General features: G+C 51.7%; 7 protein-coding genes and 3 long non-coding RNA genes across 16 annotated transcripts; 5 read left to right on the top strand and 5 right to left on the bottom strand.

Moving 5' to 3' along the window:
* Window positions 1-6,520: 6,520 nt before the first annotated feature.
* SLC20A1 (solute carrier family 20 member 1) lies at window positions 6,521-14,925 on the bottom strand. Its single transcript, XM_089537344.1, has 11 exons — window positions 14,635-14,925; window positions 13,664-14,309; window positions 13,424-13,564; window positions 13,000-13,085; window positions 12,238-12,334; window positions 10,619-10,738; window positions 9,473-9,733; window positions 8,791-9,340; window positions 8,449-8,634; window positions 7,352-7,436; window positions 6,521-7,072 (listed from the first exon to the last, which is right to left on the bottom strand). The coding sequence occupies exons 2-11, from the start codon at window positions 14,013-14,015 to the stop codon at window positions 6,911-6,913; spliced, it is 2,040 nt and encodes a 679-aa protein (XP_089393470.1). The 5' UTR covers window positions 14,016-14,309; window positions 14,635-14,925; the 3' UTR covers window positions 6,521-6,910.
* Window positions 14,926-18,886: 3,961 nt separating this feature from the next.
* LOC149306610 (small ribosomal subunit protein uS3mA-like) lies at window positions 18,887-20,094 on the bottom strand. Its single transcript, XM_089538715.1, has 3 exons — window positions 19,892-20,094; window positions 19,686-19,797; window positions 18,887-19,440 (listed from the first exon to the last, which is right to left on the bottom strand). The coding sequence occupies exons 1-3, from the start codon at window positions 20,057-20,059 to the stop codon at window positions 19,157-19,159; spliced, it is 564 nt and encodes a 187-aa protein (XP_089394841.1). The 5' UTR covers window positions 20,060-20,094; the 3' UTR covers window positions 18,887-19,156.
* A 1,414-nt stretch (window positions 20,095-21,508) lies between these two features.
* Window positions 21,509-46,757, bottom strand: LOC149306608 (NPC1-like intracellular cholesterol transporter 1). Its single transcript, XM_089538164.1, has 27 exons — window positions 46,386-46,757; window positions 46,025-46,186; window positions 45,768-45,931; window positions 45,255-45,425; window positions 44,476-44,566; window positions 44,022-44,266; window positions 43,551-43,691; window positions 42,975-43,088; window positions 41,732-41,783; window positions 33,502-35,039; window positions 33,138-33,238; window positions 31,267-31,439; window positions 30,515-30,643; window positions 29,864-30,046; window positions 28,983-29,097; window positions 28,118-28,245; window positions 27,810-27,956; window positions 27,184-27,273; window positions 26,552-26,742; window positions 25,928-26,055; window positions 25,648-25,777; window positions 25,301-25,356; window positions 24,924-25,074; window positions 23,334-23,565; window positions 22,417-22,530; window positions 21,954-22,116; window positions 21,509-21,612 (listed from the first exon to the last, which is right to left on the bottom strand). Exons 1-27 carry the CDS (start codon window positions 46,755-46,757, stop codon window positions 21,509-21,511), a joined length of 5,385 nt encoding a protein of 1,794 aa, XP_089394290.1.
* On the bottom strand, window positions 38,761-40,871 carry LOC149306609 (putative ATP-dependent RNA helicase DDX56). Its single transcript, XM_089538717.1, has 5 exons — window positions 40,626-40,871; window positions 40,107-40,196; window positions 39,836-39,941; window positions 39,455-39,537; window positions 38,761-39,087 (listed from the first exon to the last, which is right to left on the bottom strand). The coding sequence occupies exons 1-5, from the start codon at window positions 40,755-40,757 to the stop codon at window positions 38,989-38,991; spliced, it is 510 nt and encodes a 169-aa protein (XP_089394843.1). The 5' UTR covers window positions 40,758-40,871; the 3' UTR covers window positions 38,761-38,988.
* A 101-nt stretch (window positions 46,758-46,858) lies between the features above and the next one.
* LOC149306607 (transmembrane emp24 domain-containing protein 4-like) lies at window positions 46,859-49,555 on the bottom strand. The gene is made up of 5 exons (XM_089538714.1): window positions 48,908-49,555; window positions 48,727-48,827; window positions 48,497-48,622; window positions 48,236-48,382; window positions 46,859-47,929 (listed from the first exon to the last, which is right to left on the bottom strand). Exons 1-5 carry the CDS (start codon window positions 49,470-49,472, stop codon window positions 47,780-47,782), a joined length of 1,089 nt encoding a protein of 362 aa, XP_089394840.1. The 5' UTR covers window positions 49,473-49,555; the 3' UTR covers window positions 46,859-47,779.
* A 41-nt stretch (window positions 49,556-49,596) lies between these two features.
* LOC149306606 (interleukin-1 receptor antagonist protein-like) lies at window positions 49,597-52,994 on the top strand. The gene is made up of 4 exons (XM_089538716.1): window positions 49,597-50,046; window positions 50,445-50,533; window positions 51,295-51,419; window positions 52,351-52,994. The coding sequence occupies exons 1-4, from the start codon at window positions 49,952-49,954 to the stop codon at window positions 52,561-52,563; spliced, it is 522 nt and encodes a 173-aa protein (XP_089394842.1). The 5' UTR covers window positions 49,597-49,951; the 3' UTR covers window positions 52,564-52,994.
* A 785-nt stretch (window positions 52,995-53,779) lies between these two features.
* Window positions 53,780-84,712, top strand: LOC149306605 (PH and SEC7 domain-containing protein 4-like). 6 transcript variants are annotated; one of them, XR_016282355.1, is made up of 18 exons: window positions 53,780-54,107; window positions 55,492-56,593; window positions 56,799-56,862; window positions 57,086-57,536; window positions 58,986-59,183; window positions 59,275-59,355; window positions 59,827-59,939; window positions 60,179-60,237; window positions 60,559-60,648; window positions 61,000-61,043; window positions 61,438-61,604; window positions 61,876-61,946; window positions 62,269-62,408; window positions 62,624-62,768; window positions 63,189-63,332; window positions 63,718-63,918; window positions 78,838-81,063; window positions 83,274-84,712. XR_016282355.1 is itself a non-coding variant. In XM_089538711.1 (18 exons), exons 1-17 carry the CDS (start codon window positions 53,800-53,802, stop codon window positions 65,669-65,671), a joined length of 3,621 nt encoding a protein of 1,206 aa, XP_089394837.1. In that variant the 5' UTR covers window positions 53,780-53,799; the 3' UTR covers window positions 65,672-65,715; window positions 65,923-66,903. The 6 variants fall into 6 exon arrangements, 4 of the variants coding, with proteins under 4 accessions (XP_089394837.1, XP_089394835.1, XP_089394838.1 ...); XR_016282354.1 differs by having other exon boundaries at window positions 83,270-84,712; XM_089538711.1 differs by lacking the exons at window positions 78,838-81,063; window positions 83,274-84,712 and adding exons at window positions 65,429-65,715; window positions 65,923-66,903.
* A 3,906-nt stretch (window positions 84,713-88,618) lies between these two features.
* LOC149306604 (uncharacterized) lies at window positions 88,619-96,088 on the top strand. 2 transcript variants are annotated; one of them, XR_016282308.1, is made up of 3 exons: window positions 88,619-88,858; window positions 90,241-92,465; window positions 94,676-96,088. It is a non-coding gene; the product is annotated as an uncharacterized LOC149306604 (long non-coding RNA). The 2 variants fall into 2 exon arrangements; XR_016282307.1 differs by having other exon boundaries at window positions 94,672-96,088.
* Window positions 96,089-101,850: 5,762 nt separating this feature from the next.
* On the top strand, window positions 101,851-110,733 carry LOC149306603 (uncharacterized). The gene is made up of 3 exons (XR_016282305.1): window positions 101,851-101,931; window positions 103,332-105,550; window positions 109,027-110,733. It is a non-coding gene; the product is annotated as an uncharacterized LOC149306603 (long non-coding RNA).
* Window positions 110,734-112,352: 1,619 nt separating this feature from the next.
* On the top strand, window positions 112,353-120,780 carry LOC149306602 (uncharacterized). Its single transcript, XR_016282314.1, has 3 exons — window positions 112,353-112,554; window positions 113,912-116,136; window positions 118,976-120,780. It is a non-coding gene; the product is annotated as an uncharacterized LOC149306602 (long non-coding RNA).
* The last annotated feature ends 1,357 nt before the right edge of the window (window positions 120,781-122,137 follow it).

The raw sequence follows: 122,137 nt of genomic DNA, 5'->3' as shown, positions 1-122,137 counted from the left end.
TGGAGGAGCTGTGGTTCCCACTCCCGGAGGACGAGAAGAAACGCCGCAGAGCCGGCAGAGTAACAGCTTGGGACCAAGCTGTGGGAGAGGCCATGCTGAGGGCGCCAAGGGAGGAAAACCTGGCAGATGAGGTGGCGGGCCTTAAGGAGGATTTGAGGGAACTGAAATCCCTGATGTCTCAACTGACTACCAGAGAGTCAGAGCAGCGGGAGAATCACTCCACCCCCAAGCCGGCGACGGATTCGCTCGGCGAGGGCTCGGAGGAGGAGAGCGACGAGGAGGCAGAGACTACCTCGCGACCCCACTCACGGCACGGCGGCCTAAACGTGGGCCCCAGGAGGGGGAGAGGAGAAACGGAGGCGCTGAGGGAGCTCCTGGCTAGTAAGCTGGAAGCCAAATTTAACGGGGACCCGGAACAGCTCCCTTTCTTCCTGGCTCAGGTGGCGGGACACATGAGGACCAGAGGAGATTACTTCCCGGATGAAGGAGAAAAGGTGCGCTGCGTGGCTGGAAGGTTGGAGGGCCAGGCGGCCCAGTGGCTGGTGCAGCTCTACGACTGCAGGGCTCCGGAGCTGCAGAACTTGGGGGCCTTCATGACAGCGCTTCGAGCACGATTTGAAGATCCCTTCCGAGTAGACCGCGCTAAAACTAAATTCATGACGCTGCAACAAGGCAAGCGATCCGTGGGGGAGTATGTGTTAGAGTTTAGAAGCGTGGCCGCCCAGATCCCAGATTTCCCAGAGCCCATGCTGGTTCGTCAGTTTCAGGACGGACTCAACTCCGAAATACTAGAGTGGGTGCTGATGAGAGGGAACCCGGCGGGGCTGCAGGAATGGATGCGGTGGGCCGGAGAAGCCGAGACCACCAAGGAGCGAGTGCGACTGGCCAAACAGCGGGCGGCTCTCCAACAGGGCAAGGCCATGGTAAAGTCCTCCGGAGGAGGCGCCCAACAGCACCCAAAATCGATGAGGGAGTCTGAGAAACAGCGCAGGATGAGGCTGGGGCTCTGCTTGGCTTGTGGCATGAAGGGACATCTCATCGCCAAGTGTCCAGAAAGGGCCGGCGACAAGGCCACCGGCAAGGCGCCGCCGAGCTCCGGAGGAGGAGCAAGAAGGGAGACTGCGGGGCAAATCACCCACCCAGGAACTGGAGCTCCACGTTTTGAGGCGCACCAGAAGGATACAGACCAGGACGGGAACATCCCAAACGTGGTGAGTGGGGGAGTGCCCATTTATTTTTTGGAAGTGAAACTTGGGCACAAGCGCAAAGGAACTATGGGAACTTTGCTGGCAGCCTTGGACTCGGGCTGCACCAGGTGCCTAATGAGCCCTAGAACAGTGCAGGAATGGGGAATTAACCAAGAGCCTCTACCTGAGGAGATCCCGTTCATGCAGATGGATGGCTCCATGATGGGGGGGGTGCCCAGTAGGACACAAACAGAACTTTTAACGTTGAAAATTGCTGGACACCAGGAACCCATACAGTTCGTAATTGGAGCAACTCAGGGCTGGGACTTGGTGCTAGGCATAGATTGGCTGGCGCAGCACAATCCTGCTATTAACTGGAGGAACAAGCTGTTGACTTTTAACGACCCAGGATGCAAGCAGCATCTGAGGCTGAATGGACACCCGTCAGCCGAGAATAGTCAAGCTTTGACAGTAAAAATGAGGGGCCCCTGTGCCATGAGCGCAGGGACAGGGGTCCAACCTCTGTTAGGGTTCCCAGAGGTATATCGAGATTTGGGGGATGTTTTTGAAGAAAAGGAATGTGATGTGCTGCCCCCCCACAGGGACACAGACTGCGCAATAGAACTGAACCCAGGGGTTGCCCCACCCAAACCAAAAATGTATCCCATGACACCCCGGGAAATGAGCACGCTCAAGGAATTTATTGAGAAAAACCTGGCCAGGGGGTTTATTCGCCCTTCCAGCTCGCCTTTCGGGGCTCCAGTATTTTTCAGGGAAAAGAAGGATGGGACTTTGAGACTGGTAACGGACTATAAAAACCTGAATGCCATAAGCACCTGCAGTAAATACCCACTTCCCCTGATGAAGGATATGCTGAGTTGGCTATCCACAGGGAAGATTTTCACTAAGTTGGATTTGCGGGATGCTTACTTCCGAGTAAGAATCAAGGAAGGAGATGAATACAAAACCGCATTCCATTGTCCTTTGGGGCGTTTGAATATTTGGTTCTTCCGTTTGGCCTTTCGGGAGGTCCTTCGTGCTTCATGAAGCTTGTACACGAAGTATTGCATGATCTGCTATTTGAAGGAGTGTTAGTGTATCTAGATGACATTTTGATCTATTCTCAGGACCTGAATAGCCATGTACAACTAGTCAGAAAAGTGCTGAAGAGGTTGCTGGACCACAAACTGTATGTGAAACTGTCCAAATGCCACTTCCACACAGACACACTTGACTTTCTGGGGTACAGGGTGTCTACTCAGGGACTGCACATGGACCCCCACAAGGTCCAAGACGTTCTGAATTGGCCTGAACCCAAGACGGTGCAGAGGTTCCTGGGATTTGCAAACTTTTATAGACAATTCATCCCTGATTTTGCTCAAGTGGCGTTACCTATTACTAATCTGTTAAAAACCTCTAAGGGGGAAGGGAGAAAGCAGCGAGGGCAGAGCCCCCCAGGGATAGAGAAACCCAAGCCATCTAACAAGATTAACTGGACTCCAGAATGCACTAAGGCGTTTGCAGCTCTGAAGCAGTTGTTTAGCTCAGAGCCAATACTTAAGCACCCCGACCCCGAGCAGCCTTTCGTAGTGCAGGTGGATGCCTCGGATGCAGCAGTGGGGGCAGTATTATTGCAGCGGGATGAGGGGGGCCAGCTCAGACCTTGTGCCTATTCCTCCAAGAAGTTTGATTCGACGCAAGCCCTTTGGCCATGCTGGGAAAAAGAATCATTTGCTATTAAGTGGGCTTTAGACACTTGGAGGCAATTCTTGGAGGGGGCTCCCCACCCCTTCGAAGTATGGACGGATCACCGGAACTTAGAGGCATTGCAGACTCTGAGGCAGCTAAGCCCAAAACAGCGCCGATGGGCTAAAGATTTCTTTAAATTCAATTTTACCATAAAATTCATCCCAGGGAGGGAGAATGGGCTGGCTGATGGGCTTTCACGGATGCACGGGCCTGGGGAGAAGGAGGAGTTAGAGAAACAGGCCCTGTTCACAGCACAACAGCTGGGGCTAGGGGTGACCACACGAAGCCAGACAAAAAGGGAACAAGAGCGGGCAGTCGCAGACTTAGACCCCCTATTACGAGAGATCCTCCAAGCTTACGAAGGGGATCTAGAAATCAATAATTTGAAAAGTGAATTACAGCAGACGGAGCATGGATTGTGGGGCAAGGACAATAAGATATATGTGCCCGAGGACTTAAGGGCTAAGGTAATGGCAGCGTGCCATGATGTCAAGGCGGCGGGACATTGGGGATTTGTGAAAACTTGGCACACTCTGCGAAGCAAATATTGGTGGCCAGGGGTGCGGAAAGAGGTGGAGAACTATGTTCAAAGCTGCGTGGTTTGCGCCAGAGCTAAGCCTAACACAGGGAAACCTAGTGGGTTGTTAAGGCCATTGGAAACCCCCACTCGGCCCTGGCAACACATAGGCATGGACTTTATTACAGACTTGCCTGACAGCAAGGGCAAGGACACCATTTGGGTGATCGCAGACTTGTTTTCCAAGCAAGTGCATTATGTGGGGTGTAAGGGGGTACCCAGCGCGCCACGGTTGGCAGACTTGTTCATAGAAAATGTGTACCGGTTACATTGTTTACCAGATAAGATAGTCTCCGATAGAGGAGGAACCTTTATTTCTCAATTTTGGAGGTGCTTACAGGACAAATTAGGGGTGCAATTAGCGCTGAGCACGGCTTTTCACCCAGCTACCGATGGTCAGGTGGAACGCACTAATCAGTGTGTGGAAAGATACCTTAGATGTTATGTAAACCACCTGCAAGACAACTGGATGGACCTGTTGCCTCACGCGGAGGTAGCGTTTAACATGGGGGTACACGCCAGTACAGGAGTGTCACCATTTCAGGCTGTATACGGCTACGAGCCAAGAGTCATCCCTCAACTAACTCCAGCCCCGGAGGATCCAGTGTCAGTGGGGAATTGGAGCCAACTATTAAGAGACAATTGGGGGAAGGTTGAAGATGCTCCAAAGCAAGCTAAGCTAGACTACAAAAGGTTCGCGGATCAACACCGGAAACCAAGTTGGGATATCAAAGTGGGGGACAAAGTTTTTCTATCGACAAAAAACTTGAAGTGTCGGCTGCCTTGCAAAAAATTGGGACCTAAGTTTGTGGGACCTTTTAAGGTCAAACGGCTAATCACAGAGGTGACGGCCGAGTTAGACCTTCCAAAAATGTATAAACATTTACACAATGTTTTCCATTTCAGTTTGTTGAAACCAGCGATTGGGAGGAGTAACGAAGACGAGGAGAAAATGGAACCACTGCCTCTGCTGATTGGAGGAGAAGAGCATTTTGAGATTGTAAAAGTGTTGGACTCTAGGATGATGCGGGGGCAATTAGAATATTTGGTGCAGTGGAAACATTTCCCTGTAGACATGGCTGAATGGGTGAACGTAAAAGATGTAAATGCTGATAAGTTGGTTAAAGAGTTCCATCTGGCTTATCCTGACAAGCCAAAAGGAGGGCGATAGGGCTTGGGGAGGCAGACTGTCAGAATCCACCTTCAGTTAAGTATTCAGGGTGTCTTCTGCCAGATAGATAGATGGATAGATAGATGGTAAATAGATGGATAGATAGATGGATAGTCGTTAGGCACTCGTGGTGTTTGGGCAGATAGATAGATGGCCAGATAGAGAGTGACATGGATAGATAAATGACGAGATAGATAGATAGAGGGATAGATAGATTGATAGACAAATAGATAGATAGATAGATAGATAGATAGATAGATAGATAGAGGGATAAATAGAGAGATGAATAGACAAACCGACAGACAGTCAGACAAGCAGACAAGCAGACAGACAGATAGATGGATAGAAGAATAAACCGATGAATAGATAGATAGATAGATAGATAGATAGATAGATAGATTGATAGATAGATAGATAGATAGATAGATAGATAGATAGATAGATAGATAACCAAACGGGCAGCAACGTTGGAACGAGTGGGGAAGGGTTCCATGGGGGACGAGCCGGATGGTCACGTAGGACATGGCAGCAGGTAAATTATGAGGGGCTATTGGGCATCTGAGGCCAATCTGGTATACAGCCTTAGATCTCTGCGCCATAGGAAAAGCCAGGAACCAAATGGTCAAAAAACCCCTCCTTACTTTACAGATCAAAGAAAGGGTTTCTACATCAAAGGGAAAGGTGCTGGGAAACAACTCAATGGGAGGGGTTGGAGGGAATCTTAAGGTTCTGATTTCATTCTGAGTCTTCAGTTTTGGCAAAGACGTGGCAAGAATACTTTGTTCCAGTTCTATCAATAAATTTTCTGTTTCATCTGAAGTTTGTTGTGGATCTTTGGCCAGAGTATTTCCAGAGTCTCACATCCAGCACATCTCAGGGCAGCCCCAAGCCGCCCTGGGAGCTCAATGTGGAGGCAGCACAGAGAAGGGGCCCTTGGAGCTGCGAAGAAGGGCTTTGGCAGAGGACAGGGAGCCCAGGGTCTACGCATCAGAAAAGCTTGATAATCTAGCGGGGAAAGCTTCAGTCTCCTGGGATACGCCACTGATCTCTGGGGAGGTATTTCTGAATGAAAACTTAATAACCCAAGCCCAGCCCCAGAAGTGACTCCACTTGATGTCCTTCAGTTTGAAGAAGAGCATGATTTGATCCCTGCGTCACCTGCGTACCTCACCCAGGAACAGTTCCTATTTTTTCAGCCAATGAACTGCAAACACTAAACTATGGCTGCCAATACTTTGTGTACTTCCACTGCGTCCGTACAGACTGCCTGACCACGAGTCCAGCGCCTGCCTTTGCAGACTCCCATCCCTCTCCTCCTCTGGAGCCAGGGAGCCTTTTCCTCCTGAAGGCCCTCCCAGCTTTGGGGCACCAGGAATGGGGCAAGGAGTCCAGGTGGCTCCCAAGTGGCCCACGGGGCACCCCTGGTTCCAGAACACAGATTCCAGCAGCATCCTTCCCCGCTCTTGACTCTTCCACTTGACCTCAGTCTCAGAAAATGCTGGCACTTTGTTTTTAAACTGCTTGTGTGCGTTTTGTTGTTGTCGTCACATGCCTTCAAGTGGTTTCTGATTTACAGTGATCCTATCATGGGCAAGGTTTGCTCAGAGGGGGTTTGTCTGAGGCCGAGAGCGTGGCCAAGTGGGGGGCATCTGAACCCTGGGCTCCCAGATTTGTAGCCCAACACCAAACCTCTGCACCAGGCTGGCTCTCATCCATTTTGTGTGTACTAAAGTGAGCCAAAGGTCCTGCAGTGTGACGGTTCGGCACCTGCTCTGAGCCGCAGTGGCTGGAGGAGGAGGAGGAGAGGCGGCGGCGGCAGCCAGGCATCAGACAGCCTTTTACTTAAAAAGATTTTATTTTATAAAAGTGGCCCCTCAACCTACACAATTCTGCTAGACTGCACCCTCCGCATTGTGTTTGAGAGGTTTGAAGTTTCAGCTCAGAGAACACAAACGATACGCCTGACAACATTAATAATGAATTTAAAGCTCAATACAAAAACAGTATAGAAATGTCAACACAATAATTCACAGCCCAGGAGAAGAGGGGCTTCTCCCGTTCCTCAAGAGAAAGAGATTACACATAGAAGCAGGCACGGCATGAGAAGGCCCCCTGCCCTTCAACCTTGACTCAGTGGAGTCACTTAACACTGTCTCAGCCATGCGGCAAGGAGGGTATGCAGGCAGACCCAGAAAAGCCACAGGGACCCAGCGCACCCGCTGCGCCTCAGGCTCCTAGGATGGGATACTTGAGCAGTGCCATGATGGCCGCACTGATGAAGCCTGAAATGGGGACCGTGACAAACCAGGCCATGAAGATGTTGCGGAAGAGGCGCCAATCCACCGCCTTCTTGGATCGCAGCCAGCCCACAGAGACAACAGAGCCCACCTGCGGCCGGGGACAAAGCAAAGGACTCAGCCACCCTGTCACCCTGCCCTGGCTGGCCCTCCCAGTGCCACCCTCCAAAACCCAGGCCTTCCCCCAGCCAAGTGGCTCAGCAGCATCCTGAGGGAAGCCCTTTGGCCCATTTAGACTGGAGATGCATGGCACCTTTTGGCGCAGCTCTCCAGCTTCCCTCTGGGCTGGAAGACTCCCAGCAACAACTAGGCTGCCCCCAGCAAGCCCACCAACACTCCCGGCACACAGAGAAGCTCCTCTTCCACTTACTTTGCAGTGAGTTGTGCTGATGGGCAAGCCAACATTGGAGGCGATGACCACAGTTAAAGCAGATGCTAGTTCAATGCTGAAGCCGCTGTGAACAAAGTAGGAAGTCTTGCTCTTAGATGCCCTTTAAGACACTACATCAATGCCCACTCCAGGCTGCTGCCCCCACCCCAAGACAGAGATCTGCATTCATGAGATGGTTGTTTCCCTGTGCCTAGCTAAACCTGGATCTCAATCACCCGGGAGCTGGGAAGAGGGCCTGCTTCATCCCAAGTCAAGGAATTCCCCAACTTACTCCCTGAAAAGGGGATTTCACTACACAGCCAAGGAAACTAATCTTCAGTAATCCAAGTCATGCAAGCCTGCTCACGCTGTTCAGACAGCCACATGTGGATGCTAGCCACAGCAGCCCTCTGTGTATTCACTCACTCTGGGCAGAGCATCACCACTGTCTCTCCTGGTCTGCAAAAAGCCAGCAGGAATCAACTCCACAGCTGGACTGGGGCAGTGTGGGGGCTGCATTTGTTGCCAAATGGACCAGAATGCCAAGAGGCTAGGCCAGGATGCCCCCCAACTTGGCTCTGGAACCTGAAGAGAGGCCAAGCCACAATTTGGGCTCGGCTGCTAGGGAACAGCTAAACATGGCAACAAGGCAAAACCCCTCCGCAGAACTGTTCGAGTCCTGGCAGATATGTGCCACGACAGGGCTGGTCAACTGCTCTTCAGGCCCCTCAGAATGGCTGCCAGCTTTCGTAGGTGCTCCAGCTCAAAGGCTGAAGGCTACAAACGTTTAAAGAAAGCTTGAGGATAGAAGTTGTGTCTCAAAAGTAGAGCAAGTTGGCCATGCCTGGTTTAAGGCCCCAAGGAGGACATACTGAGTCATCAGAAAGGGATCCACAGGGGTTTAAAAGGTTTTTGGCCAGATATGGAACCCCAAACCCTGAATGGTGGGGGAAGGAGGAAGACACTACCGTAGGAGAAAACAGTTGAGGTAGATTTGAAGGAAGGAGAATGTGAGACAGGGCAAACATTATGCAAGTAATACTTTAGACCTGAAAACTGTGCCCTGGATATGAAACTGAAACCTTCTCCTGCCTTACCTCGATGGTGTGATGGGAGTCAGATCCTTCCCCATTGTCTGGATGACTCTTCTGCCCCAGATCCACAAGCCAGTGCAGATCCCGACCCCGCCATATAGCAGCAGCCAAATGGGAGTGGCTGCCTTCGAAGACACATCACCCGTTTGATAGACCAGGTAGAGAGCAACCAAGGGGCCAATTGCATTGCTGCCAGGAAGGGAGACACCAAAGTCAGAAGAGTACCAAGTAGAGCGCAGGACAGCCCCCCACCACACCTGAGAGTCTGCCCCCGGCCTCATTCATTTGCCAGGCAGCCTCCCATCCCCAGGGCCCCCCAACACCCAGCCCAGCCTGGCCACTGACCTCACATCGTTGCCTCCATGGGCAAAGGACCCAAAACAGGCCGTCAAGATCTGCAAGAACTGGAAGAGGAGGGACACTTCAGGCTTGTCTTGGTCATGCCACTCATCCAGAGAGGAGCTGCTGCCCTTCCGGTTGTTGACCCCCATTTCTGCCTTCCGCAGGTCCACGTCCACTGGGTGGGCGTCTGCCACAGCGTTGCAGTAACTAGTGTAGCTGTCCATCCGGATCCTTTTCTTGGAATCTGCCCCAGCCCAGCCCAGCCTCTCCACCTCCTCCCCAGCCTTGGGTTCGGGCTCTTTTGGGCGGAAGGCGTCCAGGGGCATCCCGCAGATGGCCATCGTGTATGAAGTGTAGCTGTTGTTGCGCCGCAGAGGCTTGTCTCCAGAGTCTCCCATGCAGTCCCCCACCTTGGCCAGGTGCAGCTTGTGAAGCAGTTCCTTGTAGAGGCCGGAGTCCTTGTGAACAGTGTGGTAATGCCCAGAAGAGCTCATCTGGTTGCTGACCGCCTGATTGAACTGAACAAGGTTCCCATTGGGGAACTGCACAGCTCCTGTGGGTACATGAGGGCCTGGGCTCAGCAGGCGGCTCAGCCCTCCTCGCCAAGAGGCCACCGGTGGCACTCCCCTTGTCCAGGTGCCTGCCGCAGCAGCCCCCCACCCTGCCCCATTCCCACCCCACTCACTGCTATCCAGGCTGGTCTCCTTCATGTCCATCCGGGGAAGTTTCTCACGTTCCGGAATCTCTTCCAAGTCTCCCAGATTGAAGGAGACCACCCTTTCCTCAACAGCTACTGCTCTGTGAGGCACAGAAGATACTTCAACTGTGGGGCTCTGCTCCTCAATGTCCATCCTAGTGTTTGCAGTCACCTTCATTTCCTCCGGTTCTTTCAGACTACTCTTTTTCCTCATCAAGGGGCTCTCAGAAGGACTCGATTTGATTTCTTCTGCAGAAAAGCAGATAAGCTCCAATAAGCCATCAGCTGGAAAAAGCATTTCTCACTGCAGCAATCTCTAAGGACCGCAGAGTAACAACCCAGAGACTGAATGCAGGGTGTGGGAGCCTGAGACCCTCCTGGGCAGCTGAAGAGGAAATGCTCAAGGGGTGTCCCTTCTCCCCAGCCTCCATCACAAAGCAAGAGGCAAAAAATGCTGAACAAAATCACAAATGGTCAGAAGTTGCTTTACATTGATTTTAACCTAAGAGGATCTTAATATTTCTATCATTTCTTCAACTGTTCTTTAATATTACATTTTCGTTTTTATCTGTATCTTTTAGTCCTATTAATTCCTTGAGTTAATTGTGTACCAGCCTGAAGAAGCCCCCAAACATCCTACTGCAAAACCACATTCCCCAAGGCCAACCATGCCCTCTCCAGCACCCTCCTCTCTGCTCAAGGCCTCAGGCCACAGAGAGCATGAACAGTGCCCGCTTTGGGGCACCTTGGCAGCCAGGCCGCAGGAAAAGGACCCCTCCCGCTCACGCCCACCAGCGGGGTCTGGCAGCCATGTGCTAACTAGGACTCTGCAGGGCAGCTGAGGCTAGACTGGCAGAACTCCCAAAAGGCTGTTGGCTCCGTCCTACACCAAGTCGCCAGGCACCAGTAATCATGCCAACAACAGTATGCCCTTGGCCAAGACTCCTAAGCTCTGTAAACCTAAAACGGTGGTGGTGGAACAGCATCAGCAAAGCATGTTTAGACTGAGGGCCCAGCCGGCTAAGAAGAAATAATGAGCTCAGGAATAGCCTGCCAGTTAACACTCACAAGGGCAATACATTGCAATGCACAGTCATTATAGGAATAATTCCAAATATACGTGGAAGTACTTACTTTCAATTTTCTTCTTCATTCTCGGACAGACAAAGAACCAGACGACAAGAGCACAGACAACCGCACTCCCCGCTGAAATGAGGACGATGCCCCAGAGGGGAAGTTTGTCAAAGCCCAGCACTAGGAAATAAAACAACGCATCTTGAAAACCCCCACAGGAGCCCCCTTCTAAGTATCTAAGAGCTGGCCTAGGCGAGGGCCATGCCTTTCCTGCTCACCCAGCAACTCAAGATTCGGAACCCACATAGAAGGCTCTGCCCGCCAGGGTGCCCTTCCGCTCTCCCCTGGCACTAAACCTGCCCTCAGGTCACTGAATGCATCGTCTTGAAAGGGGCTCATGTTGCTGTGCTTCCAAATCTCAGTTCTGAGCACAATGGCCTGTGGCTACCACAGCTACACTCAGTACAAACAGGAAAGAAACATTCTCCAGTCAAGAGGGAAATCATGCTTTCCAAAAAGAGTCCCTGTAAGCTTCTCCCCAAGAAGCAGCGACTGAGCATGACCCAGCCAGAAAAAATGAGTCATATAACGGGTCGCTTCATGGCTGGATTGCAACTGTCTAGCACCCCACCACTCCCAGAAAACAAATATTCTCGCTGCCAAGGATGCCACCTTTCTCTCCAAGGGGACTTTATTAAAACCCTGGTGACACAGTCCCTCTGCTTCAGGGCCAGTTTCCACCCTTCTCCCCTTTGGCATTGAACAGTGGGAGCTCTTTCATCACAACAGAAAAAATAACCTTGTCTATGGCAGGCGCAAGTTATGGGCAAAACATTCACAGCAGCAAAATCAGCATGCAGGCATCATCATTGCTACTCCTAATTACGTTGGGACAGCAGCACACAGAAGCTGCTATGCGAGCAGCTATACTCTGTGTAAGCTGCAGAGACAAGGACGAATGCTTTGCACCTGCCTTAAAATACCTGCCTCTGAGAAGTGCTTGCGCCAGCCTACAATCCCACTGCCTTCTGTCAAAAACATGGCTGGCTCCCAGTCTAACTCAGATTTTACACAAGCTGAAGCCAGCGTCTTCATTCATCCTTCCCCTTTGCCAAGACAGCTTAAACATCCACTCTAGAGCTTTCCAGAAGATTCCACTTCAAAGGTTCCTCTTGCCAGTTCTTCTTGGGGGAAGGGGAGGACTGAGACCTCCCTGCCTTTGGGTTCAAAAGCAACTGAGAAGCTGGAGCATGAAACCCACCATAGTGCCGCTGCCTCTCCTGCCCCTGCCCTCAATGTGATTAACAGCCAGAGAAAAGTCACAGGCTGGCAGGAGAGGCAACGGGAGCGCTCTGGATGTTAGCGGCAGAGAAGATCCAGACCTGTGATGGGCAGGGAGTGAAACCAGGGGAAGGGGCTGCTGGGTGGTCAATGCCCACTGTTCCTGTGAAGGCTAAGGAGAAAGGTCTCTAGTCATTTAGGGGGGCACAGCCTCCTGGGGGGGACTATCTAGGGTTGGACTCAGCGTTTGCTAGCCTGCTGCCTTCTGTAACTGGCCCAGGCCAGCTGCCTTCTAGGAGAAGTCAAGTCCTGTAAAGCAAAAGGGGTAAAATTCTGTGTTTGATTGAGAAGTGAACAAAGAACAATAGAAATCAAAGCTTGTTTTTACAGGGACTTACAAGGTGCACCGCTGTACATGATAGAGAAGAGGTTGATACCAATTGTACAGGCATAGAAGATGGGCAATGCGCGCAGCCCATTAGGCACAGGATCTACCTACAGCAACAGCAGCAACAACAAAGAAGAGAGGAATTTGTGGGGCACCACAAAGCCAGGTCCATCGTACAGTTATTACACTAAATGCAAACATACCAGCAAAGTCACCATTCTGTTTGGTTTACCAACATTACCAGAAAGTACTTGTTTGTGTACATGTTTACAGTTAGACCAAGGCTGCTAAAATTGGTGAAAACAAACTCAAGGAAAGGATAGCGATGGTTAACAATTAAGCCTTTGATTGCTTAAATTGCTCCAGACAGGATTTCTGTCTCAGGGATGCATAACTTCCCTTCCTCCGCTGATGGCAGAGCCATTTCTGCTAGCAGTCTCTGCATTTGTTTTATGCAGTATTTATTCTGACCAGACCATTTAAAAAAGAGTTCATGGAGATCATGCCTTCATAACCAACATATCCTATAACAAAAAAGCAGCTGAGGTTTGCCTTGTGTCCATTACCTGGAGATTAAGCATGGACTAACAGCAGCAAAAACACATTTGGTGCATGCTATCCATAATGTAATCCATTATCAGAGCCCCAGCCTTCTTAGTTTTGACATAGGAAGGTTTTAGACCTCGGGAATCCTAAATCAGATGGAAGCCCCGCCTTCACCAACAGACGCTCGACTCTTCCACGCATCTTGCTGATGAGAAGGATTACATACCTTGGAAAGAATGAATGTGCGGACAAGGAAGAACAGGGCAGCAGACATGATGCCAGACAGAAGGGGAGAGATGAACCAGGACAACACTAGAAAAAGGGAACGGGAAAAAAACATCTTTGCTTGTGCTACTTATGGTCACACTAAATCTGTTTCCAAATCACAATTCCTAGCAAGCTAAAAACCAAAGCCATGCTTTGCCAACATGTGTGCCCTTCCTGAGGGAGCCGGGTGGCATAGTGGTAGTGCAGGGCCTGGAAAGCCACTGGGTGGCCTTGGGTCACGCTCTCTCAGCCTCAAAGTGAGGCAAAGGCCACCCCTCTGGACGAATCCTGCCAAGAAACCTCCACCGAAGGTGGGCCTTGGGGCTGTTGCCTTCGTACGTAAACAAGATGGAGGCACATGGCAACGCCAGACTGTCCCTTACCAACTTTCAGCAGCTCTGACCACTTGACTCCTTCCTGTCCTTTGGCGACCAAGGAGAAGCCAATTGTTGCCCCGACAATGCAGTGCGTACCAGAAATGGGAAGCTTCAAAAACGAAGCTGCAAGCTGCCACACGGCTGACCCTGGAAGAGGGAGGCAAAGGGCGGTCAAAGGACGCTCCCTGGGGCTGAGACCCAGAGCGGCCCCAACGCGCGGGACCCTCCGCCCCTCCCTCCGCTCACCAAACATGGCGCTGATGGAGCCGGCCATGAGCAGCTCCTGGGTGGAGTTGTACATCTCCACGTCGATGAGGCCCTTGCGGATGGTCTCGCTCACTTTGGCGCCCAGCAAGACGGAGCCCACCGTCTCGAAGATGGAGGCCAGGATGCAGGCCTGCCGCAGGGTGACCACGCCGGAGCCCACGGCCGTGCCGAAGGAGTTGGCCACGTCGTTGGCGCCCACCGAGAAGGCCAGGACGAAGGCGATGACGAAGCCCAGCACCAGCATCCAGAGGAAGGCCACCAAGGGGCCCCCGGGGGCCGCGCTCCCCTCCACGCCAGTGAGGCCTGCCATCGCTGCCGTTGTCGCTTCCATGGCGCTTCCGGCGGTGGCGCTCCCTGGCTCCAGCGATATGTAAACAATAGAGTGAGGTACAGAAGCGGCGCAATAAATAGCGTTACAAAGCTTAAATACTGGTGGCCTCCTGCGCAGCAGAGGAAAGCTATCGCTATACGAGGCACGCGGCCGCCTCCGCCAGCGCCAACGCCTCCGCCGGCGCCACTGCCGCCTCCGTAGTCCTGGGCTCCGTCCGGCTCCTCCTCCTCCGCCGAAGCCTCCCGCCGCCAGGCGCCATCCTAAGGCAAGGGCCGAGGGCCAGGGGCCTTCATCCTAAGGACGAGGGAGAAAGAGGGCCGTCAGGGCAAGGGCCCCGGGCGCCACGCTCCTCCAGCCGCGAGGAAGGAAGGCGGGTCACCTTGGGCCGGGCCTCCCTGCGCCCCTCCGCGGAGGAAGGCGGGAAGGGAGGAGGGCGGGGCCTGGTCCGGGGCCTTTTCCCGCCTCCGCCGCCGCAACGGCCGCTCCGCTCCGCGCCCAGAGCGAGGGAGGGGAAGGAAGGAAGGAGCGGCTCCGACCGCGGGCGCCTGGGCCTGGTCCCCTCCCCTGCCCTCCCGAGGCGGAAGCCCCCTCCACCGCTCTCGCTCTCGCTCGCTCTCACCGACTGGGGCCTCGCCTCGCCTCGCCTTCTTTTTCTTCTCGCTTTCTCTCGCTCTCTTTCTTTCTCTGAGTGGCCCAGCCGAGGAGCGACCAATCAGCGCCGCGTGGGACGTAGGATCCCGCTCGGAATGAACGCCGGCCCTATTTATAAGCGTCGCCGCCACGCCCCCCACGTGACCCGCCCCTGTCCGCGCCTGCGCCTTGCGGGGGAGAGAGAGCGGTCCGGGGCAGACGGTGACTCACTTCCGGGAGGGCGGGAGCCACGCCCTCCCTGCCTTGGTCACGTGGCTCCGGCGTCGCGCGCTATCATCCGGGCCTTTCCCTGGGGCCCTTCCCTCCCTCGCTCGCTCGCTCGCTCCCAGGGTTCGGCGGGGGCCGGGGCTGAGGCTGTTCCTTCGGCTGGGGCCAGAGGGAGGACCAGGGAGGCCTCTCGGAGGAGGCCTGGGGCGGCGGCCGCTCCTTCCTGGCGGGGGAGGGAGAGGGGGAGCCCTTTGGCTGCTGTCAGGCGGGGCAGAGGCAGGGCGAACTCGGTGCTCTCCCTGCCTCTGGCCAAGGCCGGGGCCCGGTCACGGAGGGCGAGGGGCGGGCCCGGCCCACTGCCAGCCCCCTCCGGAGCCCCGCGACGCAGAGTTCTCCTCTGCGCTGTTTCCTCCAGAGGAGATCCGCATCCGGCTCCGCGCCTGGCCTGGGCCCCTGAGCCTGGCGCTGCTGGCGCTGGCAGCCAGTCGGGGAGAAGGCGGCCGCTGCTTCCGCCGCCCCCCCGGGGCCTGAGTCCCGGGGCCCCTGCTGCCGCCGCCGCCGCCGCCGCCGGGTGAAGCCAGGCCCCCTCCTGGGCTGAAGGCAGGCGCTGCTTCGCAGGAGGCCAGGCCTCAAGGCTGCCGTCTTCGGAGCAGCCATTAAGGCTTCCCTTTCACCGTGGGTTTCTCAAGCACGGGCTGTTTGGAGCTCTCTCCCACTGTATTGTGATTGCTTTATAGCTCGATGGCGCAGCTGTATACTCTTTCGTGATCATGCAGCTGAAAAGGAAACCTGTCAGCCTGCCAAATACACAAGCCCCGCTGCCTTCGGGGCCAGGAAGGTGCCTTGGAGGCGGGAAGGGCTCCCGGGGGAGAGGCTTGGGCCCCTGCGGAGTGGGGCTCCCCAGAGGGAAGAAGGGCTCCCTGCCTCTTCGCCCCTCGCCCCCAAAAGGTGCTGCTTCCCACAGAGGAAGAAAAGAGACAGGGACTGATCTAGATGTAACCTGACAAACCAAGCAGCCAGCCTCATTAACAGAGGAGCCTGAATGAGGCCGCTGTGCCTGGCTTAGCCAGCTGCAGAGCCCCAGGCGGGGCTCTCTCCGGCCTGGCCCTCCAAGGGATGACCGGTCCCTTGAGGCTGCCAGGACCTCTGGGCCCCAGCCCTGTAGAGCCATCCGCCCGCTGGCAAAGGAGTTCAGTCCGTGGTGGTGGTCAGTGGCTGGCAGGCCCCCTGAGCCAAGGCTTCAGGTCCCCACCATCTGTCAATGGGGCAGAGCATGCTGCAGGGAACTGGGAGGAAAGAGCATGAGAAGGAAAGCCAGGCCCCTGGCAGCCTCAGCCCTCCTGGAGTCTTCCAAGCCAGTGTTGCATTACAGCATGGCTTCCCTTCTCCTTTGCCACCTGCTCTGGTTTTTGGAAGCCTCCAAAAGGACTTAGAGCAGAGAGGGAGAGATGGGGCGCTTGGTGGCCCTCCGCATCCATGGGACCCAGACCCCCGAAAGACGAGCCAATACAGATCTGGGCAAAGAGGGAAGGACTGGCAGCATCTCCTCCAGTTGGAGGAGGCTTAGCCCAGAAGCATCGCTGGGGAAGAATTCACTCACATACAAACCGTTAACTCATTTGGATCCAAGAGGCTTCCTGACAGCAAAAGTAAAGATAACTATCATACAGTTAGCAATCAGGCAGCCTTCCATTACTATTTCAACAGCTACTTTTATAGCAATTTGTCATGACCTTGTTAGCAAACGTACAGCGCAACTTTGGGCTTGGACAGACAGGCCAAAATAAAGCTGCTTCAAGTCACTTTGGAGGCATGCTGTTTAATGACCCACGCGTCTTAAGAGGCCAGAAGCTGCGCCAAAGCTGCACCCCAGTCCTTAGGGCCGGAGCGTGGCTTTGGTGCGGCTTCCAGCCTCTTAGGACGCATGCAGCATTTAAACAGCATACCTCCAAAGTGACCCAAAGCAGCTTTAATTTGGTCTGTTCAGGCCCATAGTTACAGAAGGAAGGGTGGCATATTCTACAAGGCTTGCAATTACACATGAACTATTTCTTAACAGTTATATGCTACTGTATTTACATTGTTAAATATGCTATAACTATAAATCAATAATAAAACCTCTTTTTACCCCGCTTTTCTGTGACGAGGCAATCAATGCGGCTCACAACATATTAAAATATCCACATTCACAGCATGTCCCAAATTCCCCCTTAAAACAGGATTAAATATGTTGCTATTAACATAATATAACTGGTTACACTGTACATTTGTTAGCAAAGTCAAGTGTTAAAAAAGTAATCGAAGGCTACCTGGTTGTTAATTGCATTATAGTGACCCTATTCAGGCTATTCCTGTCTTGGTTTGTGTTCACGAAAACTCAGGAGGCTGCAACTTCCTGCGAGGCGTCTGCCCCCCTCCCTTGGCCCCGGCCCCCCCACCATTCAGGGATAGCTGCCAACCGGGGACTGGCCAGCACCGCTTCCATCCGGCCGCCTGTGGGCAGTCACATGTCCTGCGCTGGCAGCAACCGCCTCCAGGAGTCACTGGGTGCAATGGGCAGGGAGCCCGGGGCAAGGAGGGCAAGGGGCCAGGAGGGGTGCGGCTGCCCTCCAGGACCTCTGCCAGTCAGGGCATGGCACACAAGCAGCAGCCGAACAGCGCATGGCACAGATCCACTGCCGGATTTCGGCCCAAGGAGCAAGTCCAAAGAGCATCTGACAGCCCGCCTTTGCTCCCTGCCACCCCAGGAGGACTCAGAGGGCCTTCTTGAGGAAGGAGTGGGATTTGGGGGCACAGCCAGACCCATTGGATGGCAACACAGCCAACGGCAAGGAGGGACGGATGCTGCAAATCAACCGCTTCTGGAGGGTTCCCTGGTTCAAGGAGAAGGCAGAGCTGCTCCTTTGCCCATTTTGCCCATCCTAACTATGGAAGCAACTGCAAATGACCAGGACAGGGTCCCCCCCCCCACTCTTTCTCTAGGGACTGTACAGCTGCCTCTTCTCTCTGCACCACCCTTCCCTCCTGTCCCCCAAACCAAGAGCAAAGAGGGTTAAGGCCAGCCGCTTTCATGATCACCTCAGGCTGTGCATGTGGCAGACCTTTCCTGCTCCCCCCTCCCAGGGCTGATGTAGGGAACCCAGCTGCTCCATGACTCCAAGAGAACAGTGACTACGGAGCAACCAGAAAATGGACACACACACACACACCCGTTTGCTCCATTTTTGTACATAAGCCCTGCCCTCAGTACCCACTGCACCACCCCACTTTTTACCTCCTGAACACCAGAGTAAAAGGAAGGGAAGAGAAATAGTCCCCTTGCTCTTCCTCAGAAGACCCAAGGAGCTGATTGTTTGCTTGTAGCAGCACAACCCCCCCCCCCCCCATTTGTCTCCCATTAGTTTCCATGGGTCTGGCCATGTCTCCTTTCAGGAAACAGCAGCACTTGACTTCCCAGAAAGAGCATTTCTCCACCTTCGGCAGTGCTGCCATCACTGACTGCCCCTGCGAGGAGGGCTCCTCCAGACTGCTGTGCTGGCAAAGAGGGTGGGCAGGAATGCCACAGGCACCAAAGCAAACAGCAGCTGCAAGGTCACCAATGGCAAAGGACCTAGACTCCCTCCCCTGACCCAGGACCTCAAACGTGGCAGATGGCCTGGAAAAAGGCAGCCACGCTTCAGCTTTCACTGGCTAAGCAAGAATTGGTACCACCCCTTTGCCCAGAGCTGGCCAAAGAACTGGCCTTTGCTCTGTTGCCCCCCCCCCCGGCCTCCAATAAGAGGGCAATTGGGGAGGGGGCAGACAGTCATCCAAGGCAGGCTGTGCCCTCTGGAGCAGGGGGTGCCCCTCCCAAAGGGGCGAGGTTGGGGGCCCATCGGTGTCGAGTGTTTGCTCTGCCTCAGCCCCCGAGGCTGCAGTGGCGCAAGGCAGCTGTGGGCAGAATGAAGCCAGAGGGGCTCTGACTGATGAGTCGCACGCAGGGAAGGGAGAAAGGAAAGCCAAAGAGTCACTCATAGGAGGCAGCAGAAGCATTCGTGTTGACCAGCAGCACCCTGAACCCCAGCTATTGCCAATGTCCCTTGAGTCTCTGCTTGTGGCTTCAGGTCCTCCTCCGGAAGTGGCTGCCACCAAAAAAGGCTCCCAGGTGCCTGCCCCCCGCGTCCGGTCCTTTCCAGGAGGACTAGCAGCGAAGCCCCTTGGCCCCAGGGGCGCAGGAAGGGCGCAGCCTTCCCTTGGGACCCCATGGCAGCCAAGCGCCAAAAGGAGAGCAGCCCCTGCTTGGGCTAGAGGTACTTGTAGACCACCTTCTCCGGCAGGGTCTGGACTTCCATCTTGACGGGGCACTTGTAGAGAAAGGAGAGCAGCGCCTCTGTGTAGCCGATGAGGAAGTAGAACTTGGAGGGCGGCAGGCGCTGGAGGAAGACGGCGCAGATGACCAAGGCGTTGGCGCGGCGCTTCAGGACCACCTGGTCAGCCAGGCAGCCGTGGAAGGTGCCATGGATGAACCTGCGGACGAAGACGTCCTCCACAGCCCTCTCGGCCGCCCCCGGCTCTCCCTCCAGGTGACCTTTGGGGAGAGAGTGGGGCTGAGGAGGAGCCGGGCCCTTGGCACCGTCAGGGGGGCAAAGGAGCAGAGGCCATGGGCCCCACCAGCCCCACCTGGGCCCAGGAGGGGGCGCTACGAGGCCCTCCCTGGCAAAGGGCCCCAGTCCCACCTGGGCCCAGGAGGAGGCCGGGACACGGGGCAGAGGCCATGGGCCCCACCAGCCCCAAGGACCGGGAGGAGGAGGAGGAGGTGGAGGGGCTACTCACTGGTGCTGAGGGAGAGCCATCCCTTGCGGTGGGCGACGCCGTGGGGCGGGTGCGCTTCCTCGTAGCTCACCGGCCGGTCCCCCTTCCCCACCCGGACGCGGGCCGCCTGGTTCTGCCGGGGAAGGAAAGAGGAAGGGAGCCGGTCTGGGCCTGGGCCAGCCCCACGGACTCCGGGCCCGCCATCATCCTCCCCGCTCCCTCCTCACCTTGCAGCAGGCGGCCGAGGTCCGCAGGCTCCGCGACGGAGGAGGAGCAGGAGGAAGGCGGCCGTGCCTGGCCAGGAGCGCCTCCGTCGGCGGGGGAGGCCCCGCATCCTCAGTCCAGCCGCAGCCCAGGCGCCTCGCCCGCCGCAGCGCACTCCGCCAGGCCGCCATCGCTATCGCCAAGTCTCGCGCGAAGCCTCGCGAGAGAGAGACCGCTCCCAGTCCCGCCTCCCCTGGGGCTACAGCGCCACCTGGCGGAGAGACGGAGGCCTCGGGGTCCAAGCGGCGCCGGGCCTTTATCCCTCTCTCTCCCAAAAGGGGGCTCCGGGAAGAAGGAAGGGAGGGAGGAGGCCGGCCCCAGGGCAGCCCTCCCCGGACCCTTCTCTGGGGCCGAGAGCGCGCCTTGCCCTGGGCCCAGGCCCTGAGTGCTGGGAAGACCCGGACGCACCCTCCCGCTCCCTCCTTCCTCTGGGGCCTGGTGGCCAGAGCCAAGGGAGCCGGCGAGGAGGAGGAGGAGGAGCTGGGCCTGTCGGGCTGCAGCTCCCATTGTCCCCGCTGAGCTGATGGGAGCTGCAGTCCATGTCCCAAGGGAAAGGGGGCCATGAGGGCCCCTGGGGGCTGGCATTGGCAGCGCCCCTTGCTGTCTGGTGTTCTTTTGTGCCTGTCTTATTGATCCATTCCCTGCACTGCTATCTGTTTGCATGCATTCCCCTATTATTCTCTCTCAGACTGTGCGCCAGAGGGAGGCTGACTCTTCTGCGTTTATTGTTTTATGTACAGCGCTATATAAATTAAGAGTAATAACAATAAAGATGATTGGCATTTATTTGGCTGTTCTTCCGATCCGCCTCCTCCTGGGTCCAGAGCGCAGGCGCCGCCTTGCCTTGGCCCCGGAGGAGGCTGCTGTGTGCCAGGGCTCCCCGCTGAGACTTGTGTCCTTCAACAACAACAAGCGACACCCAGGAAAAGCAGAGCAGTCTTCACACCTCGGGACTTGGTCCGGGAAACCCATTCACCCCAAATGCCCCCGGGTTCCCTGCACAGAAAGGATGCTTGTCCGGCACAAAGAGATGGCTTTTGCGCAGAAAACACTTTTTCTGCACAGCGCATGGTTTTTCCCAGAGGAGCAGAGCCTCAAGGGCCCAGGGGCCCTTCCATTCTTGCAGAGCAGGGAGAAGGCCGCTCACATCCTTCATCCTTGGCAGCCCTGGCCTTGCGCAGAGCATCAGGGAGAGAGGCGCTTGGTGGCGCAGTCATGTCCCCAGAGGCCTGGGCCACACTTGGAAGGGTGCCTCAGCCCTTTGGTGCAAAGTTTCCCCGTCCCTCCAGTGCTGGGCGGAGGCTGCGGTGCCTGGCCTCAAAGACGCCTTGCCTACTTCTCTGAGCAGGGAATTCTGGGTTGCACACGCACACCTTTCACACAGGTTTGTGCCAAGATGCCTCTTGTTCTGCCAGGGCTCCATTTTCCATCCATGTGGGAGCATCCCTGCCCTGGAGGGGTGGAGGGCCTGCCTCCTTCGGGGTCCAGCCGCTGCCATCACTGCCACCCAGCCAGCCCCTCTGTTGCATCTCTTGCTCTGCTTTCAGCCGGAGAGGGCTGGCACCCGGCCCTGGTCAGGATCAGTGGCCTCTGGGGAGCTCCTGCTTGCCCTCCAGGGTCGTGGGGCTCTCCTGCGGAGGACCTTCCCGCTGGGCCTGCAAGGCCGATAGCCTGACCCCTGGCCCTGGTGGGGGAAAGGGGGAGAAGGTGAGGGGGAGAAAGACCACGGAGGAAGAACCCAGCCGGCCAATGTTGCAGTCCCTGGGTTTTATTAGGGCCCCCACCACCTGCTCCCTGGGAAGGCACTAGGCACAGGGAATAGGGGCCAGGGGCCAGCGGCTGCCACAATACCCCCCCACCACACCTGCCCCCAAGCAGAGTTAAGAGCAACGCTCCCAAAACGTGAGTGCATTTCAAATAAAGTTACACATTCTCCTCCAAAAGCCTTCCTTTTCTATAGAATCCCCCAACTGCTGCCCGGGTCCAGGGCAAAGGCCAACTGGGCAGGCGGGCAAAAGGCTTTACCGAAATAGCTGAGGATGACAGGCAGGAAGACCAGGCCGTGGAGCATCCCCAGCAGAGTGATGAGGAGGTTGAGGCGGAAGAAGAAGAGCTGCACCAGCTGGGCTTTGGCAAAGGCCAGCACCACTACCCCTGGAAGGTTGGTCATAGCCACCCCGGCAAACACCTAGAACAGGAGGGAAGGGGGCTGGTCAGCTGTAAGCGTAGGGGCCTGAGCTCACTCCCACCGCCAATGCCTCTGCCTGGGGAAATGGGTCTCGGCAGCGCACAGGCCTCAGCTGTCCACTGGTGCCAAAAGGGATAGAGGAGGAGAGACCTGCTCATCAGGATGGGAGCAATACCCCCACTGCCCCCACAGCCGTGAGGTCCGGGTCAAGGACCTGCAGCTGTGGAGAAGGACAAGGGCATGGGGGGGGGGGCAATGGCCCACCTGGCAGCTTCGGATCCCTCTCCCTCCTGTACTCACCGCACTCCCCATGTTGACCGTAGCTTCCTTAGCCCTCTCCACTTTGGTGGGCAGCGTGCTGATGGCGAAGGAGCGTGTGATGTGGGAGACAAACTCTACAGAGATGCCCACAGCCTGTCAGGAGATGGAGCCAGGGGTGAGCCAACCAGGCAGGTGGGCAACCCACCCTGCCTGATGCATGGCTCCCAGTGTGCCAGGAAGGGAAGCACACAGCCACTTGTTCCATGGAGCCCCAGTGTTATATCCCAGCACCTAGCTACATTTCTGGAAGCTGCCTTTGCAAAGGCCCTGCCATGGAGCTGCATTTCGCCCAGTGAACCAGCATCCAAAGTCAAGGATTAGCCTGGAGATCAGACACAGCTGGGCTGCCAAGGGAGAAGGGCCTGGACCAGCACCCTAGAAATCCCACCCCAAAGGTGATCTCAGACTTTAGGACCAACTCTCTGTCCTTCCTTCCTTCCTTCCTTCCTTCCTTCCTTCCTTCCTTCCTTCCTTCGTGTCTCTTGTGGGGAAACATTCTTTTGAAAATAATCATGGGAGATCTGTGCTCTTCGTTTTGCTGAGATTTCACATGGCCAGGATCTCCCTTTCATGTTCTCTCAGAGCTCTCCTGGGACACCCAATGGCCGGGTGTGAGAGGCAGGAGGAAAGAGATCCGGAAAAGAAACCCTGATCTGGAGTGCGGGAAGCCCTTCTGTGCAAATGTATTTGGCCATGTTATTCTTAGTAGGTTCCCAATGGTGGGTGCCAGAGGAAGAGATTGGCTTTCCCCGTGCCTAGCCTGAAACCTCAGGGCCACAGAGGGCAGAAGCTGCTGCCTTCAAGGCGAGGCCCCTGGAAGCTGCAGGTCCTCCCTTTGAGAAGTGCTGGGAGGGTGCCCCCCACCTCTCCAGCCCACAGAGATGGCCCAGACTTACTGCCACCAGGTTGATGAGGGAAATGGCGTTGAAGGAGATACCCCACAGGGTCATGGCGCCCACAGTGTCCACCACAATCATGACAATGGTGACCAGGTTGACGGCAGCCGAGCGCAAGTCCATGCCCAGGAGGATGTAGCACACGAGAAAGGTGGGCACCAAGCAGACTATCACATTGATGAAGCCAGTCATGGCGATGGCCAGGTACTGCTCATAAAACACGTAGGTGATCCTGTGGAAGGAAGGTGGACGGTCACTCGCAGGAGACCCTCCCTGGCAAACGCGTGCGCACACACACACACACACACAAACACACACGTCTCCAACAAATATCTGGGGCCCTCCGGTCTTGTGTTTGGTCCAGCAGGAAAAAGCAGGCCTTATGAGTTGCCTTTGAACCATCTGAACCTCTTGTCCAAAGCCCACCATTCCAAAGAAAGCAGCTTCTCTTTCTTCGTTATGCTCTTTGTGTGATGAAACACAGCATTCTGGGAAAAGGCTGATGGGCCGGGTGACCCCTCCGGGCGTTGGCAGATCCCTTGAGGACTGTTGCTTTCTCTTTAGCACAAAAGTTGTCAGGATGGGCTGCTGACTTCTGTTTTTATTTCTTATTCCACTGAGAACCCCTCCTTCCTCCACCAAACTGAAGGCAGAGTGCTTTGTCTTGGCCTTACAACAAGATGGTGAGGCAGCCCAGGCAGAAGGAGGGCCCCTGGCCCAGGGAGGCTGCAGCGGAAGCCACTTCTCCCTGGGACCACTCTGGCTTCTCACCCGACTGACCCTGCCTGCTAGTGGTGCGCCTGGCTTGCAAAGGGCATGGCTGTGGGGCTGGATCTCTGGGCTACTTGGGAAACAGCTCCCACAGAGCGCTCTGTCTTTGCGGAGGGGGCTCCCATTTCCTGGTGCTAAGCGTCACCAGACAACAGGTTTCCAGCCCATCCAGTTCCAAGTTTATCTCGTTGAGGTGCTATGAGGCCAGGCATATCTCTGGGGATCCCGGTGCATGTTCAAGGCCCATCACCACACAGCCCTCCAATCCTGGAGGACCCTTTGTGGGGTGGGGACCCTGTTTGTCCCCTGTCTCCATGGGGTGGGGAGCTGCTGGGACGCATGAAAGGCTGACTGCCACTTCAGCAGAAAGAAGCCAGAAGCTGCTGCCGCCGCTGCTGCTACAAACCTCTGCAGGGCATGGAGTACCACCTGCCACCATCACCATCAAAGCAAAGGAGGAATGTGAGCCCAAGGAAGAGCCTCTCTGGGGTCTGGCCACTTTCCAGACCCAGCAGAGAGGCCACCAAGGCATTGGGAACCAGGATGGCTCTTCCCCTGGAGTGAAAAATGGGCTGCAGGGGGTCAGCCGCAGATGGTGCCATTTGGAGTGTTTAAGGATGGCGGCAGCTGGACAGATTTAATTGTAGGGAGCCCTGTCCAAAGTATCTTCTGGCCCTGGGATGGGAAGGGGTTCCACCAGCGTCACCGTTCAGGGCCCCCCGATCCGTCCCAGGCCTCTCCCTGCCTGCCCCCCAGCATTGCCTCCCACTGCCCCTCCCCACTGTCCTTCCCACCCCAGCCCCTGTCCAGCTGCCTTACGTGTAGGGGAAGACCTGGAAGTCGGGGTCAGTGCCGGGCACTTTCCGCATGCTGGCCGTGATGTTGGCAGCCAGCTCCCTGGCGACTTTCAGGGCGGCTGTGTACTCCTGGGAGTTCTTCAGCGGGGTGTGGTAGGCCATGAAGCGAGAGGCTACAGAGGCAGAGGGTAAGGCCGGCAATCAGCGATTGGGCCCTGGGCTCCACAGGGGCACCCCACACTTCAGGCCCTCCCAGCCTGCCCTTCTGGCCCCTGCATCCGCCAGCCTTCTGCGGCAAATGCATGGCCTCAGCATGAAACCTCCACATACTGCCCACCTATGTGTGCTTGCTGCATGGCAGCTCCAAGGAAGGGGAAGGGAGGGAGGGGATCCACTCACCCAGAACCTGCCCCTCGGGCCCCAGCTTCACAGATGTGTCGTAGGCCCCCAGGCCCCTGTGTAGGGAGAAAGGCTGAGCATGGGGGCAGAGCCTGTCCTTTTGAACAACGGAAACCGATGCCAGCCCCCTCCTCTGAACAAGGATACCTATGGGATGGGCGGGACAGGGGCAAGTTCCTTCCCAGGACCACCACAAGGAGAGGTGCCTACTCTTCCTCCTCCTTCTCCCCCCCCCCCCCCGCTGGTGTGGGCAAGCCCTGGCGACAGCGGGCTCTTCTGCCCCACTGGGGAGACAGACACCAGGAGGACTGGGGGGCTGCACCCAACCTCTGTGCAGCTGCACTCACCCCTTGGAGCAGCTCAGGTTGGGCTTGTCATGGAGGAACCAGGGCAGGAATCGGTCAAACTCCTCCACACTTGGCCGTAGGGTCCCGGCTGGGATGGCCATGCACTTCTGGAAGATGCAGGACAGGGAGGCTGGGGTAGGGGAGGAAGAGGAAGATGAGGAGAAAGGCTGAGCATGGGAAGAGGGGACCCCTGCCCCATTTGGCCCCCACTCCCATTCCACAGGGGCCATTCTTCTGGGCCCTGGATCCTGTCAGCTACAGCTGCCCTGGGGTCGCTTACGGTCAGTGGAGGGGCAGAACTCGCCCTTTTGTGAGCCAAAACTGTGGATTCGGCAACAGCTGGAGAAAGGATTCAGCCAGTCGATGAAGTCGTCCACCCAGGAAGTGGCCGGAATGGCCAGGAAGGACCTGGAGGGTCAAGGAGAGGCAGACTCATCACTGACTCAATGGGGGCCTCCCTGCCCCCCCCCCCACAGAGACAGCCAGACTGGGATCCTGGCACGGGGGGGTTCCCAGCAGCCCCCTCAGTACCTTATCCCCTTTGCAGGTGCAGCCCCCCCCCCCCAGCCTTCCTTCTGGCAGCCCCATCTGGAGAGCAATAGGCTGACCCCCACCTGGCTCCAAAGGCACCTGGCCCCCACACTTGGAGGGCAGAGCCACCACTCTCTAGCAGGAGAGAAGGCAGGTGCCGGGGGTGGGGGCTCCTTTCCAAAAGAGGTGGCCGGTCCCCTATTCTGCCCTTCTCCTTCCCCCCTCCATGCCTGAAGTGTGAAGGGGAAGGCTTGGTCCCAGTCCAGCAGGCCCGTGTGTGTGTGTGTGTGTGTGTGTGTGTGTGTGAGAGAGAGAGAGAGAGAGAGAGAGAGAGAGAGAGACCAGGCAGAGGGGGCCAGAGCGTGTGACTTACTGCTCTGGAAACCGGGTGGCATACTGGATCTTCTGTAGCATGGAGTTCTCGTCGCAGCCTGAGCTGGAACAGACGCCGTTCATTCCTGGCACGGTAGAGAAGTTGTAGCCCCCAGAAGTGACAAAGTAGGTGGGCGCCCCCACCATCAGGTACTGGTTCAGGTACTGGAAGTACTGGAGCATGTAGGAATCCTGGGGGGGGAATGCATGGAGAAGACAGGGGGGGTCAGGCCCTGCTTTGGCCCCTACAAACTCCCCTTGCCTTCCTCCTCTCCCCTCCAAGGAGCACACACACTGCCCTGACCAGGGCAGCCCCATGGCCCCCACACAGGCTGAAGGATCCCCAGTTCCCCATCCACATCAAAGTCTGATGCTGAGGAGGCAGAGGAACAGAGAGTCTCCCCTTGAAGATCTTCCATCAGCCAACCCCCCTCCTGCCCCATACCTTAGGGGCACCACTATCCCTTTCCAATTTTCAGGGTGTTTCCAAGCCCCCCCTCACCCCCCAGGGGTTTGCAGAGCTTCTATTTGGATGACCTTGCCTTGAATCTGGATGCTTGAAGGCACTATCTCATAGACCACTCTAGCAGCCCACCCTAAGCTCCCCGCGGCCACAGAGGGCCTCTTTCTCACCGTGGGCACCGACAGCTCCTGCTCCAACCCCACCTGGACGTTGAGCATCAGGAATATTCCTGCGCAGAACATGAAGGAGAAGAGCAACACCTGGGGTGGGAGGGAGGAAGAGGAGGGGGCTTCAGGTACCTGGGGGAAAGCGGGCGACTGATTGATCAATACATTGATACAATGATTGATTGCCTTTCTGTTTCCCCTCTCAGTCTGCCAAGCCCTGAGGCATTGTACAACGGACAGAAACATTTAAGACACACCATATATGCTCCTTAAAAATGATGCGCTAGGAGAGCCAGGGGAAGCTCAAGGGCCGAAGGCTACAGGGAATAACAGTGCTTCAGCTGCCCCACAGAGGCTCAGAGGAGAGGCAACCAGCCTGGCTTCCCTTGACAGGGAGTTCCACTGTCAAGGGCTGCTGAGGCGGAGGGCCCGCCACATGCACACACTGACCTAGCCTCACAGGTATGGGGATGTGGAATGGGGCCTGCGCTGAGGATCCCCACTTTGGGCAGGCTCTTACAGGGGGAAGCATGGGTCTTGCAGATATCCTATCCCCCCACATGCTTCTTGGTCTCCCAGCCCCAGCCCCATTCCCCCAATCCCCCCAGGAAGCCCCAACCTCTACTCACAACCAGGAACCGGACAAAGCCATTGAGCAGGAAAGGCGCATAGAAGCGGCGCATGAAAGCACAGAGGAGCCCTTCGTGCTGCTTCTCAGGAGCCCCGTCATTGTCACCCTCCAGGCGGATGCAGCAGCATAAGTCCAGGCGGGAGGCCTGCGGAAGAACAAGTTGAGGAGGGGGCAAAAATGGCCCTGGATCAGGACCACAGAGGGGTCATCTGCCACCATCTGCTGTTGACAGAGAGCCTGTGGGAGGAGTACCTGCTCCTGTCCCTGACCAAATCCCTCCATCCTTGGCCAAGAAGACCAACTGACCTCCTGCCGATGGGCGTCCAGAGACAGCAGGGCTACAAAAGCTGACATTTGGAGCAAGAAGTCAAAGAAGACTGCCATAGCGGCGTAGAGGGCAAAGGTCTTGACAGCGGGCATCGGGGTGAGGCCACCTGCAATGGGCAAGGCACCAACAGGATCTTGTGAGAGGACATAGCTGCCCCCTCCCAACTGACCAGCTGGCCGCCCAGCCATGATCAACTTCACGCCAGCCTTCAGCCCCACATTCAGCTAGCTATGTCCACTTGTTTCCTCACAGGTGTGTCCTGCATGCTCTATGCATCCTGCCTTGCGGCACATGCAGCTAACCATCCTCCTCCCTCTTGCGCTGTTCTCACAGCAACCTTGTGAGGTAGGCCAGTCCAGGAGAGAGTCACTGGCCCACAGCCATCCACTGGGTCTCATAGCCTTGCCCTTGGATCAATCCCAGTCCAGACTTCTCTCTCTTTCTCTTTCTAAGCCCAGTGCTCACTACCTCTCGACCTACCAATGGTAGTGTCCGCAGCGGGGATTAGATCTACATGCATGTGAACGCACACATGCGCAGATGCCATGGAACAGGCAGCTTCCCAGGGGAGAGCCTGGCCAGGCACTTCAGCCACTGCGCCACCGAGGAGGTCTTCCCCACAGCAGCCATGGGGCCCAATGCCAAGCAGCTGAGGAATCCCCCAAAATGCTGCAGCTCTGGAAAGAGGAGCACTTGGCTTCTCCTTCTTGTCCTTCCCTGTCCCAGGATTGTTGCCCCAGAGGATAACAGCATTTTGCATGCAGACCCACACCTGGCTGAAGGCCTCACTGCCTACCACCCCCTGACCCAAGAGGAGGGGGCCCAGGAAGCTGTCCCACTCACCCAAGAAGAAGCAGATCACCTCTGAAAGGCTGCAGAGGAGCATGCTGGGCGCCACATCCCCCAAGACCCGTCCAATGCGCTCCTCGGGGGTTTCCCCAGGTTGGGCTTCAGAGCGCTGCAGAAAGAGAGGGAGGAGGAAGAAGAAGAGGAAGAAAGGGGCTGAGAAAGGGGAATGCCCAGGAGGGCAGCAGGTGGGAGGCCTTTCCGCCCGTCCCCCAGAAGCGCAGGAGCATCCCAGGACCAACGTTAAACCAGACCCAGGGCCAGGAAAGTGGTGCAAAAAGGGGGCTCTCTGCATGCTAGAGGGGCCAAAGGTGCTGGAAGAACTCCTAGACCTTGAGTAAGTTCTGTATTTGGACTACAACCAATCCAGCACCGGCTAGTGGTGACACCAGGAGGGTGCGGCGGGTACAGTCTGCTCCAGGTGACACCCCAGAAGATGGGTGAGGAGACAGGTTGGGCCTGCCTTCCACTGGGGTTTGTGTGTGAGAAGAGGCAAGCACACCCTTCCACTGCTGTGGCAAAGGAGAAAGGCAAGTGCACCCTTTTGGCTGCCAGCGTCCCCCCAGTAGCTCCCCCAGCAGCCCCCCTTGCACTGGATGACACCAGGGGTGGGGCAGGGACATAGCCAAGGGGGAGTTCTTGGGGTCCGGACCCCCCCCCCCTTCCGTTAGAAAAATGAATGGTGTGTGTTGCTGCGCTGCCGCACTCAAGCCCCATTATAATGGTAGCACTTAGTCTGGACGCCCTCCTTCCTAAAATCCTAGCTACGTCCCTGGGTGGGGATGCCACTGCTGGGAGTTGTAGTTTGAAAGAATCCTCCCCAGTATCCTTGGCAGCCTCTGTCCTCTGGCTGTCCTCTACTGCAGCGTGTCTCGCACCTGGAACTCCAGCACGAAGATGAAGATGTTGTCTGCACCCAGGGCCAGGACCAGGAAGGGCACGACTTCGAGGATGATGAGGGAGGAGGGCACTCCCATGTAGGAGTAAAAGCCCAGCGAGGAGAGGACAGCCCCTAGCACCACCAGGATCCCCCCCAGGCCCAGCGTCACCTTGGAGTCCACCTGGAAAGAGAAGAGAGAGGAATGGCGGGGGGGATGCTCAGCCGGCCTGGCCCCTGTGATTCGGACAAAAGCCCCCCCTGCGCACCTGGCCCTTCTTTGAGACTCCCATGGCCCCAGCCACCATTGCCCAGCCCTCCCTTTCTGCCCCTCTTTGAGGTGGGGAGGGTCTCCTGCCCGTCTGGATCACCCGGTCCCCTCTGCAAGTAGCACCCAGACCCCTCCTGCTGCTTCAGAAACTGTGGGAGGGAGTTCCACAGCCCTGGGAGAAGCAGCCCAGAAGGACACCCCTGTCCTCCATCTTAAGTGGAAGGGGGTCAAGAGGAGGCAGAGGCAGCCGTGGGGTGTGAGGGGGAGCTTCCCCACATTGTGTGAGCATGTGCCCCCCCTTCAGGCCCACAGTCCTCGGCTGGCTGTTCCCTCCGCCCCAGAGAGGGGCAGCCCCCACTCAACCACCCACCCTTCTCCTACCGGGATGCGTTTGCAGCTGGAGTACTGCCCCAGAGCCAGGGCGATGTAGGCGAAGATCAGGAGGTAGCTGAGGGCAAAGACTGGGAGGTCCTCCCAGGTGGACCGGCTGATCTCATCCTCCAGGGACCGCTGGGGCCAGATGTGGGATCGAGGAGGGGGAAGAGATAGAGAAAGAGGAGCTGGTTGGAAGAAGGTGGCCAGAGGGACCTGGATCTCAGTGGGCAACCCGGTTGCCTTTCCAAAAGCTGCCACCCCGCTGCCTGCTGCGCACTGCCTGGTTGCCTACTTGGCAGCTTGGGTGACTAGGAGGATGGAGTAAAGCAATGCAGGCACTGCGCTGGACCCAGCCTTAGGCACACTTAGAGGAGGCCCATAGCAGCAACAATGGCTAGCCCCTCTGGGCTCCTTAGGATTTCAGTGGGTCTCCTCTAAACATGCCTAAGGCCAGATCTGATCCTGTAGGGCAGTAAGTAGAGCAAACCCAGAAACGAGACACAGTCCCCACACCCCAAACCAGCCCATAAAAACAACTGGGAAATGTGGAATCCCAGTAAGGAAAAGATCCTTTGCAAGCCCAAAGGCTAGAGAGGATTTGGCCCAGGGTGCAAGAAAACAGAGGGCAGAGGTTTCTTCAAGGAGGGAGTTCCCTGGCTGATCCCCGGGGCTGCTTTGGCATCTGCCTTTTCCAAAGGGGTCTATCTGTCTGGCTTTGCGGCCATGGTTGCCAGGGCTCTCCCTTGTTGCCCTCGTACCTCAGCCATGTAGGCCACGGTGTAGCGGTCAGCGTATTCCTGCTGGAATTCCTCTAAAATTTTCAGGAATTGCTTTTCCCACAACATCACAAAGTCAAAACGGGGGTCACCGGAAGGGAAGTTGTTCAGGGAGACAGTCAGGATGAGAGCTTGTGCCTCTGAGTATGCCACCCCTGTTGGGTAGACAGGAAGGTCACCAAGGAGCAGGAGGACACCAGGATGCCCAGGACACCCTAGCAGCCCTTTCCGTGCACATGCACGAGCACACAAACACACCCGCACAAAAAGTGCGCACTCGCTTGCTCGCTGGTGCTTCCTACGCCTGGGTCCTCACCCAGTTCAGGCTCCAAAGACAGAACTCCCCTGCGGTTTCCCCCTTCTTCTTCTGCCTCCCAGCTCCCAGTTAACCAAGTGGGGGTCAGGGGGCTGTTCTTGGGCTCTCACTGCATTTTACTATCGTATTTTTTTGGCTCCTAAATAATCCCGTGTTGCCCTTCATTGTGGGAACGGGACAGAATGTAACAGGAGTCAGAAGCATTCTCTGAGGAGGTTCCTTTGGCCACTGTCCTTTTGGCGAGGAGAGAGGGGAGCAGTTAATGCACATGGCATGCCATGAAACCACTGTCTATGCTCACGCCTCTCCTAACAGATTGGAATGTGTGAATATATGAACTCAGTTCAGCTGTTTCTCTTTCCCATCTTCCTTTGTAATTTCCCTGTTCAAGAACTGGGACTTGACAATCCCATATTATATGCCCAGGAAACGCTCTGGAACTGGTTTTGGGGTGTTGTAATTTCTAATATCGGATTTGTGTCCATGTATTCTCTTGCTTAGAGACTCCTGTCTGAGCAGTGTAGAGCGGAGGGGGCACTGCTAGCGCAGGATGCTGCATATTACACTGGAGGAAGACCCAGTAAATGCACCTCTGGCACAGCAGCTGTTGTTATGAGCCCCTGAAACACTGCTCCTAGATTGCATGTGGGGACAGAGTTGGCACTGGGTTTCAAGACTGAGGGCAATGATCGTAACTTGCGTCTCTCTGGGTCTTATTACATTCTATCCCAGTCACACATCTATGTTTTTTGTTGTGCACTTTCATCAATTTCAACTTATGGTGAGCACAAGGTGAACCTATGACAGGGGTTTCTTGGCAAACTCTGCCTTCCTCTGAGACTGAGAGAGTATGACTTGACTCAGGACTCACATTGGATTTCCATAGCCAAGTGGGGATTTGAACCCTGGTCTCCAGTCATAATCCAACACCTAAACCACTATACCACACATCTTTGTAAATATACAGTGGGCTCTTGGTTTGGTTCCAGAGCCCCCCATGGATACCAAAATCTGTAGATGTTCAAGTAATACTAAATACAATGGCATAGTAAAATGGTACCCCTTGCATCAAATAGCAAAATCAAGGTTTCCTTTTTGGAATATACATACATACATACATACACACATATATATAAAAGCCGTGGATGGTTGAACCTGTGGATACAGAGGGCTGACTGCATGCTTAATGACCTGAGGTTCCAATGTCACTCTATGTTGCATCAAAAGAAGTGACAGATATTTTAAAGCTGCCATACCCCTACACTGATTCCTGCTGCCCCACTTGTCTCTCCCCCCACAACACTCATGGCCACCCCAACCTTCTCAAGCTGCTTTTGGCCTCATCCTGAGACAAAGCCAGAGTATGAATTCAATACGCAAATAAATATATATAAGATAAAGGCAGCCCCAATGGGCCCAAGCTAAGAGAAGAGGCAGCTGTGATAGGACTCTGGCGCCTCTGAATCCTTTCCTCCCCAGGAATCACCCTTGTTGTGCCCACAAGCTGCCACAGGCAGGTGAGCCCCCCAACTCCTACCTGAGTAGCCCCCCACAGCCAGGAATGGGAAGACGGGTGCCCCATAATCAGCCATGCAGCTCAGCTCCAGTGCTGTGATGTCTTTGAAAGAGAGGGGGGAGCTAATGGGTGGGGAGGATAGAGAGAGACAGGGGTGATGGTGAGGCCTCTGGGGAAATGCCCTCTGCCCCCTGCCACCGCCACCGCCCTCCCTCCCTCCTTTCCTTCTGAGAAAGAAAGGCATCTCCAGCAAGACAAGAGAGACCAATCCCCACTGGCTGGACAGGTGCCATGGCGGGGGCGGCAGGGCCACTTTTCAGGCTGGCCAAGGGATGATGGGGGGCCACAGGTGCTTTGCCCCCCCCCCCCATCTCACTATACTCACTTGATGCAATAGAGAAAGTGGTCCCTCCAATCAACGGTCCCTGTTTCCCCCTTCAGAGTCTGGCTGGCCGTCATCTTCAGGCGTGTCTGGTTGTTCTGGAAGTACTGGAGCAGACTGTTGAGGGCACAGTCAGTGAGACTGGCATTTTGGGGGTTCAGGGGGGCGTAGCAAACGTCCTGCAGCGAGACGTTCTGGCTGTGCACTGCTGACCAGACAGTGATGTTCTGGACCCTCCTCTGCAGCTCCAGAAGGTCCAGCAGCACTTCCATGGAAAGCACACCGCTGAAGTTGGTCCTGCCCATGACCAGTGAGTCGTAGGTGTAGCCGGACTGGTTTTTGACAGTCAGGATGGCCTGGTTGGTCCTGAAGAAGGGGCCAAAGTTCTCCTCATAGAAGGCCTTCTCTTGCCGGGCCTGGCTCTCAGGGGAAGACCAGAGCTCCACCGGGTTTGTGGTGAGTTGGATCCAAACCAGTCCATTGGAGAGGACCACCACCACTACCACAGAGATGAGGATGACTGTGCGTGGGTAGGAGGCCACCAGCGTCCCCCAGCGGTTGAAGGCCTGGGCCATGAACTTGTCGGTGGCCTGGCTAAGTTTCTCGGAGCAAGGCATCCTTACCCTGGACTCCTTTGGCTTCTCCGCTGGTGAGGAAGAGCAGCTGCGCCACAGAAGTGCAGCCACAAAGGCCACCATGAGGACACAGAAGAGGATGATGCACACAAAGAGGGCTCCATTCAGGCCCCTGACCTGGAAGGGTGGCACCGGAGGCGAGGGGGCTGTTATGGCCGGACACGACTGGGCACAGTCCTGGCAGGAGCACTTCTCTCCAGTCCCATTGCCCACGGGTTTGTTGCACTGCCAGGCCATCCCACTGAATGGCACAATGCCACCTCCAACAGCAGGAGAACCCTCGGGTATCAGATGGTAGGAAATAGCCAAGGGGGCCAGGCCATTGCTGGGGTCCCCCTGGTAGTCCAGCCAGCGCTGAGTGTTGCACAGGGCTGCCCCATACTTGCCACACATGGCTCCGATGGCGTACCCACCGGTGGCTGGGATCTGCACCCCCTTGCAGGAGTCATAGGAGGCGTCTGCAAAGGCCTGGCTGTAGTAGCACTGGTACTCCAGAATGCCCACTGCCAGGCTGCCATTGTTGGTGGTGAGGCTGAAGGTGCGTGTGACATTGGTGAAGACACTTTGGTTCGGGCTGCAGATGTTCTGGCAGTAGAGGTTGGCGAAATTCTCGGCACAGGCAGGGCAGCGGGAGAGCACCACCTGGGAGACACGGAGGCTCCTTTCGATGGCTTCCAGCTGGCCCTCCGAGCAGCAGGCCAAGGTGTTTTCTGTGCCTGTGAAGAGGGCCGGGCAGATGGAGCGCAGTCGCTGCAGGTGGAGCCCTGAGACCCGCCGGGCAGGAGTGTTGGAGAGGCAGGGCACTGTGTTGCCCGGGAGGAGGCTGCCGCTGATTTCGGGGTTCTTGCCACAGTCGCCGTAGAAAGCGCAGTACCCCTCACGGTGGATCTCAGTGGGAGCAGCGGCCTGGCGTCCACCACAGGAGACAGTCCCCCGGCCCAGGAAGGGAAGGACAGAGGGATGGTCAGTGAGGGGCAGGGGGGCCAGCCCCAAGTGTATCCCCCACCCTCCTGCCCCTGGACTGGTTTTAAGTTGTATTCCTGCTACTGTGGACCAGCTTAAGCTTCAAAGAGGCAGGAGGTCAGTTCATCCAGTACCAGACGCCAGAGAGATACTGCCAGGCTAGTGGCACCCTCCCACCAACCCGCACTAACCCTGGGCCCCACTGGGAAGAGCCAGTCTTCAAGACCCCCCAGAGCCATTGGCCTGAGGAGGATGTGGGTGCCCCCTGCAAAGACTTTCCTGGGAGGAGGCCTGGTTGCCCCCTTCTCCTCTTCCTGACACCCCAAAACCCCTCCAAGCCTGTGCGGCTGCTTCCTTTCTCTGTCCCCACTCACCAGGCCCAGCTGGGCCCTGACCAGCACTAAGGCCAGCAGGGCGGCCACGCTTGGCATCCTGGCAGCTTTAAAGTGATAGTGGCAGCGGCCACAGTCAGGTGCACCTGCAGAAGCCATGGGGTGTGCCAGCACTGGCCTTGCCAAGGCGCCCGTCCTCATGCCACCTGGCTCCCAGGTACAAGGGGCCCTGGTCTGACAGCCGAAAACCAATCAGGTGGCTCCAGAGCGGTCAATCATTAATCTGTCCTCAGGGTTCTCCTGGCTGTTCTGGGGGAACTCTCCTGAAGTCTGCCAGCTGGGCCTCTTGGGGGCAACCAGTGTGCCCTGCTTCTCTTCTGAGGAGCCTTGTGTTGGGGCAGGCAGAGGCCCAAAGGCAGCAGCTGCCATTGTCCAATCAGTGCCCACAGTCCTTGCACAGAGGGCCAACTTTCTGGAGACAACAGAGACCCTCTGGCCAGCAGCCAATTTGTGCCCCTCCAAAGAGGGCTACCCCTCTCAGGACTGCAGGGCCACCCTACCGCTATGACCTCCTCCTCTCCCGATAACCTCTTTTCACTATAGCAGCCATTCCACCCAGCGACTCTCTCTAGTCCTTGGAGGCCCAGTCTGTTCCTCATGATGCAGTTGCAAGGGATCCCAGCGGCAACCTGACCCAAAATCCAGCTCCTACAGGGAACCACAGCACAGGTAGCTCAGCACATCTGGCCAGTTGCTCTTCAGCCTTCTAGCTGCCCTGCACTCCTGCTCCCATGCTATCAGGAATCTCTCCCAAACAGCACACATCTCAGGCCTTTCCTTTCTATGTGGTTCAGGTCCTACAATATGCTGAAAGGCACAGCTTTACCCTCTTGTTGCCTCACCTTTGCTCAGAAGACATGGCTATAGGATTCTAGAAGAGTGGGAAGGGGCACCCAGAAGCCATGGAGTCCAAGCTCCTGCTCAGAGCAGGCTCTGAAGTGGCTGGAAGATGCAGAGCCCACCATTCCTTTAAAGTATTGGCTCCACTGCTGAACCACTCTGTCCAGAAGCTCCTTCTAGTGCTCAATCCAAATCTCTTCTCCTGTAACCTAGAACCATCAGACCCGGTCCCATGCTCTGGGGCAGCCCTTTAGATATTTAAGGAGTGCAATCATGTCCCCTCTTGGCCTTCACCAGCACAAACATGCTCAACTCCTTCAAGTGTTCATGTGGCTTTTCTTTTTTCCTTTTTTATCCATGGATTCAAGCATCCACAGCTTGAAAGTATTTTTTAAAAAGTATAAACAATAGCAAACCTTGCATTTCCATTTTATATGAGGGGCATCATTTTGTCATGCCATTTGTCATCCATGGGGTCGGGGGGGGGGGGGCTGAACCAAACCCCAGCGGATAAGAAGGACCCACTGTATTTCCATTTATTCCACATTTCATTTGTTTGCTTACATATAAACTCCTTTATACCCCATTCTAACATTTTGATGTTGGCCAGCTAAGCTGCATTGACATTGTTTTTTCCTCTTTGCGTAACACAGCAGCCATTCCTCTGCTCAGACGCAATTCCACCTTCACCGAAAAGATAGGAATACCTCCAGGACCATCTTAAAACTAATCTGAGAGGGTGGGAGCTGCCGCCCTATTCTGGTGTGTGTGTGTGAATCCAGGCAGTGGCTCTGTTCTCCTCTGATGGGGGTCCATCCACCTCAGCAGCCAGAAAGTCATCCCAAAATGAGTTCTGCGAGTTTCAGCATCGGTGGCAAGACGGGGAACCCCGCTGGGAGTCTTCGTGCGGCTGGGCCCAAATGTCCCCCTCAGGCGATACTCCCACCACCAGCACCACCCCATCTCCGCAAGATAAGGGCTTTAGTGACGAAGTGAATTCTGAGCAAGTCTGGCTGCCAATGCCCACTGAGTAAGAGGCAACATTGGCCCACTTCCTGTTTACAGCCGCAGCCTATTTGGCACCATGGATGGGAGGGCTTCCTCCTGGATTGGCAGATATCACAATGCCCAAGGAAAACCCCAAAAAGGACAGAGGCAGTGGTAGGATTCACATTTTGCAATCTGTCCCATGAAGCTGGGAGATGCCCGCGTGGCACGTAGACAGAACCAGGAACAGGGAAGGAGCAGAACTGGGCATTTCTGGACCTGGGAATTAAGGGGACACTCCCAGGAAGGCCCCGGGCCCCATGATCCTCCAGCTCCAGTGTCACTTTGGCCGGCAGCCTCCACCCAGCCTCAGCCCCTTATCTGCCTTCCTCAAGGTTTACAACCTCAGCCCGGCCTTGACACCCAATAAAGCTCAGGTCATAGTCCAGCCACCATTGCCAGGAGCCAGTCAGCCCCAAGCGTGTGCTTGGAAGCCCCAGCCCACCCACCAAACCATCCATGGAGGAGAGCTTTGTTGCCGCTGCCCAGAGCAACAGCAATGGAGGCCAAAGGCCCCTGCTGTGGTCGGAGCTGCTCTTGACCCAGGATGCCCTCCCAGTTGCTTTGTGGGAGCAGGGCACGAAGGGCAGGATGGGTGGGACCTCGCTGGCACAAAGGCCAAGCCAGGGCAAGAAATTATGGGGGCAGGAGGGGGTGTGCCTAAAAGTAAGAGCGGGGCACACAAAGGCTGGGTGGGCGGGCGGGTGGGCATAGCCCCCTCCTGTCCTGCTGCCACAACTGAGCCTTGTCCTGGGGAATATCAGGAAGGGCAGCCCCATCCATCGTAGGAACCACCCTGTCTGGGCCTGACCTGCAGAAAACAGGCACTGGGGGACTCTGCAGACCCAGTCAGTGGGACAAGAGCTGCAAGGGTGCCAATGCCATTTACCCTGCCCTGGCTCAGCTTTCGGCTGAAAGACCCACCAAATGGGGCCCATGGGGAGGGGGAGCAGAAGGCTGAACCCAACAAGATGGAAGACCAACTTTGTTGCTGCGAGGAGGGAGCCACTTGTGCTTCCCCAGGAGCGCCCAAGCAACTGTCCAAAGGATTGGGGAACTGTGTGGGAGGAAGAGGGAGCAAGCTGCTGGCTGTGACTGAAGCAAAGAGAGGGCATGAGAGCTTCCTATCCACCCAACAGCTTTTGCATCATCATTTTGCCAGGATGGGCAGAACCCGCAGGTGAGGATGTTGCCTGCCAGATGGACCAAGGTGACAACTGTAGCTGCCATGTCCAAAAGGGAAGTCCCTTCCCCATGCAATTCTCCACAAAGTGCCCACAACTGAGGAGTACCTCTGGCACTGAAGGGGCGGAGGGTAAACACCAGCAGAGAGCAACCCCCCCCCCCCCCGAAAAGGCGACTGATGCAAGGACAAGTCAAAATGCCACAAGACAAAAAGGAGCCTTGTTAATGCAAAAATGTCCCCGGTGGCCCAAGGCCTCCTTGTTTCCAACTCTCTCTGAGGCAGAAGGGGTTCAGTCCAGATTGTCTGCTGAGTGGACAGGTGAGAAGCGCGCCACTGTCTGGTCCTTGTCCCACAGGTCTCCTCACCTTGCCTGGTCTGCCGAAGGGCTCTGTCCCCTCCAAGGGCCACCCTCAATGCAGGGGAGGCGTTAAGGGTCAGAGGGACCTGGGACAGCCGTGGATTTGGTGGCTGATGTCTGCCGCCTCTGCTTGGCAGAACTAAAATTGCACAGGGGATTCTTCTGGCCATGCAAGAAAAGGGAGGAAGAGGAAGGTGCCGGTTAATATTACATGGTCCCAAGTGGCAGCTGAGATCAAAGTGGCTATTCAAAGTACTGGGTGTGACGGTTCCTCCAATGTGACCGTGCCAGTCACATTTCCTACTTTCTATGGGGACCAAGTGGTACTCAATGTCTCACTCCATAAAGCTTTCTATATCCAGTGGGATACACAGTGTGTGTGCCATCCACTGATGATTAGCTTTAGAGTCTTGGCTGCAAGGGTGCCAATGCCACCCCCCACCCCCCCGCTCAGCTTTTCTCCAAAAGAACCATCAAATGGGGCCCGTGGGGGGCGAGGAGCAGAAGGCTAAACCCAACAAGACAGAAGACCAACCTTGTTGCTGCGGGGAGGGAACTGCTTCTGCCGCTTCTGCTTCCCCAGGAGGGGCCGAGCGACTGCCCGGAGGGTGGGGGGCACTGTGGGGAGGAAGAAGCAAAGAGAGGGCATGAGAGCTCCCCCATATACCCTCCCAACAGTTTTTGCATCATCTTCCCACAGGCCCCTGCCCACAAGCCCACCCACCCACTGTGGCTCCCTGGGGGTGGCCCACTCTCGTTCAGCCCCATGCAGAGGAAGCAGCAGCTCCAGGGACCAGGTAGGGTTCCCCGGATCAAAAGGCCCGATGAGGGATTTGGAAACATGTTTCTGTGGAGGGAGGGGCTGCTGCCCCCTGCCAACAAGTGGAAACCCATCCTTCAGCCCCATTCTCATTACTCAGGTACTCTGGCACATTGCGCAAGTGGGCCTTCACGACGGCTGGGTGCAGGGGCTTGTCATGGCGGAGCAGGTCCCAATCCCGGGGGTTGTCCTCAAAGTAGGTCTGGGAGAGGAAGAGGCTGTTAAGCAAGCACAGTCCCTCTCAACCCAACCCTCTCAGTACTGGCCCAGTCCAGCCCCAGGCTGAGCCAGGACTTAGTGCCACCACAAATGGTCACTAGGCAGGGGAACCTTCCCTCTTTCCCCCTCCCCACACCCAGGAGGATACCTTCAGCTTCTCAGAGTTGAGCAACTCCTCCTTGATCTCCCGGAGGCGAGCCTCCTTGATAGCCTGCTTGGTGACTGAGCGCATGGCATCCTGGCAAGAAAGAGAAGCCCTGAGAGGGTCAAAACTGGCAGCAGATGCAGCAAACAGCTGGAGGGGGGAGCCCAGAGCCACCCCCTCCCCAGGAGCAGAAGCCAGTCCCAACATAGGTATGTATGGCAGCAAAACTACTCGTCCTTCCTCAGGACACCGCAGCCCTTTTATATACTCATAATGCCCCCTGTTTCTGCCCCAGGAAGAGAGCTCAGCTCCCCCAGTTCTCAGCTGTCTCCAGCATGCATGGAATTGTGCAGCTGGAAAAAAGCTCCAGAGATCTTCTAGCACTCCCAGATAGATACTTGCTCTCTCCCACGAGAAAGAGCATGAACACTAAATCATCCCCAGAAAGCTGCTTAAGGTGCTCTGATCCATAACACTGTTAGGCCCAAGTGCCCCGGCCCCCCTTCAAGCAAACCTACTCACCTGACAACGGTAGCGAAGACCCTCAACCTCATCCATTCGGAACTGGTAAGGCCGCAACGGGGTTTCAGTGCTATCTGGAGAAAACAGAGGAACCATAGTGAGGGCTACAGTGAAAAGGCACTTTAGGGCCATCCCTGATGTCCAGCACTGCCTGCCTCAGTGCCAGCCAGTGCCCTGACAGGCCCCCATCGCCAGCCTATGAGGTGAGACTTCCCTGCTCCCAGCCAGGACCACTTTCCACTTCTCTCACAGACCTCCTGTGAGCGCCAACTCAATCGTGCCCAGCAGTGGGCGCTCAGAAGGCGAGACGAAAGTCAGGACGGTGCCTGGATTGTCCGCACGGGCCGTCCTGCAAGGAAGGAGAGTCAGGCAAACCATCTGAGGAGCTGGCCCCTAGAAGCCCAGCCTGCCTGCCCCTGCAGTCAGCTAGGAAAGCCTCTGAGGCAGCAGGGCTGTGTGCGCATGAGGGGCGAGATCCCTATAGGAGGATGTGCGCACAACGCCTGATGCCTCCATCCGCAGTACTTTCCATCCAGGCATGTGCCTCAGAAACATCTAAGATTCCCTGCTCCCTCCCTCTGACAGGTTAAGAAAGAGAAGAGGAAGCAGGCAACAGGCCCAGAGGCCACTCTGGCTACCCAGCTCATCTGCTTTTCCATCACAGGGGAGAACAGAGGCCTGCGAAGAGGGCCACATCCTCACCCCGACTATTTCAGGTGGGGCTCCCTGGGCACTTCCAAAAGGCCCCACCCAGATCTGCATAGGCTGGATTGTCTAGAACAAAACCAGAGGCCCAGTGATGGAAAACACTCTCCCAGGGCTATTTTCCATTTGCAAACTCTCATTTGCTCTCACAGTGCTGTGCAGACAAAAATTATATGGGAGACCAGAACGCTCCCCTCGTTGTTGTTTTCCCATCAGCAGGCAAAAACTTTTCAATTCCAACAAACTCTTAAAGAAGAAAATTTGCATTTAATGGACTAGACAGTGTTTTATTGCTTTTTAATATATTTTATATCTTTAAGTTTGGAATTGTTTTAATACTGCTAATAATTTAATTCTACTTTAGGCTCACTACTTGTACATTTTTTAATTACTATATATACTTGATTATGAATCCAACTCATGTATAAGCCGAGGACAAGTTTTGGTATCAAAATTATGGATTTTGATCAGACCCGTAAATAATTTACGGGTCTGATCAAAATCCATAGTTTTGGTACCAAAATTGTGTTTTGCATGAGATATGTTCTGTGCACAAGCCAAGTTTTTTGCATCTGCAAATCTTTCTAAAATGTTCTGAAAGATCAGAACTCTCATGCAGGTTGACCATTATGTTGCTGGGTTGGCCCTATTGTTGTTGCTGTTGGTGTTATTTAGATCCCACCTTTTCCTGCTTTAGGAGTGAAGACCTCTTACAGCACAGTTAAAAATTCACAGCATAGAGAAATTAAAAAACAAATTATCATAAAATTAAAACCAATTAAAAACATAATTCATTTAAAGAACAATAACAGCTAAAAGTCCAGCACATTATGCAAAGCCTGTTTCCCTAAACTCTCAATTCTTATAGGCTTGCTGGAATAAAAAGATGTTTGCCTGCTTGAAGAAAACTTAGAGGCCTGTAACAAGGAGTATAAAGAACATAGCTAAGGAAAACAATGCCAAAGACCAGGGACGTAGCCAAGGGGGGTGGGGTTCTTGGGGTCTGGACCCCCCCTTCCATTAGAAAAATGAATGGTGTGTGCTGCTGCGCCGCCGCACTCAAGCCCCATTATAATGGTGACACTTAGTCTGGACCCCCCCTTCCCAAAATCCTAGCTACGTCCCTGCAAAGACCTGGCAGGCATAACTGTTTTTCCTTTTCCAACCCAGGCATTCAGACAGGTCAGACCTGGAGCCTTGCTGGGCAGAATAGAAAGGGTTGGTACTTCTTTAGGTGCTCCTGGGATGGAGTAAGCTCTCTCCTTTTGCCACTCTACTCAGAGAAAGACAGTGGTTCCTTTTTTGATCCGTGGATAAATCAACCCAGTTTTTTGAGGCCAATTTTTTGACTAAAACATCTAGGCTTATACATGAGTATATTCAGTATTTTGTTGTTTTAAATTGTGAGGCACTGAATCCCAATTTTGGGGGAATGCAGTAAGAGTTGCTATATACAAGCTGAACAATTTGTTTTTCTGAACTGACTGAAAATGAAGCTCAAAAGAATCTGTATTTTTGCCACAGAATTTGCAAAGACATTTCTCCACTCCTGGAGAAACCTGAGTCAAATTTGGCCCCCATCTCCCTAGAGCTTCAGCAGGGGCGAGAGGCCTCCTCCCGAGCCGGGCTCCAACTGCGACTGACCTTCCTGCGCGGTGGATGTAGGACTCAATGGAGGGAGGGACGTCAAAGTTGAGGACCGCAGAAACGTTCTGGAAGTCAATGCCACGTGAAATTCCATACTCCTGATCTCTGCTTCTACGGAAAAGAAGTAGGAGGCCGGGCGGCTGAGGACAAGAGCAAGGGGGCTGGAGGCCAGCAGGGTTCCCTCACCCCCACAAAGGAAGCACCTGAAACCCAAGGCTCTAGCACCTCCCACAGCCATGAAGTCCCCTGGAACTTGCTCAGGCCTGTGTCTGACCAGCAGCTAAGAAGGGCCATCTCAAAGTCCCACCTGGGAAGGGCCTGAGCACCCGGACCCCTCCTAGCAGAATAACACTCCTAATTTCTATTTCACCTGTCCAGTACACTGGATAAAATGTTTTGCACTCCTAACTTTAGGCTCCTACACTTCATAGTTTGCTCTTGGGACCATTCTACCTTGTGTGCTAATATTTCCTCAGACAAGCAAACTGAAAACAAAAGAACATAACAAGCAAAATAAAATAAACACCATCTGTCCCTGAGCTCTGGACATAAAGTGCCCCAAGGCCAGCGTACTTCTCTCCTCTTGTGCTCTTGCTGCGGCTCTTCTTCCTCCTTTTCCCTTCTTTCGGCCCTTCTGGATCCACCAGGTCCTGCTCATCTGTCGCAATGATGTAGTCATAGAAACCCTTGTTGAACTGGCTGATGATATGGCACCTGAAAGACGACAGAAAGGCCCCTGAATAGATCTGGCCCAGCGGTTCCCCCCAAAGCTCATCAGGCCTCACACTCTGCTCCCCATCAAACCTTCATCCCCTTCTGGGCGCGAAGGTTTTGGCAGGACGTTTGCCACCAAAGGGAAGAGAATCCCAAACACCCTGTAATCTGGTCAGGAAGGGGCACAAGCACAAACCTCCAGCCCAGCTGCCACTTCCAAGGGGCCAGAGAAGCTGCGGGAGCCTTTGGATTACCGCTCCCTGGACTCTCAAGAGCAGCAGCACTCTGCCACCCCCCCCCCCCCGGTCCAAATGTTGCCCAGACTCTCACCGGGACTTGACAGGCAGCTCTGAGTTAAGGACACAGGCTGGGATGCTGAACTGCTCCAAGAAGAGCTTGAGGCGGTAGCACCGCTCAATGGTGCCGACAAAGAGGATGAGTTTGCCCCGCACCAATGAAAGCTTCAGCAGTACGTAGAGAAGCAAAAACTTGTCCTCTTCTGTCTCACACTGGATCTGGAATTGACTCAGCTGGGAGCTGTCTGGCAGCTGCGATTCTTGGAGTTTGAGTATCACCTGTGGAGCGAATGCTGTGCCTTTCAGACGGGGCATATGTGGGCGCAGCCACCACACTCCTAACACAAGGCTCCTCCCCGCCATGTAAGCCCAAGGATGGTGGATCCACAGAGGAAACTTGCTTTGGAAAAGAGAGGCCAGGCCAGCCACAGCAGCTGTGGGGCAAGGGACTGCCCATGCCAAGCCAAACCCCTTTTTTTTGTCCTTACAGGGTTGTGCAGCACCAGCTCCTTAAGTGCCTGTACATCCTCGTTGAAGGTAGCTGACATAATGAAAGTCTGGTAGATCTTCGGTAAATGGCTGGAAAAGAAGAAAGAAGCGAAGAGGCCCTAAGGTCAAGTCAGAAACCTTCCTTGCTCTGTCAGCAGCAAACAAGCAATGCCTGCAACAGAACCACAACCAGGCCTCCTGAGTTCTGGACCTTGTCATTCAGCTGCAGATGAGGAAGAGTGATGACTTTGCTATTACATTACAAGTTCACAAACAGGATCCACAATGCAAGCAGGGCAAACCGCAAGCCTGCTCCTCTGCCCCTGCGATGCAATGTCAGAGGCCCTTAAACTGGGGCAAGATGTCTTCATGTCACAGCCCACCTCTTCCAGTGCTATTCCAACACAACTTTCCCCTTCCAAGCACTCTAATTCTCGCTTGCCTCAGCCAGTCCCTGGGACAGACAGCAATTCCCCTGCCTCTCCCCCGACTGCTCACGGCCAGCCAAGCTGTTTCCCCAGCCGCAGCAGAGTATCCCTCAAGCGCTCCTCTCCTCTGGACCTCTTCCAAAACAGGCTGGGCAGCCACCTGCCACAGGTGCTTTAGATGGCCATCAGCAGGGACTGGATTCAAAGGCCCATACAGCCCCTTGTGACTCTGTTGCTGCGTGATACTGTTTTCAGGCAAGGCAAAAAAAGGACTCCCACAAAGCCAGCCAATATTCGACCAAAGCCTCTCCTCTCCTCAAGAATTTCTGGCTTAGTAGCTCTCAGCTCACCAGAGCAGGCTCTTCAGGTCTTCTTCAAAGCCGAAGGAGAAGAGCAGATCAGCCTCATCCATGACCAGGACTTCCAGGGACTCTTGCAGGCTCAGGCTGGGTCCTTGCAAATGAGCCAGGACCCGCGAAGGGGTCCCCACCACAACGTCCGGCTTCTCCATCAAGATGGGCCTGAAAGGCAAACAAAGGGATGACAGGTAAAGCCAAAGTCTGTCCGGCTGCAGCAAACACACAGGTCCTGAGGCTGGAGGCAGCTGCAGCCACAAGGCGCCGTTTGACCGCTCCTTGGCAGCTCTTCCGTGCGGAAGAGGGAAGGCGGGCGGGTGCCAGGCGAGGATTCCCCCTCGGCCTCCCAGGGCAGAGGAAGCGCTCCCAGGGAGGCCCAGCGCTGCAGAGGGCTTTCAGCGCTCGGAGGGGCTGCCAGCCCTCCTCTGCAAGTGACCCCCACTTTGGAGCCCACGAAGCGGCAGAGAAGGCGAAGGCCCTGGGTCCCGGTCCCTCCGCGTGGCTCACCGCTGGGCTGCCAGGTCCTGCGGTCCGGAGAGGTCAGCCACCCGCAAGTCCCGCGCGCAGCAGGCAGAGAGCCGCCGGAGCATCTGCGTCGCCTGCTGGCCCAGCTCCCGCGTCGGAACCAGCACCAGGCCGCGCACCGCCTGGGAGGCCGAGGACGCCGCTGCCTGAGACGGAGGAGAGAGAGGGAGCGTCGGTGGGTGCGGAGAGCCAGGGCCCGGCCCTCCAGCCCTCCCTCCGGTGGCGGGGCCCAGGCTCACCTCCTTGGCGCGGAGGATGCGGTGGAGCAGCGGCAGGGCGAAGGCGCCCGTCTTCCCGGAGCCCGTCCGCGCCCGCGCCAGGACGTCCTTCCCCTCCAGCGCCAGAGGGACCGCCTCCGCCTGGATCAGCGTCGGCCGCCGCCAGCCCAGCGCCGCCACCGACTGAGAGAAGAAAGGCGGAGAAGCAGAGGGTCAGGGCAGCCGGGAGCCAGCCGCCTTCCCTCCCTCCCTCCCTCCCCCGGAGGCAGCCCTCCCTTCCCGCTCGACCTGGAGGAGCCGCGGGTCCAGGCCCAGCTCCGCGAAGCTCGCATCCTCCGCCGCCATGCTGCGCCTTGCCTCCGCCGGAAGTGGGGCAACGCGCCGGAAGCGCAGCGAGACGCCCGCCTAGAGCGGCCTCACTCTCTCGGCTGCCCCCTGGAGGCTCAGGGAGGAACGGCGCCGGAAAGAGCCAGCGGTCGGTCTGTGGCGGGAGGCAGGGCAGAGGGCCCCGGCCTTCCCCGCTCGGCCTCGGGGGAACGGAGCCTCCCTCCCTTTGGCCACCGGGCCCCCTCCCGCAGAGCCGCTCGGGGCCCTGGCTGCCTCTGCGCTGCTGCTGCAGCTCCGTTAGTCGGGGAAGGTTTCGGATCAGCGCTCTCCGGCTCCTGATAACGCAGAGGCTCTGCTGCGAAGCCTTCCTCCCGGGTCCCAGGGGCACCAGCTCTGCCCGCAGGACGCTGGGTCCCTGGCCAGCCATGCTGCCCTCCCGGGCCTTCCTTGCCTTGGGCTTCCCACGCAGAGAGAGGGCTAAAGGCCCCGCCCCGAAAGACCAATCGGCTCCAAAAGACAACAGAAGCCTCTGGCAGCAACACTTTTATTTCACTCCAAAACTGCTTCAACAAGGAAGAGTTACAAAGTCCCCCAACAAACAGGAGGGGAACTGGCTTGAACCAGAGGCAGGAGAGGGAAACCAATGCAAGCGGCCAAAGCGCCAAGGCCCAGCTCTGCCCCAATTCGAACTGGAGGCTTTCTTCATGGCCTTCAGGCTCCAAGGGCTGCAAGGACCCCTGGCTGGCTGCCCCAGGATCACAAATACTCCACTCTGAAATGCTTCCTCTGAGCTCAGGGCCTGCAAAGGTGGTTGCCTTCTAGGTGTGTTGGGCTGCAGTGACCGGCCCAGAACGCCCAGAAACACTCCCCCTCTGGCTGCCTGCCAGGCACTTGCCAGTGCATTGCGTTCCCCTCCAGAGGGAGGGAGGCAAGTGCTGATCGATGGGGGGCTGCTGCAAAAAGGGTCTGAAGAAAGAAGTGGGGTGCAGAGACTACATATTGACTGTGGCCACTGAGGTGGGCACATATTTGGGGTGGGGGTGCATCAAATATAACTGTACTCCCCCCTTTCCTTCCTGCCTCTACATCTCCTGCAGCAAGCATTTCTTGAAAGGCAACGAAGCCAGTCACACAAAGCCTTCAGGCTGCAGGCAAAGGGAGAAAGGGAGCCTCGATGACTACCTCCTCTTTCCAATGTTCCAGGGGCAGATGGCAACAGAGGCTCCCCGCTTTCCCTCAAGACCAGCCTTCTGTGCCCTGGTCCAGCAAGACAGGGTCAGCAGTGGGAAAGCTTCAGTGGGTGGGTTGGGGGCTTTGGAAAGGGGGCTCTTTCAGCCAAGGACGTTCAATCTCGTGTTTCCATCTCAGGCCAGCGTTCCAGGACATCCAGAAGGGTGGAAACGCGTGCAGTGCCAGCGAAGAAGGGAGCCGTTGCACCGTGGGGAGAACCTAAACCAACTTCTTGGCCTCAAAGAAGCTCTTGAGGTGCCTCATCTGCCAAATGCCCGTCAGGATGAGGATGACCGTCTGGGCGATGGACCACCACAGCACCCGCTGGTTGGTGCTCTCGCTGGTCATGCGGAACCTCTCCTCCCGGTACTGCAAAGCAGATGGCCACAGGGGGGGGGAGGGGTCAGAGGGCAGCCGCCAGTCTTTCCCCGCAGGACGGTCAGCCCCCCAGCAGCCCCTTCTGACGACCACTTTTGCTGCAGCCACAGCAGGCACAGGTTGGGTCCTGTGAGCCTCACCAACCCCAGTCCCACCGCATGGGCCCCAGAGGTGTCTCTGTGTGTGAGCTGCGTGTCTGGCAAGTGCCCCCCCGCCAGGGCCATCTCTGCCAGCGGACGGAGGGGGCGCCTTTGCCCTGCAGGAGCCTTCCCCTGCCCTGCCCCAGGGGGCCCTCACCCTCTGGTAGTTCTGCTCCTTCTGGATCTGCTCCACTTGGTCCAGGAGCTGCCTGGCCCTCAGCTGCAGCTCTGTCAGCTTGTCCTTGGCCGCAATCTCCGGGTAGTTGTTGGCGTGCTCCCCGACCTGGATGTCCAGGTGGACCCTCTGTCCGGAAAGAAGGCCCTCCGTGGGTCAGCAGTGCTGAGGGCTGGCCTGGCAGCCTCCCCCCACAAGGCCCCTTCCCCTTCTTCCTTCGTGCCCTGCCCTGCCCTTCCTCACCAGCTTCCCTCCGGCGAAGAGGGCCATGCGGGTGGAGTTGGAGTGCAGGCAGATCTGGTGCTCGCCCGGCGTGTGCGAGGTGAAGGTGAAGCGCCCCTCGGAGCCATATTGCCTGGAGAGGACCACCTGCCCAGAGGAAAAGAGGGATGAGGAGAAGGGCGAAGGGGGCGGGCCCCCGACCCGTCCTCCCTGGCCCCGCCCCGCTCTTCCAGGCCCCGCCCTCGGCCCACCTTCCCATCCGGGTCCTTGACCTCCACCAGCATACCCAGCCCCGGCGTCGAAGGCAGGAAGGCCTCCGAGTGCTTGTCCCACAGCTGCGTTCGGTAGTTGCCTGGAAGAAGGGGAAGGGAAAGCCCAAGTCAGAGAGAGAGAGAGAGAGCCTGGCCCCGCCCCCGTCCCGCGCATGCGCACCGATGACCATGGTCTCGTCAGGGATCTCCTCGATGAAGCAGCGCTTCTCGGTCTCGCCGATGTGGAAGTAGAGCCCCAGCGCCCCGCGCCCCGACAGCAGCAGCAGCGCCGCCGCCGCCGCCAGCAACGCCAGCGCCGACACCGCTCTCTCCGCCGCCATGGACGCCTCTGCAGCCGCTGCTATCGCGCATGCGCGGCCCTGGGTGGCCCGACCCGGAAGGGGAGCCCCGCGCCTGCGCAGTGGTCCTCCGCGCAAGAGCGCCGCCGGCCCTGCGGTGTGTGCGCCTGAGTGGGCTCTGCCTCCCAGGCAACGGCCCCAGCGCCCGCCTTCCCCAAATGTCCTCCTCCTCGCCCTCCTTTGGGCAGAGGCGGCTCCTGCTCCTTGCTCCGAGCCACCGGAGCCTGCCTTTCCCCCGCCCTCCTTCCCCAGACAGAGCATGGCTGCGGAGGAGGCGGGAGATTGCGCCGCCCGCGCCTTGCGCAAGGGACTCCTGCTCGGGCCCATAAGTAGCCCCGCCGCCGCCCGGGAGCCCCACTGGCAGCCAGTCCTTGGGGCCGGGGCCATGGGCGACGCCGAGGAGGAGGAGGAGCTGGAGCTGCCCGGTGCTGCTGCTGCTGCTGGTAGGACAGAGAGGAGGGCGCGGAGGGGCCCTGGCGGCAGGCCCTCCGGCCTCTCGGCTGGGTCCGTCCCCTGCGCTGCCGCCTCCTCCTCCTGCTCGGCCCTTTCCCACTGGGCTCCGAGGGGCTCCGAGCCCAGGGAAGGAGCGGGACCCGGCTCTTGGCTCTTCTCGGCCGAGGAGCGAGGAAGGGCGCTGCTTTGGGCGCTGCCTGTGGCTTCCTCTTCCTTTCCTGAATAGGAGCTTTGCTGTCATTTCAGGGAAACTTGCTTTCAGCCTTCAGTGTCGCAACACAAATTGCGGCACAATGGAGAGTTAGCGGAACCTTGGAGCCTTGCACAACCTTGTGGCCTCCTGGTCACTGACAGCGCCTGACAGGGGCATGCGTCCCTGATGCGTAGAGGCCCCTCGCCCAGAGCCTCTGGCCATGTCCCCCCGGGGCTACATCCTGCTCTCTCTCCTTTCTCTTCTCTCTCCAGAGGAAGCGGAGGCCGTGGCCCAGGTGGCCGTCTTCAAGTCCCGGTAAGTGTCCTGGGAGGCCTCTCCCAGCCCCAGGCAGCCAAAGGCCACGGAGCCAGACGGACGGAGCAACAGTGGAAGCAGCCAGTGGCTTCCCAGGAGGCAGAACCATTCCAGGCGCTGCTTTGAACCTTCGGGCAGCTGTCCAGACGGCCGCTGAATCCTGGATGCTCCACCCTCTGCCTGCCATGGGAGCCCAAGCATGCCTGGCTCCTGACAGCAGGGAGGCCCTGCCCTCATCCTGCCCCCTTTGTGGGGCTGGAGGGCTGAGAGGCCACTGCTTTCCCCCTGCAATCAGCTCCATCTTCTGTTTTGGAAGTGAGAGCTGGGGCTGGTGCCCTTGGGATCAGAAGGGAGCGATCTGAGGATTTCCCTCTCAAAGTCACACTTTGGTGTTTCAGGATCTGGGATGTCAACCAGAAATCCCTTTACCTACAGGACAATCAGCTGGTGGCCGGATACCTGCAAGGCCCCAATTCTGCACTTGAAGGTCAGTCGCCACTCAGGACTTTGCTTTCCTGAAGCTGATCAGCGCAGATGATGGGAAGAGAGTTCTCCCCATCGGTTGGCTGGCTGGCTGCAGTCTGGTCAGGAAGGCACCTGGCCTCTTCCTACTCGAGAACCCAGGAGCAGAGATTTCTCAGGGGGGATTTGCATCTCTCTTGACCCTTTTGCCTGAGCATAGCCCTTGAGACCCTTGTGGCTGCCACAGAGTGCACATGGGGAGCACTGGGGGCTTCTGTCCACAGCGGTGTTCCTACCCAAGGCAGTGTGGGGTAGTGGTTAATGCTGGTCCAGATCTCCCCCTCAAAAACTAAGCTCTTTGGCTGAATCCAGAATCAACTGCCAACTCTCAGCCTCACCTACCCCACAGGGCTGTTCTTGAGAGGCTGACATGGGAGGTGGGGGGGTATAATAATAATAATAATAGAATACAACAGAGGGCATAATAGACGGTTCCCTGCCCTCAGGCTTACAATCTAAAAAGACAGAACACAAAAGGAGAAGGGAATGGTGAAGGGGAGAGGGGATCAGGTCCAGCGTTCTTCTCTCCCTCTGAGACCAAGGCAGATGGACTGGAGGGAGGGCTCTGTTTCTTAATCAAAGAATTGATGACAAAATGTTCTGCCCTTGAGCTCAAAGGAGGAAGAGAGGGGCCCAAATGTGGTAAAATGAACAAGTAAGCCCAGAATGCTCATGGGATGCTGGTGTTACATCTCTCTCTCTCTCTCTCCTGTTTCCTACTCCCAGAGAAGATTTACTGGGTTCACAACCATGCCTTTGACCATGAGAAATTCCCTGTCATCTTGAGTATCCAGCATGGGCAGCAGTGCCTGGCCTGCTCCCCAGGCGCCTGGCCTGCCTTGCAGCTGGAGGTAAGCCAGGGCAAGAAGGCATGTTCTTCAACCTCACCCATGGCTTGTGTCTGACACCGCAGCACAAGAGGGTCTGCCTAGAAGGGGTGTGTGCAGATGCATGGGGGTTGATTCGGAGCATGTTTGTCACTTGCCAGTCAGTCCTGTGCTGGGTTGCAGTCCCCACCCTGCAGCAGCTGCACCCAGCACTGTGTGGAAAGGGAAAGGAATGGAAGCCGCTGCCTTGTCGGGCATCTTTCTCCTCACACCTGCAAAGGACATAGCTCACAAGTTTCTGAGTAGGTGAAGAACAAAAGTTGAAAGGCTTCTGCAGGAGTGTTACATCAGCAGTTTCCACTGGGTGGCAAAATTAGCTCTGAATTCAGTTGCATCTTCCACTGTGACCTGAGTGAGACACTTAACACACAAGTTAATAGGAGCAAGGAGACACATGGCAGGATTTTCCAGATGCACAAAAGGCTCCTCCAGCAAAGAATCACCAAGATTCATGGCTGGGGGTAGATCTGGCACACTGGCATGAGAAAGGATTGGCATCCCCTTCTCAAGGTGCCAGGCAATGCCACTGAGAGACGCACCGGTCCCCTTGTCCATCACTCAGGAAGCAGAACTGCCGACAACCCCTTTGCCTCCTGGACAGAGGAGACCCCTTGGAGGGGGAGGTCTTCCTTCTTGAAAGAAGGAGCCTGGCCCAGTGTGCCAGGGCAGCCATCCTTCCCCCTGCCCTGTCTGTTGCTGCTGCAGCAGCAGTAGTGGTGGTGGGGTGAGGGTGCAGGTGCTTCCTGAACCAGTGGCTCAGGCCCTGGGTTCCTTGCCCAGCTTCTCCTCCTTGACAGTGGGGCATCAATGGTCAAGCCTGCTGGCCATCATCTCTCCGCTTCCCCCATCCCCTTTGGGTGCCTCCCCACTAACCATCCACTCTTCTGTGCTTCAGAGTATCAACATCACAGACCTGCACAGAGACAGCCATGAGGCGTCCGCCCGCTTCACTTTCTTCCTCTCCAGCAGAGATGGGATCTGGCAGTTTGAGTCGGCTGCCCACCCAGGCTGGTTCCTCTGCACCTCTGCCAAGACCAGCGAGCCCCTTGGCCTCACCCGGGACCCTGGACCCTCCCATGTGGTGGACTTCTACTTCCAGCCTTGCTGAGTCTCCTTTCCCACCCCCAGAGCACATCCATACCCAGGCTCCCAATTCCACACCCAGGACTGCAGAGCTTGCTACCTCTACATACACCGCACACACCAGTACTCAGCCCTGGCTTTGATCACCCCTTGGAAGTTGCATTTCTCTCCAGGTCCAGATGGCTGCGACAGCCAGGAATCCATATGGGCTCCAGGGTGGCACTGCCACCCATGGCTGACATTTCTGGTGCTGCCCAGGCATCACTCCTCCACAGTAAGCTAAAAGCAAGGCCCAGCACACTTTCCAGGATCTGGGCCCTCCCTGGTTCCTGCTGGTAGAGTGAGAAGAGGAGGGAAGGGCCTTTGCCATGGCGCCATGTATATGTATATGATGCCTTATTTACACCATGTATTTTAATAAATCAGCCACATCATCCTGGTGGCATTTGACATTGACCTTGTTTGCTGCTTTTACTGTACAGAGTTGTATTCTACTTTTAAGTATTGCACTGTTTTGACTTTAATCTTTGTTTTTTGTTTAAATTGCACTGCTTTTCATTGAGTTTCTTACCCTTGAAATGTTACTCATCCAAGGGGAATATAACGCATATTAAGAGAGTAATAACGTGAGTGGGGCACTATTGCTCTTCACTGGACTTGCCCTGTCTGCCTGCTTTTCTTTTGGCTGAATCTTTCCAAGGCTGATTGGACTGGGCTCTGCTGCTCTCAGGCAAATGATGGTTTGTGTCTTTTACTAAAGTCCCTTACTAAACATGAGTAAAATCTTAAGCAAAAGGAAAATGCTGCATTTTGAGAGAGGGGGTCCTGGCAAGGACTGCAGAGGGCTTCCCAGCCCCCCTCCCTTGCTGCCAGGGGCAGCTCAAGGCCTCTCCCCAAAAGCAGGGGAGGAAGGGAGGGAATCAGCCAACATCCCCATGGGATTCAGGCTGGAGGGAGGGAGGGAGGGAGGTTGGTCAGAAAGGCTGCCGCTCTGCCCTCCAGCCCCAGTTGGGGAGGATGGGTTTGTGCTCAGGGGCTTCAGCAGCAATGCTTTGTGGGAGGCAAATCCTGCCAGCCTTGCTGAGGCAGGAGAAAGCGGCAGGGACAAGGGCAGGACCCGCACGGGATGCCAAGGACCGGCCCTATGGGAAGAAAGGATGGTCCTCTGGCAGAGACGGCCTTGGCCCCAAGGAGCCCAGCTGAAGGGGGCTGCAGCCCCCTCTCTCTGCCTGGCCCTTGCAGGCTGCCCCTGGCAGGAAGGATGGAGGACACGGTTGACATGCCCTTGGGGCTCCAGGCAGGTTACGGTTCAACAACTGAAAGGCAAGGAATACGAAGAAAGAATGCAAAGGCAGGAGGAATATGCCGAAGCCTTTCTAGAAGAGGAAGCAAAGCCTGTCGCCCAAAAAGAGGAAGAGGCCAGAGTTGCGCCAGGGCTGTGGCTTCCTGTTCGGAGGAGAAGCGGCGATGCAGCGGCAGGCGGCCCCAGGGGAGGCAGGCCAGGGCCCCGTCCTTCTGGCCTTCGAGGAGGCTGCTCTGGCGGTTGCCCCTTCCGCGGAGGCCGGCCTGGTAGGCTTCCCTTCCACCGCCTGAAGGCAGCCTCTTTGCAGCTGAGGAGCCAGGCCCTGGGGCCCGAGGAGGAGGAGGAGGAGGAAGGGGCTCCGCAGGCAGGGGCCTTGCTGGGGGTGGCGAGCACCCAGCCCCCGTCGCAGGCCCCAGCAGCCCCCGCCCAATCGGAGGCCAGGCAAGACCCCCGCCCCGCGAGGGCCCCACTCCAGGGCCCTTCCCTTGGCCCCTGGGGAGCCCGAGGGCCCCCTTTTCCCTCCCTCCCTCCCTCCCTCGTCGTTGGGGCCTCCTCCATCTCCCGGGCCCTTCCCCTCCTTCCTGGTCCCAAGGGCGGCCGGAGGAGGCTGCGAGGGAGGGCTCTTCCCTTCAGGCTGGAAGGAAGGAAGGAAGGAAGGAAGGACCCCTGCCCCCGGCCAGGAAGGGGAAGAGCTGCTTCCGCCGGGGAGCTTCCGCTTCCGCGTCTTCCGCTTCCGCCCGTGTCCGGTGAGGAGGAGGAGGCTCCCGGGGGGTCTTCCCCGGAGGCCCCCGCAGAGGAGGCCCTTGGAGGCAGGCCCCGGGGGACGGAGGGAGGGTGGCCCCGCTCTTTGTGGGGGGCTTCCGGGAGGAAGGAGCCCGTCCAAGGGGCCCGCCAGGCCCCGACAGCCGTGCTTCCAGGGTCCATGGGTCAGGCCTGCTGGCTCCCGGGGGGCGGGGGGCTTCGGAGGGCAGCCAAGAGGGGCACAGCCCCCGCCCAGCGGCTGTGCAGCTCATGGAGGACGGAGGACGGCCGGGGCAGGGCCGGGTGGGCAGAGTGGCAGCCTTCGCCAGTTTGCCCATGCCAGTGGGAGCCACGCGGAGCTCTTTGGCCCCTTCCTTCCTTCCTTCCTTCCTTCCTTCCTTCCTTCCTTCCTTCCTTGCTGTTGTGGGGGCATTTCCCTCTGCCCTCCTGGGCCTCCCTGGGAAGACGTAGGCATAGCACCGCAGCCTTCCACCCTTTGCCTGCTGCTGCCATGTGTGTCTTTTGAAACACATCCTGACATTCAGGAGTTCCCAGGAATCCTGTGACATGGACCCCTTGCTTCCCTTCGGTGTTTGCCCCTTTGTTGCCAGTAGGCAGGGTTTTTGCTGTGTGGCATCCAGAGAGTGGCTGAGGCTCTCAGGAGCCCCACAGTGCCACTGCAGGGCATGGGAAGTGCCCCTGGCCGCCTACCTGCCTGGCATCTCTCCGGGAGCATAAGTGGAGAAGGGGCTGGGGCCACCTGTGTGACCCGGCTGCCCCTTCGGGCCCAGCCCCGTGTGGCGTGAGCGCAGTGGGAGGACGCCAGCAGGGCAGGTGGGCGAGTGGCTTCCTGACTAGCCTTCCGTTAAACGCTAACCCCTGTGTTTGCCTTTGTGTTTTCTCTTCCAGGGTAAGCAGGAGGGCCACGCAATGCACCTTCTTCCTCAGCCAGAACCTAGAGCTCAGCTGGACTTTGGAAGCTTCCATGTTGAAGCTTAACATGGAGCACTCAGACCCCAGCTGTGATTCTGGCCTCAGGGACATCTTGGCCAGTTACGGAGGAGGAGAGCTGGGCTGCAGTGCCGAAGGCTCTGTGGGAGTAAGGCAGGACCCCCTCGCCCCCCCCAATGGCGCCCCAGCCGAAGCCATGCCCCCCCCTCTCATCTTGTGCCCAGAAGACCTCGATTTCTGGCTGGGAGGGTGGGAGGACATGCAGAGCAGGCAAGGCTTTGCCCGGTCAGATCAGAACCATGCCAAGGAGTCCATCCCCGAAGGTGCTGCTCCTCCTCTTCCAGGGGGTTTAGATATCTGCGCTGAGGAGCTGCCCAGGGAAGGTGGCCTGCTCCCTGGGGGCCCCAAGAGGTGGGAGAGGGGCCTGGGTGATGCCACGCAGGCTCTCTTCCAGGCCAGTATCTGTCAGGCCCAGATGTGCGTCCTGGACCTCCAGGGAGAGATCGACAGGAAGGAGACAGGTCCTCCAAAGAGTTTTCCCCTGCATCCTACCCAGAAGGTGCTGGGGCTGCCCTGGGTGCAGGATTCAGCTTTCTCCCATGAGCCTGTGCTCCTGGACAGAGACAGTGGGGAAGAGGAAGGAGAGGAGGAGGAGGAGAGCTTTGGGAGGCAGGAGGAAGAGGAAGGCTTGTCTGAGGAGGAGGAAGAAGAGGAGATGGAAGGCCTGTTCTACGACAACCCCCTCTTCCAGGAGAGTCCTGGCCCTGCAAGAAGCACCAGCTTCGAAGAACCAGCCCTGGGAGACCAGCAAGCAGGACGGCCTCTGAGCCTCAGAGATGGGACCCACAGCAACAGCCTCTTCCCCAAGGACCAGGGTGACGACGTGGTTTGCCAGGTGACTGTGTCAAAGAACCCTCCAGCCAGTGATCCTCACCCTGCAGGCGCCCCCAACCCTTTCCTGAGCAACCTGCCCCAGTACCGGTCCCTGTCCCCGCTGGTGATCACAGAAGGAGAGCTGGATGTTTCCCAGGAGGAAGAGGAAGGAGAGCAGGGCCTCAAGGTGAGGGAGCAGCAGAGTCGCCTGATGGTTGCAGAGGAGCCGATGGCTCAGCCTGGCATCCGCAGCCTTCAGAGAGCAGGGTTGGCTCAGCTTCACATGGGCAGCTGTCCTTCCCTCTGCCTAGCGGTGGAAAGGCAGGCTGCCCCTCTGGGGTGGAGGGCAGGGGGTTAAAGCAGTGTCCTCACCCACCTCTGCCTTTCTGCAGTTCCAGGCCCAGGAATGCTTCCCAGCCCAGCCAGCTCACAGTGTTTCTGAGAACCCCGATGCAGGTGAGTCCTGCCTCCAGGGGGGCTGCTGTGGCCAGGGGTGTGGAGGCTGTGTGTGCCCCCTGACCATTTCTTTGGGAACATAGCATTCTTCCTGGGTGGCCAGGGGTGCGTGGAAGCATTCAGGTGAAGTGCTTCCATGTGGGGAGGGAATGCCAAGATACTCCTCCACCCAGAAGGCATGGGGAGGTACCAGGCCTGTCTCTCCCTCTCATTTCCTCCCTAGGTGCTGATCCACCCGCCCAAGGCCTTCTTTTCTCCACCTGCAGCAGTTCCCTGATGTCAGCACTGCTGCAGGAGGCTCCCGAGTGCCACACCACCCAGCAGCCCCCTCCATCTCCCAGAGAATACGGACAGACAGTTCCCCATAGCTCCCCAGTGCCCTCAGCCCTTGTGGAATGGGGCCCCTGGCGCAAGAAGTCTGAGCCCCGCGACTCATTCTGTGGCTGCCAGTCACCCTCCTACGCATGGGCGAAGGCACTTGGGGGAACTTCCTGTCTGCGGGAGGGAGCCTGTGCGCATGATCTGCACCCTGCTTCGCTCAGCGGCCCTGGGAGGAACTTGGAGGAAGACTCCGTGGAGGGGTTTGTGGTGGCTGAGTTGCCCGCTGGGGCAGCTGAGGGAGGTGGCAGAGAGAAAGAGGAGAAGGAGGAAGATCCAGCTGCCCAACAACAGAAGTAAGTTTGCTCTGTATGGGGGGGCCCTGCGGCCACTTCTCCTCCCTCCCTCTCCCACAACGTCCTCCTGCTGTGGCTGAGGGCTGAGCTAAAGGCCTGAGGAGGAAGGCGGTGAGGGTGGGGGAGGCGGTGGCAGCAGCGGCGGCTTCCTGTGTGCAGCTTAGGCCTTTTCGGTGAGCCTCCCCCTGGCCCCCAGCATGTGTCATGCTTGTTGCACATGGCCTCCTGGCATCTCTTAGTGTCTCCAGGGTCTTTTAGACCTCAAGGGAAGAAGGGTGTTCCTCAGATTCAGGGCAGCCAGCAGGACTCAGACCCTCCCCTGTCCCCATAGTGAGAGGCTATTGGCTGATCTCTCATCATCAGCAGCTATCCTCTTCTATGGTGTTGCTCAGGGGGTCCTTCTGACTCCACATCAGTTGGCAGTGTTGGAAAAAGCAAAAAACCCCAAACAGCTTCATTTATATACCTATTCATACTGAAATAACAGTTTCTAAGCAGTTTACAGTTGTAAGCTAATTGACCACAACAATCTGGGTACTCATTTTAGCCACCTCCTTGGAAAGATGCAAGCCTGAGTCGAGCTGGAGCCCTTTTGCTGGTATTGAACTCGCAACCTTATGGTTTTGAGTCAGTGGCTGCAGTACAGGCATTTAACCATTGTGCCACAAGGGAAGAGGTGGCTTTTCCCATAGGCGATCTGCCCAGCTGGGCTTCCTGACTGGACACCTGGCCATCCATTCTGACCTATCTCTCACGGCAGAGACTGCCTCACAGCATTCTTGTAGCTGCCAAGTAGCTCTCCGTATGGCCTGAAGCTCAGCTGTGGCTGATGGGGCAGGCTCAGGAGGACCGACTGCCTGGTGAAACCGAAGCAGATGGGTCCCTTGGGTGCTCCAGACTGGGGGCAAAAGGGAAAAGGAGAGGCTCAGGGTCACCTGACCCATAAGGGTCATCCCATCAGGCAAGGTTGGTCAGCAGCTCTGGGGTTGCCAGGTGTCCAGGGCCAGGAGCCAGGCTAGCAAGTCAGCTAGCAGGTGAGTCAAAGAGGAAGCCTCTGAGCCCCTCCTCAAAAGGGGAGAGTGGCCAAGCAGCAGCACCCAGTGTGTGTGTGTGTGTGAGAGAGCATGCAGTCTTTGCCCCCATGCCCTCTCTGGGCCCCCCATCACTGAAGTGGGGGGGTGGGGGTCCATGCTGCAGGGGCGGGAAGAAGAAAATGAGTCTCCCTCAGCCCCCCATTCCTGGCACATAGCCACCTGCCGGCTGTCCCTGCCCCAGTTCTGCAAAGGGAGCTCAACACGGGCTGAAAGAGGGCAGAGGAAGTTGGCCTAGGGTGGCTTTTGGGGGATTCGTACCCATTACCCTCTCCCTGGCCTAAAGGGACTGTCATGCTGGGACCACCCCTTTTGCAATGCATTTTCTGAGTTCCTCCTTTTTCCCTCTGCCCCGTAGCTGCCCCCAAGGCCTCTCTGGAAATCCTGGGCACATGGCGCTGGACCTCGGCACCAAGGAGCAAGCTCAACCTGAGGGGAGTCCACTCTTTGCTAACGGCACATCTGGGGACCAGGCAGCTGCCCTGCGTCTAGCTACCCGCCTCTACCACCTGGATGGCTTCAAGAGGTCTCAGGTGGCTGCCTTCCTTCGGAAGAAGTATGACTGGGGGGAAGGTCTGATGGGACCCTCACCCTGCACATAGTCCATCCCCTTTCCTGCACCCCTGTGACTTTGTGTTTGCCCACAGCAATGAGTTCAGCCAAATGGTGGCTGAAGCCTACCTCTCCTTCTTCCACTTCCGGGGACAGGCGCTGGATCAGGCTCTCAGGTAGGCAGGGATCCCCATTGCATGCAGTGATTGCGGGAAAGGCTGCTGTATCTTTGGGTAGTGGAACAAAACATGCGGTTGCTTGGGGGCGGGGAGATGTCCAAGATAGACAGTAGATAGTGGAGGGCATCTCCTGACCCCCTTGTTGGTCAACTTTCCTGAGAGAACTAAAGTGTCCGTCAGACACCCCCTCCCCACCCTCCCATATGCCTCCTTGGTGGCAGTTGCTACAGAGCCCTGTTTCCCAAAGGGCTATGGAAGTGCTTCGTCTTCTCCCATGACCCTAGCCTCCCCTCCTTGGGGTGTCCTAGGTTGATGGGGTGCCTTCCTGCATCTGCCCCATGGGCTCTCTGTGGTGTCAGAGAGTGCGAGACCCCGGTGGAGAAGAGCCAGGCAGGTGTGTGTGGGTTGGTGGGCCTCTCCCTCCCTTCCTTTCTCTCAAGAGCTCCCTCCTTCCCCCCCCCCCCCCAGGTCATTCTTGAAGGCATTTGTGCTCACGGGGGAGACCCAGGAGCGCGAGCGGATCCTCCAGCATTTCTCCCAGCGCTATCACAGCTGCAATCCGGAGGCCTTTCTCAGCCCAGGTAAGTGGCGCCCCAAGGACTGTGGAAAGGGGGCTTCCCCACCACACCTTTTGGAGATGGAGGTCACCTTTAGGGTGGGCAGGTGTGGGAGAGGTATGGCGGACAGGGTTCTTCAGGGCAGTGGGGAAGGCCTGGGAGGAGCTGGTGGCATCGGCCTCGTGGTCCTGGGGGTGGGGTAGGGGTGAGGCAGGGGTCTCCACAATTTCTTTCAGTGCTTTGGCCTCCTCCATCCTCCACAGACGCTGTGCACACCCTCACCTGTGCCCTCATGCTTCTCAACACTGACTTGCATGGGCAGGTAAGGCCCTGCAGGAGGGGGCTGGTCCAGGCTGGGCCCTGGGGGTCTCCCATGTGGCTTGAGGGGTGGGTGCGGAGCTGAAGCTTGGGCCTTGGAGTGGGGCTGGTGGGGAAAAAGAAGGGGGGCCTGGGGGCTGCCCAGTGACCATGTTCATGCTGGTGCCGCCATCTCCCTTCCCCGCTCGTATCTCCTCTCCACTGAAGATCCTGGGTTTGCCTGCAGAGGAAGGGGGTGCATAGCCTGTGCAGGGGTTGTTGATGCCTGAAAAAGTTTCCTCCTCCTTCTCTTCCCCCTTCCTCCTCCTGGCCTGTGCGAGAGAAGAAGGTTGGCCGGAGCATGTCCTGCCAGGCCTTCCTCAGCAACCTGGATGGCCTGAATGATGGGCAGAACTTCCCCAAAGAGCTTGTGAAGGTACCTGAGAGCAGCGGTGGTTGAAAGGGGGCAAAGGGGAGGCTCCCTTGGGTTGCGCTTTCCAGCAGGAAGCAAGCTGTTGCTTTCTCCTTTTTTGCAAGGGCGAAATAGACTCAGCTGTGGGGCCAGGGGCATTGAGGAAAGAAGGTTCTTCCCCCCACCCCCCAAGTTTTCCAGGGTTGGATGCTGGATGCTGTTCTGAGGGGAGGGGAGCTAGTGGGGAGGGAGCCAGCCTGGGAAGGCCCAGACGTGTGTGTGTGTGTGTGGGGGGTCTACAGGGGTATGCTGATCTCTCTCATCCTCCCTTCTCTCCCATTCTCCCTTTCCCCCAAATTCTCTTGTTCTCCCTAGGGCCTGTATCACTCCATCCGCCAGGAGAAGCTGCAGTGGGCTGTGTAAGTCACATGGCTGCTGGGAGGGGGGTGCTGCACAGTTCTCAGGAGGTTCCTTAGCCTTGGGGGTGTGAGGGGCACACAGCCTGTGTGTCCACATGGACTGAGTCAGGGAGGGTCCTAAATGTCCCAGCAAGGGCGCATAAGCTGCTTCTTTAAACCCCACCCACCCCCAAACTCCTGGGTCAAGGACTGTGGGGCTGAGAGAACTCAAAAAGGGATGGAGATATCTTTGGGTGGCACTTTCCGGAGTGGCCTTACTTCTGAACAGGCACAGAGACGGCTGAGCCCACAGGTGCCGCTTGGCATCCAGAAGGTCACTGGAGGCCCATATGATTCTGGCTTCCATCTCCCATGTTTTTCTTGCCAACCAACAAGGCCCCGCTCTTTTCTGCAGGGATGAGGAAGAGGCTTCCAGCACCCCCACAAGGACCCAGCCCCCTTATGCCTCTAGCCAGAAAAAGAGCAACCCCTTCCTGACGCTGTTGCATGATTCAGGCACTCAGACATACCGCCAGGGCCTGCTTGCCCGCAAGGTCCACGCCGAGGCAGATGGGAAAAAGAGTGAGTGGCTGCATGAGGGGTGGGTGGGGAGAGGTGGGCATACAGCCTGGCTTGGCTTGGCCAGTGCTCAGCTCCTGGCCCACGTGGGGCTGCGGGTAGTGGTTGACTCTCTTGCTCCATGTGTGGGTTGCCCCTTGTAGGGAGCAGAGGGGGCAGGAAAACGGTCCAAGCCTATCTGTATCAGAGCCCCCCTCCTAAACTCCCAGGTGTGTGGGGAGGGGCTGAGGGCACCCGGCCAGTCTGACCCTCCCTGCCCCATTTCCCTCCACAGCACCCTGGGGCAGGAGAGGCTGGAAGAGTTTCCACACTGTCCTGAAAGGGACTGTGCTCTATTTCTTTAAGGTAAGTGCGGGGGGGGGGGGGGGAGGGGAGCCCCAGAAAGCCCTGAACTTCTGAGGGGGGCTGAAGAGACTCTGATCCCATCTCCTTCTGGCAAAGCAAGGGGGAAGGATGAGATGCTGGTGGGGCCCCCTGTCTTTTTTTGGAGCCCAGGACCTTCAACCCTGTGCCTTGGTGGCCTCAGACCAGTGCTCACTTTGTCCTGGGGCCTGTGGTGTGCCACCAGCACCACCTGCCCTCTCTTGCCTGCCCTGGTACGTCAGCTTTGTGTGAGAGAGAGAGCCCATTCCCTTTGGTTTGCATCTGTTGTGCGCCCCCCTTCCAGGATGAGAACTGGACAGAGGCCTTGGAAGAGCCTGTTGGGGTGCTCCATGCCCTGGCAGAGCGGGCCAGCAAATACACCAAGCGGCCCCACGTCTTCCGGCTGCAGACAGCTGACTGGAGCATCTTCCTCTTCCAAGCCCAGTGAGTCAGTGCAGGCCTCCGGTGGCCTTCAGCATCCTATTCCTCTTGGCTGGGCATCAGTGATGTGGGGGTCAAACTTCCCTTGCCCCACTTCACTCTGCCCTTTCTCCTCTTGGCTCTGCTTGGGGGGGGGGGGCAGTGGAACTACCTGGGGAAAGCAGGACTGCAATTTAGAGGGGGGATTTGCCTGATGGGGTCCCTCTGCCTTTCCCCAGAACTGCGGAGGAGATGAGCTCATGGATTTCCCACATCAACCTGGTGGCTGCCATGTTTTCCTCGCCACCCTTCCCAGAAGCCGTGGGCTCCCAGCGGAAATTCACTCGGCCCATCCTGCCAACAGCACCCTGCAAGAACTCTCTGGTGAGACCATTGGGGGCCACTGTCATGAGGGTGTTCCTGGCTCTCTGAAGAAGGTTAGGGGTAGGAGGAGATGAGGGGAAAGACCAGCCCCTGGTGAGGTCTGAACCCATCTTCCCCTTCCTTCAAGTGTGTTGCATCAAGGTAATGGTGGTTTCCTCTTCCTCACCTTTCTTCCTCTTCCTAACTTTCTTCTCCCTTTGCTCTTAGTTATTATTGCTAACTTTATTTATGACCCATCAGTCCACTGTATGTGGCCCTATGTGCCGCCACAGCAGTGGGAAAGGTTTGCTCCCAGGCTGTGTGGCTGCCCTGAGGGTCCCTGGTGTGTGTGTCCATGAGGCTGCTGTGCTCTTGGTGGTGAGGGGGCTTTGGGTTGCCTGCAGAGGCCAGGTCCTGACCACATTCTCTTTGCCCTGGAAGGAGGACCAGTACCAGGCCCACGAGGGTTACATGGACAAGGCCTCTGATGATCTCCAGGAGCTCCAGCGAAACCTCCCGGATAAGCGCAGCCGTGGTCAGGACCTGGAGGAGTACCAGCTCAGGAAGGAGTACTTGCTGTATGAGGTAGGCTGGGAACCTGGGGAGAGTGGCCTCTCTGCCCTCGGTCATTTCCCTCAGATGGAGGCGAGTGAGGGCAGAGTTTGAAGCCTTCAGTTGGCTAGTTGGTTCTGGGCCCTAGGTAGGCAAATATGGGGGATCCAGACTTCAGAAAACGTTGTTGGTGAGGGATTCTCCCCAAAGCCTTTCTTTTCATGCAGAATTATGGATGTTTTGTTCATGACGTTTGCTGTCGGCACAGCATTACCCTGTTTCTCAGTTCTCCCCCTCTTGCTCCTACTTCTAGCAAAGCGAGCTGTTTATTTTTGTTATAGCGCCAGCCCTGTGCTATAGGCCAGGCTGTCCCCGCTGAGCCAGTGACACTTTCCTTCCTTTTGTGTTTGTTGTGCAGAAGCGCCGGTACGAGGCTTATGTGCGGCTGCTGGAGGTGAAGCTCAGCTGTGCTGGCACCGCCATGTCAGAGGACCCGGACCAGTGGGCTGCTCACCTGAGGGAGGCAGCGGAGGCAGGCAGCTGCCCTGGCCTGCAGAAGTCCTACTCTAGCCCCTCCCTGAATGTGGAGGGCCCCCCCACAGCCCCCACTGGGGTCAAGGTAAAACGGAACATCTCAGAGCGCCGGACGGTTCGCAAGATCATCACCAGGCGCAACAAGCACTTGCTGTGACCGGACCCCCCCTCCCAACACCCATTGTCCCAAAGCTGAACCAGGAGTGTTTGCTCTCCGCGGGCCTTCAGATTAGGAAAGGGACTGGGAGTGGAGTGGGAAGACGTTGCATTTGCGGCCTTTGGGCATGAGGGGCAGCACAGCTTGGAAGTCCAGTGGCCCAAGTGCATCACTGAGCGCTGGACCAGCCAGAGCCAAGCCCCTGACATCCGTCCCCACAGATGGGCCCCTCAGGGCTGGCCTCTCGCTTTGCCTTGCCAAGACTGCCAAGACTCAGGGAAAGTGTCCTGCTGCTGGGATCTCTGTGCAATAAACAGGACTGATGGACTGAAGTCAGTCTGAATCTTGAGGACTCTGCTTGGCTGGCACTGGGCCCCCATCCTGAACCCCTGGGGAGGGGGCCATGCCTTTCTACCTGCCAGGCTCCATGGACAGGCACTGCCCCTTTCTTTGGCCCTGGGCTGGGAAGCTAGTTTCAAGGTCCAGAGGGCAGCCCAAAAGGCCAAGGGCTAGCTGCGGCTGGCCGGTTTCTTAGGAGAGATGCCTCCTGGGCGATGGGAGCAGCCTGGACATACCCTTCCAGAAACAGGGGAAGTGGCAAAGAGATGCCTCCTGCCCCCCCCCCCCCCTGGGGACTGCCTTGACTGGAGGGGCTGCTTCTTTCTGCTGCACCTGCTTCCTCTGAGCCCACCAGGAAAAGCTGTGGCCCGTAGGATTCTATGGGAGGCTCTGCATGGAAGGGGCAGCCCTGCCTGGCCAGGAAGAGAGAGGCTTTTCTCCGCAGGAGTATTGTTGGGAGCCCTGGCCTCCCAGATCCACGCACCCTACAGAGACTAAGGTGGCTCTGTTGGCAGGGTGCGTTCAGGGGAGATGATTTTCCCTCTGGGGCTGAGGGATGTGACCTTGGTCTCCCAGAGCCTGGGCCAGGGACTAACACAGCGCCTATTATTCCATGCAGCATCATAGAAACCTGGAGTCGGAAGGGACCCAAGGGCCACCCTGCCTTCCCCTGAGGCTGAGAGGGAGTGACCCCGGACTCTCCGAGTCTCACAGGCAGACCTCCTGGCAAGAACTAAGGGGAGGGGGGGCTTGCCCTGACCCCTTGCCCTCCCTCCCTCCTTCCCTGCCTCCATTGCTCCCCAGAGAGAAAGCCCCCCCCCCCGGCCTGGGCCTCTGGAGCATAAAGGACAAAGACGCCCCTCTGCCCTCTGGGGGGGGGGCTGTTGGGGAGGAGGCCAGGGATGCAGAGGCAGAGCCATCCCCTTGGAAGGCCTTTAGGAAAAGATTTATGCCCAGAGCGCCCCCCCCCCCCCCCGCAGAGAGGCTGGATTCTCATTTCATTTTTGTTTATTTTTAAGTTACTTAATATAGCATTCCGTTTTGTTCCTGCTTTTGTTTTTATTTGGTTGGGTGGCGCTTATTTCCCCTCCTCGCCCAGCTGTGGCCCAAAGAGAGGCAGAGGAGGCCCATTCGGACAAAGGAGCCTGCTGCCAGCCTTTCTCACGCAGGACTCAATGGGCGGGAAAGGCCGAAGAGGCTGCCATGTTGCGCCGCGGCCACGAGGGGGCGCACCAGGGCAGGGAGGAGCAAGGACGGCCTTGCAGCCATTGGAACGGACCTCCCTCGGAGATGCCTAGGCTGCAGCTCCCGCGCGCCCTCCGGTGTCTCCACTGCGGCATGACACCAGGAGGAGAAAGGAAATGGCGGCTGTTTTTTGAACGCGAGGTGATTGGCTGCCTATCTCTGAGGGGTTTGGCCTCATTCCCTTCACCTGTCCCTTCCTGTGCTCTGATTGGCTGCCTGTTCCTGGAGGGGGTTAGTCTCATCCTCTTTACTATCTGTTCCTGCCCTCTGATTGGATGTCTATTTCTGAGGGGGTTTGGCCTCACTCCCTTCAACTGGCCCTTCCTGCTCTCTGATTGGCCCTCACAGGGATTCCTAGAACATCTCCATGTCGACGTTCTAACTATATGCTCTCGGAGAACCGGCCCTCTACGTGTCGTTTCCTAGAAAGTCTCCTGCTTACTCTTTAGCCATCTGCGACTCTATGGTATCCCCTCTAAGACGAACTCCGAGCCCGTCGCCATGGAGACGCTCTAGCCCTTCACGACTCTGTGGTAGGCCCTCTGAAATGAACTCCTAGATCGTCGCCTTGGTTGACGTCATAGAGATGACGCCCTAGCTCGTCGCCATGGAGACGCTCTAGGCCTGCGGGACTCTGCGGTAGGCCCTCTGAGACGAACTCCTAGACCGCCGGCCATCTGGGACTCTATGGTAGCCCGTCTGAGACGACCTCCTAGATCGTCGCCATGGAGACGCTCTAGCTCTGCGGGACTCTATGTTTGGCGCCATCGAGATGACGTCGTAGCTCGTCCCCCATGGGGCGCCTCGGAGGGCCGGCCCTTTCAGCCCTAGGAGCTCCCGCTCGCCCTCCTGTGTCCACTCTGAAGCATGGCAGCCTGAAGGAATCCAAGGCGACTTTTCCAAAGGAAGGCAATGGCGGCCTGGCCTTTAATTCTTCTGTTTATTATAGCTGGCTTATTTGATGGCATTTTTCATTCCTAAAGACCTTGGATCCTCAGCATTTTTTATTTAAAATCATTTTTTATTTCTATCTCAGGTTTCGCTTTGTTTTCATTCTTAGCTGTTTTATATTTTGTTTTTGTTCTTCTTTGATGTATTTTTCCGTTTTATTTTTATTTGTTTCGAAATCAGTTTTCATTGATATTCCATTCCGTTTTATAATTTTACAGTAATTTAAAAACCAGGCCTTTGAGAGTCATCGACATTTAACTGAAAGAGAAGAAAAATTAAAGAGATGAACAACTAAAGAAAATGTAAAAATGCCACACATTAGAAACAACAACATGTAATTAATAAATAAAATACGCTAAATAAATAAAGACAAGACAAGACAAGACAAGAAAACTGGGGAACCGGGGGGCTTTCATTTCCTTTCTTCGTTGTCATATATAATATAATATCTATATAATATACATGAGTCTATATATATATATATATATAGAGAGAGAGAGAGAGAGAGAGAGAGAGAGAGAGAGAGAGTGTAGATATGTATTTGTGTATTTAAGTATGCATGCGTAGATATGTATGTATGTGTGTGTATATAGATATACATGTATATGTATATTATAGTATGTATGTGTGTGTATATTTCTATGCATGTGTATATAGATACATGTGTGTTTATATATATATGTGTGTGTGTGTATGCATATAGATGTGTGTGTGTCTATATATATACATGTGTATGTTTGTGTATAGATATAGATATGTGTATATATAGATACGTATGTGTGCATATAGATATATATGTTTGTATTTGTGTATGTGTGTGTATATAGATACTGTACTTGTAAAATGTGGGCTAGACAAGGTAACTGTTACATGGATCTGTAATTGGTTGACTGGCCGAAGCCAAAGGATGGTCAGCCATGGCTCTTTTTCACCCTGGAGGGAAGTGACCAGTGGGGTGTCCAGTGGGGCTCTGTCCTGGGGCCAGTGCTATTCAACATCTTTATCAATGACTTGGAGGACAAAATTGGGGGAATACTTATCAAATTTGCAGATGACACCAAATTAGGAGGAATAGCTAATACTCCAGAGGATAGGATCAAAATTCAAAATGACCTGAACAGACTAGAAAGCTCGGCCAAAGCTAACAAAATGAAATTCAACACAGAGAAATGTAAGGTACTGCACTTAGAGCGGAAAAATGAAATGCACAGATATAGGATGGAGGACATCTGGCTGAATGAAACTACATCTGAAAGGGATCTAGGAGTCCAAGTAGACCGTAAGTTGAACATGAGTCAACAGTGCAATGCAGCAGCTAAAAAGGCCAATGCAATTTTAGGCTGCATCAGTAGAAGTATAGTGTCCAGAACAAGGGAAGTAATAGTGCCACTCTATTCTGCTCTGGTCAGGCCCCACCTGGAATAATATTGTGTCCAGTTCTGGGCACCACAATTCAAGAAGGACATTGAGAAACTGGAGCCATGTGTCCAAAGGAGGGCGACTAAAATGGTGAAAGGTCTGGAAACCATGAAGCCCTATGAGGAACAATTCAGGGAGCTGGGGATGTTTAGCCTGGAGAAAAGAAGATTAAGAGGTGATATTAGAGCCCTGTTTAAGTATTTGAAGGGATGTCATATTGAGGAGGGAGCAAGCTTGTTTTCTGCTGCTCCAGAGACTAGGACCCGGAGCAATGGATGCAAGCTCCAGGAAAAGAGATTCCAGCTCAACATTAGGAGGAACTTCCTGAGAGTAAGGGCTGTTTGACAGTGGAACACACTCCTTCCTCGGAGAGTAGTGGAGTCTCCCTCCTTGGAGGTCTTTAAGCAGAGGCTGGATGGCCATCTGTCAATGGGGATGCTTTGATTGTGATTTCCTGCATGGCAGAAGGGAGTTGGACTGGATCAGGGCCCTTGCGGTCTCTTCCAACTCTGTGATTCTATGATTCTACGTGTTTGTGTATCTAGATGGGCTGAACACTTCCAAAGCCTCTTTAGTGCCAACCGAGTAGTCCAAGATTCACTTATTCAACAGATGACACAACAACCGATGAAGAAAGAATTGGACATAGCTCCCACTTTGGAAGAAACCGTTAAGGCCATACAGCAGATGAAAAACGGCAAGACTGCCGGGATTGATGGAATTCCACCTGAAGCCTGGAAACATGGAGGTCATGCACTCCATGCTAAACTCCACGCACTCCTTGTGAGTTGCTGGGAAAAAGGCGAACTGCCATCAGATCTCCGAGACGCAGTCATCACCACCCTGTACAAGAAACAAGGAGCAAAATCGGATTGCTCGAACTACCGAGGTCTAACACTGCTCTCCATTGCTGGAAAAATCCTCGCAAGGATACTGCTGAACAGATTAGTTCCTGCCATTGCAGAAGAACTTCTTCCTGAAAGCCAATGTGGCTTCAGAGCTAATAGGAGCACTACAGACAAGGTATTTGCCCTCAGACGACTGCAAGAGAAATTTAGAGAGCAGAACAAAGGACTCTATGTAACATTTGTTTACCTCACCAAAGCCTTCGAGACTGTGAGTAGAAAAGGTCTGTGGCAGATCCTGGAACGACTAGGATGCCCCCCCAAATTCCTCCAAATGATCATCCTGCTACATGAAGGCCAGCAAGGTCAAGTCAGATATGGCGATGCTCTCTGGGAGCCCTTTCTAATCACTAATGGTTTAAAACTAGGTTGTGTTCTTGCCCCGACTTTATTTACAATCTTCTTCAGCATGATGCTCCAAAGGGCTACTGCAGATCTCAAAGAAGAAGATGGCATTTATATACGCTACCGTACTGATGGTAGCCTGTTTAACTTAAGCCGCCTGAGGGCCCGCACTAAGACTCTAAACTATCTAGTCCGTGAGCTGCTTTTTGCTGACGATGCTGCCCTCGTTGCCCATACGGAAGCAGCTCTGCAGCGCCTCACATCTTGTTTTGCAACAGCTGCAGAGCTCTTTGGGCTGGAAGTCAGTCTGAAGAAAACGGAAGTTCTCTACCAGCCTCACCTCAGGAAGAACGCTACCATCCCCACATCACTGTAGGCACATCTGTGCTTAAGTCCGTCCAGCAGTTCACCTACCTGGGAAACATCATCTCCTCAGATGCCAAGATTGATAAAGAGATCGATCACAGACTGGTAAAGGCATATAGCGCATTCGGAAGGCTTCACAAAAGAGTCTGGAGTAACGAACACTTGAGGCGAAGCACAAAAATCAGTGTGTATAGAGTCATTGTACTGTCTATTCTCCTCTATGGGTCTGAAACATGGCTCACCTATCGCCATCACCTACGACTCCTTGAACGCTTTCATCAGCGCTGTTTACACACAATTCTAAATATACACTGGACTGACTATGTGACAAATGTTGCTGTCCTCGAGCAAGCAGGGATCACCAGCATTGAGGCCATGCTATTGAGGACGCAGCTGCGCTGGGCAGGACACATTTATAGGATGAAGGACCATCACCTCCCCAAAATAGTATTCTACGGTGAACTTGCCATGGGTCAAGAGTGTAAGAGGGGCGCCCCAAAGAAGAGATACAAGGACTCCCTGAAACAACATCTCAGGCTTGGCCAGATAGATCACCAACAATGATCCTCCCTGGCCTCGCATCGGGAGGCATGGAGACGCACTATCCATGACGCTGCAGCCTTCTTCGAAAGCTCACGCTGAACGAGCCTCAAAGAGAAACGACAACGCAGAAAGAACCACAACCGGAAACATCACCCAAGGAGACTTTCTGTTGTGCTTTCTGCAACCGGACCTGCTTATCCCGAATTGGCCTTTTTAGTCACCAACGCGCTGCTTGTACAAAGCGAGGGATCATGAGTCCTTCCTGAATCTTCGTTCACGAAGCAAAGCCAGAGAGAGAGAGAGTATCTATATATAAATGTGTGTGTGTGTATATTCATATGCGTGTGTGTAATATATATATATATATATATATATATATATATATATATATTGTGTGTATTTGTGTATACATGTGTAGATATATACAGTGGACCCTTGTTATACACTGGGGTTTGGTTCCTAGATCCCCCGTGTAGAACACAATCCGTGGATGCTCAAGTCCCATTAAATACAATGACAAAATACAAAATGGTGTCACTTATAAAACATGGAAAAATCAAGGTTTAATATTTGAAATGTACACTGTTTCGGGACATTTTCAAACTGTGGATGCTTGAATCCGAGTATAAAAAAATCCGTGTATAAGAGGGGCCGACTGTATGTATGTTTGTGTATATAGATATATATGTGTGTATATGTTTGTATAGATATGTATGTGTGTGTAGTCACTGGGACCGCAAGAGCAGATCATATAACCCCAGTATTAAAAGCCCTTCACTTGCTGCCAAATAGCCCTACATGGCTTGGGCCCGAGTTACTTAATTGTACAAATTACAATATAATTTATATTGAATGTGTATAATAATAATAATAATAAAAACAATAATAACAACAACAACAATAATAAATCTTTATTTTTATACCGCTTTTCCTTGGAGTGAGTGTGTCTGTGTGTGTGTGTATATATATACATAATATATAAATATTATATATAAATATTACATTTATTATATATATTATATATTATATATATATTATATATATAATACATAAAATATAAATATTTGATAATATATTATCAATGATATAAATATATAAATATTATATAATATGTATACATGTATATTCATATTTATATTATTGTGTCATTTAATTTTTCCCCCTTTTAAAATATTTTTTTCATTTTTATTTCATTTTATCGTATAATTATAAGGCTGATATAAAATATAAAATATAAATATCTAAAAATTAAAATTTGTTTTATAAAGGGAAGAAATACAGTAAAATAGAAGAGAAAATTTAAAAATATATAAAACAATGCAAGTAACATTGAATTTTTAAAAAAAAATTAATATCTAATGACATAATATAAAATATAAATTAAATTTCTGAGGGTCAGGGGTCAGGGATATTAAATGTAATGTAAGGCTAGAATACAGAAAGTTGATTTAAAATCTAAATGAAATAAATGATGAAAAAAGGTTTAATTTGAAAAGAAGTATTATCATGCATGTTTTATTTTCTTTTAGTTCAGATTGTTTTTTATTTTTATGTTATTATTATTTAGTTTATTATTATGGTTTATTATGCACTTTTAAAAAACTTAAATAAAGGATAAAAATATATTTAATTAAAAAAATTAACAGGTGAAATTTAAATAAAATTAAATTAAAATTAAACAAAAATTTAAACATTCAATAAATTAAAAGATACAAAAATATAATAAATGTAAAAAATAAAAATAAAATAAAACAATGTAAAAAATAAAATGAAAAAAAGTATTTTTAAACAATTAAAGTTCCTCTTTTCTAAGCAGGTTTCTTTTTGTAAAAGCCCTCACCGGGATCGAACTGGCCTCCCAAGGCTCCAAAGGCGGAGCTTTAGCTTCATGCGCCACCGTCGGTGAAGGGGGGGGGGGGCCTTATCTCGGTCTACTTGAATTCTCTGATGTTTGTTACGTCACTGGGAGGCAGTGCCTCGTTTCTTGCTATCTATCGCCCTCCTGTGTCCGCAGTGAGGCATTGCACCCTGAAGGGAAATCACTCTGTCGAATGGAGGAACCGGGAGGATTAAGGGAAGGGGCGGCAGCCAATGGAAGTAAAGGGCTTCGCAGAGGGCCTAGGAGCTCCCCGGCGCCCCTCGGTGTCTGTACAGAGGAATGACACTTCGAAATAAAAGGATATGAAATATTAATATTAATATTAATAATAATAATAATAATAATAATAATAATATAAAATATTCAATAAATAAGTAGAAATTAAATAATGTATGAAAGCAAATACAGAAATCAAAATAAAAAATTAAACAAAATGCAAAATAAAATAAAAATAATAACTGAAATATATGTTGCACTCCAAAACTTAGTAAATAAGAATCTAAATGTTGGTCATGGCATCTAAGTAAATAATACATGAAATAAATATTGCCCCCACCGACTATAGAAATAATAAGTAAAGCAGGCACCTCCTCCAACTATGGGAGCAATAAATTAAATAAAAATTAAACCCACCACTAACTCAATATTAAAATAAATGTGACACCAACAATTTAAGCAAAGAATAAAATAAAGGTTGGCCCACCAACTAAGTAAAGAATAAATAAAATAAATGTTGCATCCACCCAGTAACTAAGCAATAAAATAAGTGCTAGACACTCAGGGAGTTAATAGTAAAATAAAAGTTATTTACTTAGTTGGTGGTTGTAGTCTCTATTATTTACCTAGTTCGTAGGTGCCATGTTTATTTTACTTATCTACATAGTTTGTGGGTGCAATTTTTTTATTGTATTTATAACTTACTTGATGGGCGTAACATTTATTTTATTTACTCTTCGGTTGCTAGAGGCCACATTTATTTTATTTATTTTTTACTTAGTCGGTGAGTGCAATTTTTTATTATTACTTACTTTGATGGTGGGCAGAACATGTACTTAATTTACATTCACTTGGTTGTTTGGTGCAACGTTTGTTTCCTTATTCAGTTACTCCGTGGTGCAACATTTGTTTTATCATATTGGTCCCCTGCAGGCCTCTGTCATTAATGGGTCTGATAAAAACATCTTTTATTGTTTTTATTGTTAATTATTATTTAATTTTTATTTTAAATTCTAATTTTATTTTATTTGTTCATTTTTGACCATCTGCAAACGGAGTAGGGCTGGAGATTAAAGAGGAATCCTTCTCAGAGGCTCAGCCTTTAAATTATAATTGTAAAATTAAATGGGGAAAAAATGAAAAAAATAACGCATAAATTAAAATCCTAATAAATTAAAATATGAAATTAAAATCGTAACCTGGACCTTGTCCGTGAATAATTTTATCTTTCATTTTATGTTATTTGTCATTTAATATTAAATTCAAATGCATGTTATAGTTTAATAATTTTACTTACATCATCTTGTATTTTTAAATTGTATTTGTCTTTCCTTCGTGGATTTTTCCTTTTTAAAAATTTCTTTTAATTTTCAAACATTTATTTTATAATTTATATTATGTTATATACAGAATAAAATACAAATTAAGTAAGTTAGCTTTCAAGAGAAGCATGAAATTTCCCTGGCCTTGAAAAAGGCGCCTGTCATTTCGCTTCAGGGTGTCATGCCTCCGTGGAGACACAGGAGGAAGGTCGGGAGCTCCTTGGCCCTTTAAATCCAATGGCTGCAGCGGCAGTCCGGAAAGGCCGGCCCTGCGAGTGCAGAGGCCTAGAGAGCCGTTACGGAGACATTCTAGGAGTGAATATCTTAGAGAGCCTGCCAAAGAGTGGGGAAAGGCTAGAGCGTCGCCATGGAGCCTCTCTAGGAAACTGATCTTAGAGGGCGGCCCTCCGAGCGCCGATGGCTAGACCGTCCAGATGAGGGCGTGCGCCTGCGGCGAGGACGGGGTGTCCGGTCTAGGTGTTCGTGACTCTATGGTAAGCCCTCTGGGACGAACTCCTAGATTGTCGCAATGGAGACGCTCTAGCCCTCGGCGCCTCTGTGGTAGGCCCTCTGAGATGAACTCCTAGACCGTCGCCATGGAGACGCTCTAGCCCTGCCTGACTCTATGGTAGGCCCTCTGAGATGAATTCCTAGACCGTCACTATGGAGACGCTCTACCCCTTCGCGCCTCTGTGGTAGGCCCTCTGAGACGAACTCCTAGATCGTCGCCATGGAAACGGTCTAGCCGTGCGCGACTCTGTGGTAGGCCTTCTGAGACGAACTCCTAGATCGTCGCCACGGAGACGCTCTAGGCGTCCGACATTCTGTGGTAGGCCCTCTGAGATGAACTCCTAGATCGTCGCCATAGAAAGGCTCTAGCCGTGCGCGACTCTGTGGTAGGCCTTCTGAGACGAACTCCTAGATCGTCGCCACGGAGACGCTCTAGGCGTCCGACATTCTGTGGTAGGCCCTCTGAGATGAACTCCTAGATCGTCGCCATGGAAACGCTCTAGCACTCCCCGCCTCTGTGGTAGGCCCTCCGAGACGAACTCGTAGATCGTCGCCAGGGAGACGCTCTAGGCGTCCGACACTCTGTGGTAGGCCCTCTGAGGTGAACTGCTAGATCGTCGCCAAGGAGACGCTCTAGCCGTGCGCGACTCTGTGGTAGGCCTTCTGAAATGGAAGTCCTAGATCCATGGAGACGCTCTAGCTATTCGCCTCAGAGGGCCGGCCCTTTGAGACCGAGGAGCTCCCTTGCGCCCTCCTGTGTCTCTTGTGAGGGATGACGCCATGAAGGGAAATAAAAGATCAATATCAGATTCAATATAATGAAAATAAAATATAAAATAAGTAGAACAAATAGAATAAAAATGTAAAATACAAATAATAATCAATAAAATAAAGTTACAATAAAATTTATAATTGTCAGATTCTTGTGGGGTTTTAAGCATCTTTCATTGTTCTGTTGTTTGTATAATTTTTTAAACAAATGTTTAATAAGAAATAAAGTTACAAATAAAGAAAAATTTAAAATAAAGTAATATAAAATATATAATATAATATAAAGTAATAAATAATAATAAAGTTACAAATAAAATTAATTTTAAAATAAAACAATATAAAATATAATGTATAAAACATAAAATAAAATATTAAGTATGAAATACAATTTATAATAAAATAATATAAAATATAATATATAAAATATTAAGTATAAAATAAAATGTAGAATAAAACAATATAAAATATAATGTATAAAATATAAATTATAAAATAAAATGTAGAATAAAACAATATAAAATATAATGTATAAAATATAAACTATACAATAAAATGTAGAATAAAACAATATAAGACATAATATATAAAATATTAACTGTAAAATAAAATTTAGAATAAAATAATATAAAATATCAGATATAAAATATAAAATAAAATATTGACTATAAAATAAAATTTTGAGTAAATATAAAATATAATGTATAAAATATAAAATAAAATATTAACTATAAAATAAAATAAATAAAACAATATAAAGTATAATATATAAAATGTTAACTATAAAATAAGATTTAGAATCAAAGAATATAAAATATAATATATAAAATAAACTATGAAATAAAATTTAGAATAAAACAATATAACATATAATACATAAAATATAAACTATAAAATAAAATTTAGACTAAAACAATATAAAATATGATATATAAAATATAAAATAAAATATAAAATATACACAATAGTGTATTCCTATTGGATAGTTTTAATTTTTTTTAATGTTGAATCTCTTTTTATGCGTTGACCACTGTTTTTATGATTGAGTGGAGGTTTGGGATTTTGGGGCTTTTCAATTGTGATTTTTAATTGTTTGACTTTTTATTTATGCTGTTGAAATGCGCTTTGATTCTTTTTTGAAAAAGTGGATAACAAATAAATATTATTATTGTTATTAGATGGCCTTTGTGGGTTCCTTTAAAATCCCAGGGTGCTACGTATCCCAGCATATCAGGAGTTCATACTAGATGGCATTTGAGGGGTCATTTCCTATTTCAGTGTGCTATATATCCCAGCCTGGCAGAAAGAGTTTAGACTAGAAGGACCGAGCGGTCCCTCCTTGTTCTAGGGTGCTATGTATTCCAGTATGGCAGAAGCGCGTTTGAGGCTTGCCTTCCTAGTCAAGGATTCTATGTATTCCTGCCTAATTTTGGATTACAACTCCCACCAGCCCCCAGCATAGCCAAGAACGGGATGAATCGGAATGAGAATGTGATTGAAATGCTTTTTGGCAAACTGTTTCTTAACTGGTGGGAAATGTGGTCATGAGGCCTAGCAGTCATGGAAATCTCCAGAGGGCCTTGGCCTTATTCTTGTGACCCTTAGTGGAACGTGGCCCAGCAATGGCTGCAATGGTGCAAGGAGTACATTTGGTCCTGCTGCTTTATTAGAACTATAGCTCCCAAGAAGGAATGCAGGAAACCCATTTGGAAGGGTGCCATGGCTGCAGCCCTGTCGGAAGGCCCCAGGTAGCCCAAAGGCAACCATTTTGTGCGGGGAAATCGGCAGGCGCTATTGACGAGCTCTTGAGAAGCTCCTGACAGGCAGGAAGGGCGGCCAATGAGAAGCTTGTTGCGGGGCAGAAGAAGAAAACGGCGGGCTTCTTTGTCGGGGGGGGGGGGGAAATGGCGCAGGCGCAGTCGTGAGGGAAGGCAGAGATCGGTCTGGGCCCTTGGAGATAAGGCAGCGGTGCTTTCCCGCGCTTCTTCCGGAGTGGCTGTTACCGCGTGACGCGCAGCCGCCGGGGCCAATGGGATTCGCTAGCGGAGAAGAGGGCGGGGCAGTGTGGCCAAGGCGGCTTTCCGTACAGTGTGAGGGAACACAGCGTTCTCTGGGTCGCTTCGAATCGGACTGAGGCTTTTGTAAGGGTGAGGGCAATGGAACGCGGGGGGGTTTCTCCTCAGGGGCAAGGAAGGGCAGGTTTAAAGTCAAGTTTTACTTATATATAGATATATATGTTTATTATGTTTATTGTACATATGATATGTATTGTACATTTAGATTTATTTCTATTGTAAGTTCCTTTTATTTAATTATGCATTATAATATTTTAAAGCATATTTTAATTCTATGTGTGTCTACTATGGTATGTTTTTATTTTTATTATATGCTTATTTTATTTTATAACATTTTTATTTTATTTTATCAAACTTTATTATTATATTTTTATTATATCCACATGTATGGATACTTCTATTTATTGTGTTATAAGTTTATTATATTTTTAAAGTCTTATTATATACTTTATTTTCATTTATTATTTTTTACTATATTTTGTAATATTTTGATATATTTTATTTTATAATTATATATTGTATATTTTATGCATTTATTTTATTATAATGTTCTTATATTTTACTTATATATGTGTTTTATTTTATTATAATGTTATTATATTTTAAAATATTTTATCCATAAACTGTTATTATATTTTCCATACATATATATATATATAGTATTTTTATATTATTATATTCTATTCTAAGATCTATATATGTATCTGTATATAATGTATATATTGTATATTTTTATTTGTTTTGATATGTTTTTGTTTTATTCTAATTTTATTTTATTTTGATGTTTCATTATATTTATTATATATCTGTGTATTTTTATTTATGTCTTTTATTTTATTATAATTGTAAAATATTTTATTATTATATTGTAATTATTTTAATCATACATATATTGTATATTTCTATTCATTTTACATCTTTTTATTTTATTATAATTTTTATAACACAATATTTCATTATTATATTTTAATTATTTTAATGTTTTATATATATATATATATATATATAATGATTAAAATATAATAAATAATAATTTTACTTATTTTACATGTTTTTATTTTATATTGTATTGTTATATTTTTATTTTATTTATTAGATATGTGTGTATTGTACATTTTTATTTTCTTGTATATGTCTTTTATTTTATTAGAACTGTAATATTTTTATTATTACATTGTAATTATTTTAATCATACATATGTTGAATATTTTTATGTATTTTATATATTTTTTATTATAATTTTTATAATACAATATAGCATTATTATATTTTAATTATTTTAATGTTTTATATATATGTATATATATATATATATAAACAATTAAAATATAATAAATAATTTTATTTATTATACATGCTTTTAATTTATATTATTATATTTTTATTTTATTTATTAGATATGTGTGTATTGTACATTTTTATTTCTTTGTATATGTCTTTTATTTAATTGTAAATATTTTATTATATTTTAATTTTCTTAATGTTAATTAAAATAATTAAAATATAATAAACAGTAATTTTACTTATTTCCTATGTTTTTATTTCATATTGTATTATTACATGTTTATTTTATTTATTAGATATGCCTGTATTGTACATTTTTATTTCTTTGTATATGTGTTTTATTTTATTATAATATGGTGTTTGCAGAGGTGGTCTTTCTGTGTCTGTTTCAGATCTACAGTTCAAGGCGTCACTCAAACTGAGAGACTCTTGGGGTTTTTGTGTGTCTTTCTTGGGAGGGCTATGGAACCGAACGGGCGACCTTTGGCTAGTCACACTCTCTCAGCCTCAGAAACACAGTTTTATTTTGCTTATTTGGTGAAGAATATGTCTTGTTTATTTAGATAGTATATTTAAGAAGTATGCCTATAGATTTGTGAGGCAGGCAAACGGAAGGAAGGAAGGCTTTGTCATTCTGTTTGCGTCCATTGATTTTATGCTCTGCTTTTCTCCCATCACAGGGCTTGAGGCAGAACGAAACCTGAAAGTCTTTGAAGAAAAAAGGAAAGGCAGAGGGAAGAAAAGAACAGAGAAGGAAGGAAGAAAGGAAGAGTGAGGAAAGCAAGAGAGAAGAAAGGAGAACCACTGAAAACAGTGCCCAGCTGAGGATGGAAGCTGCAGTCAACTCGGTGAAGACAAGGCCTTGTAGGATGAAGGAGAATGCTTCACAGACAGAAAGACAGAGAGACACAGAGCAACTCCCTTCTATAGGTTCAGCATCGATTAAATGCGTTGTAAAATGCCTTGAACCGTCGGACAGACTTCGGATCAGCCGCTGCCAAGGAAGGTGTCCGCCACAGTTTCAGGTAGCGTTTCGTTGGCACGGAGCAGGGGAAGAGCAATGGCCTAGAAACCCTGACTTCTAACTGCCATGGGACCTTTGTGAGCAGACGCGGCGCCCCGAGAAACCGTCGTCTCTGCCCATAGGTCTGTCCCTGGATTTAGATTCTGAGGGCGTGGCTCAATTCAGCCGTTTCTTTGTCCAATCGGCCGTCCCGTTGTTTCTCTTCCGAAACGTCCCCTTGCAGCTTGGAGGGCTAATCTCCCGGGGGGGCGAAACTCTCCGCCTCCGTTTTGGGGCGCTGCAGCGGCTTCATTCCCTTTGGCCTTCTGGGCAGAGCCTTTCTGAGCGTTTGCCCAAGGCAGAGCGGCATCCCTGGCCGAGCATGCTTCGGGCCCCACCGGAGGGAGAGCGAGGGGACGCGCCCCTGGCGCCGTGGGGGACGCCGTGGGGACCCGCCTTCTTGCTCCCAGACTTTTATGTTAAAAACCCTAAAATAAAATAAAATCTCCAGACCAAACGACAGAATTAAATAGTTTTCAGGGCCACCGTGTATTTTTTTATTTTAGTTTATTATTTTATTATTTATTTGTATTTAATTTGTTTGTTTTTAAAAAACCCACCCCGATAAATAGCTTCCCTGCTTAAACCTGACAAGCCCCCTGAAACCAGGATGGCACCTTTGGGATTAACTGGAAGATGCCTCTTGCAGTCAGCCTCCAAGGTCCTCCCAGACCCCTCTCCCTTCTAATCCCGCAAGCCCTGGCAGGCCCCTCTGGCGACCAAGACGTCCGGCCTCCGTGGCGTTCCCCGCGACGGCAGGGGCGCCTCTCCTCGCTCCCCTCCAGCGTGGCTCTTGGCATCCTCCGCCAGGAATGGCTCTCTGTGGTCCGCATCGGGCAAACCTTTCTCTGGGCAGAAGGAGAAAGAGGCAGAAGCCGGACTGCAGACTCCTCCTTTGAAGGAAGTCCCTTTAAAATCCAGCCTTCCAGGAGCACCTTTGCTGACTGGACCTGCATGGCAGCAGGAGGGGTCGGGGAGGATTTCCTCTGGGGCTCCCCTCCGACCCCAGCGCCCCCAAACTGGTAGCGGAGCCTTTTGCCCTCCCTGGCCATTCGTTCTCTAAGCTGCAACTGGACCTTTTGGAAGAGAGACAGTGGGAAGAACGGAGATGGGAAAGGGAAACAGCTGGACTGGGGTGCGTTCTCTAATCGGGATCCATGGGCAGAAACACGGGGAGGGATTCCGGGTTTCCTGGTGCGTTGCATAGTGTAGACAGGGTCCCATCGTAGTTAGAATTAGGCCAAGAGCACTGGCTGGGGGTGAAGGTTAGGAGGTCAGTGAGGAAAGGGTTTCTGTGAAGTAGTCCGAACCGGGCTTCTCTGAACGTGGTGCTTAAACACCGCCTGGGTTCTTTCTCTGCCGTTCCGGAAGGAGGATGGCCCTCCCTCATTTTAAAAGCCAGTCGGGAGGGCCATGGTTTAGCTGGGGGGGGAGGGGGGGCTGGCTTATAGAGGCTGAGCTAAATGCAATGCGTTCTTCTCTAGAGCAGGCCAAAGTTAATGGGAGGAGGAGGCAGGTAAGGACAGGGTAATGTCTGAGGCCGTGAGAGTGGCACCCAAGGGGCCTTGGTAGAAACGGGAGGAACCCACTGAGCAAGATGTTAAGGCTAGGGGCTAAGGAGAACAGCCAGGGCACCCCTTTGTCACCCCACAGCTGTACGCTGAACCTTTTTTTTTCTCCACTTCTCTTTGTCCCTATGCCTCGTGAGAGAGCCGCACGCCATCCAGGCGGAGAAGAAGGAAAGGAAGGGTCCGGCCGAGGAGGAGGACGAGCCCGACCAATCAGCACCAGCCATGGATGATGGAAGGGACAGTCTCCACTGGACTCGATCCTTTACTCAATTGTAAGTACGTGTGTGTGTGTGTACACTCATCCGTCCATACTTGCAGCTTTGATCATTTATAGGTTTGATTAATGTGTTCTCTAGGGATATCTGCTTTCCTCCAGTGCCACTGTGTGGTCAACTTTACCTAGAGTCGCACTGCAGGACCTAGAGATTTCTAGAGAGGACACTCTACTAGGCCTTTGTAGCTCCTCCAGCGCAGTTCTATGGTCAGTGTCTGTCGGACGTTGACCGCAGAGTTGCCCTGGAGGGGCTACAGATTCCTAGAGAGGACACTCTATTAGGCCTTTGTAGCTCCTCCAGCGCAGTTCTATGGTCAGTGTCTGTCGGACGTTGACCGCAGAGTTGCCCTGGAGGGGCTACAGATTCCCAGAGAGGAGAGTGTACTAGGCCTTTGTAGCTCCTCCAGCGCAGTTCTATGGTCAGTGTCTGTCGGACGTTGACCGCAGAGTTGCCCTGGAGGGGCTACAGATTCCTAGAGAGGGCACTCTACTAGGCCTTTGTAGCTCCTCCAGCGCAGTTCTGTGGTCAGTGTCTGTCGGACGGTGGCCACAGAGTTGCCACGGAGAACCTATAGGTTCATAGAGAGGATAGTCTACTAGGCCTTTGTAGCTCCTCCAGCGCAGTTCTATGGTCAGTGTCTGTCGGACGTTGACCCCAGAGTTGCCCTGGAGGGGCTAGAGATTCCTAGAGAGGAGAGTGTACTAGGCCTTTGTAGCTCCTCCAGCGCAGTTCTATGGTCAGTGTCTGTCGGACGTTGGCCACAGAGCTGCCACGGGGAACCTATAGGTTCATAGAGAGGAGACTGTACTAGGCCTTTGTAGCTCCTCCAGCGCAGTTCTATGGTCAGTGTTTGTCAGACGTTGACCTCAGAGTTGCCACGGAGGACCTATAGGTTCCTAGAGAGAACACTCTACTAGTCCTTTGTAGCTCCTCCAGCGCAGTTCTATGGTCAGTGTCTGTCGGACGTTGACCCCAGAGTTGCCACGGATAACGTATAGGTTCCTAGAGAGAACGCTCTACTAGGCCTTTGTAGCTCCACTAGCGCAGTTCTATGGTCAGTGTCTGTCGGACGTTGACCGCAGAGTTGACACGGGGAACCTATAGGTTTCTAGAGAGAACCCTCTATTAGGCCTTTGTAGCTCCTCCAGCGTAGTTCCGTGGTCAGTGTCTGTCGGACGTTGGCCACAGAGTTGCCCTGGAGGGGCTACAGATCCCTAGAGAGGACACTCTATTAGGCCTTTGTAGCTCCTCCAGCGCAGTTCTATGGTCAGTGTCTGTCGGACGTTGACCGCAGAGTTGCCCTGGAGGGGCTACAGATTCCTAGAGAGGACACTCTATCAGGCCTTTGTAGCTCCTCCAGCGCAGTTGTATGGTCAGTGTCTGTCGGACGTTGACCATAGAGTTGCACTGGAGGACCTAGAGATTAATAGAACACTCTAGTAGGCCTTTGTAACTCCTTCTGTGCAGTTCTGTGGTCAGTGTCTGTCGGACGTTGACCCCAGAGTTGCCCTGGAGGACCTATAGGTTCCTAGAGAGGACACTCTGCTAGGCCTTTGTAGCTCCTCCAGCGCAGTTCTATGGTCAGTGTCTGTTGGACGGTGCGCGCAGATTTGCACCGGAAGACCTAGAGATTTCTAGAGAGGCGTCTTCTCAGGTAAAAACATGGCGTTTTTATTATTTGCGGGTTTTCCATATTCACGGGGGTCTTTTGCCCCTAAGCCTAGCGCATGTGCATGTGTGTGCGCGCACACGCACAGACATATGTCAGCTTATTGATTCCACTTTCACTGCCATGGTTCCTTCTGTGGAAAGCTGGGATGTATAGTTTGGGGAGAGCCTGGTGTTATGATTGTCCAGAGGAGCAGGATAGCTGGAGTATCTCTTATTCAATTTATGGCAGTTCACCTTAAAAAGCCAGTGTGGAGTTGTGGTTTGGACGCTGGAGTATGGCTATGGAGACCAGGGTTCAAATGCCGGCTCAGCCATGAAAGCTGTGGGCTGATCCTGGGCAGGCGACACTGTCTCAGCCTCAGAGGATCGCAATGGCAACCCTCCCTCTGAAGAAAGCGGCTTAGGAAACCCGCCGATAGGTTTGCCTTGGGCCCTCCGTAAGTCAGAAAGGACTTGGGTTTTCTTGGCAGGATTTCTTCAGAGGAGCTTTGCTTTGGTTCACTGACCGTTCGTTGTCCATCTTTGTTTTTAGTCAGGTTTCCCAGTTGCAGAGGATCCCTCTGAAGGCGCTTCCTTTCCGGTAGGGATCTGGGTTCAGAGCAGACTTTAAGCAGGTAGGGCCTCGCTGATTTCGAAGACGTCTTCCAGGTAGGTTTTTTTCCTCAGAGGCCTTGCTGGCTGACTTTGGTGGCCCCTCTTCCTCCGGAGCCACCGCCCGGCTGCCTCCTGGCTGCCGTTCGAGGGCCTGACTTCCCAGCCATCCTTTAGGCTTTCCTTTTGGGTCCCAGCTGGGAAGGGCAGGGGACAAGTGGTGGTGCTGGTCTCAATTGGTCTGCTGCTCAGATACTAACACTCATCCCTACTAACACTAACACAAACACTAAAAGGAACCCCACCATTAACACAAACGCTGCGTCCTGTCTTTTGTCTCTCTCTGAGCAGATGAAGTTGTTGCATAGCAAGGTTTTCGAAGTGTGGTTTAGGGAAGTCTTGTTGCGTAGCGGTCGTTGGGTTGGCCTTTTAGCGTGGCACTTTAGCGCCGCGGCTAAAAAGCGATCTTGTGTGGTTTCTTCTCAGTGGTCTTTGATGGTAGTTTTTGTCAGGGTTTTGGTTGAAATGAGAGAGCACCGGCACTTGTCCCCTGCAGCTGCCCCTGGGACCCCTCTGGACCTCCCTGCCCTATCCTTTCTTTCCCAAAGAGAGCCCCGAACGGCGGCTGAGGCCCAGGAGGAGAGCGGCAGCCCCCCCAAAAGCCAGCACTGCCTGCCCCACGGACACTCCTGGGACCCTGGACCCTGGGTTTGGAGGTGGGCCACTTGTGCCGCCTCTGATTCCTCTCTTTCTTCCAACGCCACCGAGGTCCCAGGTGCCAAGGCTGCCCCTTCGGAGGTCCAGAGGGAGAGTCAGGCGCATCTAGGCCCAGAAGCAGCAGCAGCAGCAGGCGAGGAAGGGAGTGTCCAGCCCAGAGGGAGGGAGGAAGAGGCGGCCCCGGCTCCATCCCCTACGGAGGAAGGAAGGAAGAGACGGTCTCCGCTGGACATGGCCCCCCCACCCCCAATAGATTGTAAGCCGAAGGGCAGGGAATCCCAACTTTAGGACTTTTTTGGCTGAAGGGCAAGGATGCTAAATGAATAATACTTCAATATTTGTCAAGGAACAAACTAATGCTGAGAGCTTTCAGTGTGCTTCCCTATGGTCAAGCCCTCCACAATGTTTCCCTATGGGCAATTGTTGTCCAATGTTTGCTTATGGGCAAATGTTCCCCAATGTTTCCCTATGGACAGGCGTTCCCCAATGTTTCCTTATGGGCAAATGTTCACCAATCTTTCCTTATGTGCAGGCGTTCCCCAATGTTTCCTTATGGGCCGGTGTTCCCCTATCTTTCCCTATGGGCAAATGTTCCCCAATGTTTCCTTATGGGCCGGTGTTCCCCTATCTTTCCCTATGGGCAAATGTTCCCCAATGTTTCCTTATGGGCCGGTGTTCCCCTATCTTTCCCTATGGGCAGGTGTTCCCCTATCTTTCCCTAGGGGCAGGCATTCCCCAATGTTTCCCTTTGGGCAGGCATTCCCCAATGTTTCTTTATGCGCAGGCGTTCCCAAATGTTTCCTTATGGGGAAATGTACACCCATCTTTCCGTATAGGCAGGTGTGACCCAATGTTTCCTTATGGGCCAATGTTCCCCTGTGTTTCCCTATGGGCCAATGTTCCCCTGTGTTTCCCTATGGGCAGGTGTTTCCCTATGATTCCCTATTGGCATGTGTTCCCCAATGTATCCCTATTAGCAAATGTTCACCAATCTTTCCTTATGAGCAGGTGTTCCCCTATCTTTCCCTAGGGGCAGGCATTCCCCAATGTTTCCCTTTGGGCAGGCATTCCCCAATGTTTCTTTATGCGCAGGCGTTCCCAAATGTTTCCTTATGGGCAAATGTACACCCATCTTTCCGTATAGGCAGGTGTGACCCAATGTTTCCTTATGGGCCAATCTTCCCCTGTGTTTCCCTATGGGCAAATGTTCCCCTGTGTTTCCCTATGGGCCAATGTTCCCCTGTGTTTCCCTATGGGCAGGTGTTTCCCTATGATTCCCTATTGGCATGTGTTCCCCAATGTATCCCTATTAGCAAATGTTCACCAATCTTTCCTTATGAGCAGGTGTTCCCCTATCTTTCCCTAGGGGCAGGCATTCCCCAATGTTTCCCTTTGGGCAGGCATTCCCCAATGTTTCTTTATGCGCAGGCGTTCCCAAATGTTTCCTTATGGGCAAATGTACACCCATCTTTCCGTATAGGCAGGTGTGACCCAATGTTTCCTTATGGGCCAATCTTCCCCTGTGTTTCCCTATGGGCAAATGTTCCCCTGTGTTTCCCTATGGGCCAATGTTCCCCTGTGTTTCCCTATGGGCAGGTGTTTCCCTATGATTCCCTATTGGCATGTGTTCCCCAATGTATCCCTATTAGCAAATGTTCACCAATCTTTCCTTATGAGCAGGTGTTCCCCTATCTTTCCCTAGGGGCAGGCATTCCCCAATGTTTCCCTTTGGGCAGGCATTCCCCAATGTTTCTTTATGCGCAGGCGTTCCCAAATGTTTCCTTATGGGCAAATGTACACCCATCTTTCCGTATAGGCAGGTGTGACCCAATGTTTCCTTATGGGCCAATCTTCCCCTGTGTTTCCCTATGGGCAAATGTTCCCCTGTGTTTCCCTATGGGCCAATGTTCCCCTGTGTTTCCCTATGGGCAGGTGTTTCCCTATGATTCCCTATTGGCATGTGTTCCCCAATGTATCCCTATTAGCAAATGTTCACCAATCTTTCCTTATGAGCAGGTGTTCCCCTATCTTTCCCTAGGGGCAGGCATTCCCCAATGTTTCCCTTTGGGCAGGCATTCCCCAATGTTTCTTTATGCGCAGGCGTTCCCAAATGTTTCCTTATGGGCAAATGTACACCCATCTTTCCGTATAGGCAGGTGTGACCCAATGTTTCCTTATGGGCCAATCTTCCCCTGTGTTTCCCTATGGGCAAATGTTCCCCTGTGTTTCCCTATGGGCCAATGTTCCCCTGTGTTTCCCTATGGGCAGGTGTTTCCCTATGATTCCCTATTGGCATGTGTTCCCCAATGTATCCCTATTAGCAAATGTTCACCAATCTTTTCTTATGAGCAGGTGTTCCCCTATCTTTCCCTATGGGCAGGTGTTCCCCTATCTTTCCCTATGGGCAGGTGTTCCCCTATCTTTCCCTAGGGGCAGGCATTCCCCAATGTTTCCCTTTGGGCAGGCATTACCCCATGTTTCTTTATGCGCAGGCGTTCCCAAATGTTTCCTTATGGGCAAATGTACACCCATCTTTCCGTATAGGCAGGTGTGACCCAATGTTTCCTTATGGGCCAATGTTCCCCTGTGTTTCCCTATGGGCAAATGTTCCCCTGTGTTTCCCTATGGGCAGGTGTTTCCCTATGATTCCCTATTGGCATGTGTTCCCCAATGTATCCCTATTAGCAAATGTGTTTTGAACTTAGGTTCGTGTGGAAAAACCGCCTGAACTAACAATTAAAAGAGAACATGTAGCATCTATTGTACACTTTTTAAAAGGGACATGAGATAGTGACTGTCTTTAATGGAGTGCCTTCATTTTGTATGGCTGCCTGGGAGAAGAGGGTCTCCTTCCCTTCTGTCTTGAAATGTCAATGTATGGGATGTTTACTGTGCACGATCCTAGGAGTCCTCTGGACCAGTTTTGTACTTTATGTGTGTGTATATCTCCATACATGATGGTTACTTACCGCCACACCTTTGGAAGAAATAAAGCACACTGGATGTGAAATGAATTGCTTTGTTTTTCTTGTCGTTCTGTGTTTTTTATTGATCTGGAGGCGATGGCCGAAAGGCTTTGGACTCAATGGGATTTCCTGGGTCCCTCTAATTCTAGGCTGCTGTAGGGAAGTCATTTACAGGTGAAATGTTTATTGTAATGTATGATTTAGTTTGTTGGGGCAGGCAACAAATAGACAAATGTTTATTTCATTTATCATTGAATTAAATGATTCTTATTCTGATTCTTATCATTATTTCCTTAGTTGGTGGGTGTAACATCTATTTTCTTTATTTCTTAAGTAGATGTAATATTCCTTTTGGTATTTACTGTGTTGGTGCTTGCAATGTTCATTTTATTATTTAGTTGCTGGGCGAAGGTTTATTCCATTTATTATTCACTTTGTTGGTGGATTCCACAAATAAAATAAAGTTTGCCCCCACTAAGTAAATAGCATAATAATCCCGTAAGTAAATAACATTTTTATCAATATTTTATTCTTTATTGTAATTTATATTTTATATTTAATTGAAATTTAAGGTATATTTCATACTTTTTATTGTGGAGAATGAATCTATTTTAACTTGGTGTTGCTATGCCTCAGCGGAGACACAGGAGGGCGCCGGGGAGTTAATAGGCTCTGCGATGGCGTTTCATTCCGAAGTCTGCGGCGCCGGTCTGAAAGGACTGTCCCGGCCCCGCCCCCGCAGAGCCCCCCCCAAACCCTATTCTGAGCCGCTCTAGGAGTGGACATCTCGCAGGGTCTGTCAGGGCGTGCGAAAAGGCTAGAGCGTCGCCACGGAGACAGTCTGGTAAACATCTCTTAGAGGGCCGGCCCTCCGAGCGCATATGGCTAGAGCGTCGACACGGAGGCGGTCTAGGAACCCCACCTTAGAGGGCTTGCCACAGAGTGGGGGAAGGCTAGAGCGTCGCCGTGGAGACGTTCTAGGAACAAGTATTAGAGGGCCGACCCTGTAAGATGGGGGTGGTAGACCATGTCCGTGGCGACGCTCTAGCCATCCGCGCTCGGAGGGCCGGGCCTCTCAGAATGGCCTTGCCGTCATTGGAATGAAGGGCTCCCTGTCGCCCTCCTGTGTCTCCACTGAGGCATTGCAAGCTAAAGGGAAATCACACCTCGCCTTTGTAAGGCCAGGCGAGAGGAAAGAAGGCAGGAGAGGCGTCCAGTGTTTCATTTGTTAAAGCGAACTGACTTCATTTCTATATCATATATTATATATATAATACGGTTGTCTGATTTTATTCTTATTTGTTTTTAAACATTTTCCATTTCTATTTCATGTTATCGTATAATTAAAATGTCAAGCCTGATTTATAATATAAAATAAAAAATATAAAAATGTAAATGTTTTTTAAAAGGGGGGAGTACAGTAAAAAATACAGTAAATGGAGAAAAGGTAGCCCAAAGGCAGCCATTTCGTGAGGGGAAATCGGCAGGCGCTATTGACGAGCTCTTGAGAAGGTCCTGACAGGCAGGAAGGGCGGCCAATGGGAAGCTTGTTGCGGGGCAGAAGAAGGAAAAGGCCGGCTCCTTTTCCTTGGGGGGAGGTGGGGGAATGGCGCAGGCGCAGTCGTCAGGGAAGGCAGAGATCGGTCTGGGCCCTTGGAGATAAGGCAGCGGTGCTTTCCCGCGCTTCTTCCGGAGTGGCTGTTACCGCGTGACGCGCAGCCGCCGGGGCCAATGGGATTCGCGAGCGGAGAAGAGGGCGGGGCAGTGTGGCCAAGGCGGCTTTCCGTACAGTGTGAGGGAACAACGTTCTCTGGGTCGCTTCGAATCGGACTGAGGCTTTTGGAAGGGTGAGGGGCAAGGGAACGCGGGGGGCTTTCTCCTCAGGGGCAAGGAAGGGCAGGTTTAAAGTCAAGTTTTACTTATATATAGATATATATGTTTATTATGTTTATTGTACATATGATATGTATTGTACATTTAGATTTATTTCTATTGTAAGTTCCTTTTATTTAATTATGCATTATAATATTTTAAAGCATATTTTAATTCTATGTGTGTCTACTATGGTATGTTTTTATTTTTATTATATGCTTATTTTTTTTATAACATTTTTATTTTATTTTATCAGACTTTATTATTATATTTTTATTATATCCACATGTATGGATACTTCTATTTATTGTGTTATAAGTTTATTATATTTTTAAAGTCTTATTATATACTTTATTTTCATTTATTATTTTTTACTATATTTTGTAATATTTTGATATATTTTATTTTATAATTATATATTGTATATTTTATGCATTTATTTTATTATAATGTTATTATATTTTAAAATATTTTATCCATAAACTTTTATTATATTTCCCATATATATATATATATATATATATAGCTTTTTTTATTTTATTCTATTCTATTCTGAGATACATATATGTATTTGTATATCCTGTATATATTGTATATTTTTATTTGTTTTGATATTTTTTGGTTTTATTCTAATTTTATTTTATTTTGATGTTTCATTATATTTATTGTATATCTGTGTATTTTTATTTTTATTTCTTTTATTTTATTATAATTGTAAAATATTTTATTATTATATTGTAATTCTTTTAATCATACATATATTGTATATTTTTATTTATTTTATACCTTTTTATTTTACTATAATTTTTTATAATACAATATTTCATTATTATATTTTAATTATTTTAATGTTTTATATATATATATATATATATATATATATACTGTATATATAAAATAATTAAAATATAATAAACAGTAATTTTACTTATTTTCTATGTTTTTATTTCATATTGTATTATTACATGTTTATTTTATTGATTAGATATGCCTGTATTGTACATTTTTATTTCTTTGTATATGGTGTTTGCAGAGGTGGTCTTTCTGTGTCTGTTTCAGATCTAAAGTTCAAGGCGTCACTCAGAGACTCTTGGGGTTTTTGTGTGTCTTTCTTGGGAGGGCTGTGGAACCGAATGGGCGACCTTTGGCTAGTCACACTCTCTCAGCCTCAGAAACACAGTTTTATTTTGCTTATTTGGTGAAGAATACGTCTTGTTTATTTAGATAGTGTATCTAAGAAGTATGCCTATAGATTTGTGAGGCAGGCAAACGGAAGGAAGGAAGGAAGGAAGGAAGGAAGGCTTTGTCATTCTGTTTGCGTCCATTGATTTTATGCTCTGCTTTTCTCCCATCACAGGGCTTGAGGCAGAACGAAACCTGAAAGTCTTTGAAGAAAAAAGGAAAGGCAGAGGGAAGAAAAGAACAGAGAAGGAAGGAAGAAAGGAAGAGTGAGGAAAGCAAGAGAGAAGAAAGGAGAACCACTGAAAACAGTGCCCAGCTGAGGATGGAAGCTGCAGTCAACTCGGTGAAGACAAGGCCTTGTAGGATGAAGGAGAATGCTTCACAGACAGAAAGACAGAGAGACACAGAGCAACTCCCTTCTATAGGTTCAGCATCGATTAAATGCGTTGTAAAATACCTTGAACCGTCGGACAGACTTCGGATCAGCCGCTGCCAAGGAAGGTGTCCGCCACAGTTTCAGGTAGCGTTTCGTTGGCACGGAGCAGGGGAAGAGCAATGGCCTAGAAACCCTGACTTCTAACTGCCATGGGACCTTTGTGAGCAGACGCGGCGCCCCGAGAAACCGTCGTCTCTGCCCATAGGTCTGTCCCTGGATTTAGATTCTGAGGGCGTGGCTCAATTCAGCCGTTTCTTTGTCCAATCGGCCGTCCCGTTGTTTCTCTTCCGAAACGTCCCCTTGCAGCTTGGAGGGCTAATCTCCTGGGGGGCGAAACTCTCCGCCTCCGTTTTGGGGCGCTGCAGCGGCTTCATTCCCTTTGGCCTTCTGGGCAGAGCCTTTCTGAGCGTTTGCCCAAGGCAGAGCGGCATCCCTGGCCGAGCATGCTTCGGGCCCCACCGGAGGGAGAGCGAGGGGACGCGCCCCTGGCGCCGTGGGGGACGCCGTGGGGACCCGCCATCTTGCTCCCAGACTTTTATGTTAAAAACCCTAAAATAAAATAAAATCCCCAGATCAAACGACAGAATTAAATAGTTTTCAGGGCCACCGTGTATTTTTTTATTTTAGTTTATTATTTTATTATTTATTTGTATTTAATTTGTTTGTTTTAAAAAAACCCACCCCGATAAATAGCTTCCCTGCTTAAACCTGACAAGCCCCCTGAAACCAGGATGGCACCTTTGGGATTAACTGGAAGATGCCTCTTGCAGTCAGCCTCCAAGGTCCTCCCAGACCCCTCTCCCTTCTAATCCCGCAAGCCCTGGCAGGCCCCTCTGGCGACCAAGACGTCCGGCCTCCGTGGCGTTCCCCGCGACGGCAGGGGCGCCTCTCCTCGCTCCCCTCCAGCGTGGCTCTTGGCATCCTCCGCCAGGAATGGCTCTCTGTGGTCCGCATCGGGCAAACCTTTCTCTGGGCAGAAGGAGAAAGAGGCAGAAGCCGGACTGCAGACTCCTCCTTTGAAGGAAGTCCCTTTAAAATCCAGCCTTCCAGGAGCACCTTTGCTGACTGGACCTGCATGGCAGCAGGAGGGGTCGGGGAGGATTTCCTCTGGGGCTCCCCTCCGACCCCAGCGCCCCCAAACTGGTAGCGGAGCCTTTTGCCCTCCCTGGCCATTCGTTCTCTAAGCTGCAACTGGACCTTTTGGAAGAGAGACAGTGGGAAGAACGGAGATGGGAAAGGGAAACAGCTGGACTGGGGTGCGTTCTCTAATCGGGATCCATGGGCAGAAACACGGGGAGGGATTCCGGGTTTCCTGGTGCGTTGCATAGTGTAGACAGGGTCCCATCGTAGTTAGAATTAGGCCAAGAGCACTGGCTGGGGGTGAAGGTTAGGAGGTCAGTGAGGAAAGGGTTTCTGTGAAGTAGTCCGAACCGGGCTTCTCTGAACGTGGTGCTTAAACACCGCCTGGGTTCTTTCTCTGCCGTTCCGGAAGGAGGATGGCCCTCCCTCATTTTAAAAGCCAGTCGGGAGGGCCATGGTTTAGCTGGGGGGGGAGGGGGGGCTGGCTTATAGAGGCTGAGCTAAATGCAATGCGTTCTTCTCTAGAGCAGGCCAAAGTTAATGGGAGGAGGAGGCAGGTAAGGACAGGGTAATGTCTGAGGCCGTGAGAGTGGCACCCAAGGGGCCTTGGTAGAAACGGGAGGAACCCACTGAGCAAGATGTTAAGGCTAGGGGCTAAGGAGAACAGCCAGGGCACCCCTTTGTCACCCCACAGCTGTACGCTGAACCTTTTTTTTTCTCCACTTCTCTTTGTCCCTATGCCTCGAGAGAGAGCCGCACGCCATCCAGGCGGAGAAGAAGGAAAGGAAGGGTCCGGCCGAGGAGGACGACGACCCCGACCAATCAGCACCAGCCATGGATGATGGAAGGGACAGTCTCCACTGGACTCGATCCTTTACTCAATTGTAAGTACGTGTGTGTGTGTGTACACTCATCCGTCCATACTTGCAGCTTTGATCATTTATAGGTTTGATTAATGTGTTCTCTAGGGATATCTGCTTTCCTCCAGTGCCACTGTGTGGTCAACTTTACCTAGAGTCGCACTGCAGGACCTAGAGATTTCTAGAGAGGACACTCTACTAGGCCTTTGTAGCTCCTCCAGCGCAGTTCTATGGTCAGTGTCTGTCGGACGTTGACCGCAGAGTTGCCCTGGAGGGGCTACAGATTCCTAGAGAGGACACTCTATTAGGCCTTTGTAGCTCCTCCAGCGCAGTTCTATGGTCAGTGTCTGTCGGACGTTGACCGCAGAGTTGCCCTGGAGGGGCTACAGATTCCCAGAGAGGAGAGTGTACTAGGCCTTTGTAGCTCCTCCAGCGCAGTTCTATGGTCAGTGTCTGTCGGACGTTGACCGCAGAGTTGCCCTGGAGGGGCTACAGATTCCTAGAGAGGGCACTCTACTAGGCCTTTGTAGCTCCTCCAGCGCAGTTCTGTGGTCAGTGTCTGTCGGACGGTGGCCACAGAGTTGCCACGGAGAACCTATAGGTTCATAGAGAGGATAGTCTACTAGGCCTTTGTAGCTCCTCCAGCGCAGTTCTATGGTCAGTGTCTGTCGGACGTTGACCCCAGAGTTGCCCTGGAGGGGCTAGAGATTCCTAGAGAGGAGAGTGTACTAGGCCTTTGTAGCTCCTCCAGCGCAGTTCTATGGTCAGTGTCTGTCGGACGTTGGCCACAGAGCTGCCACGGGGAACCTATAGGTTCATAGAGAGGAGACTGTACTAGGCCTTTGTAGCTCCTCCAGCGCAGTTCTATGGTCAGTGTTTGTCAGACGTTGACCTCAGAGTTGCCACGGAGGACCTATAGGTTCCTAGAGAGAACACTCTACTAGTCCTTTGTAGCTCCTCCAGCGCAGTTCTATGGTCAGTGTCTGTCGGACGTTGACCCCAGAGTTGCCACGGATAACGTATAGGTTCCTAGAGAGAACGCTCTACTAGGCCTTTGTAGCTCCACTAGCGCAGTTCTACGGTCAGTGTCTGTCGGACGTTGACCGCAGAGTTGACACGGGGAACCTATAGGTTTCTAGAGAGAACCCTCTATTAGGCCTTTGTAGCTCCTCCAGCGTAGTTCCGTGGTCAGTGTCTGTCGGACGTTGGCCACAGAGTTGCCCTGGAGGGGCTACAGATCCCTAGAGAGGACACTCTATTAGGCCTTTGTAGCTCCTCCAGCGCAGTTCTATGGTCAGTGTCTGTCGGACGTTGACCGCAGAGTTGCCCTGGAGGGGCTACAGATTCCTAGAGAGGACACTCTATCAGGCCTTTGTAGCTCCTCCAGCGCAGTTGTATGGTCAGTGTCTGTCGGACGTTGACCATAGAGTTGCACTGGAGGACCTAGAGATTAATAGAACACTCTAGTAGGCCTTTGTAACTCCTTCTGTGCAGTTCTGTGGTCAGTGTCTGTCGGACGTTGACCCCAGAGTTGCCCTGGAGGACCTATAGGTTCCTAGAGAGGACACTCTGCTAGGCCTTTGTAGCTCCTCCAGCGCAGTTCTATGGTCAGTGTCTGTTGGACGGTGCGCGCAGATTTGCACCGGAAGACCTAGAGATTTCTAGAGAGGCGTCTTCTCAGGTAAAAACATGGCGTTTTTATTATTTGCGGGTTTTCCATATTCACGGGGGTCTTTTGCCCCTAAGCCTAGCGCATGTGCATGTGTGTGCGCGCACACGCACAGACATATGTCAGCTTATTGATTCCACTTTCACTGCCATGGTTCCTTCTGTGGAAAGCTGGGATGTATAGTTTGGGGAGAGCCTGGTGTTATGATTGTCCAGAGGAGCAGGATAGCTGGAGTATCTCTTATTCAATTTATGGCAGTTCACCTTAAAAAGCCAGTGTGGAGTTGTGGTTTGGACGCTGGAGTATGGCTATGGAGACCAGGGTTCAAATGCCGGCTCAGCCATGAAAGCTGTGGGCTGATCCTGGGCAGGCGACACTGTCTCAGCCTCAGAGGATCGCAATGGCAACCCTCCCTCTGAAGAAAGCGGCTTAGGAAACCCGCCGATAGGTTTGCCTTGGGCCCTCCGTAAGTCAGAAAGGACTTGGGTTTTCTTGGCAGGATTTCTTCAGAGGAGCTTTGCTTTGGTTCACTGACCGTTCGTTGTCCATCTTTGTTTTTAGTCAGGTTTCCCAGTTGCAGAGGATCCCTCTGAAGGCGCTTCCTTTCCGGTAGGGATCTGGGTTCAGAGCAGACTTTAAGCAGGTAGGGCCTCGCTGATTTCGAAGATGTCTTCCAGGTAGGTTTTTTTCCTCAGAGGCCTTGCTGGCTGACTTTGGTGGCCCCTCTTCCTCCGGAGCCACCGCCCGGCTGCCTCCTGGCTGCCGTTCGAGGGCCTGACTTCCCAGCCATCCTTTAGGCTTTCCTTTTGGGTCCCAGCTGGGAAGGGCAGGGGACAAGTGGTGGTGCTGGTCTCAATTGGTCTGCTGCTCAGATACTAACACTCATCCCTACTAACACTAACACAAACACTAAAAGGAACCCCACCATTAACACAAACGCTGCGTCCTGTCTTTTGTCTCTCTCTGAGCAGATGAAGTTGTTGCATAGCAAGGTTTTCGAAGTGTGGTTTAGGGAAGTCTTGTTGCGTAGCGGTCGTTGGGTTGGCCTTTTAGCGTGGCACTTTAGCGCCGCGGCTAAAAAGCGATCTTGTGTGGTTTCTTCTCAGTGGTCTTTGATGGTAGTTTTTGTCAGGGTTTTGGTTGAAATGAGAGAGCACCGGCACTTGTCCCCTGCAGCTGCCCCTGGGACCCCTCTGGACCTCCCTGCCCTATCCTTTCTTTCCCAAAGAGAGCCCCGAACGGCGGCTGAGGCCCAGGAGGAGAGCGGCAGCCCCCCCAAAAGCCAGCACTGCCTGCCCCACGGACACTCCTGGGACCCTGGACCCTGGGTTTGGAGGTGGGCCACTTGTGCCGCCTCTGATTCCTCTCTTTCTTCCAACGCCACCGAGGTCCCAGGTGCCAAGGCTGCCCCTTCGGAGGTCCAGAGGGAGAGTCAGGCGCATCTAGGCCCAGAAGCAGCAGCAGCAGCAGGCGAGGAAGGGAGTGTCCAGCCCAGAGGGAGGGAGGAAGAGGCGGCCCCGGCTCCATCCCCTACGGAGGAAGGAAGGAAGAGACGGTCTCCGCTGGACATGGCCCCCCCACCCCCAATAGATTGTAAGCCGAAGGGCAGGGAATCCCAACTTTAGGACTTTTTTGGCTGAAGGGCAAGGATGCTAAATGAATAATACTTCAATATTTGTCAAGGAACAAACTAATGCTGAGAGCTTTCAGTGTGCTTCCCTATGGTCAAGCCCTCCACAATGTTTCCCTATGGGCAATTGTTGTCCAATGTTTGCTTATGGGCAAATGTTCCCCAATGTTTCCCTATGGACAGGCGTTCCCCAATGTTTCCTTATGGGCAAATGTTCACCAATCTTTCCTTATGTGCAGGCGTTCCCCAATGTTTCCTTATGGGCCGGTGTTCCCCTATCTTTCCCTATGGGCAAATGTTCCCCAATGTTTCCTTATGGGCCGGTGTTCCCCTATCTTTCCCTATGGGCAAATGTTCCCCAATGTTTCCTTATGGGCCGGTGTTCCCCTATCTTTCCCTATGGGCAGGTGTTCCCCTATCTTTCCCTAGGGGCAGGCATTCCCCAATGTTTCCCTTTGGGCAGGCATTCCCCAATGTTTCTTTATGCGCAGGCGTTCCCAAATGTTTCCTTATGGGGAAATGTACACCCATCTTTCCGTATAGGCAGGTGTGACCCAATGTTTCCTTATGGGCCAATGTTCCCCTGTGTTTCCCTATGGGCCAATGTTCCCCTGTGTTTCCCTATGGGCAGGTGTTTCCCTATGATTCCCTATTGGCATGTGTTCCCCAATGTATCCCTATTAGCAAATGTTCACCAATCTTTCCTTATGAGCAGGTGTTCCCCTATCTTTCCCTAGGGGCAGGCATTCCCCAATGTTTCCCTTTGGGCAGGCATTCCCCAATGTTTCTTTATGCGCAGGCGTTCCCAAATGTTTCCTTATGGGCAAATGTACACCCATCTTTCCGTATAGGCAGGTGTGACCCAATGTTTCCTTATGGGCCAATCTTCCCCTGTGTTTCCCTATGGGCAAATGTTCCCCTGTGTTTCCCTATGGGCCAATGTTCCCCTGTGTTTCCCTATGGGCAGGTGTTTCCCTATGATTCCCTATTGGCATGTGTTCCCCAATGTATCCCTATTAGCAAATGTTCACCAATCTTTCCTTATGAGCAGGTGTTCCCCTATCTTTCCCTAGGGGCAGGCATTCCCCAATGTTTCCCTTTGGGCAGGCATTCCCCAATGTTTCTTTATGCGCAGGCGTTCCCAAATGTTTCCTTATGGGCAAATGTACACCCATCTTTCCGTATAGGCAGGTGTGACCCAATGTTTCCTTATGGGCCAATCTTCCCCTGTGTTTCCCTATGGGCAAATGTTCCCCTGTGTTTCCCTATGGGCCAATGTTCCCCTGTGTTTCCCTATGGGCAGGTGTTTCCCTATGATTCCCTATTGGCATGTGTTCCCCAATGTATCCCTATTAGCAAATGTTCACCAATCTTTCCTTATGAGCAGGTGTTCCCCTATCTTTCCCTAGGGGCAGGCATTCCCCAATGTTTCCCTTTGGGCAGGCATTCCCCAATGTTTCTTTATGCGCAGGCGTTCCCAAATGTTTCCTTATGGGCAAATGTACACCCATCTTTCCGTATAGGCAGGTGTGACCCAATGTTTCCTTATGGGCCAATCTTCCCCTGTGTTTCCCTATGGGCCAATGTTCCCCTGTGTTTCCCTATGGGCAGGTGTTTCCCTATGATTCCCTATTGGCATGTGTTCCCCAATGTATCCCTATTAGCAAATGTTCACCAATCTTTCCTTATGAGCAGGTGTTCCCCTATCTTTCCCTAGGGGCAGGCATTCCCCAATGTTTCCCTTTGGGCAGGCATTCCCCAATGTTTCTTTATGCGCAGGCGTTCCCAAATGTTTCCTTATGGGCAAATGTACACCCATCTTTCCGTATAGGCAGGTGTGACCCAATGTTTCGTTATGGGCCAATCTTCCCCTGTGTTTCCCTATGGGCAAATGTTCCCCTGTGTTTCCCTATGGGCCAATGTTCCCCTGTGTTTCCCTATGGGCAGGTGTTTCCCTATGATTCCCTATTGGCATGTGTTCCCCAATGTATCCCTATTAGCAAATGTTCACCAATCTTTCCTTATGAGCAGGTGTTCCCCTATGTTTCCCTAGGGGCAGGCATTCCCCAATGTTTCCCTTTGGGCAGGCATTCCCCAATGTTTCTTTATGCGCAGGCGTTCCCAAATGTTTCCTTATGGGCAAATGTACACCCATCTTTCCGTATAGGCAGGTGTGACCCAATGTTTCCTTATGGGCCAATCTTCCCCTGTGTTTCCCTATGGGCAAATGTTCCCCTGTGTTTCCCTATGGGCCAATGTTCCCCTGTGTTTCCCTATGGGCAGGTGTTTCCCTATGATTCCCTATTGGCATGTGTTCCCCAATGTATCCCTATTAGCAAATGTTCACCAATCTTTCCTTATGAGCAGGTGTTCCCCTATCTTTCCCTAGGGGCAGGCATTCCCCAATGTTTCCCTTTGGGCAGGCATTCCCCAATGTTTCTTTATGCGCAGGCGTTCCCAAATGTTTCCTTATGGGCAAATGTACACCCATCTTTCCGTATAGGCAGGTGTGACCCAATGTTTCCTTATGGGCCAATCTTCCCCTGTGTTTCCCTATGGGCAAATGTTCCCCTGTGTTTCCCTATGGGCCAATGTTCCCCTGTGTTTCCCTATGGGCAGGTGTTTCCCTATGATTCCCTATTGGCATGTGTTCTCCAATGTATCCCTATTAGCAAATGTTCACCAATCTTTCCTTATGAGCAGGTGTTCCCCTATGTTTCCCTAGGGGCAGGCATTCCCCAATGTTTCCCTTTGGGCAGGCATTCCCCAATGTTTCTTTATGCGCAGGCGTTCCCAAATGTTTCCTTATGGGCAAATGTACACCCATCTTTCCGTATAGGCAGGTGTGACCCAATGTTTCCTTATGGGCCAATCTTCCCCTGTGTTTCCCTATGGGCAAATGTTCCCCTGTGTTTCCCTATGGGCCAATGTTCCCCTGTGTTTCCCTATGGGCAGGTGTTTCTCTATGATTCCCTATTGGCATGTGTTCCCCAATGTATCCCTATTAGCAAATGTTCACCAATCTTTCCTTATGAGCAGGTGTTCCCCTATCTTTCCCTAGGGGCAGGCATTCCCCAATGTTTCCCTTTGGGCAGGCATTCCCCAATGTTTCTTTATGCGCAGGCGTTCCCAAATGTTTCCTTATGGGCAAATGTACACCCATCTTTCCGTATAGGCAGGTGTGACCCAATGTTTCGTTATGGGCCAATCTTCCCCTGTGTTTCCCTATGGGCAAATGTTCCCCTGTGTTTCCCTATGGGCCAATGTTCCCCTGTGTTTCCCTATGGGCAGGTGTTTCCCTATGATTCCCTATTGGCATGTGTTCCCCAATGTATCCCTATTAGCAAATGTTCACCAATCTTTTCTTATGAGCAGGTGTTCCCCTATCTTTCCCTATGGGCAGGTGTTCCCCTATCTTTCCCTATGGGCAGGTGTTCCCCTATCTTTCCCTAGGGGCAGGCATTCCCCAATGTTTCCCTTTGGGCAGGCATTCCCCAATGTTTCTTTATGCGCAGGCGTTCCCAAATGTTTCCTTATGGGGAAATGTACACCCATCTTTCCGTATAGGCAGGTGTGACCCAATGTTTCCTTATGGGCCAATCTTCCCCTGTGTTTCCCTATGGGCCAATGTTCCCCTGTGTTTCCCTATGGGCAGGTGTTTCCCTATGATTCCCTATTGGCATGTGTTCCCCAATGTATCCCTATTAGCAAATGTTCACCAATCTTTTCTTATGAGCAGGTGTTCCCCTATCTTTCCCTATGGGCAGGTGTTCCCCTATCTTTCCCTATGGGCAGGTGTTCCCCTATCTTTCCCTAGGGGCAGGCATTCCCCAATGTTTCCCTTTGGGCAGGCATTCCCCCATGTTTCTTTATGCGCAGGCGTTCCCAAATGTTTCCTTATGGGCAAATGTACACCCATCTTTCCGTATAGGCAGGTGTGACCCAATGTTTCCTTATGGGCCAATGTTCCCCTGTGTTTCCCTATGGGCAAATGTTCCCCTGTGTTTCCCTATGGGCAGGTGTTTCCCTATGATTCCCTATTGGCATGTGTTCCCCAATGTATCCCTATTAGCAAATGTGTTTTGAACTTAGGTTCGTGTGGAAAAACAGCCTGAACTAACAATTAAAAGAGAACATGTAGCATCTATTGTACACTTTTTAAAAGGGACATGAGATAGTGACTGTCTTTTATGGAGTGCCTTCATTTTGTATGGCTGCCTGGGAGAAGAGGGTCTCCTTCCCTTCTGTCTTGAAATTTCAATGTATGGGATGTTTACTGTGCAAGATCCTAGGAGTCCTCTGGACCAGTTTTGTTGTTTATGTGTGTGTACATCTCCATACATGATGGTTACTTACCGCCACACCTTTGGAAGAAATAAAGCACACTGGATGTGAAATGAATTGCTTTGTTTTTCTTGTCGTTCTGTGTCTTTCATTCATCTGGAGGCGATGGCAGAAAGGCTTTGGACTCAATGGGATTTCCGGGGTCCCTCCAATTCTAGGCTGCTCTAGGGAAGTCATTAAAGGTGAAATGTTCATTGCAATGTATGATTTAGTTTGTTGGGGCAGGCAACAAATAGACAAATGTTTATTTCATTTATCATTGAATTAAATGATTCTTATTCTGATTCTTATCATTATTTCCTTAGTTGGTGGGTGTAACATCTATTTTCTTTATTTCTTAAGTAGATGTAATATTCCTTTTGGTATTTACTGTGTTGGTGCCTGCAATGTTCATTTTATTATTTAGTTGCTGGGCGAAGGTTTATTTCATTTATTATTCACTTTGTTGGTGGATTCCACAAATAAAATAAAGTTTGCCCCCACTAAGTAAATAGCATAATAATCCCGTAAGCAAATAACATTTTTATCAATATTTTATTCTTTATTGTAATTTATATTTTATATTTAATTGAAATTTAAGGTATATTTCATACTTTTTATTGTGGAGAATGAATCTATTTTAACTTGGTGTTGCTATGCCTCAGCGGAGACACAGGAGGGCGCCGGGGAGTTAATAGGCTCTGCGATGGCGTTTCATTCCGAAGTCTGCGGCGCCGGTCTGAAAGGACTGTCCCGGCCCCGCCCCCGCAGAGCCCCCCCCAAACCCTATTCTGAGCCGCTCTAGGAGTGGACATCTCGCAGGGTCTGTCAGGGCGTGCGAAAAGGCTAGAGCGTCGCCACGGAGACAGTCTGGTAAACATCTCTTAGAGGGCCGGCCCTCCGAGCGCATATGGCTAGAGCGTCGACACGGAGGCGGTCTAGGAACCCCACCTTAGAGGGCTTGCCACAGAGTGGGGGAAGGCTAGAGCGTCGCCGTGGAGACGTTCTAGGAACAAGTATTAGAGGGCCGGCCCTGTAAGATGGGGGTGGTAGACCATGTCCGTGGCGACGCTCTAGCCATCCGCGCTCGGAGGGCCGGGCCTCTCAGAATGGCCTTGCCGTCATTGGAATGAAGGGCTCCCTGTCGCCCTCCTGTGTCTCCACTGAGGCATTGCAAGCTAAAGGGAAATCACACCTCGCCTTTGTAAGGCCAGGCGAGAGGAAAGAAGGCAGGAGAGGCGTCCAGTGTTTCATTTGTTAAAGCGAACTGACTTCATTTCTATATCATATATTATATATATAATACGGTTGTCTGATTTTATTCTTATTTGTTTTTAAACATTTTCCATTTCTATTTCATGTTATCGTATAATTAAAATGTCAAGCCTGATTTATAATATAAAATAAAAAATATAAAAATGTAAATGTTTTTTAAAAGGGGGGAGTACAGTAAAAAATACAGTAAATGGAGAAAAGGTAGCCCAAAGGCAGCCATTTCGTGAGGGGAAATCGGCAGGCGCTATTGACGAGCTCTTGAGAAGGTCGTGACAGGCAGGAAGGGCGGCCAATGGGAAGCTTGTTGCGGGGCAGAAGAAGAAAAAGGCCGGCTCCTTCTTCAGGGGGGGGAATGGCGCAGGCTCAGTCGTCAGGGAAGGCAGAGATCGGTCTGGGCCCTTGGAGATAAGGCAGCGGTGCTTTCCCGCGCTTCTTCCGGAGTGGCTGTTACCGCGTGGCGCGCAGCCGCCGGGGCCAATGGGATTCGCGAGCGGAGAAGAGGTCGGGGCAGTGTGGCCAAGGCGGCTTTCCGTACAGTGTGAGGGAACAACGTTCTCTGGGTCGCTTCGAATCGGACTGAGGCTTTTGGAAGGGTGAGGGCAAGGGAACGCGGGGGGCTTTCTCCTCAGGGGCAAGGAAGGGCAGGTTTAAAGTCAAGTTTTACTTATATATAGATATATATGTTTATTATGTTTATTGTACATATGATATGTATTGTACATTTAGATTTATTTCTATTGTAAGTTCCTTTTATTTAATTATGCATTATAATATTTTAAAGCATATTTTAATTCTATGTGTGTCTACTATGGTATGTTTTTATTTTTATTATATGCTTATTTTATTTTATAACATTTTTATTTTATTTTATCAGACTTTATTATTATATTTTTATTATATCCACATGTATGGATACTTCTATTTATTGTGTTATAAGTTTATTATATTTTTAAAGTCTTATTATATACTTTATTTTCATTTATTATTTTTTACTATATTTTGTAATATTTTGATATATTTTATTTTATAATTATATATTGTATATTTTATGCATTTATTTTATTATAATGTTATTATATTTTAAAATATTTTATCCATAAACTTTTATTATATTTCCCATATATATATATATATATATATATAGCTTTTTTTATTTTATTCTATTCTATTCTGAGATACATATATGTATCTGTATATCCTGTATATATTGTATATTTTTATTTGTTTTGATATTTTTTGGTTTTATTCTAATTTTATTTTATTTTGATGTTTCATTATATTTATTGTATATCTGTGTATTTTTATTTTTATTTCTTTTATTTTATTATAATTGTAAAATATTTTATTATTATATTGTAATTCTTTTAATCATACATATATTGTATATTTTTATTTATTTTATATCTTTTTATTTTACTATAATTTTTTATAATACAATATTTCATTATTATATTTTAATTATTTTAATGTTATATATATATATATATATATATATATATATATACTGTATATATAAAATAATTAAAATATAATAAACAGTAATTTTACTTATTTTCTATGTTTTTATTTCATATTGTATTATTACATGTTTATTTTATTGATTAGATATGCCTGTATTGTACATTTTTATTTCTTTGTATATGGTGTTTGCAGAGGTGGTCTTTCTGTGTCTGTTTCAGATCTAAAGTTCAAGGCGTCACTCAGAGACTCTTGGGGTTTTTGTGTGTCTTTCTTGGGAGGGCTGTGGAACCGAATGGGCGACCTTTGGCTAGTCACACTCTCTCAGCCTCAGAAACACAGTTTTATTTTGCTTATTTGGTGAAGAATACGTCTTGTTTATTTAGATAGTATATCTAAGAAGTATGCCTATAGATTTGTGAGGCAGGCAAACGGAAGGAAGGAAGGAAGGAAGGAAGGAAGGAAGGAAGGAAGGAAGGCTTTGTCATTCTGTTTGCGTCCATTGATTTTATGTTCTGCTTTTCTCCCATCACAGGGCTTGAGGCAGAACGAAACCTGAAAGTCTTTGAAGAAAAAAGGAAAGGCAGAGGGAAGAAAAGAACAGAGAAGGAAGGAAGAAAGGAAGAGTGAGGAAAGCAAGAGAGAAGAAAGGAGAACCACTGAAAACAGTGCCCAGCTGAGGATGGAAGCTGCAGTCAACTCGGTGAAGACAAGGCCTTGTAGCATGAAGGAGAATGCTTCACAGACAGAAAGACAGAGAGACACAGAGCAACTCCCTTCTATAGGTTCAGCATCGATTAAATGCGTTGTAAAATGCCTCGAACCGTCGGACAGACTTCGGATCAGCCGCTGCCAAGGAAGGTGTCGGCCACAGTTTCAGGTAGCGTTTCGTTGGCACGGAGCAGGGGAAGAGCAATGGCCTAGAAACCCTGACTTCTAACTGCCATGGGACCTTTGTGAGCAGACGCGGCGCCCCGAGAAACCGTCGTCTCTGCCCATAGGTCTGTCCCTGGATTTAGATTCTGAGGGCGTGGCTCAATTCAGCCGTTTCTTTGTCCAATCGGCCGTCCCGTTGTTTCTCTTCCGAAACGTCCCCTTGCAGCTTGGAGGGCTAATCTCCCGGGGGGCGAAACTCTCCGCCTCCGTTTTGGGGCGCTGCAGCGGCTTCATTCCCTTTGGCCTTCTGGGCAGAGCCTTTCTGACCGTTTGCCCAAGGCAGAGCGGCATCCCTGGCAGAGCATGCTTCGGGCCCCACCGGAGGGAGAGCGAGGGGACGCGCCCCTGGCGCCGTGGGGGACGCCGTGGGGACCCGCCATCTTGCTCCCAGACTTTTATGTTAAAAACCCTAAAATAAAATAAAATCCCCAGATCAAACGACAGAATTAAATAGTTTTCAGGGCCACCGTGTATTTTTTTATTTTAGTTTATTATTTTATTATTTATTTGTATTTAATTTGTTTGTTTTAAAAAAACCCACCCTGATAAATAGCTTCCCTGCTTAAACCTGACAAGCCCCCTGAAACCAGGATGGCACCTTTGGGATTAACTGGAAGATGCCTCTTGCAGTCAGCCTCCAAGGTCCTCCCAGACCCCTCTCCCTTCTAATCCCGCAAGCCCTGGCAGGCCCCTCTGGCGACCAAGACGTCCGGCCTCCGTGGCGTTCCCCGCGACGGCAGGGGCGCCTCTCCTCGCTCCCCTCCAGCGTGGCTCTTGGCATCCTCCGCCAGGAATGGCTCTCTGTGGTCCGCATCGGGCAAACCTTTCTCTGGGCAGAAGGAGAAAGAGGCAGAAGCCGGACTGCAGACTCCTCCTTTGAAGGAAGTCCCTTTAAAATCCAGCCTTCCAGGAGCACCTTTGCTGACTGGACCTGCATGGCAGCAGGAGGGGTCGGGGAGGATTTCCTCTGGGGCTCCCCTCCGACCCCAGCGCCCCCAAACTGGTAGCGGAGCCTTTTGCTCTCCCTGGCCATTCGTTCTCTAAGCTGCAACTGGACCTTTTGGAAGAGAGACAGTGGGAAGAACGGAGATGGGAAAGGGAAACAGCTGGATTGGGGTGCGTTCTCTAATCGGGATCCATGGGCAGAAATACGGGGAGGGATTCTGGGTTTCCTGGTGCGTTGCATAGTGTAGACAGGGTCCCATCGTAGTTAGAATTAGGCCAAGAGCACTGGCTGGGGGTGAAGGTTAGGAGGTCAGTGAGGAAAGGGTTTCTGTGAAGTAGTCCGAACCGGGCTTCTCTGAACGTGGTGCTTAACACCGCCTGGGTTCTTTCTCTGCCGTCCCGGAAGGAGGATGGCCCTCCCACATTTTAAAAGCCAGTCGGGAGGGCCATGGTTTAGCTGGGGGGGGGGGGCTGGCTTATAGAGGCTGAGCTAAATGCAATGCGTTCTTCTCTAGAGCAGGCCAAAGTTAATGGGAGGAGGAGGCAGGTAAGGACAGGGTAATGTCTGAGGCCGTGAGAGTGGCACCCAAGGGGCCTTGGTAGAAACGGGAGGAACCCACTGAGCAAGATGTTAAGGCTAGGGGCTAAGGAGAACAGCCAGGGCACCCCTTTGTCACCCCACAGCTGTACGCTGAACCTTTTTTTCCCCCCCATCTCTTTGTCCCTATGCCTCGAGAGAGAGCCGCACGCCATCCAGGCGGAGAAGAAGGAAAGGAAGGGTCCGGCCGAGGAGGACGACGACCCCGACCAATCAGCACCAGCCATGGATGATGGAAGAGACAGTCTCCACTGGACTCGATCCTTTACTCAATTGTAAGTACGTGTGTGTGTGTGTACACTCATCCGTCCATACTTGCAGCTTTGATCATTTATAGGTTTGATTAATGTGTTCTCTAGGGATATCTGCTTTCCTCCAGTGCCACTGTGTGGTCAACTTTACCTAGAGTCGCACTGCAGGACCTAGAGATTTCTAGAGAGGACACTCTACTAGGCCTTTGTAGCTCCTCGAGCGCAGTTCTATGGTTGGTGTCTGTCGGACGTTGACCCCAGAGATGCCATGGAGAACCTATAGGTTTCTAGAGAGAACACTCTATTAGGCCTTTGTAGCTCCTCCAGCGTAGTTCTATGGTCAGTGTCTGTCGGACATCGACCCCAGAGTTGCCCTGGAGGGATAGAGATTCCTAGAAAGGACAGTGTACTAGGCCTTTGTAGCTCCTCCAGCGCAGTTCTATGGTCAGTGTCTGTTGGACGTTGGCCACAGAGTTGCCACGGGGAACCTATAGGTTAATAGAGAGGACACTCTACTAGGCCTTTGTAGCTCCTCCAGCGCAGTTCTGTGGTCAGTGTCTGTCGGACGTTGGCCACAGAGTTGCCCTGGAGGGATAGAGATTCCTAGAAAGGACAGTGTACTAGGCCTTTGTAGCTCCTCCAGCGCAGTTCTATGGTCAGTGTCTGTCGGACGTTGACCGCAGAGTTGCCCTGGAGTGGCTACAGATTCCCAGAGAGGAGAGTGTACTAGGCCTTTGTAGCTCCTCCAGCGCAGTTCTATGGTCAGTGCGTGTCGGACGTTGACCGCAGAGTTGCCCTGGAGGGGCTAGAGATTCCTAGAGAGGAGAGTGTAATACGCCTTTGTAGCTCCTCCAGCGCAGTTCTGTGGTCAGTGTCTGCCGGACGTCGGCCACAGAGTTGCCACGGAGAACCTATAGGTTCATAGAGAGGATACTCTACTAGGCCTTTGTAGCTCCTCCAGCGCGGTTCTATGGTCAGTGTCTGTCGGACGTTGACCGTAGAGTTGCCCTGGAGGGGCTAGAGATTCCTAGAGAGGAGAGTGTACTAGGACTTTGTAGCTCCTCCAGCGCGGTTCTATGGTCAGTGTCTGTCGGACGTTGACCCCAGAGTTGCCCTGGAGGGGCTAGAGATTCCTAGAGAGGAGAGTGTACTAGGCCTTTGTAGCTACTCCAGCGCAGTTCTGTGGTCAGTGTCTGTCGGACGTTGGCCACAGAGCTGCCACGGGGAACCTATAGGTTCATAGAGAGGAGACTGTACTAGGCCTTTGTAGTTCCTCCAGCGCAGTTCTATGGTCAGTGTCTGTCGGACGTTGACCGCAGAGTTGCCCCGGAGGGGCTACAGATTCCTAGAGAGGACACTCTATTAGGCCTTTGTAGCTCCTCCAGCGCAGTTCTATGGTCAGTGTCTGTCGGACGTTGACCGCAGAGTTGCCCTGGAGGGGCTAGAGATTCCTAGAGAGGAGAGTGTACTAGGCCTTTGTAGCTCCTCCAGCGCAGTTCTATGGTCAGTGTCTGTCGGACGTTGGCCACAGAGCTGCCACGGGGAACCTATAGGTTCATAGAGAGAAGACTGTACTAGGCCTTTGTAGCTCCTCCAGCGCAGTTCTATGGTGAGTGTTTGTCGGACGTTGACCTCAGAGTTGCCACGGAGGACCTAAAGGTTCCTAGAGAGAACACTCTACTAGTCCTTTGTAGCTCCTTCGGCGCAGTTCTATGGTCAGTGTCTGTCGGACGTTGGCCACAGAGTTGCCCTGGATGGGCTTGAGATTCCCAGAGAGGACACTCTACTAGGCCTTTGTAGCTCCTCTAGCGCAGTTCTATGGTCAGTGTCTGTCGGATGTTGACCCGAGAGTTGCCACGGAGAATGTATAGGTTCCTAGAGAGAACACTCTCCTAGGCCTTTGTAGCTCCTCCAGCGCAGTTCTATGGTCCGTGTCTGTCGGACGTTGACCATAGAGTTGCACTGGAGGGGCTAGAGATTCCTAGAGAGGAGAGTGTACTAGGCCTTTGTAGCTCCTCCAGCGCAGTTCTGTGGTCAGTGTCTGTCGGACGTTGGCCACAGAGCTGCCACGGGGAACCTATAGGTTCATAGAGAGGAGACTGTACTAGGCCTTTGTAGTTCCTCCAGCGCAGTTCTATGGTCAGTGTCTGTCGGACGTTGACCGCAGAGTTGCCCCGGAGGGGCTACAGATTCCTAGAGAGGACACTCTATTAGGCCTTTGTAGCTCCTCCAGCGCAGTTCTATGGTCAGTGTCTGTCGGACGTTGACCGCAGAGTTGCCCTGGAGGGGCTAGAGATTCCTAGAGAGGAGAGTGTACTAGGCCTTTGTAGCTCCTCCAGCGCAGTTCTATGGTCAGTGTCTGTCGGACGTTGGCCACAGAGCTGCCACGGGGAACCTATAGGTTCATAGAGAGAAGACTGTACTAGGCCTTTGTAGCTCCTCCAGCGCAGTTCTATGGTGAGTGTTTGTCGGACGTTGACCTCAGAGTTGCCACGGAGGACCCATAGGTTCCTAGAGAGAACACTCTACTAGTCCTTTGTAGCTCCTCCGGCGCAGTTCTATGGTCAGTGTCTGTCGGACGTTGGCCACAGAGTTGCCCTGGATGGGCTTGAGATTCCCAGAGAGGACACTCTGCTAGGCCTTTGTAGCTCCTCTAGCGCAGTTCTATGGTCAGTGTCTGTCGGATGTTGACCCGAGAGTTGCCACGGAGAATGTATAGGTTCCTAGAGAGAACACTCTCCTAGGCCTTTGTAGCTCCTCCAGCGCAGTTCTATGGTCCGTGTCTGTCGGACGTTGACCATAGAGTTGCACTGGAGGAGCTAGAGATTAATAGAACACACTAGTAGGCCTTTGCAAGTCCTTCTGTGCAGTTCTGTGGTCAGTGTCTGTTGGACGGTGAGCGCAGATTTGCACCGGAAGACCTAGAGATTTCTAGAGAGGCGTCGTCTCAGGTAAAAACATGGCGTTTTTATTGTTTGCGGGTTTTCCATATTCACGGGGGTCTTTTGCCCCTAAGCCTAGCGCATCTGCATGTGTGTGCGCGCACCCGCAAAGAGATATGTCAGCGTATTGATTCCACTTTCACTGCCATGGTTCCTCCTGTGGAAAGCTGGGATGTATAGTTTGGGGAGAGCCTGGTGTTATGATTGTCCAGAGCAGCAGAATAGCTGGAGTATCTCTTATTCGATTTATGGCAGTTCACCTTAAAAAGCCAGTGTGGAGTTGTGGTTTGGACGCTGGAGTATGGCTCTGGAGACCAGGGTTCAAATGCCGGCTCAGCCATGTAAGCTGTGGGCTGATCCTGGGCAGGCGACACTGTCTCAGCCTCAGAGGATCGCAATGGCAACCCTCCCTCTGAAGAAAGCGGCTTAGGAAACCCGCCGATAGGTTTGCCTTGGGCCCTCCGTAAGTCAGAAAGGACTTGGGTTTTCTTGGCAGGATTTCTTCAGAGGAGCTTTGCTTTGGTTCACTGACCGTTCGTTGTCCATCTTTGTTTTTAGTCAGGTTTCCCAGTTGCAGAGGATCCCTCTGAAGGCGCTTACCTTTCCGGTAGGGATCTGGGTTCAGGGCAGACTTTAAGCAGGTAGGGCCTCGCTGATTTCGAGGACGTCTTCCAGGTAGGTTTTTTTCCTCAGAGGCCTTGCTGGCTGACTTTGGTGGCCCCTCTTCCTCCGGAGCCACCGCCCGGCTGCCTCCTGGTGCCCCTGGCTGCTGTTCGAGGGCCTCACTTCCCAGCCATCGTTTAGGCTTTCCTTTTGGGTCCCAGCTGGGAAGGGCAGGGGACAAGTGGTGGTGCTGGTCTCATTTGGTCTGCTGCTCAGATACTAACACTCATCCCTACTAACACTAACACAAACAATAAAAGGAACCCCACCATTAACACAAACGCTGCATCCTGTCTTTTGTCTCTCTCTGAGCAGATGAAGTTGTTGCATAGCAAGGTTTTCGAAGTGTGGTTTAGGGAAGTCTTGTTGCGTAGCGGTCGTTGGGTTGGCCTTTTAGCGTGGCACTTTAGCGCCGCGGCTAAAAAGCGATCTTGTGTGGTTTCTTCTTCTCAGTGGTCTTTGATGGTAGTTTTTGTCAGGGTTTTGGTTGAAATGAGGGAGCACCAACACTTGGCCCCTGCCCCTGCCCCTGGGACCCCTCTGGACCTCCCTGCCCTCTCCTTTCTTTGCCAAAGAGAGCCCCGAACGGCGGCTGAGGCCCAGGAGGAGAGCGGCAGCCCCCCCAAAAGCCAGCAGTGCCTGCCCCACGGACACTCTTGGGACCCTGGACCCTGGGTTTGGAGGTGGGCCACTTGTGCCGCCTCTGATTCCTCTCTTTCTTCCAACGCCACCGAGGTCCCAGGTGCCAAGGCTGCCCCTTCGGAGGTCCAGAGGGAGAGTCAGGCGCATCCAGGCCCAGACGCAGCAGCAGCAGCAGGCGAGGAAGGGAGTGTCCAGCCCAGAGGGAGGGAGGAAGAGGCGGCCCCGGCTCCATCCCCTACGGAGGAAGGAAGGAAGAGACGGTCTCCGCTGGACATGGCCCCCCCCCCAATAGATTGTAAGCCATAGGGCAGGGAACCCCAACTTTAGGACTTTTTTGGCTGAAGGGAAAGGATGGTAAATGAATAATACTTCAATATTTGTCAAGGAACAAACTAATGCTGAGAGCTTTCAGTGTGCTTCCCTATGGTCAAGCCCTCCACAATGTTTCCCTATGGGCAATTGTTGTCCAATGTTTGCTCATGGGCAGGCATTCCCCAATGTTTCCTTATGGGCAGGCTTTCCCCAATCTTTCCCTTTGGGCAGGTGTTCCCCAATGTTTCTTTATGGGCAAATGTTCTCCTGTGTTTCCCTATGGGCAGGTGTTTCCCTATGATTCCCTATTGGCATGTGTTCCCCAATGTATCCCTATTAGCAAATGTGTTTTGAACATAGGTTCCTGTGGAAAAACAGCCTGAACTAACAATTAAAAGAGAACATGTAGCATCTATTGTACACTTTTTAAAAGGGACATGAGATAGTGACTGTCTTTAATGGAGTGCCTTCATTTTGTATGGCTGCCTGGGAGAAGAGGGTCTCCTTCCCTTCTGTCTTGAAATGTCAATGTATGGGATGTTTACTGTGCACGATCCTAGGAGTCCTCTGGACCAGTTTTGTACTTTATGTGTGTGTATATCTCCATACATGATGGTTACTTACCGACACACCTTTGGAAGAAATAAAGCACACTGGATGTGAAATGAATTGCTTTGTTTTTCTTGTCGTTCTGTGTTTTTTATTGATCTGGAGGCGATGGCCGAAAGGCTTTGGACTCAATGGGATTTCCTGGGTCCCTCTAATTCTAGGCTGCTGTAGGGAAGTCATTTACAGGTGAAATGTTTATTGTAATGTATGATTTAGTTTGTTGGGGCAGGCAACAAATAGACAAATGTTTATTTCATTTATCATTGAATTAAATGATTCTTATTCTGATTCTTATCATTATTTCCTTAGTTGGTGGGTGTAACATCTATTTTCTTTATTTCTTAAGTAGATGTAATATTCCTTTTGGTATTTACTGTGTTGGTGCTTGCAATGTTCATTTTATTATTTAGTTGCTGGGCGAAGGTTTATTTCATTTATTATTCACTTTGTTGGTGGATTCCACAAATAAAATAAAGTTTGCCCCCACTAAGTAAATAGCATAATAATCCCGTAAGCAAATAACATTTTATCAATATTTTATTATTTATTGTAATTTATATTTTATATTTAATTGAAATTTAAGGTATATTTCATACTTTTTATTGTGGAGAATGAATCTATTTTAACTTGGTGTTGCTATGCCTCAGCGGAGACACAGGAGGGCGCCGGGGAGTTAATTGGTTCTGCGATGGCGTTTCATTCCGACGTCTGCGGCGCCGGTCTGAAAGGGCTGCCCCGGCCCCGCCCCCGCAGAGCCCCCCCGAAACCCTATTCTGAGCCGCTCTAGGAGTGGACATCTCGCAGGGTCTGTCAGGGCGTGCGAAAAGGCTAGAGCGTCGCCACGGAGACAGTCTGGTAAACATCTCTTAGAGGGCCGGCCCTCCGAGCGCATATGGCTAGAGCGTCGAGACGGAGGCGGTCTAGGAACCCCATCTTAGAGGGCTTGCCACAGAGTGGGGGAAGGCTAGAGCGTCGCCGTGGAGACGTTCTAGGAACAAGTATTAGAGGGCCGGCCCTGTAAGATGGGGGTGGTAGACCATGTCCGTGGCGACGCTCTAGCCATCCGCGCTCGGAGGGCCGGGCCTCTCAGAATGGCCTTGCCGTCATTGGAATGAAGGGCTCCCTGTCGCCCTCCTGTGTCTCCACTGAGGCATTGCAAGCTAAAGGGAAATCACACCTCGCCTTTGTAAGGCCAGGCGAGAGGAAAGAAGGCTGGAGAGGCGTCCAGTCTTTCATTTGTTAAAGCGAACTGACTTCATTTGTATATCATAGATTATAGATATAAATAAAACTGTTGTCTTATTTTATTCTTATTTCTTTTTAAACATTTTTCATTTTAATTTCATGTTCTCGTATAATTAAAATTTAAAGCCTGATATATAATGTAAAATAAAAAAATATAAAAATTAAAATGTTTTTAAAAGGGGGGAGTACAGTAAAAAAATAAAGTAAATGGAGAAAAGGTAGCCCAAAGGCAGCCATTTCGTGAGGGGAAATCGGCAGGCGCTATTGACGAGCTCTTGAGAAGGTCCTGACAGGCAGGAAGGGCGGCCAATGAGAAGCTTGTTGCGGGGCAGAAGAAGGAAAAGGCCGGCTCCTTCTTCGGGGGGGGGGGAAATGGTGCAGGCGCAGTCGTCAGGGAAGGCAGAGATCGGTCTGGGGCCTTGGAGATAAGGCAGCGGTGCTTTCCCGCGCTTCTTCCGGAGTGGCTGTTACCGCGTGACGCGCAGCCGCCGGGGCCAATGGGATTCGCGAGCGGAGAAGAGGGCGGGGCAGTGTGGCCAAGGCGGCTTTCCGTACAGTGTGAGGGAACACAGCGTTCTCTGGGTCGCTTCGAATCGGACTGAGGATTTTGGAAGGGTGAGGGGCAAGGGAACGCGGGGGGGTTTCTCCTCAGGGGCAAGGAAGGGCAGGTTTAAAGTCAAGTTTTACTTATATATAGATATATATGTTTATTATGTTTATTGTACATATGATATGTATTGTACATTTAGATTTATTTCTATTGTAAGTTCCTTTTATTTAATTATGCATTATAATATTTTAAAGCATATTTTAATTCTATGTGTGTCTACTATGGTATGTTTTTATTTTTATTATATGCTTATTTTATTTTATAATATTTTTATTTTATTTTATCAGACTTTATTATTATATTTTTATTATATCCACATGTATGGATACTTCTATTTATTGTGTTATAAGTTTATTATATTTTTAAAGTCTTATTATATACTTTATTTTCATTTATTATTTTTTACTATATTTTGTAATATTTTGATATATTTTATTTTATAATTATATATTGTATATTTTATGCATTAATTTTTTTATAATGTTATTATATTTGATTTATATATGTGTTTTATTTTATTATAATGTTATTATATTTTAAAATATTTTATCCATAAACTTTTATTATATTTCCCATATATATATATATATATATATATAGCATTTTTTATTTTATTCTAATCTATTCTGAGATACATATATGTATCTGTATATCCTGTATATATTGTATATTTTTATTTGTTTTGATATTTTTTGGTTTTATTCTAATTTTATTTTATTTTGATGTTTCATTATATTTATTGTATATCTGTGTATTTTTATTTTTATTTCTTTTATTTTATTATAATTGTAAAATATTTTATTATTATATTGTAATTCTTTTAATCATACATATATTGTATATTTTTATTTATATTTTTTATTTCATTATAATTTTTATAATACAATATTTCACTATTATATTTTAATTATTTTAATGTTTTATATATATATATATATATATATATATATATATAATTAAAATATAATGAACAGTAATTTTACTTATTTTCTATGTTTTTATTTCATATTGCGGCTTACAAAATTCATATTTCATCTTTCTGTGTCTGTTTCACATCTACAGTTCAAGGCGTCACTCAAACTGAGAGACTCTTGGGGTTTTTGTGTGTCTTTCTTGGGAGGGCTCTGGAACCGAATGGGCGACCTTTGGCTAGTCACACTCTCTCAGCCTCAGAAACACAGTTTTATTTTGTTTATTTGGTGAAGAATACGTCTTGTTTATTTAGATAGTGTATCTAAGAAGTATGCCTATAGATTTGTGAGGCAGGCAAACGGAAGGAAGGAAGGAAGGAAGGAAGGAAGGAAGGCTTTGTCATTCTGTTTGCGTCCATTGATTTTATGCTCTGCTTTTCTCCCATCACAGGGCTTGAGGCAGAATCAAACCTGAAAGTCTTTGAGGAAAAAAGGAAAGGCAGAGGGAAGAAAAGAACAGAGAAGGAAGGAAGAAAGGAAGAGCGAGGAAAGCAAGAGAGAAGAAAGGAGAACCCCTGAAAACAGTGCCCAGCTGAGGATGGAAGCTGCAGTCAACTCGGTGAAGACAAGGCCTTGTAGGATGAAGGAGAATGCTTCACAGACAGAAAGACAGAGAGACACAGAGCAACTCCCTTCCATAGGTTCAGCATCGATTAAATGCGTTGTAAAATGCCTCGAACCGTCGGACAGACTTCGGATCAGCCGCTGCCAAGGAAGGTGTCCGCCACAGTTTCAGGTAGTGTTTCGTTGGCACGGAGCAGGGGAAGAGCAATGGCCTAGAAACCCTGACTTCTAACTGCCATGGGACCTTTGTGAGCAGACGCGGCGCCCCGAGAAACCGTCGTCTCTGCCCATAGGTCTGTCCCTGGATTTAGATTCTGAGGGCGTGGCTCAATTCAGCCGTTTCTTTGTCCAATCGGCCGTCCCGTTGTTTCTCTTCCGAAACGTCCCCTTGCAGCTTGGAGGGCTAATCTCCCGGGGGGCGAAACTCTCCGCCTCCGTTTTGGGGCGCTGCAGCGGCTTCATTCCCTTTGGCCTTCTGGGCAGAGCCTTTCTGACCGTTTGCCCAAGGCAGAGCGGCATCCCTGGCAGAGCATGCTTCGGGCCCCACCGGAGGGAGAGCGAGGGGACGCGCCCCTGGCGCCGTGGGGGACGCCGTGGGGACCCGCCATCTTGCTCCCAGACTTTTATGTTAAAAACCCTAAAATAAAATAAAATCTCCAGACCAAACGACAGAATTAAATAGTTTTCAGGGCCACCGTGTATTTTTTTATTTTAGTTTATTATTTTATTATTTATTTGTATTTAATTTGTTTGTTTTAAAAAAACCCACCCCGATAAATAGCTTCCCTGCTTAAACCTGACAAGCCCCCTGAAACCAGGATGGCACCTTTGGGATTAACTGGAAGATGCCTCTTGCAGTCAGCCTCCAAGGTCCTCCCAGACCCCTCTCCCTTCTAATCCCGCAAGCCCTGGCAGGCCCCTCTGGCGACCAAGACGTCCGGCCTCCGTGGCGTTCCCCGCGACGGCAGGGGCGCCTCTCCTCGCTCCCCTCCAGCGTGGCTCTTGGCATCCTCCGCCAGGAATGGCTCTCTGTGGTCCGCATCGGGCAAACCTTTCTCTGGGCAGAAGGAGAAAGAGGCAGAAGCCGGACTGCAGACTCCTCCTTTGAAGGAAGTCCCTTTAAAATCCAGCCTTCCAGGAGCACCTTTGCTGACTGGACCTGCATGGCAGCAGGAGGGGTCGGGGGGGATTTCCTCTGGGGCTCCCCTCCGACCCCAGCGCCCCCAAACTGGTAGCGGAGCCTTTTGCCCTCCCTGGCCATTCGTTCTCTAAGCTGCAACTGGACCTTTTGGAAGAGAGACAGTGGGAAGAACGGAGATGGGAAAGGGAAACAGCTGGATTGGGGTGCGTTCTCTAATCGGGATCCATGGGCAGAAATACGGGGAGGGATTCCGGGTTTCCTGGTGCGTTGCATAGTGTAGACAGGGTCCCATCGTAGTTAGAATTAGGCCAAGAGCACTGGCTGGGGGTGAAGGTTAGGAGGTCAGGAGGAAAGGGTTTCTGTGAAGTAGTCCGAACCGGGCTTCTCTGAATGTGGTGCTTAACACCGCCTGGGTTCTTTCTCTGCCGTCCCGGAAGGAGGATGGCCCTCCCTCATTTTAAAAGCCAGTCGGGAGGGCCATGGTTTAGCTGGGGGGGGGGGGGGGGCTGGCTTATAGAGGCTGAGCTAAATGCAATGCGTTCTTCTCTAGAGCAGGCCAAAGTTAATGGGAGGAGGAGGAGGCAGGTAAGGACAGGGTAATGTCTGAGGCCGTGAGAGTGGCACCCAAGGGGCCTTGGTAGAAACGGGAGGAACCCACTGAGCAAGATGTTAAGGCTAGGGGCTAAGGAGAACAGCCAGGGCACCCCTTTGTCACCCCACAGCTGTACGCTGAACCTTTTTTTCCCCCCCATCTGTTTGTCCCTATGCCTCGAGAGAGAGCCGCACGCCATCCAGGCGGAGAAGAAGGAAAGGAAGGGTCCGGCCGAGGAGGACGACGACCCCGACCAATCAGCACCAGCCATGGATGATGGAAGAGACAGTCTCCACTGGACTCGATCCTTTACTCAATTGTAAGTACGTGTGTGTGTGTGTACACTCATCCGTCCATACTTGCAGCTTTGATCATTTATAGGTTTGATTAATGTGTTCTCTAGGGATATCTGCTTTCCTGCAGTGCCAATGTGTGGTCAACTTTACCTAGAGTCGCACTGCAGGACCTAGAGATTTCTAGAGAGGACACTCTACTAGGCCTTTGTAGCTCCTCCAGCGCAGTTCTATGGTCGGTGTCTGTTGGATGTTGACCCCAGAGATGCCATGGAGAACCTATAGGTTTCTAGAGAGAACACTCTATTAGGTCTTTGTAGCTCCTCCAGCGTAGTTCTATGGTCAGTGTCTGTCGGACATCGACCCCAGAGTTGCCCTGGAGGGATAGAGATTCCTAGAAAGGACAGTGTACTAGGCCTTTGTAGCTCCTCCAGCGCAGTTCTATGGTCAGTGTCTGTTGGATGTTGGCCACAGAGTTGCCCTGGAGGGGCTACAGATTCCTAGAGAGGACACTCTATTAGGCCTTTGTAGCTCCTCCAGCGCAGTTCTATGGTCAGTGTGTGTCGGACGTTGACCCCAGAGTTGACCTGGAGGGGCTAGAGATTCCTAGAGAGGAGAGTGTACTAGGCCTTTGTAGCTCCTCCAGCGCAGTTCTATGGTCAGTGTCTGTCGGACGTTGGCCACAGAGCTGCCACGGGGAACCTATAGGTTCCTAGAGAGAACACTCTACTAGTCCTTTGTAGCTCCTCCAGCGCAGTTCTATGGTCAGTGTCTGTTGGACGTTGACCCCAAAGTTGCCACGGAGAACGTATAGGTTCGTAGAGAGAACACTCTACTAGGCCTTTGTAGCTCCTCCAGCGCGGTTCTATGGTCAGTGTCTGACGGACGTTGGCCGCAGAGTTGCCACGGGGAACCTATAGGTTCATAGAGAGGACACTCTACTAGGCCTTTGTAGCTGCTCCAGCGCAGTTCTGTGGTCAGTGTCTGTCGGACGTTGGCCACAGAGTTGCCCTGGAGGGATAGAGATTCCTAGAAAGGACAGTGTACTAGGCCTTTGTAGCTCCTCCAGCGCAGTTCTATGGTCAGTGTCTGTCAGACGTTGACCGCAGAGTTGCCCCGGAGGGGCTAGAGATTCCTAGAGAGGAGAGTGTACTAGGCCTTTGTAGCTCCTCCAGCGCAGTTCTATGGTCAGTGTGTGTCGGACGTTGACCCCAGAGTTGCCCTGGAGGGGCTAGAGATTCCTAGAGAGGAGAGTGTACTAGGCCTTTGTAGCTCCTCCAGCGCAGTTCTATGGTCAGTGTCTGTCGGACGTTGGCCACAGAGCTGCCACGGGGAACGTATAGGTTCCTAGAGAGAAGACTGTACTAGGCCTTTGTAGCTCCTCCAGCGCAGTTCTATGGTCAGTGTTTGTCGGATGTTGACCTCAGAGTTGCCACGGAGGACCTATAGGTTCCTAGAGAGAACACTCTACTAGTCCTTTGTAGCTCCTCCAGCGCAGTTCTATGGTCAGTGTCTGTCGGACGTTGGCCACAGAGTTGCCCTGGATGGGCTTGAGATTCCCAGAGAGGACACTCTACTAGGCCTTTGTAGCTCCTCTAGCGCAGTTCTATGGTCCGTGTCTGTCGGACGTTGACCCGAGAGTTGCCACGGAGAATGTATAGGTTCCTAGAGAGAACACTCTCCTAGGCCTTTGTAGCTCCTCCAGCGCAGTTCTGTGGTCAGTGTCTGTCGGACGTTGGCCACAGAGTTGCCCTGGAGGGATAGAGATTCCTAGAAAGGACAATGTACTAGGCCTTTGTAGCTACTCCAGCGCAGTTCTATGGTCAGTGTCTGTCAGACGTTGACCGCAGAGTTGCCCTGGAGGGGCTAGAGATTCCTAGAGAGGAGAGTGTACTAGGCCTTTGTAGCTCCTCCAGCGCAGTTCTATGGTCAGTGTGTGTCGGACGTTGACCCCAGAGTTGCCCTGGAGGGGCTAGAGATTCCTAGAGAGGAGAGTGTACTAGGCCTTTGTAGCTCCTCCAGCGCAGTTCTATGGTCAGTGTCTGTTGGACGTTGACCCCAGAGTTGCCCTGGAGGGGCTAGAGATTCCTAGAGAGGAGAGTGTACTAGGCCTTTGTAGCTCCTCCAGCGCAGTTCTATGGTCAGTGCCTGTCGGACGTTGACCATAGAGTTGCACTGGAGGAGCTAGAGATTAATAGAACACTCTAGTAGGCCTTTGTAAGTCCTTCTGTGCAGTTCTGTGGTCAGTGTCTGTTGGACGGTGAGCGCAGATTTGCACCGGAAGACCTAGAGATTTCTAGAGAGGCGTCGTCTCAGGTAAAAACATGGCGTTTTTATTGTTTGCGGGTTTTCCATATTCACGGGGGTCTTTTGCCCCTAAGCCTAGCGCATCTGCATGTGTGTGCGCGCACCCGCACAGACATATGTCAGCGTATTGATTCTACTTTCACTGCCATGGTTCCTTCTGTGGAAAGCTGGGATGTATAGTTTGGGGAGAGCCTGGTGTTATGATTGTCCAGAGCAGCAGAATAGCTGGAGTATCTCTTATTCGATTTATGGCAGTTCACCTTAAAAAGCCAGTGTGGAGTTGTGGTTTGGACGCTGGAGTATGGCTATGGAGAGCAGGGTTCAAATGCCGGCTCAGCCATGTAAGCTGTGGGCTGATCCTGGGCAGGCGACACTGTCTCAGCCTCAGAGGATCGCAATGGCAACCGTCCCTCTGAAGAAAGCGGCTTAGGAAACCCGCTGATAGGTTTGCCTTGGGCCCTCCGTAAGTCAGAAAGGACTTGGGTTTTCTTGGCAGGATTTCTTCAGAGGAGCTTTGCTTTGGTTCACTGACCGTTCGTTGTCCATTTTTGTTTTTAGTCAGGTTTCCCAGTTGCAGAGGATCCCTCTGAAGGCGCTTACCTTTCTGGTAGGGATCTGGGTTCAGGGCAGACTTTAAGCAGGTAGGGCCTCGCTGATTTCGAGGACGTCTTCCAGGTAGGTTTTTTTCCTCAGAGGCCTTGCTGGCTGACTTTGGTGGCCCCTCTTCCTCCGGAGCCACCGCCCGGCTGCCTCCTGGTGCCCCTGGCTGCTGTTCGAGGGCCTCACTTCCCAGCCATCGTTTAGGCTTTCCTTTTGGGTCTCAGCTGGGAAGGGCAGGGGAGAAGTGGTGGTGCTGGTCTCATTTGGTCTGCTGCTCAGATACTAACAGTCATCCCTACTAACACTAACACAAACAATAAAAGGAACCCCACCATTAACACAAATGCTGCATCCTGTCTTTTGTCTCTCTCTGAGCAGATGAAGTTGTTGCATAGCAAGGTTTTCGAAGTGTGGTTTAGGGAAGTCTTGTTGCGTAGCGGTCGTTGGGTTGGCCCTTTAGCGTGGCACTTTAGCGCCGCGGCTAAAAAGCGATCTTGTGTGGTTTCTTCTTCTCAGTGGTCTTTGATGGTAGTTTTTGTCAGGGTTTTGGTTGAAATGAGGGAGCACCAGCACTTGTCCCCTGCCCCTGCCCCTGGGACCCCTCTGGACCTCCCTGCTCTCTCCTTTCTTTCCCAAAGAGAGCCCCGAACGGCGGCTGAGGCCCAGGAGGAGAGCGGCAGCCCCCCCAAAAGCCAGCAGTGCCTGCCCCACGGACACTCCTGGGACCCTGGACCCTGGGTTTGGAGGTGGGCCACTTGTGCCGCCTCTGATTCCTCTCTTTCTTCCAACGCCACCGAGGTCCCAGGTGCCAAGGCTGCCCCTTCGGAGGTCCAGAGGGAGAGTCAGGCGCATCCAGGCCCAGACGCAGCAGCAGCAGCAGGCGAGGAAGGGAGTGTCCACCCCAGAGGGAGGGAGGAAGAGGCGGCCCCGGCTCCATCCCCTACGGAGGAAGGAAGGAAGAGACGGTCTCCGCTGGACATGGCCCCCTCACCCCCAATAGATTGTAAGCCATAGGGCAGGGAACCCCAACTTTAGGACTTTTTTGGCTGAAGGGCAAGGATGCTAAATGAATAATACTTCAATATTTGTCAAGGAACAAACTAATGCTGAGAGCTTTCAGTGTGCTTCCCTATGGTCAAGCCCTCCACAATGTTTCCCTATGGGCAATTGTTGTCCAATGTTTGCTTATGGGCAGGCATTCCCCAATGTTTCCTTATGGGCAGGCTTTCCCCAATCTTTCCCATTGGGCAGGTGTTCCCCAATGTTTCCTTATGCGCAAATGTTCCCCAATGTTTCTCTATGGGCAGGCGTTCCCCAATGTTTCCTTATGGGCCGGTGTTCCCCTATCTTTCCCTATGGGCAAATGTTCCCCTGTGTTTCCCTATGGGCAGGTGTTTCCCTATGATTCCCTATTGGCATGTGTTCCCCAATGTATCCCTATTAGCAAATGTGTTTTGAACTTAGGTTCATGTGGAAAAACAGCCTGAACTAACAAGTAAAAGAGAACATGCAGCATCTATTGTACACTTTTTAAAAGGGACATGAGATAGTGACTGTCTTTAATGGAGTGCCTTCATTTTGTATGGCTGCCTGGGAGAAGAGGGTCTCCTTCCCTTCTGTCTTGAAATGTCAATGTCTGGGATGTTTACTGTGCAAGATCCTAGGAGTCCTCTGGACCAGTTTTGTACTTTATGTGTGTGTATATCTCCATACATGATGGTTACTTACCGCCACACCTTTGGAAGAAATAAAGCACACTGGATGTGAAATGAATTGCTTTGTTTTTCTTGTCGTTCTGTGTTTTTTATTGATCTGGAGGCGATGGCCGAAAGGCTTTGGACTCAATGGGATTTCCTGGGTCCCTCTAATTCTAGGCTGCTGTAGGGAAGTCATTTACAGGTGAAATGTTTATTGTAATGTATGATTTAGTTTGTTGGGGCAGGCAACAAATAGACAAATGTTTATTTCATTTATCATTGAATTAAATGATTCTTATTCTGATTCTTATCATTATTTCTTTAGTTGGTGGGTGTAACATCTGTTTTCTTTATTTCTTAAGTAGATGTAATATTCCTTTTGGTATTTACTGTGTTGGTGCTTGCAATGTTCATTTTATTATTTAGTTGCTGGGCGAAGGTTTATTTCATTTATTATTCACTTTGTTGGTGGATTCCACAAATAAAATAAAGTTTGCCCCCACTAAGTAAATAGCATAATAATCACGTAAGCAAATAACATTTTTATCAATATTTTATTCTTTATTGTAATTTATATTTTATATTTAATTGAAATTTAAGGTGTATTTCATACTTTTTATTGTGGAGAATGAGTCTATTTTAACTTGGTGTTGCTATGCCTCAGCGGAGACACAGGAGGGCGCCGGGGAGTTAATAGGGCCTGCGATGGCGTTTCATTCCGAAGTCTGCGGCGCCGGTCTGAAAGGGCTGCCCCGCCCCCGCCCCTGCAGAGCCCCCCCCCCAAACCCTATTCTGAGCCGCTCTAGGAGTGGACATCTCGCAGGGTCTGTCAGGGCGTGCGAAAAGGCTAGAGCGTCGCCACGGAGACAGTCTGGTAAACATCTCTTAGAGGGCCGGCCCTCCGAGCGCATATGGCTAGAGCGTCGAGACGGAGGCGGTCTAGGAACCCCATCTTAGAGGCCTTGCCACAGAGTGGGGGAAGGCTAGAGCGTCGCCGTGGAGACGTTCTAGGAACAAGTATTAGAGGGCCGGCCCTGTAAGATGGGGGTGGTAGACCATGTCCGTGGCGACGCTCTAGCCATCCGCGCTCGGAGGGCCGGGCCTCTCAGAATGGCCTTGACGTCATTGGAATGAAGGGCTCCCTGTCGCCCTCCTGTGTTTCCACTGAGGCATTGCAAGCGAAAGGGAAATAACACCTCGCCTTTGTAAGGCCAGGCGAGAGGAAAGAAGGCTGGAGAGGCGTCCAGTCTTTCATTTGTTAAAGCGAACTGACTTCATTTGTATATCATAGATGATAGATATAAATAAAACTGTTGTCTTATTTTATTCTTATTTGTTTTTAAACATTTTCCATTTCTATTTCATGTTATCGTACAATTAAAATGTCAAGCCTGATTTATAATATAAAATAAAAAATCTAAAA

This window comes from Sceloporus occidentalis, unplaced genomic scaffold (genome assembly GCF_023333645.1).
Source record: "Sceloporus occidentalis isolate IW3139 unplaced genomic scaffold, rSceOcc1.0.p SCAF_9, whole genome shotgun sequence".
NCBI lineage: Eukaryota > Metazoa > Chordata > Lepidosauria > Squamata > Phrynosomatidae > Sceloporus > Sceloporus occidentalis.
This window is presented reverse-complemented; position numbering and strand designations above follow the sequence as displayed.

Excerpts from the sequence above, each read along its gene's own strand:
- LOC149306607 (XM_089538714.1), bottom strand. The coding sequence starts at position 49,472 with ATGGCCCCGGCCCCAAGGACTGGCTGCCAGTGGGGCTCCCGGGCGGCG. Across the intron at positions 48,828-48,907 it reads TGACGAGACCATGGTCATCG|GCAACTACCGAACGCAGCTG; the intron begins GTGCGCATGCGC and ends CCCTTCTTCCAG. Across the intron at positions 48,383-48,496 it reads TCTTCGCCGGAGGGAAGCTG|AGGGTCCACCTGGACATCCA; the intron begins GTGAGGAAGGGC and ends CTTTCCGGACAG.
- LOC149306608 (XM_089538164.1), bottom strand. The coding sequence starts at position 46,757 with ATGGCTGGCCAGGGACCCAGCGTCCTGCGGGCAGAGCTGGTGCCCCTG. Across the intron at positions 43,692-44,021 it reads GAGCTGCCTGTCAAGTCCCG|GTGCCATATCATCAGCCAGT; the intron begins GTGAGAGTCTGG and ends GTCGTCTTTCAG. Across the intron at positions 26,056-26,551 it reads GCCACCCGGTTTCCAGAGCA|GTCCTTCCTGGCCATTCCGG; the intron begins GTAAGTCACACG and ends TTGACCCTCCAG.
- LOC149306609 (XM_089538717.1), bottom strand. The coding sequence starts at position 40,757 with ATGGCCCTAAAGTGCCTTTTCACTGTAGCCCTCACTATGGTTCCTCTG. Across the intron at positions 39,942-40,106 it reads TCAACTCTGAGAAGCTGAAG|ACCTACTTTGAGGACAACCC; the intron begins GTATCCTCCTGG and ends TTCCTCTCCCAG. Across the intron at positions 39,088-39,454 it reads TCCCTCCCCGCAGCAACAAG|GGCCAGAAGAATCCCCTGTG; the intron begins GTTGGTCTTCTG and ends CTTTTCTTGCAT.
- LOC149306606 (XM_089538716.1), top strand. The coding sequence starts at position 49,952 with ATGTCCCCCCGGGGCTACATCCTGCTCTCTCTCCTTTCTCTTCTCTCT. Across the intron at positions 50,047-50,444 it reads GTGGCCGTCTTCAAGTCCCG|GATCTGGGATGTCAACCAGA; the intron begins GTAAGTGTCCTG and ends TTGGTGTTTCAG. Across the intron at positions 50,534-51,294 it reads CCCCAATTCTGCACTTGAAG|AGAAGATTTACTGGGTTCAC; the intron begins GTCAGTCGCCAC and ends TCCTACTCCCAG.
- LOC149306605 (XM_089538711.1), top strand. The coding sequence starts at position 53,800 with ATGGAGGACACGGTTGACATGCCCTTGGGGCTCCAGGCAGGTTACGGT. Across the intron at positions 57,537-58,985 it reads CCAGCTGCCCAACAACAGAA|CTGCCCCCAAGGCCTCTCTG; the intron begins GTAAGTTTGCTC and ends TCTGCCCCGTAG. Across the intron at positions 63,333-63,717 it reads AGGAGTACTTGCTGTATGAG|AAGCGCCGGTACGAGGCTTA; the intron begins GTAGGCTGGGAA and ends TTTGTTGTGCAG.
- SLC20A1 (XM_089537344.1), bottom strand. The coding sequence starts at position 14,015 with ATGGAAGCGACAACGGCAGCGATGGCAGGCCTCACTGGCGTGGAGGGG. Across the intron at positions 8,635-8,790 it reads CATGGAGGCAACGATGTGAG|CAATGCAATTGGCCCCTTGG; the intron begins GTCAGTGGCCAG and ends CCTTCCTGGCAG. Across the intron at positions 7,437-8,448 it reads ACTCCCATCACACCATCGAG|CGGCTTCAGCATTGAACTAG; the intron begins GTAAGGCAGGAG and ends CTTTGTTCACAG.
- LOC149306610 (XM_089538715.1), bottom strand. The coding sequence starts at position 20,059 with ATGGCGGCCTGGCGGAGTGCGCTGCGGCGGGCGAGGCGCCTGGGCTGC. Across the intron at positions 19,798-19,891 it reads CCTCGGCCGCCTGCTGCAAG|AACCAGGCGGCCCGCGTCCG; the intron begins GTGAGGAGGGAG and ends CTTCCCCGGCAG. Across the intron at positions 19,441-19,685 it reads ATGGCTCTCCCTCAGCACCA|GTCACCTGGAGGGAGAGCCG; the intron begins GTGAGTAGCCCC and ends CTCTCCCCAAAG.